The 124,764-nt window shown below is 39.9% G+C and overlaps 2 protein-coding genes across 10 annotated transcripts; one reads left to right on the plus strand and one right to left on the minus strand.

Annotated features, from left to right (window-relative positions):
- Window positions 1–13,351: 13,351 nt before the first annotated feature.
- setd9 (SET domain containing 9) lies at window positions 13,352–38,167 on the plus strand. 4 transcript variants are annotated; one of them, XM_052042367.1, is made up of 7 exons: window positions 13,352–13,549; window positions 16,771–17,126; window positions 19,590–19,713; window positions 24,081–24,196; window positions 26,074–26,179; window positions 37,282–37,415; window positions 37,656–38,162. In XM_052042367.1, the coding sequence occupies exons 1-6, from the start codon at window positions 13,464–13,466 to the stop codon at window positions 37,367–37,369; spliced, it is 876 nt and encodes a 291-aa protein (XP_051898327.1). In that variant the 5' UTR covers window positions 13,352–13,463; the 3' UTR covers window positions 37,370–37,415; window positions 37,656–38,162. The 4 variants fall into 4 exon arrangements, 3 of the variants coding, with proteins under 3 accessions (XP_051898327.1, XP_051898318.1, XP_051898332.1); XR_007958475.1 differs by lacking the exon at window positions 26,074–26,179 and having other exon boundaries at window positions 37,656–38,165; XM_052042358.1 differs by having other exon boundaries at window positions 37,282–38,164.
- A 4,056-nt stretch (window positions 38,168–42,223) lies between these two features.
- LOC127586679 (mesoderm induction early response protein 3-like) lies at window positions 42,224–86,022 on the minus strand. Of its 6 annotated transcripts, none has more exons than XM_052044805.1 (14): window positions 85,891–86,022; window positions 81,418–81,442; window positions 79,013–79,049; window positions 77,810–77,955; window positions 73,657–73,791; window positions 73,420–73,540; window positions 66,996–67,078; window positions 62,754–62,826; window positions 58,998–59,149; window positions 56,184–56,265; window positions 55,989–56,083; window positions 54,235–54,362; window positions 50,257–50,402; window positions 42,224–46,642 (listed from the first exon to the last, which is right to left on the minus strand). In XM_052044805.1, the coding sequence occupies exons 1-14, from the start codon at window positions 86,013–86,015 to the stop codon at window positions 46,185–46,187; spliced, it is 1,806 nt and encodes a 601-aa protein (XP_051900765.1). In that variant the 5' UTR covers window positions 86,016–86,022; the 3' UTR covers window positions 42,224–46,184. The 6 variants fall into 6 exon arrangements, with proteins under 6 accessions (XP_051900765.1, XP_051900792.1, XP_051900774.1 ...); XM_052044832.1 differs by lacking the exon at window positions 79,013–79,049 and adding an exon at window positions 80,711–80,869 and having other exon boundaries at window positions 85,891–85,956; XM_052044814.1 differs by lacking the exon at window positions 79,013–79,049 and having other exon boundaries at window positions 85,891–85,919.
- Between the last annotated feature and the right edge of the window lie 38,742 nt (window positions 86,023–124,764).

Below are 124,764 nucleotides of genomic sequence, written 5' to 3' on the forward strand. Positions count from 1 at the left end.
CTGGTCAGTATTTATTCTTGAAGCAATATTTTGTGGGAGGGAAGTGGGGAGACTATCTGGTCATTTGGACATTGCTGTTTATTTGCTGAGTGAAAATTGGCACATTTTCTACATTTACAACATTGACTAGGCTTCAAAAGTATCCAGCATGCAGTATGATTACTGAGTGCTATGGTTGCTCTGAGCAATGATTAATTTTGCAGTAACCAAATTATTTCATACATTCATTTTCCACATTTGTAGAATGTACTTTAGGGTGGTTCTGATTTTGTTTTTTGCTCCAAGTGATTTTTTTAAAAAAAAAGAACCATTTTTCTCAAGTTATAACATTTCCCTTTGTATGTTTTCTAAGGCAAACTTTTTTTATAGTATATTTAGTCCCAGGGTCAAAATGTGCAGATACTCATTTAATTCAGCTTTAAATAGAACATAGAACAGTATAGCATAGGAGCAGGCCCTTCGGCCCATGATGTCGTGCTGAACTAATTAAATTAGTAATCAAATGCCCAACTAGACTAATCCTTCTGCCTACACAATGTCCATATCCCTCCATTTTCTGCATATTCATGTGCCTAAGAGCCTCTCGAACACCTGTCATATTTGCCTCCACCACACCCCTGGCCGTGCATTCCAGACACCCACCACTCCATGTTTTTAAAAAAAAATTGTCCCACACATCTCCTCCTTTTGAACTTGTCTTCTTTCACCTAAAATGTATGCCCTCTGGTATTAAACATTTCAACCCTGGGAAAAAGATACTCTCTATCTATGCCTCTCATAGTCTTATAAACCTCTGTCAGATCTCCCCTCAGCCTCTGCTGCTCCAGAGAAAACAACCTAAGTTTGTCCAACTGCTGCTCATTGCACGTGCCTCTCTAATCCAGGCAGTGTCCTGGTAAACCTCTTCTGCACCCTCTCCAAAGCCTCCATGTTCTTCCTGTAATGGGGTGACCAGAATTGAATGCGGCCTTGAATATTATCACACTTTTGTCTACATTTGTATTTTCAGCCAGTACTTTTCTGTTCACCAGTGGTAGGCCTTTGGGGATTTGCTTGAGAAAGTGTCCAAGACTACCACACTTCCCATAGCAGCATGTTCCAGGCACTTGCCACACTGTGTTTTCAATAAAAAAAAACCTTACCTCATAAATCTCCTTTTAAACCTTCCCCCCCTCACCTTTTAGTGGTACGCCCTCTATTTGACATTTCCGCTCTGGGGTAAAGATTATCTACCCTCTCTCTGCCTCTCATAATTTTATATACATTATTAGGTCTCCCCTCAGCCTCTGCTGCTCCAGAGAAAACAACCTCTCCTTATAGCTAATACTCTCTAATCCAGGCATCACTTATCACGGTCTTACCAGTTTACAACAGCCAAGTGTTTCAGACAGACCAGATGTCGATAGCCTAAATTTCCAATATTAACACAAACTAACTGTAATTTGAAATGGCAATAGAAAGCAGATTGTCAGACTTTGGAAATGCATTCAGACAATGAGCAGTATCCATGCCACAAGCAATGACGCCAACAAATGGGTAGACTTTTAATTGGTGGTGTTGATCAACAAACAGCACATTAACAAGCAAATTAGTATTGTTGCAGACTGTTTGAGAGTCAGGACAGTCTAATAAATCTTAGACAGATACCATTGATGGAAAGCACTGCCACTCTGAAGACTGATGCTGGTGAGGTTTTGCAGATAGTAGGGAAAATGAAGTGCACAAGTGCAACACAAGATGGTGGTAAAATGACCCATCATTGTGGCAAATTGTGGGAAAAAAAAGGCCATCTTTAATGGGGTAGGGCTGCTTTAGGTGACATGAGCTAGAGTGAGAGAATGTTTTCATTTTTTTTATTGCTTCAAAATTGCACCTTTGCACAATGTTGGAAGGATGAAGTACTGACACATTCAGACAACTATTGGAAGCCCAGAAAGATCCTGAATTCTATAAAGCTATCATAGGCTACAATAAAATTGTGTGCTTGTGAAACTGACAGGAGTGAATGGCCAAGCCAACAGTAGTATCTAAGGCAGACAAAATAATGCAGTTGTCTGGAGACAACAAAGTCACACGAAATCAAGCTGTCGATGATGAAGATTATCTGTAACCCATTTACCCACTTCACAGCAGCTGCCAGCAAGATGAAAGATATTCACAAAATCAGCATTTTCCGTGCTTACTCAATTGAAAATCAACAAAAATAGTCGGCAGTATCTGATCATTAACATGAATAAAGATCTCCGCTCATTAATGTGGTGAAGTCTAGGCTATTATGAATAAAACGGTGCAAGAACTGGGCCATTGCTTGCATAACTACGTTGATCTGTTGATTGTCACAAGCATAGAAGAAAATGTTCTGATTTTAGAATAAGTGTTCAGGAGATTAAGTGAGCTCAAATGAGTTGAAGGACAGGAAAAGTGCATTTTAGCAACAAAAACATTTGAAGGTTGATGCCAATGGCGTAAAAAGTGTTTAAGATCAAGATCTTAAACCCAGGGCAACAATGACTCCATCCTTCAGCCAGACCACTTACAGCAGATGCTCCAAAACACTGGGGGAAAAAAACCATTGATGTTATCTCAGAGTCACAGAGCTGTAGAACACAGAAATGGGCTCTTTGGCCCAACTCATCCATGCCGACCGTGATACCTATCTACACTAATCCATTTGTCCACACTAGGCCTGGATCTATCCTATCCAAGTTACTGTCCAAATACCTTTTAAACACACTAATTGTATCTGCTTCTGCTTTCTCTAGCAGCTTGTTCCATGTAACTGCCACCCTCCAAAAACTTTACCCTTCAGATCTCCTTTAAATTTCTCCCCTCTCACCTTAAACCTGTACCCTCCGGTCTTAGACTTCCCCACCCTCGGAAAAAGACCCTGTTTTCGCCTCTCATAATTTTATAAACCTCTATAAGGTCACCCCTCAGTCTCCATCATCTATAGCTTGAATTTTGTGTCACTTTGTTGTCTCCGGTGAGAATACCCAACCTATCCAATCTCCCCTTCCAAGTAAAGCCTTCCATTCCATGCAACGTCCTGGTAAATCTTTTTTGCGCTATTCATGCCACCACATCCTTCTTGTCATGTGGCAACCAGAACTGTGTACAATACTTCAAGTGCAGACTGACCAATGTTTTGTGCAGCTGCAACGTGATGTCCCAACTCTTGTACTCTGCAAAATGCCCCCAAATCCACAGGGGAGGATAACTGAACCAACTTCACCATCCTCTCCCAGGCCAACGTCTACAGCAACAAGGCTCTAATCACACTGCCAGCTCTAGTGGGCAAGCCAGGTCAGTATATGTCTGACACCAGATTCCTGAAACAAGCGGTCTGCTCTTGGTTCACAGGAGGAAGTTACCAAATAACGGGAAATGTTTCAAGGATGTTCTCAAAGCCTCCTTGACAAAATGTAACATCCTAACTGACTCACGGGAACCCCTGGCCTATGACCAAACAAAACGGAGAACAGATGTCCAGGATGGTGCTGGAAACATGAATCACCTTGTCTAAAACATGCAGAAGCCCAGTGTGAACAGTGGAAGGTGCAAACCATCTTCCACACTACTCACCTGCCCACCCTGTCAAGCACTTCCTGCCCCACATGTGGCAGAGACTGCAGATTCCATATTGGATCATCAGTCATCTAGGAATCCACAGGAATCGAGGGGAAGCAGTTAGTGTAATGCTATTACAGTGCTGGCGACCCCCCCACTGTCTGTAAGGAGTTTGTACGTTCTCCCCATGGCTGTGTAGGTTTCCTCCCACATTCCAAAGACGTACAGGTTAAGTTCGTTGTAGGCATGCTATGTTGGCACTGGAAGCGTGCCGACACCTGCGGGCTGCACCCAGAACACTCTGCGCAAAAGATGCATTTCACTGTGTGTTTCGATGTACGTGTGACTAATAAAGATATATCCTTCATCATGAAGGACTGTCTAAGAAGACAATGAAAGAAATTGATATCACCACCAATGCTCCAGAGCCTGAAAATGAAGCAGAACCAAGGTTGTTCCTCAGAGCAGTGCAGTATTAGCACAATTCCTTACGGATCTCGTCACTGTGTTTATACTGTTACATCATTCATTGAAAAGGGACATAAAATTGATGTGGAGCAAGAAGCAACAGCGTGTATATGAAGACTGCAAGAAAAACTTAGCAAGAGGAGCGCTTGTTTGTTACCATATTATTGCATGTGTTGAAGGTGGCATGTGATGTGTCATTGGTGTAGGTGCAGTGATAAGTCATATGATAGATGATGCACAAGAGAAACCGATCACTTTTGCTTCCCACGCCGCTCTCTCAAGGAGCAAGCATAGTATTGCCCACTATTTGAGAAGGAAACTCTTGAAAGTGGAATCAAGAAATTCTATCAGTTTTTATTCAGCAGAATTTTTATTCTGGTAACAGATCATCAGAATCAGATTTATTATCACTGACTTTGTGAAATTTGTTGTTCTGCGACAGCAGTACAGTGCAAAGACAAAACTTATAAATTACAAAAATAGTGAAAAAAGAAGGAATAATGAGGTATTGTTCAGGGATTCATGGATTGTTCAGAGATCTGATGGCGGAGGGGAAGAACCTTTGTTTCTGAATCAGTGTTGCTGAATCAATGAGTGTGGGTCTTCAGGCTCCTGTATCTCCTCCCCGATGGTAGTAACGAGAAGAGACCATGTTCTGGATGGTGAGAATGCTTAGTGATAGATGGCGCCTTCTTAAGGCTCCACCTCTTGAAGATGTCCTTAATGGTGGGGAGGGTTGTGCCCGTGATGGAGCTGGCTGAGTCTACAACCCTCTGCAGCCTTTTGCGATCCTGTGCACTGGAGCCTCCGTACCAGGCTGTGATGCAACCAGTCAGAATGCTGTCCACCGTACATCTGTAGAAATTTGCAAGAGTCTTTGGTGACATACCAAATCTCCTCAAACTCCCAATGAAGTAGAGTCGCTGGCATGCCTTCTTCGTGATTGCATCAATGTGTTGGGCCTCGGACAGACCCTCCGAGATGTTGACACCCAGGAACTTGAAGCTGTTCACCTTTTCCACCGCTGACCCCTCGATGAGGACTGGTGTGTGTTCTCCTGACTTCCCCTTCCTGAAGTCCACAATCAATTCCTTGGTCTTGCTGAAGTTGAGTGCAAGGTTGTAGTTGCCACATCACTCAACCAGCCGATCTATTTCACCCCTGTACGCCTCCTCATCACCATCTGAGATTCTACCAACAAGAGTGGTGTCATTGGCAAATTTATAGATGGCGTTTGAGGTCATAAGCCACTACTAGTGAATATTAGGTGCTAAATCAGTGACATCTCCTAAGGCTACCTCAAGGATGCAAAGATAAGCAATCCTTCTGTCTCAATAAGTCTACACTACTGAGTACAGAAGTTGCGAGCTGAATGCTGAGGTTGGAAGTGAAAATCTGATCTATACATGCTATTGCTTGGTGGCTTACATGATCCAGTCCAATGTTCAGTACATTTGGTAGTGCACGTTGCTTGGTCACAGGACAGGCATTCCCATGATCTGAATTACCAAGTTCAAATTAGAACCATTGAACCATAGAACAATACAGCACAATACAGGCCCTTCGGCCCACCATGTTGTGCTGCCCTTCAAACCACACCTAAGACTATCTAACCCCTTCCTCCCACATACCCCTCTATCTTAACCTCCTCCATATGCTTATCTAACAATCTCTTGAACTTGTCCAATGTATCAACCTCCACCACCACCCCAGGCAGTGCATTTCATGCACCAACCACTCTCTGGGTGAAAAACCTCCCTCTGACATCTCCCTTGAACTTCCCACCCATTACCTTAAAGCCATGTCCTCTTGTTTTGAGCATTGGTGCCCTGGGAAAGAGGCGCTGGCTGTCCACTCTTATCTATTCCTCTCAATATCTTGTATACCTCTATCATGTCTCCCCTCATCCTCCTTCTCTCCAATGAGAACAGCCCTAGCTCCTTTAGTCTCTCCTCATAATCCATACTCTCTAATCCAGGCAGCATCCTGATAAATCTCCTCTGCACCCTTTCCAATGCCTCCACATCCTTCCTATAATGAGGCGACCAGAACTGGACACAGTACTCCAAGTGTGGCCTAACCAGAGTTTTGTAGAGCTGCATCATCACTTCGCGGCTCTTAAACTCGATCCCCCGACTTATGAAAGCTAACATCCCATAAGCTTTCTTAACTACCCTATCTACCTGTGAGGCGACTTTCAGTGATCTGTGGATATGAACCCCCAGATCCCTCTGCTCCTCCACACTGCCCAGAATCCTGCCATTCACCTTGTACTCCGCCTTGGAGTTTGTCCTTCCAAAGTGTACGACCTCACACTTCTCTGGATTGAACTCCATCTGCCACTTGTCAGCCCAGATCTGCATCCTATCAATATCCCACTGCAAGCTTCGACAGCCCTCCACACTATCCACAACACCACCAATCTTTGTGTCATCTGCAAACTTGCTAACCCACCCTTCCACCCCCTCATCTAAGTCATTAATAAATATCACAAAAAGTAGAGGTCCCAGAACCAATCCCTGTGGGACACCACTAGTCACAGCCCTCCAATCCGAATGCACTGTCTCCACCACTTTCTACAGGCAAGCCAATTCTGAATCCACACGGCCATGCCTCCCCAGATCCCTTGGCCTCTGACTTTCTGAAGAAGCCTACCATGCAGAACCTTGTCAAACACCTTACTAAAATCCATGTAGACCACATCCACTGCACTACCCTCATCAATCTTCCTGGTCACCTCCTCAAAGAACCCTATCAGTCTTGTGAGGCAAGATCTTTCCATCACAAAGCCATGCTGGCTGTCCCTAATTAGTCCATGATTCTCTAAATGCTCATAGATCCTATCTCTTAGAATCCTTTCTAACAGCTTACCCACCACAGACTTAAGGCTCACCGGCCTGTAATTCCCCGGACTATCCCTACTGCCTTTCTTGAATAAGGGGACAACATTTGCCACCCTCCAATCCTCCACTACCATCCCCGTGGACAACGAGGACTCAAAGATCCTAACCAACGGTTCAGCAATCTCCTCCCTCTCCTCACAAAGCAGCCTGTGGAATATTCCGTCAGGCCCCAGGGACTTATCTGTCCTAATATTTTCTAACAACTCCAACACATACTCTCTCTTAATATCTACATACTCTAGAACATTACCCTCACCAACACTGTCCTCAGCATCATCAAGACCCCTCTCCTTGGTGAATACTGAAGAGAAGTATTTATTGAGAACCTCACACACTTCCACAGCTTCCAGGCACATCCTCCCACCTTTGTCCTTAATCGGACCTACCTTTACTCTAGCCATCCTTCTGCTCTTCATGTACGAGAAAAAAGCCTTGGGATTCTCCTTAACCCTACTCGCCAAAGCCCTTTCATGTCCCCTTCTCACTTTCCTCAGCCCTTTCTTAAGTTCCTTCCTTGCTACTCTATATTCCTCACAAGCCCTGTCCAATCCTTGCTGCCTACACCTTATGTATGCTGCCTTCTTCTTCCTAACTAGTTGTTCCACCTCTCTCGTCACCCACGGTTCCTTCACCCTACCATTCCTTCTCTGCCTCACCGGGACAAATTTATCCCTAACATCCTGCAAAGGATCCCTGAACATTGACCACATCTCCATAATACGTTTCCCTTCAAAAATGTCACCCCAATTTACACTCCCAAGTTCTCACCTTATAGCCTCATAATTCATCTTTCCCCAATTAAATATCTTCCCGTCCTCTTTGCTCCTTTCCCTGTCCATGACAATTCTAAAGGTTATGGAGCAATGGTCACTGTCCCCCAAATGCTCACCCACCGATAGATCTGTCACCTGTCCTGGTTCATTACCTAAAACTAGATCTAATATGGCATTCCCTCTAGTCAGCCTGTCAACATACTGTGTCAGGAATCCGTCCTGGACACACCTAACAAACTGCGCCCCGTCTAAACCCTTGGCACTAAGTAGGTGCCAATCAATATTTGGAAAGTTGAAGTCTCCCATTTTAATAATCCTGTTACTTTTGCATCTTTCCAAAAACTGCCTCCCAATCTGCTCCTCAGTATCCCTACTGCTACCGGGGGGCCTATAGAATACTCCCAGGAGGGTAACTGCTCCTTTCTTGTTCCTAACTTCCACCCATACTGACTCTAGAGAGGATCCTGCTACATTATCAACCCTTTCTGCAGCTGTAATAGTATCCCTGACCAGTAACGCCACGCCTCCTCCTCTTCTCCCCCCCCCCCCATCCCTTTTAAAACACTGAAAACCAGGAATATTCAATATCCATTCCTGCCCTGATGTCAGTCATGTCTCTGTAATAGCCACAATATCATAGTCCCATGTACTAATCCAAGCTCTCAGTTCATCTCCCTTATTCCTGATGCTTCTGGCATTTAAGTAAATGCACCTTAGCCCATCCACCTTACTACTTTTATAGCCTGTACTCCGCTTCTCCTTCCTCAAAGCCTCTCTACCTGTCAGATCTGACCTTTCCCCATCCCCTTCCTCTGACCTACTCCTCCGGTACCATTCCCCCTCACAATCTAGTTTAAACCCTCCTGAACCACCATAGCAAACCTGGCCGCAAGGATATTGGCCACCCTCAGGTTTGGGTGTAACCCGTCCTCTCTGTACAGGTCCCACCTTACCCAGAAGAGATCCCAATGATCCAAAAATCTAAAACCTTCCCTCCTGCACCAACTTCTCAGCCACGCATTTATTTGCCATCTCCTCCTATTCCTCCCTCCACTATCGCGTGGCACTGGCAGCAATCCCGAGATCGCTACCCTCGAGGTCCTGTTCTTCAGCCTTCTGCCTAACTCGATAAACTCACTTTTCAGGACCTCATCCCTCTTCCCACCTATGTCGTTGGTGCCAACATGAACCACGACTTCTGGCTGTTCTCCCTCCCATTCTAGAATCCTGTGGACCCACAGCAAGGTCCACTAGCTCCCACATCAAGCAGCTGCAGCACACCACCATGTCCTCCATCAGAACTAATTCTCTCTTCCCCCTAGTTTTTCTACTTAAAAATTTATAATGGATATCAGGTAAACCTAACCTTTACCTACCTATCAGCTACTCACCTGCCTTGCCCCTTTACGCTGAAGCCCCTTGAGCCAAAGCCCGACCACTCTGCTCCCTCTCACTCGGCTGCCCGCTCTGACGCTGCCTGCTGGATATGGCGGTTTGCTTTTTAAACTGCCCGTACCTTACCTGCCGACGTCATGTGCCTGCGCATTCTAGCCCTCACTATTCCCGATTAAAAACTTATAAAACAACTTAAAAAAGAACCTTATAAAATCTAACCCTTATAATAAAGGGTTAATGGGTCCATAAAGGGTTGTTATGGGTTTCATTTATAACTGCCTTAAACTAGGGTGCAGTATGTCCCAGCCTGAATAAAAATCAATAGTTCTAATTTTGATTAAAGCTATAAGTTTGATAAAAGCAAATGGATACTTCCTCAGGTTCTGCTCTTTGGTTATGTTTTCAATGATCATTTTAGTTTATCTTTAGAATTTTGTATCGTTCCTTTGAGATAATGGATAGTGCTGCACTGGGATACTGTGTGCTAGTGTGAACATTTGTTTTAATGCAATGCAGCAGCACCATCTACTGGTTTGGCATCTTGCTATATTAGTTTTAACACCACAGTGTTGGTTATTTTTGCACATTGGCTGTGACATAATTAAATCAAAAGATAATCATTTTGTAAAAGTGTAATTATAGTTTAGAAACTGTTTTATTTAAATTTGATGTTAATAGTAGCACATCTAAATCAGTTATTTAAAGAGAAGGGGAGAGAGAGTGAGTGAGAGAGAAAATGTAGTGTAAAGGAGTTGAGCAGGGACAAAGAAAGAGCAAGGGGACCACAGAGAGAAAGTGCAAGGGAAATAGAGACTGTGAAGGGGACAAAGAGAGCAAGAACGGGAGAAAGAGTGAGAGAGAAAGAGTGCAAGGGGGGCATAGAGAGACAGCAAGCCAGGGGTTGAAAGAGAGTGAGCGAGGAGGAAGAAAGTGAGAGATAGAGCAAGGGGGACAGAGAGATAAGGGTGCAGAGAAGAGGGAGGCATAGTACAGAAGTACAGATGGGGAGGAAGGAGCAAGAGGGCTGACAGAGATCGAGTGTGGGGCACAAGGGAAGACAGTGATAAGGAGCAAAGATGGGAAGGTAAGACCAATGGGGAAGAGGGAGGGATGAAGGGGAGAGGGAGAAGGAGAGAGCATGCAGAGAAAGAGCTGAGAGCGCAAGGGGAATGAGAAAGGGGGTGCAGAGAGAAGCAGGAAAGGGGAAGGAGAGAGAGAGTGAAGAAAGAGAGGGGGCAGAGTGTGTGAAGGAATGCAGAGGGAGAGGAAGAGATGCATTTGGGGAAGAGAGGGGACAGAGAGATAAAGGGATGAGAAATGGGAACAGTGGTGGGGAAAGAGAGAGAGTCAAATAGGGAGGAGACAAACAGAGGGCAGAGGGTAGGGTTAGAAAGCAGGGGTTAGTGTATAGGGAAAAGGGCAGAGATGGAAGCAGAAAGAGGGATAGATAAAGGGACAGAGAGAGGAATTGGCATTGGTTTATTATTGTCACTTGTACTGAGGTACAGTGAAAAACTTGTCTTGCATACAGTTCATACAGATCAATTCATTACACAGTGCATTGAGGTGGTACAAGGTAAAACAATACAGAATGCAGAATAAAGTGAAACAACTACAGAGAAAGTGCAGTGCAGGTAGACAATAAAGTGCAAGGTCATAACGAGGTAGATTGTGAGGTCAAGAGTCCATCCTATCTTACTAGGGAACTGTTCAATAAGTCTTATAACAGTGGAATAGGAGCTGTCCTTGAGCCTGGTGGTACGTGCTTGCAGGCTTTTATATCTTCTGCCCGCTGGAAGGGGGAAGAAGAGAGAATGTCTAGGGTGGGTGAGGTCTTTGATTATGTTGGCTGCTTTACTGAGGCAGTGAAAAGTGTAGACAGAGTCCGTGGAGGGGAGGTTGGTTTCTGTGATGTGCTGAGCTGTATCCACAACTCCCTGCAGTTTCTTGCTGTCACGAGCAGAGCAGTTGCCATACCAAGCCGTGATGCATCCAGATAGGATGCTTTCTATGGTACATCTTTAAGAATTGGTGTCAAAGGGGACATGCCAAATTTCTTTAGCCTCCTGAGGAAGTAGAGGCGCTGGTGAGCTTTCTTGGCCGCGGCGTCTACGTGGTTGGACCAGGACAGGATATTGGTGATGTTCACTCCTAGGAACTTTAAGGTTTCAACCCTCTCAACCTCAGCATGTACACCGCTCCACTTCCTGAAGTCAATGACCAGCTCTTTTGTTTTGCTGACATTGAGGGAAAGGTTGTCATGACACCATGTTACTCAGCTCTCTATCTCCTTCCTGTACTCTGACTCAACATTATTTGAGATACGGCCCACTACAGTGGTACCATCAGCAAACTTGTACATGGTGTTAGAGCAGAATCTGGCCGCGCAGTCATGAATGTATGGGGAGTAGAGTAGGGGGCTGAGGACGCAGCCTTGTGGGGCACCAGTATTGAGAATAATCGTGGTGGCGGTGTGGCTGTCTATCCTCACTGATTGCGGTCTGTTAGTCAGGAAGTCAAGGATCCAGTTACAGAGGGAGGTGTTGAGTCTCAGGTCTCAGAGTTTGGTGATGAGTTTGCTTGGAATTATAGTATTGAAGGTGGAGCTATAATCAAAAAGCAATAGTCTCATGTAGGTGTCTTTACTGTCCAGATGCTCCGGAGATGAGTGCAGGGCCAGGGAGATGGCGTCTGCTGTAAACCTGTTTCAGTGGTAGACGAATTGCAGTGGGTTGAGGTTGTCTGGGAGGCTGGAGTTGATGCATGCCATGACCAGCCTTTCAAAGTACTTCATGATGGTGGACGTCAGAGCCACTGGGCCATAGTCATTAAGGCATGTTACCTTGTTTTTCTTGCATTCTTGCAGGAGGAGAAGCACTGGGCAGAGAGACAGGACAGAGCAAGAGGGTAGAGAGAAGGTGGTTAGGGAGGGAGGGAGGGGGCCAGGGAGAGGAAGGGGTTAGGAGACAGATAGGGAGAAGAGAGAAGGGTAAGGGAAGGAAGGCCAACTACACCATTAGAGATAGAAACACAAGTTCAGCTCCTTGCCTTCCCAAATGTTCTGCTATTATCTCCTCAATAAATTGGTAAATTGGTTTATTATTGTCACATGTACTGAGGTACGGTGAAAAACTTTGTTTTGCATGCCATCCATACAGATCTTCTCATTACAATAGTGCATTGAGGTAGTACAAAGGAAAACAATACAGAATGCAGAATAAAGTGTTACAGTTTCAGAGAAAGTGGAGTGCAGGCAGATATTTTTCCAAAAGCAGACATTAGGTTAACCTCCCACCCTTTTTGAATAAAGGTTTACCTTTCCAGAACCTAAGGACTTTTGGAAGATTGTAACCCATGCACCCACTAGCTCTGTAGCCACATCTTTTAGAATCCTAGAAATGCAAACCCCCATTAGGTCTAGGGGACTTAATCAGCCTTAAACCCCATTAGGATGCCTCATGCCAATTCAAGATATCTTTACTAGTCACATGTACATTGAAACACACAGTGAAATGCATCTTCAGCGTAGAGTGTTCTGGGGCAGCCCACAAGTGTCGCCACGCTTCCAGCGCCAACATAGCATGCCCACAACTTCCTAACCTGTATGTCTTTGGAATGTGGGAGGAACCTGGAGGAAACCCACGCAGACATGGGGAGACTATTGATGATGATGGTATTTGATTATCACCCTATATTTTTTCATATACTTCTACCTCTCCTTTTTATGAACATAAAGATGGTTGCATTGTCAGCTTTTGTATTTCTTGCCAGTTTGCAGGGGAAAAGAGCAGGGAACGGGAAAGGGGGGAAAGTAAGGAGAATAGGGAGATGGGAAAGGGGGTAGGTGGAGGGTGGGGTGAGGGGGTATAGGAAGCGAGGTGGAGTGTTGGACGGGGCAAAGGGGAATAGGGAAGGGAGAGGGGTGGGGTCAAAGGGTTTGGAATGGAGGAAGGGGTAAAGGTGGTTAGGGGTGAGGGGAGGAAGGGTGGAGGGGGGTGAAAGGGGGGGGGAGGGAGGGAGGGGGGGGGAAGAGGTGGAGTAGAAGGAGTGGAGGGGAGGAAGAAGGGGAATGGGAAGAGGGGATAAGGGGAAAATGGGGTGGAAATCAGCAATGAAAGGAGTAAGGGTGCAGGGCAGCTGGGGGAAGGGGGAGTGCAGAGGAGGGAGAGGGGAAAAGTGTTGGAGGAGGCGATGGGGAGTGGATAAGTAGCAGTGCCGAGGGGGGAGGGGGGAGGTGTGATCGGCCCTAGGGTTGGGGTGAGCGGGAGTGTGAGCGGTCCCGGGAAGAGCGGCCCGGAGCTGGGGAGACTGAGCTGAGCCGCAGCGTGGACTCGGCCCTCGGCCGCCGTTCCCCGCGATGTTGCGGCGGCTCTTTTCCCGCTGGAAGCGCTACAAGTACCGGCTGGTGCCCTGGATCGCGCTGAACGTGGGCAGAAACCCCAGGTAAGGCGGCCACCAGCAAACGGCCGCAGTTTAACCAGAGCCGCAGCGGCAGGTCGAGCAGCTAAATGTGCATTTAAGGGTCAAACCATAGAGCAGAAATAATTAAACCATCGGATACAATGCAGCAATAGTTTAATCTGTATAACATAAAATTGCAATAAAAACAATATGTGTAATAACTTTCTTTACTAAATATATCAGCGTTAAATGTTGCATATATTGATATATCAACTAATTAAGGATATTCCGAAGAGTTTTGCAGCAATGAAATGCATTTGAAACACCGTCCCTTGTAATCTGAAACAAACATGGCAACCATGCTAGCAAGGAGAGGAGGGGCATCTCTCAGACCGAAAAGGAAATTGTCTGACGAAGGAGTGTGAACGGTTGGAGTACCAGAGAGCATTTTACGTGGGTCTTACGGGGGGAAAAAAATCCGCAGCTGCTGGAAATCTGAAATAAAACCAGCAAATGCTGGAAACACTCAGCAGGTCAGGCAGTATCTGTGGAGTTAATATTTCAGGTCTGAGACCCTTCATCAGAAATAGGAAATAGAGAAAACAAGTTAGTTTTCAGTGGCAGAAAAGGTGAGATAGAGATAGGTAGACTAAAAAGGAATTTCTCTATCAGCATGAGACCAGATGGGTTAACGTGGGCAGTGAGAAGCATATCTTTGTCCTTGTTATGTCTGTACTAATAGCAAGGATGTGTGACTGGTCCAGCAGGACAGATCAATGGAGAAAGAAAAACTGACCCAAAACTGCAGATGGATGACTGGCAGAGTTGGCAGTTCCAATACAGACAGAAAGAAAGAGCAAGAATGTCCTTTTGCTCTCTTGACCTTTGTTGTAGCTCACTGTACAGTCGTGTCACCTGTGATGCTACAATTGTGTCTCTGGCTGCAACCTTCTCCCCCCCCCCCCCCCCCCCCAGCGGAAATCTTTTCCTCACTGGAACTTGGACAAGTTAGAGAGCAAAGTATCATTTGACAATAAAGGCCAATGTGTCATTTTCCATCCTTGTTGTTTGCTACTTATTTAGCTGTTTATCTGCATATTAAGTGTGTTGCTTGTATGAAACACCAAATTTCTTTGAACTCCATGGTTGCTCACGATTTTAAAAATATCCTGCATTTCTATTTTTCCTACAAATTGATAATCTCGCTTTGTCCACAATGGGGTCCAGTAGCCACCTTCTTTCACTTTTACAATCTCCTTTTTTACTCTGTTTTCTCACTTGCTTATATCGTCAGAAAACTCTGATCTTTTACAACCATTCTGTAGTTTAAGTAACTAAATGGGATGTCACCATATGATTGAATTTGACCATGTGTACCATTGAGTACACGTGCATAATCTGAGAAGACCCTCTCTCCATGCTGATGTACTACCCTCAACAATATCTGCCCCAGAGTTTATACGTCTCATTGAATGTCTCTTGAAAATCTAAATATGACGCTTCCATTGGTTCTTATTTTGGAAGTTTGTATAAATTAAAATTCAGTTGCTCTTGAAGTGGCTTCTTTAATTCACACTAATAAATGCCTACAGTGACAAACTTGTACTTGTGTAATCGGGCAGGCTGCGTAATAAGTTATCTTTATTATAAGATATCTTCTTGAGTCACATGTACATTGAAACACACAGTGAAATGCATCTTTTGCGCAGAGTGTGCGAGGGGCAGCCCGCAAGTGTCGCCACTCTTCTGGCGCCAACATAGCATGCCCACAACTCTTAACCCATACATCTTTGGAATGTGGGAGTAAACCGGAGCACCCGGAGGAAACCCACACAGGCACGGGGAGAACGTACAAACTCCTTACAGACAGTGGCCAGAATTGAACCCGGGTCGCTAGTGTTGTAATAGTGTTACGCTAACTGCTACACTACCAATCCTTGCAAATACAAGTACACTTATGTACATGTGACTTCAAATAAATCTACTCTGCCAGTTATTGTAGATAAATAAATTATAATGGCATAGTGTTTGAACTTGGAGGTGAGGTTATGTGATTTCATTGAGTCACATAGTTCAAAATACCTTTCAAACTATTATAAAAACATGAAATGCTGGATATACTCAGCAGGTCAGACTGCATCTATGGGAATAGAAACACAGTTAACATTTCAGACCTTCATTTTTTATTTTAGATTTCAAGCGTCTGCAGTTTTTTTGACTTTCAAACCATTAGGCTGACACTTTGGAAGGACGATCTGATTAACCTCACTCCTTTTCTTTTTCCCTCACGTAACTCTCTTTTGAACTTTGTTGAATCTGGTTCCACCCTACTTTTCAGGCTCTGCATTCCAGATCACAACTCACTGAGCAAGGCTGAAGTTTACGCATTTTGCCTTGGGTCCTATTGTCACTCACCTTTAAATCTGTGTCATTGGTCACTGATCCCTCTCCCAACGCAAGCAGTTTCTCTTTTACTTTCTATCAAAAGTTTTCATGATCTTGAGAACCTCTATCAAATTTGTTCTTAATCTTCTTTGCTTCTCTAATTTCCCCGTATAACTGGTCCCTCATCCTTACTCCCGTTCTAGTAAATCATTCCTGTGCCTCCTCCAAAGCCTGCTACTCTTTCTTAAGTGACCCTAGAATTAAATGCAATCCTTCAGTTGGGACCTAACCAGTGTTCTGTAAGGCTTAGCATAACTTCCCTGCTTTTGTATGCCGTTCCATAATTTATAAAACCAAGGACTGCACGTGTTTAACAGTTTTCTTAAGTGTTCAATGATTTTTCCTTTTACACCCCATGACCCTCTGTCAAAAGCAGCAGGAAGAATGAAGAATGTCAGGATGCAGGATGTCATTTGTAACATTGACCAGTGTGGTCATGATGCTTCGGAGGGGCAAGAGCAAAGACCGGACTGAAAGCTCTCTAACTGAGAGATGTGAATCATTGCAAGCTACTTTAGATTTGGGAATTTATGTCTATTAAAATAAATGGAGTGAAACCACCGATCTATAATCATATATGCACAATACTCCAACCAGATTTAATTTCATTCGAGGAATCGTATTCCAGGAACATATCATAATTGTCCTAGATAGAAGGATTCAGGGAGGTACCATTCTTAAATTTGCAGTGTGCACCTATAAGAAATGATGGGGGTTAAGGGAATCTGAGCTTCTAGTCAAATTATTTCCTCGCTGATGTTTAATGGAAAAAGGCATTCCTAGAGAATAGAAGTAATCCTTTTCGCTTTTTATTACAGGACGATACGATTTGTTCCAGAAACTTCTTTGGATAAAGTTATTTCCGATGGTGCGATTGAGACCTCATTACTGAAGTTATTTAGTGCTTTGTTCAGGAGAGATTTGAGCAATCAAGCTGAGTTTCTTAATATGCTGCCGGAAAGTATTCAATCAAAATATAAGGATATATTAACTCATTTTCAATCAGTTAAAGAAACAAAAGGAAATCGAATAGATTTTAACCCCGAAGGTGCTATGTTTGAAGCACTTGGATTCGTTATAAGAAGAGCAACCAGTTCACTTTCATCTGCAGGAAGAGGGGTATTTGTTTCGACAGGAAAGGTGCCGAAAGGAACAGTTGTTTGCATGTATCCTGGTACTGTAGTCATTTTTACATTTTTTTTATTTTATGAAATTACTGCTGTGGTGTGATCTCTATTCTTTGTTCTCTATTCTCTAAAGTGGAGTAGTAGTGTTAGACAGCTTGAGATACCACCTTCATTAGTTGCTAAGGCATGGTTTTTCACTGCTCAAACTTCCATTCCTTTTCTCCCACTTTCACCTGCCTCTTCCCCCTGTAATCTTCCTTTTGCTCATCTCCCTCCTCTTGCCTGTTCTCATCCTGCTACTCAACTTCTCCTGACCTTGCACCCTTCCCTTAACCTCTCCACTCTGTTCCTACATGATACTGTCCCCTCCCTATCATCTTTCTTCCTACCCACCTCCTCATTTGCCCTCCTTTCCCATTCCTTTATCCCTTCATTCACGCCTGATCACCTCGTCTTCTTCCCCTACCATTTTTCTTCCTTAACTTTGAAGTCCAAAGTATAATTAGTGTTGGAAGAGGACAAATTTCCTTCAGCAGCTGGTTCAGACTAGCCACCACTGGTGTGAGAAGGTAGACCAGGATTTTAAAACTGATCTGTAGGGGAGGAGGTGATGGGGTTGTGGGCTGATGTTGGTATTGGTGCGTGCTGCTGGTTTCCAACTTCAGAATGGCAGGAGAGGGGGAAGAAGATTATCGATCACCTGAAGTCCAGAACATTTCCAGCAATTGTTAGAGGTTACAGTGGACCGTGGTGGATGTAGAACTTAAATAAAACCGGCTGGAAGGTAGTGCTCAAACAATATTGGGGGGCACGGCACAAGGGTGGTACCTCTGGAATGGGAGAGGCTGTAATATGCTAATAGGGCTACTGGGGAGAACTGCACCAGAGAAGTTGTGTATCTGAGGTGAATGCTGATCGCCAGTGCACGCTTGAACTCTGATGCATGTGTTAGAATGACTTCAGATATTATGGGACTGGTCTAATATTTCTGTATGAGAAAGTAACTCTGGTTGAGGATCAGACTGGGAAACTAATGGAGGGCTTGAAGTAGTTGAAGAACTTTTTCCTTTAAGTTCCAGATGAGGAGGCTTTGAAGTGAGTTTTCTTTTGATAGAAAAGTATATTCTCTACTGCCTCCCTGTGGAATTTCCAAGGCACTGCATGCTTAGCATTGCTGAAATGTTGTTGCAAAGCTGTTTGGATCTATTACTTGAACAGGGCTTTCACATTATAGTAAGTACAGTATAATATATTGAAGTAAGATGTGGAGTAACATAGAGATAACTGTTGTGACAATTAAAAAAATGATGTTCCTATTGCCAATCCTGACAGGAGTTTTGTTTGTATTTTGTGTGTGTGTGTGTGTGTGTGTGTGTGTGTGTGTGTGTGTGTGTTTATATGTAAGTATCTGCTTCAATTTTCTACACCATTTTCCTTTCTCCTCTGCCATCAGCAGATGTCATGATGAACACATAGTGAGTACACATAAAATGAAAACATGCATGTGAATTATAACCCAGAAGGTCTAAATTACGAATGTCATTGTACGAAGCACTCTGGGTTTTGGAGCTCACTATGATACTTGCTGATGAAGCATGAAGATGGCAAATGTCAGCTGTCATTATCTGCTAATTCTCAACAGCTTTTTCTCAGGTGTAAACTCTTACAAATTTGAAGTCATTTATCTAGGAGTTGTATATTGTCAAAAAGTGAGCTGTGAATTCTGCTAATAAAAATAGTGGACATTTCAATACAGTAAAGTTATTTTGAATTTCAGTTGCCAATATAAAATATTTTAGCTGCTGAATCTCCAGTTCATGTCTTTGTTACCTCTAGAATGGATGATTCCAGCATTTTTCTGGCCATTTTCCCAACTTGCTCCAACTACAAATGTGAACTGATCCAAAACTGCTGGCTCAGTCCTGTGCTTGTTGATCTACCTTGGCTCCCAGCACTGCAATGTGTCAGGTTTAAAATTCTCGTCCTTGTTTTCAGATCTATTTCTGGCCTTACTCCTCCCTACCACTGTAACTTTCTTCAAGGTTCCTCTGAGTCTGGTCTTTAGGTCATTTCCCATTTCAATTGCTGTACTATTGGGACCATGCTTTCAAGTGCCTGGACCAGCAGCTCTTAAACCATGCTGTTGCTGGAAGACAGGAGCAGGGTCATCCTGTAGGTATGATTCACCCCACTTGACCATTCTTGACCATCCACATTAGTTTTACTCAGCTTCCCCTATCAATGTCTGTTTTTATGTTTCTGTCGTGCATTTTTAATTTAGCTTCCCATTCTATCAGAACCAATTGGCACCTTGTAACTTTGTCATTAGCTTTATTTAGGTTTAAGCTCTTGGTTTCGCATTGAATTAAGTCTCTCTCCACCATATGCCACCATACTTACACCCTATCACTTTCTGCTAAGCAAGTCTATGCATATGTATGTTAACAATTTATGAAGCATGTCCTTAATTTGACTGCATTTAACTGATGATCTATTTTTATTATTCAAAGGTACTGTCTATCAGCAATATGAACCAATCTTTTTCCAGTCTATATGCAACCCATTCATCTTCCGGTGTATAGATGGTGTGTTAATTGATGGAAATGACAAAGGGATTTCGAAAGTTATTTACAGGTAAGTTTCATTCATTTTGTAATTTCACATGTGAGTGCAGATACTGCATTTTTAAAGCATGATATAAACCTGTAATTTCTTTGAAATTAATGCACAATGGGAATTTGTAACTAAACTCAAGTGATATTGTGGTTTGACCTTCTGCATCTCTTTAACCTCCACTGGCACTGAAAACCTCCAGAATCTCTTGACTCCACCAAATCTCATCTCTTGTGAATCCCATAATTTTATGGGATCCTGAAGAAAGGTCTTGACCCAAAACATTGACCGCCTGCTTTTCTCCACGGATGCTGCCTGGCCTGCTGAGTTCCTCTAGCATTATAGTGTTTTTCTTCTAGATTCCAGCATCTGCAGTCCTTTGTTTCTCCATAATTTTATCACTGTACTGAGCATCCATGTTACCAGGTCACCTTGATGCCACACACAGTAAAATACTGCCTTATCTCAAGTGCAGACACTCACCACCATTGGTCTAAGTTTGGAGTAAGAACTGTGACGGGGTCCAGAAATGAGTGGGCTTGGCAAAACCCAAACTGGGCAGCAGTTTGCAAGTTTTTGGACAGAAGGTGCCACTTGATAGCACTGTCCACCACACCTTCCAACACTTGGCTGATTAAGAGTAAACTAATGGAGCAGTAATCGGTCAAATTGGATTTGCCCTATTATTTGTCAATTGCACATACCTGGGCAGTTCACCACATTGTTAGGTTGCTGCTTTTGTTGTAATTATATTGGAACAGCTTCACCAGAGACTCATCTAATTCTGGAACACAAGCCTTCAGCACTGGTGGGATATTTTGTGTCCCATTGCCTTTGTTGTGTGGAGTGCCCTAAGCCATTTCTTGATAATGTGTAGAATGAATCAAATTGTCTGAAGACTGGCTTCTCTGACTGTCTGAACCTCAGGAGATAAGATGTAGATGTAGAAAAACTTAGAGAGAGTACATACGAAATCCAAATGTTCCACGATGGAACCCAAACGACACTTCAGTGTTTACTCGGTAGTGACTTCCTCACCCCGAAAAGCATCCGAACCGTGGTCGTTCACACACAAATACCTGTTTCCTTCTACAGGTCAGCAACAAAGTGAACTCCACCGGATTACTTCCAACTTCCATACATGGATTTCAGTGGCAAACACAGTTATTGTTTCTCATCCATCGATAGAGAAAACAAGCAGGCTGGTGTCTCTCTCCCTTCTCTCTCTCTCTTCTTCTTCTAACTTCTTCTTCAACCATCATTACGTCCTTTATCTTCTATTGACGTAAGCACGCCCCACACACACATACACACACACTCTCTATCTTAAAGGGACTTTCACTGAGTCCATAACAAGAAGCATTTGAGAAGCTGAAAGCCATTTTATGCTACCATCCTGTGCTCAGAACACCTGACTTTGAAAAGCCATTTTCATTAGCAGTAGATGCCAGTGATGAAGCTGCAGGAGCTGTGTTGTTGCAGAAGGGTGACCTTGATGATATTGACCATCCTGTAGCTTACTTTTCAAAGAAATTTAATGAGCATCAAAAGAATTATTCCACCATAGAGAAAGAATTACTGTCGCTTGTTTTAGCCTTGCAACATTTCAGTGTATATGTTTGCACCGCTCAGAAACCATTGACTGTGTATACAGATCATAACCCATTGGTGTTTCTGAGCCGAGTCAAAAACAAGAACAGAAGGCTGTTAAACTGGAGTTTAATTTTGCAAGAGTTTGATCTCATGATAACTCACATTAAAGGCAAAGATAATGTGATTGCTGATTGTCTTTCTCGATGTTAAATGGGAAACATGTATCTGTACTAATCTGATAGTCTGTAGTTGTGTAGCATGATAATTATTAACATTATTAACTATGCGCGGTTAAAATTTTCTTGGGAAAATTTTTTTTTTAGGTGGGAGGTGTTATGGACTCAGTGAAAGTCCCTTTAAGATAGAGAGTGTGTGTGTATGTGTGTGTGGGGCGTGCTTACGTCAATAGAAGATAAAGGACGTAATGACGTTGAAGAAGAAGTTAGAAGAAGAAGAGAGAGAGAGAAGGGAGAGAGACACCAGCCTGCTTGTTTTCTCTATCGATGGATGAGAAACAATAACTGTGTTTGCCACTGAAATCCATGTATGGAAGTTGGAAGTAATCCGGTGGAGTTCACTTTGTTGCTGACCTGTAGAAGGAAACAGGTATTTGTGTGTGAACGACCACGGTTCGGATGCTTTTCGGGGTGAGGAAGTCACTACCGAGTAAACACTGAAGTGTCGTTTGGGTTCCATCGTGGAACATTTGGATTTCGTATGTACTCTCTCTAAGTTTTTCTACATCTACATCTTATCTTCAGACAACGGTGGTTGTTGAAGAAGCCCTTGCTCATGTTTCACCTTATGGCTTGCGGAACTGAACTTTAAGAACCATTCCGGAACTGGAAGTTTTGGACTTTGTCACACACACACACGAAGAGTTTAGTTTTGGGGTTAACGTTCGAGGTTTAACATTCTTGAATTCTAACATACTAACATTTTTACTTTTATTTTACGTATTATCATAAGTAGTGATTAATAAAATAGTTTTTAACACTGAATCATGCTCAGTGTGTTTCTTTTGTTGCTGGTTTGTGACAAAATTGGGGGCTCGTCCGGGATATGAACCCGGGACCTTATCTTCAGTTTTTAACACTGAAAAAAAAAAAAAAAAATTCTTGACAAGAATCTGTCCAAACAAACTTTACTCCCTTCTTCTGAAGATTAGTTAGGGGAAGAGCAATATCAGCAAAATTTTTACAAAATTTTCGATAATATCCAACCATTCCCAAAAATCTTCTAACAGTCCTCGTACCTGTGGGAATAGGGAACTCAGATATTGCTTGAACTTTTGCCTGAACAGGAGCTTGCTTGCCTTGACCTACAACATAACCAAGATACGTCACAGTGGCATGGCCAAATTCACTTTTAGCCAAGTTAACTGTAAGGTTAGCCTTGGAAAGTCTTTCTCTATCAAATCATCCTTTTTCGCCACCTCCAATCCCTTTTGGGTTGGTGACTCCAAAAATGCCTTAATATCCATTGCTGCTGGTTTCCACACACACAAGCCAATTAAAAAGAATTTATCAGACCTCCCTCAAAAATCTTTGGATTGAATCTCGAACAAATCTCGTCAATCTGGGGTACAATCCCAGACGACACTCGTTAACCTTGGGAACTATCCCGGACGAGCCCCCAATTTTGTCACAAACCAGCAACAAAAGAAACACACTGAGCATGATTCAGTGTTAAAAACTATTTTATTAATCACTACTTATGATAATACGTAAAATAAAAGTAAAAATGTTAGTATGTTAGAATTCAAGAATGTTAAACCTCGAACGTTAACCCCAAAACTAAACTCTTCGTGTGTGTGTGTGACAAAGTCCAAAACTTCCAGTTCCGGAATGGTTCTTAAAGTTCAGTTCCGCAAGCCATAAGGTGAAACATGAGCAAGGGCTTCTTCAACAACCACCGTTGTCTGAAGATAAGATGTAGATGTAGAAAAACTTAGAGAGAGTACATACGAAATCCAAATGTTCCACGATGGAACCCAAACGACACTTCAGTGTTTACTCGGTAGTGACTTCCTCACCCCGAAAAGCATCCGAACCGTGGTCGTTCACACACAAATACCTGTTTCCTTCTACAGGTCAGCAACAAAGTGAACTCCACCGGATTACTTCCAACTTCCATACATGGATTTCAGTGGCAAACACAGTTATTGTTTCTCATCCATCGATAGAGAAAACAAGCAGGCTGGTGTCTCTCTCCCTTCTCTCTCTCTCTTCTTCTTCTAACTTCTTCTTCAACGTCATTACGTCCTTTATCTTCTATTGACGTAAGCACGCCCCACACACACATACACACACACTCTCTATCTTAAAGGGACTTTCACTGAGTCCATAACAAAGCCAAGATAAACAAACCACTTTGGACTTATGGTTTAATATAGTTGCAAATACTTCAGCCTTTGGCATCCTTAGGCTGACCTTCACTTCCACCATTGTTGAAGATTGGAGCCACCTTCTCCCATTAGCTGTTGAATTATCCACTACCTTTCGCAACTGGATGTTGCAGGTTTGCAGAACTATGATCTGATCTGTTGTTTGTGGGATAGTGTAGCTCTGTCTTTTACATATACTTTTGCTGTATGGCATGCATTTGTCCTGTATTGGAATTCTGAAGCATGTTGTTCATTGTTTTATCTATTGGAATACTACAAATTTTACATTATTGGGAAGCTTAAAGAAAATATTACTTCCTTAGGAAAGATAACTGTCTAGACATTTATCATAGTAATTAAATTTGCTTGGATAATTTTTTCCCAGTTTTTTTCATTTGACTCCTTTCAGGTCTTGCAGTGGACGGGATAGACTTGGTCCTTATAAAACAAGTGATCTCACTTGGCTTACAGAAACCCCAGTCAATCCATTAGGTGTGGGCCAATATGTTAACAACTGTACTAATGGTATGTTGCATTATTTATGGGTCTTTTTTGTAAAACACATTTATGCATTGGAATCATGTAATTAATACGTGTACCTCATCAAATAGCAAACTGAAATTGTTGGAGGGAACACCAATAATTGTAGACTTGTAGGAGTCTCGTATGAAATCATAAGGAGATTATGACACCATGAAAATCAATTGATCAGAATAGTGAAGAGCAGATCCTATTACATTCTCAGATATTTCCCTTATACTCATCATTAAAAGCCAGGTCTTGCTCCAAGTAAAGTGGGACTTCTTGTACCTAATACCCACATATTTATCACAAGCACTTTGATTAGGGGGAAGAGAGGGGGGAGGGGGGAGAGGTGGGGGCAGGGGGGAAGGCCTTGTGATTATTGTAGCAACAGATACTTGACAACCCTTCTGACCTTTAAGACGTTCAACTTTGCAATTTACAAGAAATCAGGTAATTAGGATCCCTTAACCAAATAACTTTATTCCATTTTTCGTGATAGTACCTTCTAAAAGTACTACCAATACTTGTACTGCTAATACAAATCATGATTCTTCTCTCAGATCCCCAACTTAGCTGATAGTACAAATACCTTTGTACAAACGTCCCTGTGGTGGTCAGTCTGGGCTGCACTTGCCCATTTGGAACTGTGAGGCTGAACTAGTTAACAGCAAGGTTCCAGAACCTCATGTAATGTAATCGGGTCATGATTACCTGTGACAAGCAGCAACGCCACTTCCTCAGGTTTGCTGTCCATCAAAGCTATTAATTTTTTGAATGCCTCTGATATTTAAAAGCATTCCAAAACTATTACCAATGATATAAGCAACATAAATAAAAAATTACGACAAATAATTACAAATAATAAAATGTATTAAGTTTTTCTTCCTGGCCGTTATAAAATTTGCATTGAAATCAATAGCCTGTGCATCCTCTACCTGCCTAACCTGCACAGATTTGCAAATCAATTCCAAAGCATAAAAGCATAACTGGTGGGGAGTTCAGCAACTTGCGCTTTGCCAATGGACATATTTGACAAATGGAATACGTCAGCCAGTTCAGAAGAGTCTATTTAGATGTGTGTGCACTGACGTGACAAAAGAACGCAAGGAAGTAGGAGCCAGAGCAGGCCATTAGGCCCTACAAGCCTGCCCCACCATTTAATATGATCATAGCTGATCTATGCTGGTCTCAACTCCTCTTTTGTGCCGTTTCTCCATCCCCCTCTTTTGCTTGATTTATTAAACATTTATCCACCTCCACTTTATGTGCTTACAATGATTCAGCTTTCACTACCCATCGGGCAGAGAATTCCAGAGTTTCACCACCTTCTGTGAGAAGATATTTAGATAATCTGCCTTCTGATTTCTCTTACTGAAGTGCCTGACCTCACACTTCCCTAAATTAAACTCTATTTGCCAGTTACTCAGACTATCTATATCCTTCTGTAGAATCACAGTATCCTTATCACAACATGCCCTTCCATCTATTTTCGTATCATCTGCAAATCTGGAAACCTTTCATACTGTTCCTTCCTCCATGTCATTAATATAAAAAGTGAACAATTGTGGGCCAAGAACCGATCCCAGCGGTACTCCACCAGTTACCTCCTTCCAGTCTGAAAAGGACCCATTTATTCCAACTTTGATTTCTATGGGACAGTCAGTTTTCAACCCAAACTTGCTGTCATTTATGAGCATCTAGCAGCAAAATTGACCAATGTGTAAGATTATTGAAAACCTCACTAGTAATTACAATTATGCCAGAATTTGAAAGGTAGCAGCATGATAGTAAACATTCTTAGACTTAAAAGGTAGCTGCAAATTTTCCTCCCTTCTGTGTTTACCTGAAAACTAATCATATTAACCACTGTGTTGCAGAAAAAGAAGCCAATGTATACTATCAGGAATTTGATGTTCCCATGACATTTCCTCTAGAGTTCCGTCAGTATGTCCCTAATGTCAACTACAGGCATGATGCGGAAAGGTTAGTCCTTTAGATTAACAGTTCACTTTCATCAGATAGCAGGGTCAGGAGATAAATGTTCAACACTTTCAAGAGGGATTCCTACAGTATTAACTTTTAGTCATTTATATTCAAATTTTGATGGATATTTGTTTCTATATTTAGAAAGACAATCAAAAATTCCAAATAGCAACATTGGCACAAAATGTAATTACACCACAGTTTTTTCATATGGTACATTAAATGAAATAAAGTATTTCCCATCAGTGAGATCCTAGGGGTACTGAAGAGAAACTGTTTCCTCAGCTGGGCAGTCCAGAACAAGGGGACATGGCTGAAAATTAGGGCTGTTAAGAGATGGTGTCATCAGGCACTTTCTCAGAGAAAACGTAGTGGGAATCTAGAACCCTCTTCCCCCAAAAAGCTGAAAATGCTGGAAACACTCAACGGCTCAAGCAGCAGTGGTTCTGATGGAGGGTCTTGGATCTGAAACATTAGCTCAGTGTCTCTGTCCACAGATGCTGCCTGACTGCTGTGTGTTTCCAGCATTTTCTGTTTTTATTTCCGATTTCCAGCACCTGCAGTTTTTCGATCCCCAAATAGCTATTTATTGTCATTTGAAAACTGAGGATGATAGATTTTTGAGAGACACAGTGGTCAAGGGTTACAAAACCGGATGGGTAGTTGAAATTAAATTACATGAAATAAATGAAAGACACAATGAGGACAAGGAGCTATATGACAGATCCTTTCCCTATGGGTGATGCACACCAAGAGGCAATTGAAGAACTAGGAGAGGGAAGGAAAGTGGGTAGTCGGGGATTTTCAGATTAGGCAATTGGCTGACAGCTGTGCCACTCATGAAAAAGGGGGTCCTAATTGGAGATCAGTGGGTGCAAACTTAAATGTTGTTGGCAATTGCAAAGGAAAGGTGGGGGGAAAAAAGCACAAAAAAGGGTTGATAAACAATGCCCGGACTTTGAACTGAATATGTTGGAGGAGGGGGAAATTGTTGCAGGCAGCGAGAATGAAGTGTGTTGGATACAAGTGCTGAAGTTTTGGATGGAGAACTAAATAACAGCATTGGATGCATTGGATGCACTGAGTTGTGGTTAAAGCTGTGTAATTAAACCAAAAATAAATAACTAGCAGAGCAACATTCAAAACAAGTGTTCTCGATGGATAAAATGTGATTTAAATCATTTCATAGCTCTCATTTTCTCTAATTATACCTTCTGATAGAGCCTGAGCAAACAGCTCAGGTCGAGGGCAGAGATTAAGTTAAAGCATAGCTGGTTTCTGGTGGGAAACGTATTTGGGAAAAGTTTGGGGTTCATGTAGACTGTAAAGGTGTGTAGGCATTGGGGGAGGGAACCCTGTGGGAGTGGTGTGTGGGGCAGGTTGGGAGTTGGGGGCTGGGGGGTTTGTAAAGAAGGGTATGTGTGTGAGAGAGGGCCTGTGTAGATCAGAAGGAGAGATATGGGGACGGAGAAGGAGCAGGTTACCTGAAATTGGAGAATTCAGTGTTCATGCTGTCAGATTATAGATTACTTGAAGGAAAATAGAAAACTAACAAAACACATATACTTGCATATTTGGGGGAAAACAGTTTTTTTTTAGGAGACTGAACTGCTTCTAAAGAATTTGCTCAAAAATTAGTTTTCAGATATGTAAAGGAACTGAAAGGGAAGGGATTTGTCACATGCTATTCAGTTCTGAAATTCCTGTTGATCCCATCAGATTGGTTTTCAAATGAACAGTTCAAAGCTTTCCATTGGTAGGGAGAACAACCAGTCATAATGTTCTATGTGGAACCCAATAGTGTAGGTGAACAAAGATGTGATATCTTGGAAAATAAATTGGTTATAGTTTTCAGAAAGTGGAAATCTCAGAACTCTTATGTCTGAAATTACTAGAAAAAAAACCAAATGGGTTTGTTAGATTAGTACCAGCATATTCCAGACTTCCAGATTGTGGAAAGAAAATGGAATTGTTGCTTTATGCAAAATATTCTTCAATTTACCAACCAAGGCAGTAGATTCTGTACAGAAATTTCTTCAAAGAGAATTATATAATTCTCTGCTAAATTGGGAAGACACAAAATTTAAGTGCCAGAGATAATTTATTTTTTGAAAAATAAAAGAAAACATTTTTTATTAAGAATATATTTGTCATATAACCATAAACAATTTCAAATAAAATCAAAGACATTGTGATGGTTGTATATTTTCCAATAGGAATGATTGTTTGTATACATGACTTTTACATGTGGAACATCTATCATGTAGCTGGGCAGATAACCATTTAATCCCAACCCATATGGGGATATGTAATAATATTGGGTTTCTAACTATCCATTGTGCAACATGCATGATAGTTAGAATTGGAGTACATGTAAAGTCCTGAATTTCATGCATGAATATCAAGATTAGGGTAAACATTATGCCTTAAAGAGAAAGTATGGAACAAATTTTAAACCAGTAAATAGTATCAAAAGAAGGGAGGTAAATGGAAGATGAGAAATGCTAGAACATCAGGCATTTCTCTTTCTCAGTTTTTTCAATTCTCTATTTAATTGACACCTTTGACCTTGAGTTGACGCGATTCTGAGGCTCCAGCTTCCAGCAGCCTCTCTTGTAATAATGTTAGCGCCAAAATCAATGGAGATACAGCTAATGAAAGTTTTGCTTTCATGTACATTCAGAGTTGAAGAAAGGGCTGTAGAAGTACAAGAGGCAGTTGTGAAGGAACAACCAATATTAGATGCAGATACTGGAAAAGTTAATGGATCCTAAAGTTGTTACATCACTATAATTAGAAAGGCCTGACCGTGGGCAGCAGCACCAGTACCAGCACCAGTTTTGCACAATGATTGGAGGATGCCAACTATTGCATCTCTGTTCAAAATGGGAAATGGGGTATTAGCTGGACCCGTTCCTTGGTAGGAAAACGGCTAGAAGCTATAAAATGAGATATTAGACAAAAAATGCGGGAATGCAAAGGGGAGAGATTTGTAATCTGGGGAGCAGTATACAGTATGGTGTTGGTGTGATGTTCTACACTTCCGAAATTTGATTTCATTGACTTCAAAGAAAGTCGGTTCCAGAAGTGGAGGCTCATGCTACAAAGTGCAAATCTGTTGAATTGCATGTTAAGCCCTACCAACCCAAAAAACAAATTTCCATGCATGAGAATGAATTACGAACATGGAAATTTAAAGGGCAGGTCACATCAAGCTAACTTCATCAGAACTTTTTCACAAGATCACAAGATCACAAGATAAGGGAGCAGAAGCAGGCCATTCGGCCCATCGAGTCTGCTCCAAGGAAAAGGGAAAAAGAAATGGGGTGGGAAAAAAGAAGAAAAGAAAAAAAAACTATTCTAATCCCATTTGCCAGCCTTATCCCCATATCCCTTGATACCCTGACTATTTAGATATCTGTCTATCTCCTCCTTGAATACCCCCACTGATCTGGCCTCCACTGCTGTGCGTGGCAAGGAGTTCCACAATTTCACCACCCTCTGGGTAAAGAAACTTCTCCTCATCTCTGTCTTGAAACTGTACCCTCTAATTCTAAGATTGTGCCCTCTGGTCCTGGACACGCCCACCAAGGGAAACAGCCTAGCCACATCTACTCTATCCTTACCTGTCAACATTTTAAATGTCGCTACGAGGTCCCCTCTCATCCTTCTGTACTCCAGCGAGTACAGTCCAAGAGCCGACAAACGCTCATCATACTTAAGCCCTTTCATTCCTGGAATCATTCTCGTAAATCTCCTCTGAACCCTCTCCAACGTCAGCACATCCTTCCTAAGATGTGGGGCCCAAAACTGCGCACAGTATTCCAAATGAGGCCTCACTAGCGCCCCGTAGAGCCTCATCAACACTTCCTTACTTTTATACACTATACCTCTCGAGATGAATGCCAACATAGCATTCGCTTTCTTAACCACCGATCCAACCTGGTGGTTAACTTTTAAGGTATCTTGTATGAGTACCCCCAAGTCCCTTTGTACTACCGCACTATCAATCTTCTCTCCTTCTAGATAATAATCTACCCGCTTATTTCTACTTCCAAAGTGTACAACTGCACATTTCTCAACATTGAATCTCATCTGCCATTTCCTTGCCCATTCTCCTAAACTGTCTAGGTCCCTCTGCATTCTTTCTATTTCCTCTATGCTCCCTACTCCTCCACTTATCTTGGTGTCATCCGCAAACTTAGCCACACAACCATTTATTCCATCATCCAAATCATTGATGTACAAGGTAAAAAGGAGAGGCCCCAACACCGACCCCTGCGGCACACCACTAGTAACCGGTAACCAACCAGAACGAGATCCTTTTATTTCCACCCTTTGCTTCCTGCCAACCAGCCAATTCTCCACCCATTTTGCTACCCTGCCCATAATTCCATGACCTCTCATCTTATTAATCAGTCTCTTGTGAGGCACCTTATCGAAGGCCTTTTGAAAGTCTAAATACACAACGTCTACCGCCTCTCCCTTATCCACCCTACCTGTGATTTCTTCAAAAAACTCCAATAGGTTGGTCAGACAGGACCTCCCCTTCACAAAACCATGTTGACTAGGTCCTATCTTGCCTTGCGCCTCTAGGTATTCGGCAACCTCCTCCTTGAGGATAGACTCCAATAATTTTCCCACCACTGACGTCAGACTAATAGGTCTGTAATTGCCTTTGTGCTGCCTCCCACCTTTCTTATACAACGGAACTACATTCGCTACCCTCCAGTCCTCCGGAACCATGCCAGAATCTATCGATTCCTGAAAAATAATCGCCAATGCCTCCGCTATCTCCACAGCCACCTCCTTCAGAACCCGGGGATGCACCTCATCCGGTCCGGGAGACTTATCAGCCTTAAGCCCCTTTAGTTTTCCAAGCACCTTCTCCCTATTAATCTCAATTGAACTCAGCTCCAATTCGTGAGACTCCTGACTAACGGGCACATTGCTTATGTCCTCCACGGTGAAGACCGATGCAAAATATTCATTCAATTCCCTTGCCATCTCACTATCATCCATTATAATACCTCCTGCACCGTTATCAATTGGTCCTATGTCAACCCGTGTCTCTCTTTTACTCCTTATGTATTTAAAAAAACTCTTAGAATCCTTCCGAATGTTGTCCGCCAGCTTCCTTTCGTAACTCATCTTTGCTTTCCTAATGACCTTCTTAGTTTCTCTCTGCAGATTTTTAAAATCGTTCCAATCTTCTGTTTTCCCACTAATTTTTGCTACTTTGTACGCTGCCCCTTTTGCTTTTATTTTATCCTTCACCTCCCTCGTTATCCACATCTGTGCCTTTTTTCCATTCAAAACCTTCTTTTTTCTTGGAATATATCTGTCCTGCATTGTCCTTATTTCCTGCAGAAATTTCTTCCATTTTTCCTCTGCCGTCCCTCCAGCTAACTTACTCCTCCAATCAATTTGGGCCAACTCATCTCTCATACCTTTGTAATTTCCCTTATTCCACTGAAATATCGATACACCAGTTATCAGCTTCTCCTTCTCAAACTTGAAACTAAACTCAATCATATTGTGATCACTTGTTCCCAGTGGTTCCTTTACCTTTAGTTCCCTAATCACCTCGGGTTCACTACACAGCACCCAATCCAAAACAGCCGATCCCCTGGTGGGCTCCTCAATAAGTTGCTCCAGAAAAACATCCCTTAGACATTCCACAAACTCACTCTCCTGAGTACTACCGCCTTGCTGCATTTCCCAGTCCACCTTCATGTTAAAATCCCCCATAATTATCTTCACATTGTCACTCTGACACGCTTTTTCTATCTCAATCTGCAACTTATGGTCCACTTCCTGACTGCTGTTCGGGGGCCTATATATGACTGCTATTATTGTTCTTTTACCCTTGCTATTTCTTAGCTCCACCCATAAGGATTCCACCTCCTCTGACCCAATGTCCTTCCTTTCTATTGATTTTATATCGCTACTAACCATCATGGCCACACCTCCCCCTCTGCCTACCCTCCTATCCTTCCTATATACTGTATACCCCTTGACATTCAGTTCCCAATCACATCCATCATGAAGCCACGACTCAGTGATTGCAACGATGTCATATTTATTAACCTGTAGTTGTGCCACTAGGTCATCTACTTTATTCCTGATGCTACGTGCATTTAAATATAGTATGTTTAGACTGGTATCTGCTATTGATTTTATTGTACTTCTATTGATCAGCAGATTATCCTGACTTTCTACCTGTCCATCCTTCTTACTATCTTCGCTACCTACTATCTTAGACATGTTCGTGTAGACCTCATCCCCTATCCTAACATTCGGTATCCGAACATCCTCATCCCCGATCCTAACATTCTGTATCCTAACATCCTGATTTGTTGTACTTCTATTATTCAGTAAATTATCCTGACTTATCACCTGCCTGTCATTCTTGCCATCCTCAATGGATTCGTTTCTATACACTTTCTCCCTCACCTTAGCATCTTGTAACCTAGCATCCTGGTTACCATCCCCCTGCCAGATCAGTTTAAACCCTCCCCTACAACTAAATTAAACATTCCCGCCAGGATATTGGACCCTTTGGAGTTTAGATGCAACCCATCCTTAGCAAATAGGTCTTGCCTTCCCCAAAAAAGGTCCCAGGTATCCAAGAATCTGAAGCCCTGCCCCTTGCACCAGTCACTCAGCCACGCATTTAACTGCCAGAGCTTTCTATTCTTCCTGTCATTGATACGTGACATGGGTAGTAGTCCTGAGATTACTACCCTTGAGGTCCTACTTTTCAACCTTCTCCCTAATGCCTTGTATTCCTCCTTCAGGACCTCTTCTCTTTTTCTACCTACATCATTGGTACCTACATGTACCAAGATTTCTGGCTGCTCACCCTCCCCTCTCAGAATATTCTCAACACGGTCTGTGATATCCCGTACCCTGGCACCAGGGAGGCAACACACCATCCGAGACTCATTATCGCTATCGCAGAATCTCCTATCCGTACCCCTTACTATCGAATCCCCAATAACCACTGCATGTCTCTTCCTCTGCTGGACCACAGTATCAGACACGGTGCCAAGGTCCTGGCTGCTGAGGTCTTCCTCTATGAAGTCATCCTCTCCAACCGAATCTAAAATGAGATATCGGTTTTTGAGGGGGACCGCCACTGAGGTGCTGTCTACATAATCTTTATAACTCCTGTGTATCTCCTGCTCGCTCTCCCTAACCAACCGAAGGTCATCCAGCTGCTGCTCCAGACTCTCAATCCGTTCCTTGAGGAGCCGCATCTCGGTGCACTTTGCGCAGATGTAGTTATCAGGGAGTCTGGTCGTCTCCCAGGGGCCCCACATCTGACACTCCAAACACAACACTAATCCCAGATGCATACTGCTGAATATCACTGCTGAATATCACTGGCATTTTCCTTAGGCCATCCTGTTAGGATGGCCTAAGGAAAATGCATTGCATATGAAATATTTACACTTTTAAAATTGTCTTCAATTTATTCGTTGCGCAGAACAACTGTGTGTTATAAAAGCTAAATAAGTGGCATGGGTGGAATAATGGAGTAGTAGCAAGTTAATGAGAAGTAATTAGGAGTGGCCCCCCCAAGATCTTGTGTTGGGACTTTTCTTGTTCTCTTTCAACATAAATGGCTATTAAGAGAATAATTTTAGAGATTATGCAGGGTTTCAGATTCAAAGACTAGCAAACTATGAGAAAGAACACAAGAGACTACAGTATTGGTATTGGTTTATTATTGTCACTTGTACTGAGGTACAGTGAAAAGCTTGTCCTACAAACTGATCATACAGGTCAATTCATTACACAGTGCAGTTACATTGACTTAGTATAGAATGCATTGATGTAGTACAGGTAAAAACAATAACAGTACAGAGTAAAGTGTCACAGCTACAGAGAAAGTGCAGTGCAATAAGGTGCAAGGTCACAGCAAGGTAGATCATGAGGTCATAGTCCATCTCATTGTATAAGGGAACTGTTCAATAGTCTTATCACAGTGGGGTAGAAGCTGGCCTTAGGTCTGGTGGTATGTGCCCTCAGGCTCCTGTATCTCCTACCCGACAGAAGAGGAGAGAAGAGAGGATGTCCCGGGTGGGTGGGGTCTTTGATTTTGCTGGCTGCTTCACCAAGACAATGAGAGGTAAAGACAGAATCCAAGGAGGGGAGGTTGGTGTCCGTGATGTGCTGGGCTGTGTCCACAACTCTCTGCAGTTTCTTGTGGTCCTGGGCAGAGCAGTTGCATCCAGATAGGATGCTTTCTATGGTGCATTGGTAAAAGTTAGTAAGAGTTAAAGGGGACAAACAGAATTTCTTTAGCCTCCTGAGGAAGTAGAGGCGCTGGTGAGCTTTCTTGGCCGTGGCATCTACGTGATTTGACCAGGACAGGCTGTTGGTGATGTTCACTCCCAGGAACTTGAAGCTCTCAACCCTCTCGACCTCAGCACCATTGATGTAGACAGGTGCATGTACACCACCCCCTTTCCTGAAGTCAATGACCACCTCTTTAGTTTTGTTGACATTGAGGGCAAGGTTGTTGTCATGACACCATTCCACTAAGCTCTCTATCTCCTTCCTGTACTCATTGCTGTTTGAGATACGGCCTACAACAGTGGTATCATCTGCAAACTTGTAGATGGAGTTAGAACAGAATTTGGCCACACAGTCGTGAGTGTATAGGGAGTAGAGTAGAGGGCTGAGGAAGCAGCCTTGTGGGGCACCAGTGTTGAGAATAATCGTGCCGGAGGTATTGCTGCCTATCCTCACTGATTGCGGTCTGTTTGTTAGAAAGTCAAGGATCCAGTTACAGAGGGAGGTGTTGAGTCCTAGGTCTCGTAGTTTGGTGACAAGCTTGCTTGGGATTATTGTATTGAAGGCAGAGCTGTAGTCAATAAACAATAGTCTAATGTAAGTGTCTTTACTGTCCAGATGCTCCAGAGCTGAGTGTAGGGCCAGGAAGATGGCATCCGCTGTAGACCTGTTTCAGCGATAGGCGAATTGCGATGGGTCCAGGTTGTCTGGTAGGCTGGAGTTGATGTGTGCCATGACCAGCCTCTCAAAGCACTTCATGATGGTGGATGTCAGAGCCACTGGTCGGTAGTCATTGAGGCATGTTACCTTGCTTTTCTTTGGTACCAGGATGATAGTGGTCTTTTTAAAACAGGTGGGAACCTGAGATTGAAGTAGGGAGAGGTTGAATATGTCCGCAAATACCTCTGCCAGCTGATCAGCACAAGATCTGAGCACACGGCCAGGGACACCATCTGGGCCAGATGCTTTCCTCGTGTTCACTCTCCGGAAGACTGATCTTACGTCCTCCACTGTGATCACAGGGTCAGCTGCGTTGGTGGCTGTCAGGGTGGATGGTGACAATCCACTTCTCTTTTGTTCAAAACGCACATAGAATGCGTTAAATTCATCAGGAAGGGATGCACTGTTGTTAGCTGTGCAGCCCGACTTCGTCTTGTAGCCTGTTATGGTATGTAAGCCCTGCCATAACTGACAGCTGGTCAGGGACTCTACTTAGAGTCGGTATTGCCTCTTGGCATCCCTGATGGCTTTCCGAAGGTCATACCTCGATTTCTTGTACAGATCAGGATTACCAGATTTGTGTGCAGCAGTCCTCAACTTCAGTAGGGAGAATAAAATAGGAGGTAGGGAGAATAAAAGATTGGACAAATACATGGTGAATGCAATTTAACCAAAGGTAAACACCAGCAGTATACTTGGGGAGAAGAAAAACACAAAATGGAAATGTATCTTAAATGGTGGCCTCTCAAGGAAAAGAGAAATCTACATAAAATAAAAAATTTTAAATGTTTAAATGTAGTCAGAAGAAGCCACAAGATGGCTCTGTATATTCTGAAATGAAAGGAGGAGAAACTTGTACTCAGCAATAAATTCCTATGCAACCACAGAAAATGCAAGAGCTGTCCTATTACCTTACCCCTTCTCACCATCTAGGGACCCAAGCAGTCCTTCCAGGTGAAGCATTGTGGTTACAATGTGTTCTCTTCTACATCGGAGAAACCAGATCAGATTGGGTGACTGTTTTGCAGAACAACTCTTTTCAGTCCTGTGAGCTTGCAGTTGCCTGTCACTTTAATTCTCCATCCCATTCCGATTCTGACCTGTCAGTCTGTGGTCTCATACATTGTTCCAACACAGCTGTACATAACTTTCCTTCTGACTGGGGACATTGCAAGCTTGGAGACTAAATATCAAATTCAGCAATTTCAAATAACTCAGTTCTTCCATAGGTATCAGAAGTGGCCACTTCTGCGGCAAAGTTAGCCATCTGTACTATTAACCTGTTTTCCTCTGCCTATGGATGCTGCCTGATCTGCCTGGTATTCCAGCATTCTACTTCTGGTTACTGCTTTCAGCTTTCAGCAGCAGATCTGACCTGCATGTCACAGCTTTAACATGTCCCTTTGTTTCCTCTCTTTAAATGACTGCATGAATCTATTAACAAGATTGCTCGGTAAACATTGGCACCTGAATTATTAACTCTTTCTTCATAAGTATTGCTTAACCTGATGTGTGTTTCCAGCAGATACTGTTTTTACTTTGGATTTAGAGCATCTACATTTTTGATTTTCAGTGGGTTCTGAGCTTTATGGATACAAAAGCATGGCCAATAATGAATCTGTACAAAATTGGATTTTAGTTGGAATACTGTTTGTAATTCCCAATTATAGAAAGTGTTGGAACAAAGGGAAAGGAGTAACAAACTCAGTAGAAAGCTGTCAGGATTTAGAGGATTATAATTCTGATGGATCGTTTGTAGAAACTAATCCTTTATTCATTGCAGAAAATGAAACAGCAATGTCTGATTGAAGTACTCAGAATTAAAGGAGGATTTCACAGGGTAAATAGTAACAGATTATTTCCATTTAATGGCAAATCAGTTGTAAATATTACTTCAGGTTAGTGCAAAAAACATTGAGGTTGTTTCCTGCTAAGTGATAAACAGAAAAAATAAATTAGAAAGCTCTGGAGCTATTTCATATATAACTAATTATTTCATTCTGTATTGTGGTGTTTATTTATTTTGTAATTTAAATGCTTCATCTATGCTCAAGAGGTTTACTGTTTTTGTTTTGCAGGCCTTTGCGATGTGTGGTTCTTGTGGCACTTCGAGATATAGAGATGGGAGAAGAGCTGTTCTCTAATTACTACACTATAATAAAATAAAAACACAGGACACACCATGTCTGGTGCTTCAACCCACTCTCTGGAGGTTTGCTTTTTAGCTATTGATGCCAAATTCTCAAAAAATTATTTCTCTGCAAAACAGCATTTTAGAAAGTGTCAAGATGCTCTGCCTTTTAGAGTATATTTTGAAATACATAACTTTTGTATAAATAAAGTAATTATAATTATTGTTTTGTGTGTAATGTGGAGAACAATGCCTTAAATCAGAGTTGTGAAGGCAATTTATTTTCATTCGCTGAACTTTTTATTCTATTTTTCTTGTCAGGCTGCCAGAGCCTTGGCAGTGAAGGAAGGCAGTAAGGAGGCAGTCAGTTTCCAAACAACCATCAAAAACAGGGAAGAGTAATTGAAGGATACTTCATGTTTGCTCTCTGCTGGACACTCATTGAAACAGCAGTCTAGTGGTAGGAGAAAACAGAACTGGCTAATGACTTGATTTTTATCTTCACTGCACCTTGTTAGTGCTTTCTGAAGAAAATGGGAATAGCTGCCTTTCCCTGGACTCCATTTAGTGTGCATCAGGATTAGACAGTGATCCAACCTTAAACTTATAGCAGGTGTTTTATTCAAATTGAACTGTAACTATTTCTTCAGGGAGAATGTCACTGGATAACCAGACAACCTCTTCTACACCAGAAGGATGCTTTGCAACAAAGAACTGACCACTCAGATGACCACAAAAAAGCAAACTACTCCTATCTGAAATAAAACAGAAAATGCTGGAAGGATGCTGTGTACCCTGTATACCTACTGAGGTGCTAATTCATTTTGTGACTTAAATGCTTCATCTGTTGCTCAGATTTTCATTTGGTCTATTTTGCAGACCTTTGCAATGTGTTGTTCTCCTGGCATCTTGAGACGGGAGAAGAGCTATAATAAAACAGTTCAGTCATTAGAGAGCAGGTAGATCTCCTTAAATCTCCTTAAATAATCTCCTTAAAGCAGGTAGATCACCTCTCTTATCTGTCTTGATAAGAGAGGTGATACTATTGAAGTATTCATTTCAAAACACACTCATGTCTTCCACCTCCATGCACAGGTTCACTTTTTTATCTCTGTTAGACTCCATTTTATCTTTGCTGTTATCTTGTCCCTTGTCGCCTGTTAACCATATTTGCATTTTAAATTTTACTTGTCGATATCTTCCATGCATTCTCTTTGCTTCCATTTAATATGATTGTGGTTTATCTACCCCAGGACTCATTGCTTCTGCACCAGTACCCCATAGCCCTCAATTCCCTTAACTTTCAAAAATCTTATTTACCTCCTCTTTAAAAACCTGCAGTTATCTAGTCTCCACAATCCAGAGATTTAACACACTGAGTAACTCCAAAGATTCACCACATCTTCAGTTTTAAATGACTGCTCCCTTGCAGTTAAGATATCTTTATTAGTCACATGTATATCGAAACACACAGTGAATTACATCTTTGTGCATAGTGTTCTGGGGGCAGCCCACAAGTGTCGCCACACTTCCGGCACCAACATAGCATGCCCACAACTTCCTAACCTGTACGTCTTTGGAATGTGGGAGGAAACCGGAGCACCCAGAGGAAACCCATGCAGACACGGGGAGAACGTACAAACTCCTTACAGACAGCAGCCGGATTTGAACCCGGGTTGCTGGCGCTGTAAAGCATTACGCTAACCACTACACAACCGTGCCTCTCTCCATCTGAAATTGTCCCACCTGGGGAAACATCTACCAAGTCATGCTCCATTTCATTAATATCTTTAATTTTTCTAAACTCCAAATGCAGACACAATTTCTTTAGTTGCTTGTGATAGGACAACCCTCTCATCTTAGGAATTAGCCTAATGAATCTCTTTGGGACTGCCTCTAGTACTAATATAACCTTTCTTAAATAGGGGCCTAAAATTGTGCACGCTAGCCTCACCAATACTCTCTACAATTGTAACAATGCTTCCCTATTTATAAATGCTAACCCTCTTGCAATAAAAGTCAAATTGCCTTCCTAACCACTTGAGATACCTGCCTTCTAATTTTTTGTGACTCATGCAAAAGAACATCTAGATCTCTCTGCACTTTGCTCATCTGCAATCTTTCTCCATGATAATAGTTTGCCTTTACATTCCTTTTATGGTCATAGAGTTATATAGCATGAAAACAGGCCCTTCAGCCCAGCTCATCTATGCTGACCAAATTGCCTACCTGAGCTAGTCCCATTTGCCTATGTTTGGCCCATATCCCTCTAAACCTTTCCTGTCCATGTACCTGTCTAAATATCTTTTAAACATTGTATTTGTACCTGCCTCTACCAGTTCCACTGGTATATCGTTCCATATACCCACCACTCCCTATGAAAAAGTTGCTCCTCAAGTCCCCTTTCAATCTTTCCCTTCTAGTTTTAGACTCCCCCACCCTGGGAAAAAGACTGTGATCATTCGTCTTATCGATGCCTACCAGGTGATTGGTCCCCCTCCAGTTCAGATGCAACCCTTTTCTCTTGTACAGGTCCTCTGCCCCCAAAGAGATCCCAGCGATCCAAGAACCTCAATCTCTCTCTCCTGATAACATTGTGGTCATGTTATTGGACAAATGATCTGGGGAATTTAAATTCAGTTCATTTAGTGTGTAAGAAGAAGTATGGTGTCCCTGATTGTAGTGAAAACCAACCAACTTCATTAATGTTCTTGAGGAAAGGGAATCTATTGTTCATACCTGGTCAAGCCTGCACTGACTCCTCTCACCATCATGTTGTGTGGGACTTCTTAAGCAATCTTCAATTTTCTTTGCTTATTCTTCCAATGAATTTGGAGGATTTTGCAGAGACAGCATTGGTGGTATTTTTCCAGTGTGTTTAGCTGCCTGCTCTAGGTAGTCCAGCTCTCAGAAGCAGGGATCATTACAGCCCATTGGACCACGAGTTTTGTACCTAGCCTGAGGTCTTGATCTTCAAATATCCTTTTCCTCTATCAACCAAAGGCTGTGCTGGTACATTGAAGATGATGGTAAATCAATGCATGCTTTTGCTGAGATGGCTCTGCACTACCATAGTGCTAAATGCTAAAAGACCCAGCTGTTCAAGCTGATAATCATTGAGCATTGTGGGCCTGCAGCCAAAATTGTCCATCATAATTTGTAACCTCATGCCCAAAAGGTGCCAAGTTGGTGAAGGTACAGCATCAGGTTGCACACAGGCCAAGCAGCTGTTGCATCTAATTGCTGGTGGTAGAGGTCATTAAGTGAAAATGCCCTCCTATTTTGGCATTCGAGTGGGCATTCCTCTCTCAGCTCCCATGTTTAGGGACCCTGCTTCTGCCCTCCAGTTTCAGCACCCCAAAGATGGTGGAGCCCAGCATTTGATTAAAGATACTCAGGTGTTCTCTTAGGAACTTCTCAGACAGGAAAACATATCAAATAGGCAGGTCAAAGCTGCCTACAGCCTTGAATTTTTGACGCTTAGCCGACAAATCTACCTGCAACCTCACTCTCTGAAACATCTTTTGTTTTTGCTTTATTCCTATTTTCAATTTCCAGTTCAAATTTAGCCAGCACAATGGCATGAAAAGATCTCAATTTAACATTGCCCCCACATCAATAGTTACTTGAATCTTACGAAAATGTATTCCCAGCATCAGACTCTAAAACTTCCTTTGGTTCCTAAAACATTGGTTGCATTAAAAGCAATCTTTCTTTTGGTAAATTGCTTTGGCATATCCAAAGTGTTGACCATCTGAACAATAACTAAACCAAATATACTCCTCTGAAACCAGGGTGGAATAATTTAATGGGGATCTGTTCAAAACTTCTAAAGTTATGTTTGGGCACCCTGTTTCTGCCCTCCAGTTTTGGCACCCCACAGATAATCAGGACAATCACTTCATCATTTAGGATATCACAATAAGCTTGGTGACCCAAACAATAGAATACATTTTGGGGACCAGATTTATAATACAAAGTATTCTCTCAACCAAGCACGAGATGCAACTTTCAAAGAAAAAGGATTGCTGTACTAAGTTTGAAAACTGAATAATTTTTGGCATGACACTGGTATCTGTGAGGTGATTACGTGACAAGTCCTGACCAAGAGAAACCCAGCCAGCAGCTGGCTGGTAACACAAAAAAAACACAAGTGAAATGTTTTCCAACTACAGCATTACATTTTACTGCTGGTTTTAATGAGCCTTCAGCAGATTCTTTGTTGCCTGAATGCCTTCTTGTTGCCAAGTTCATCTCAAGCAGTTTGGCTTTTAGATTCCTAAATGATCAGGCATAATGAATCAGAATGAAGAGACCTATTATGCACATTAATAGTTGGTGTTGAAATGGCTTTCATCACAAAATAGGGAACACTTGTCATAGATAGGCAATAGAAGGCATTAGAAATGTGTCAGTACTAGAGAATCTAGATTGCATTTTGATGGTGTTCCAAACATAAAATACTCTATCCTTAAGCAGACCCGTTTTTTTAAAATTCTAATATGAGAGCTCTTATTCTGGAGAGCCATTTTGTCATATTTTTGAGGTTTAAGGATAACTAATGTCAGCTACTGAGAAAATGCTCAAAAAAAACCTTTCCCAAGGGGTTATTGACTGCCAAAATGGAGTTAAGAACCTAAATTCAGTAATGCAGAGTAGCCAAATGATGGGTTCAAAGGCATTCACACTGGTGTATTTTGCTTTTTCTTAAAATAGCATCACCGATGATATTACTACAAGTAAAACTTTTTTTAAAATCTCCATTCAGACATTGAAAACATACCTCTTGCCTTTTGCTACACAAAGTAAATATACTCATTACCCACTAATGTTTGTAACAGGATAATTTTAAAAAATCATCTATACACTCATACCTTTAACATGTTAAAAACTGACTATAAAAGTAAAATGTTGAATCTCCCTGCTCAGGAAATAAGATACTCAATTCCAATGAAACTCTTTGTCCTCATAGGCATCTGCCACCTTGGAATATATGAGTGAACTTTAGTGCTCAATAGAATTTCCTATTTTCAGATAGATCAGGCATATTTTTCTGTTGTGCGTTTACACAGATCAGAAACAATTGTTAACAATCACATGGGGGGGGGTGGTCTTTCCCGAATAGTATTTGAGTGTTGCAAATTTTTCACTGGGCTTTGTATAGATGGTTTAGGGCATAATATCTTGTGCCCTGGGTGAATTCAAGAACAATGTACTTTCACATCAACTTTAAAAGTTATACTTAATCAAAATAAAGATGAGACTTCCAGACTTTTTATTTCTGGAATGGTGTACACCACACATCAAGGTACAACAGAAGTACAAAATAATGCTGAACAAAAACCTTCAGTATTTATATACAAATATTAAAACGAAACACAACGTTAGAGCTTTCCTCTTGTATATCTTCAAAACTGAATGCTGTCTTGATTGTCACCAATTAACCCATTTTTTTCCCCCCACTGGCAGCTCTATTACTAACTGCAACAGTACAGTTGAAGAGGAGCTGTAGCACCAATTCTTCAGGACAGTATTGCTAGTACTTTTATTAGAAGCATTTTAAGTAGCATGTCTATATTGATCATCAATACCACATTGCTTTAATTCTTCACAAACATTGTACAAACTCCCTCTTCTGCAATGTTTCAACTTTTCAAATTTCTGTATACAATTACAGTTAGTTCAACTTATCACTATTTTACCTTCAATAAGCAATTTCAATTCATACTACAGACTTTGGATAAAGTATAATTAAATTCAACAATTGGGAGATGTTTTTCACTACAGATATTTATCTTCAGCCAAGAAGAAAAACCTGCAGTATTTTAAATGACCTAATTATTCTTAATATTCTTCAGCCATCAAACAAGTAAAACCTTCAAGTAAATGGATCAGTTTATATTAGGAAACTAATCATTTAGACTAGTGAGAAAACATTGTCTCTGTTTTGGTGAAGTATTGCCATATTCACCACAGCACCAGTTACAGTTCTAAATGTATTAGTATATGAACAGACTTTTCAAAATGGAAAGGAAAGACAATCATCTTTGGCCAGCAGTCAACATAGCTTGACAATACACAGCAAATCTTCTAAATCCCAGTGGTTAAATGATGAGATTCTCATTTAGAAAGAAGCAAGCATCATTTCATGACACTTTAAACTTAAACTTAGGAAAAGTAGTTTACTAGATGCATAAATTCTACATAATTACATTCTCTCAAATTATTGCCCTGTTTAATATGAACATAAAAAAGGAAATTTACAAAATTCTAAAATATCAGTTCCCATTAAGAATTTGGTTTAAGTTTTGGTTGAGTATCATACATATTTCAATCTTTGTTTAGCGTGCAAGATGAAGAGCATTTTTTCTACACGCCAAACACATTTCAAAATATTTCAACATTGTATCAAGTAAATAACACTAATCCCAAACAAAAGGTTAAACAGTTTAAATTTCAGACTAAATGCTTTTAAATAAACTATTATTCAGTCAGAAGAGTTAATCAATGTAACTGGCAAGAGAATACATACCAATAAGGATTTTATTTTTTTTAAATCACAAGCAAATCAGTTATAGGAAATTTTAAATTAAACCCTGTAATAAAAATCACACACTACTGTTTGCCAAGGGAACCTTACAAAGTCTGAATGCATAGTTAATTTCTGTATTTATAATGCACTAGGAATGGTTTTAAAATTTCAAAAAGTGCAACTGATGCAAGTGATCAGTCAAATCTGTGTGAACATTACTACAGACTAGCCTTTGCAAATCCAATCACGCTCAAATACATAAATGAAGGGATATGTATAGCATTTCCACAAGTACAGGACTGGGTTCAGTTAACATTAGAAAGAAAAATCCCACAGAAGACAAATGCATAGATCAGCACATAAACACAAGCTACAAGCTGATGACATGAATCACAATTCCACGCAATACTGGCAAGAGCCAAGGCTACCCGTTACTTCTGTGTCTTGTACCTTTATGCCACTCTGTACTGTCTCAGAACCTAAAGCTTCGTCTACCATACAAGATTCCTGTATTAAAAACTGAAAGATCATAGTATGGCTGTACAGTCATACTCATCTACATAGTAAATCAACTCAGTCTCTCAAACCACAGTATTCACTCTTGCGCATTTAAAATGGCAGTATTTGTGTAAAAATTCTGCACTGAATTTTAAGGGATTGTGCAAATATGGGGGCAAGGGTGAAGATAGATTCTCCAGACAGAATGTAAATATTTACAGTATACAAAAGCAGTTCATCATGTTGTGTATCCCAGCAAATTAATCTTCTTCACACTTTCAAATCACTTGCAAAAACAATAAAAATCTTTCTCAAATGTAGTATAGTAAGATCTTGTAATTTTAAAATAGCAATAATGTAAGAATAAATCCTCAGCAGGGCCTAATAACTACATTGTTAGCAGATGCCCAACAATGAAATTTAAATTCAAATATTAATGACCTATATCGTCAATTAGAAACTAGGAAGCAAAGCAATGAACATAATGTAAAAATTACAAAATGAAATACATAACACTAAACATACTATAAATAGGTTCAATGGACACTTATCTTTCAGGATTCTAAGTATTTTCTAATACTAAGCCAAGTAGGGAATTTCCAAAGTTTCTTGATCAGAACTTGATCATAATCAACAACAATTTACAGGTAAAAGCACCATTTTACTTCCTGCTGTGTAAAATGGATACTAGGTACACCTAATCAAATAGTTACTATAATCTAAAATTCAATTTTCTTGTTTCAGTCCAACAAATGCTTTATTGCAAACTTTTACTTTGAGAAATTGTGAAGTTTACAGCAGACTAAAATTTTGAAATATATTACAAAATAGTTAGCTTCAGTTTGGTTCAAGGTTTCACTGTATTACACTGTTAGGCATGGACAGATTGTAGGATACAAAACACAATGAACTGCTGCAAGATGGCTTAATTGTCTAACAGAATTGTGATTAGAAGTGGCATGTCCCAAGTTGTGTCGAGACGATTTCAGCTGCCCCAGGAAATCTCATAAGATATATAATGCACTGCGCAGTTTGAGATACACTATAATACAATCTTTAAAGTCTTTTTTTTAAAAAAACCAATATACAATTATCACAAAATTCAATATTTAATCTAATCAATAAAAGCTTGAAAAGTTTCTAAGCACAGAAATCTGGCAGTAGTTCCAACCCGTTTACAGATGGCAGCCATGCCCAACACTTGCAAGTTTGTAGGCTTCCTCCCACTTGTACTTCATCCATCAATTTTCTTCCAAAGGATGCGCTCATGGCACCGTAAACTGAAGTGCTCTGTTTTAAGTGAATGGATGAGAAGGCTCTGTTCATGCAGGTCATTGCACTGATGTGCACAGTTCACTTCCAAAATGCTACATTAGCCAGGGACAAGGCCAGGTACCTGTAAACATTAGTATTCCTCTATACCCACTACTGTGACAGTAGTGCGCATTCATGGAAGCCATTTCTATTGTTTCAGATTCCCAAGGGTGGCATCGGGGTGAAATGGTTCCTTAATCTACAGGCTACAAAGGAGATGCAACAGCATGAGAGTTCAGGACTGTGTCATAAAGTTCAATTTTAAGTCCCCAACTCTGCTATGTGAACATAATCTCTCAAATTTCTATGTTACTAGGGATTGAAAATAAATGGCTATTTAACTCTTGAGAAATCAAGATTAAAGTTCTATAGGTAAAAAGACATCACTGATGTCATAGTAAAAAAATTCAAACTTCCAGTGAATGACTGAACAATCTCGATGGCTCATCCACCAAGCTCAACGTTACTGCATACCACCATTTCATAAAGAAGTTCCAATTGAGGAGTCACTCTGATTGGAGAGCTGTATGCTGGTGTAGTGCACAGGGATTAATGAAGCCATTTGCTTCATTACTAGGCAAGTTGCTAAAATCTGCAACAGAAACAGACATTTTGGCACTAGTGATGTGTGTGTGATTCTCAAAATCCACATCCAGGTTATTTACAGAAACGTCATTGATGAAAGATTCTTGAACAGAGATCCCCATTTTCAATCTCTTTGCCGGTCTTTCAGATTCGTTGTTGCACATGCTTATCTGGTTTAAATCAGAATGGTAGAATCCAGTCTCGAATAAATTTAGACAGTCTGTGTCACCATTTGTAGGCAAACCAAGTGACTCGTCTATTAAAGCAGGCACATGGGTAGTTGGTCCCTTTGTGTGTAAACTCTCCACTGGAGGAAAATTATAGGAATCCAAGCAGTTTACATCTGCAGCGTTGCATGTTGTACTAACGCTGGTCAGTGCTGAAAAAGAGAAAAGTAAAATATCATTCTTTCAAGTTTATAACTGTATCTAAGATATCTTCACAAATCATTTTAATTCACACAAAGATGACTGAAACATTTATATCTTGCTTCATTTAGAAGGATAAATAATTGAATACAACCTAACAATGAGATCACTGTTGATTTTTATTTGCCATATTTACATTAATTCGGGGACTTATGACCAAGCAGTTATTAAATGCAAGGATAAATACAAAGTAGAGCAGATATTACCACCAATATGTTTAAGTTACATTCTTAGGAGGCACACTGTACATTTTAGATGTTAGTTCATATAATTGCAAAGGTAAATTAATTTTTGCATACTTTACATAAATGTAACCATTATATTCCTTTCCAGAGTCAGTCCAGCTGACTGCTCAGTTAGGAGGATGCAATGTCAACTCACACTATAGATTTCAGCACTGAATCTGGCCTGGTAGTTTAGTGCGGTATTCAGGGAGGTGCCATTAAACCAAGATCCTACCTGCTGTCCCAAGTGGACACAAAAGGTTCGAGGAAACTCAGGAAAAGGAGAAGGAATGAGCAAATTAAGTTGCAAAGCAAGACCACTTTAGAAAGATAAAGTGCAAATTAATGTATTATTAATATATCTTGCACTCCTCATGACCTAGGAAGAGATGTGTAGGAGGAGATGAATGAAAACAGAATACAAGAGAGAAAACAAAAAATTGCTATTACTGTGAAATTCAAAATAATGAAGAAACAATACACTGCAGATGCTATAAAAATGAAATAGAAGCTAAGTGCTAGAATTATTCAGCAGGTCAAGCAGCATCAGCGGTGAGAGAAGGGTTAATGTTCCAGGTAATGACCTTTCATTAGAACTTGCCAGTTCTGATTCAAACTGGGAAGGTTGGTTATCTGAAATTGCTGAATTCAACATTGAGTCCTGAGGGTACTAACGTGCCCAGTCACAAGATGAGATGTTGTATCTTGAGCCTATGTTGAACTTTGTTTGAACAGCATGAGGACCCAAAAACAGAACTCTTCAACTTCTCTCGGTCCATCTTGAAATAGGTCAGCGAACAATATCCATTATAATGGACTCTCACAACTACAATTCTCTAATCCTATTTCTGATAAGGACTCCATTCCTTTCTCTTTTTCCTCCAGCACCTATGTACCCATTCCGATGGCAATGCTTTCAAAATATCTTTAGTTTCCTTAAACATAGTTTCCTTTCCACAATAGTTGACATTGCTCTCATCTGTGTCTATTTCATTTCCCACTCTTCTGCTTTTACTCCTCCCCTCCCATGCAGAAGATGGATAGAGTTGTCTTCCTCCCCACTTCCACCCCATCAATCTTTACATTCACTCTCTGTAATTTCCACCACCTTCAACGTTATGTCAGTACCAAACATCTTCCTCTCCCCTTTCAGCATTCCGAAATTTCTGGCTCACCCTTACTTCTCTGCCAACACCTACTCCCATTCTAACAGCACATTGCCTTGCAACTGTAGGAGATTGGACTAGTGCATTTCATAGAAACGGAGCACAGAAATGGGCCCTTATGGCCCACTTCGACCATACTGACTGTGATGCCTATCTATACTAATCCTATTTGATTACATTAGGCCTGTATCCCGCAATGCCTTTCCTAACCATGGTACCTGTCCAAATGCCCTTTAAATGTTGTAAATGCATCTACCTCCATTAATTTTTCTGGCAGCCCCTTTCAAATATTCACCACCGTGTGTGTGAAAAGCTTACCCCTCAGATCTCCTTTAAGTATCTCCCCTCTCACCTTAAAACTGTGCCTTCTTGTATAATACTCCCCTGCCCTGCTCTCTATATCTATGCCCCTCATGATTTTGGTCCAAATGGATAAAATGCATTGTATCTGGAATTTTATGTTTCAATCTACATTGCTTCCTATATCAATACTATTTACAATGGCAAACCTGGATAAATGGTCCTCTATTGCATTAGCCAAGTCATGAATAAATGTACTGAGATGTTAAGGCCTCCAATACATTAAAAATGACAACAGGTTTCCCAGCCTTCAATTTAATATTTTCTACGTGACGGTAGCTTACAACTTGTACACCTAATCCATGGAATTCACCATGGAAAAATATGCACAAGATGAAAAGTTACTTATGTCAGCATTATGCACTGCCTTAAAGTATTGTAAACATAAAGGTTAATTTGATTACTTAAAAGCCTCCAGCAGCTTTTGTTATTGCATTTTTAGGTATGTCAAAAATATACTAAAAGAGCATTGAAGGAAGCAACAACGAAGTGATTAAATCCCATGCCCTGCTTGCTTCCTACCACTGGTTTAGTGATTGATTGAGGCAAACTTGCAAAATTCTTGGATTTTTAAGTTGTTTCAGTTATTTATATTCATAAGCTTATGACCACTTTCCTTTACACACAGTTGAACTTTTAAATAATTATTCCATGGCATCGCTTGCAATATAGTTTTATGTTTAATGTTGAATCACCTTTTCTAATATTCCACTTCAATAATACTATTACTTTAAAGAAACAATGTTTCAAAATTCCATTTCCTATCACATTCTTTAACGGTGGGGGTTCTGACTGCATGTTTAGATTTAGGCTCCATTTATAGTGACGTATACTGAAACACTTAGTTATTTATAAGATACCTTTATTAGTCACATGTACATCGAAACACACAGTGAAATGCATCTTTTTGCGTAGTGTTCTGGGGGCAGCCCGCAAGTGTCGCCACGCTTCCAGCGCCAACACAGCATGCCCACAACTTCCTAACCTGTACATCTTTGGAATGTGGGAGGAAACCGGAGTACCCGGAGGAAACCCATGAAGACATGGGGAGAATGTACAAACTCCTTACAGACAGTGGCCGGAATTGAACCTGGGTCGCTGGCGCTGTAAAGTGTTACGCTAACTGCTACACTACCGTGGGTTGAAATAAACTGCAGCAAATGTTATTTGAAAACAAATAAATTTATATGCAAGTTAGTGAGTTAATGATGATGGTACAAGGAGGCCATTTGGCCAGTCCCCTTCATAACAGCTCTATGTATAAGCTTCCAGCAAGACCCACTCCTCTGCCTTCTACCCCTGGTTCTGCAAATTCTTTCCTTTTAGCTACTTATTCATCTCCCTTTTGAATAGTTCAGTTGAATCTGCTCCCACCATTATCCATTCCAGACCTGAATCATAAAGATTTTCCTCATGTCACTTTTGGTTCTTTTACATGCCTCAGTTCTTGATCCTTCCATCAATAAGAACAGTTCTTGGAATCCAGTTATCCAGGCCCAAACAACATCAGTCCTCTACTGACATAGATTTCTTACTTTAAGAGCCTGGGGAATTGGAATGGGCGGTCACGAATGGGAAAATTCTTACTCACGATGCCTTAGCGTTGCATAAAATTTAGACATATACAGATTAATAGAAGTGTCATTGCTTGAAGCACAATGTTATGCATCTTTGTGCCACAAAGGTGAAAGCTTGGACATCAGCTCTATCAGTGTAAAACTTATTTTCATCATTAAAGTTCAAATGTTTGCATCTTCAAGTATATTGATTCCTTAGATAATAACCATTGCTTGAAAATTATATCAAATTTCTTACCAGAAAACTCATGTCCGGAGCTCATTAGACTATGTTGATCAGATATTGGTTCAGGTCTACTGACAGAAGAACAAATAGATGGAGAATGTATTGATCGACTTAACATTCCCATCTCAGCCTCATCTACCAGGCGATCCATGTAATCCCTTAAAAAGAAAAGTTTTGAAGTTAAATTATTGTATAATAAAATGCTTAAATACAAATATGAATAAGTGGCTCTGCCAACTCACATATCATATTTAAAGCTCTTGCATAGTGGAAAATACTCTTAGCAAATAATTACTTACTTGTACAGTATTTGTGCTGTGTTTTATGACACCTATCCATGCAAAGGTCTGTTTGTGACTTTAATGCACAAATTGTAAAAATACTATTATTTTACCAAATTATATTTTGCATAGAATATCCAGATAAACCAATGGTGTTAAAGACCAAACATGAAAACAGTTGTGAATAACTAAGGTACCATATTTGAAAGCTTAAATTCAACTAAAGTTACTATTCTAGGAAAGCTAGGAAACCTTCCACATATGGTAGAAAACAGCTGTTTCACTCCACATATAAAAAACAGTTGGACCAGGAATAGACAATACAAATTCTCAAAAATTATACTGGCTAGCTGACAAAAAGCAAGGCAGAACTGGTTTAGTAGTTAATTTGTTCTATGCAAAATGTTGGGCATGGAAGAAACAACTACTTTAAAAAGAAAGACTGGAGGGGAGAAAACGCTAGATTACTTTAATTATTGGTTATTTATTGAGAAAGGAGTTGACAAGTTTGTCAATCTTATGCTATATAATTCCCTAATACAAAAAATATTTTTAGCTGCCATCAAGCAATCAACCAGGATCAAAATACACAATTGGATTCTCAGCATAAATAGATGTAATCTTCTGAATCAAAATTCCAGTGGACAGAGTCAGAAAGATTAGACAGATTAGAGGAAAACATCAGCAATAAGGTTAAAATAAAATGCAAAATATGCAGAAATATTGAATAATACAAAAGTAAATTAGGTAGGTACAGTTTTGGTAATCTTTACTGCCATGGTGGCTTGCAATCCTTTAAGCTGTACTTGCACTTTGTTATGATCTCTCGGTGTGTGGGGGGTGGGAAGCTGCAAACATTAAGGAGTCTTGGTGTTGCACTAAGAGGTCAGTCCTGGTGTGCTTTCTGGGCTGTTCATAGTACCTCGTGAACATGGCCGCCAGACACCTATCCAGCCACATACAGGATTTTCAGCTGCTCACTGGACAGCTTCCCAAGCTCTATTTTGTGAGTGTTGAAATCCCAAAATTATTTCAATAGATTTTGCAAAATCTGTATATAGGAAAAAATAAAAGAGGAAAAACATTTGCGTTTGAAAGATCTTTTTCCTTTCAATGATATTACTAAACTCAGTAGTCTGCTGGTGGCTCTTATCATAATCTCAAGCTCTATAAGCCCAAGGTAGATAGTCTTCCAAAAACTGAAGACTCAAACATAATTGGGGCAAGGAAGAAAGTAAACATGCAATAATATTTCAGAAGATTAAGTTTGAATGCTAACTTACCAAAATACAAATTTAAGACTATCAATTCCATAATGGAGTACAAAATTCAGAGTAATTGAACTAGAAGTTTTCATTAATTTCTGTAGTTATTTCATTCTATAGTTAATGCAATACAAAATAGTAAATATTTTTGGATTAAATACTGTAATGTCTTTTTAGTAATGAAATTGGTCTATTCTTTGCACAGATTTATTAGCATTAATTTGTTAGGGGAAGATTGTGTCAAACCAACTTGATTGAATTTGTTGAGGAGATAACCAGGAAGGTTGATCTGGGCAGTGTATTTAATGCACTCTACATCGACTTTTGACAAGGTCCCACATGGCAGACTGGTCAAGTAAGTAAATGTCAGGGAGGGTAGCAAATTGGGTCCAAAATTAGCTTTCTCATCCCATACAGGTATGATGGACCATTTTTTCTATGATTCAATAGAATTACAAGAAACTGTCATAGTCAAGGATATCACTGAGAGGCTGCAGAACATGCTGGAGGAGGAAGATGAACAGTCAGAGCTCAGGTGTGTATTAGTGTCAGAAGATAAATTTTGAGAAGGTGGTGAGATATTGTTTTTGGACACTGACATAGAAAAACTTAAGAACCTCTGACCTAGGAAGCTTCCTAAAATACATGCATGAATAGCCTTGGGTAAATACCTTTCAGCTGTGACATTCACAGTGGTTAAATAGCACAACATTCACTGTCTAAGCCTATTTAAAATGTCACTGAGACATGCTATCTGGTAATCAGATCCCCCAGCTTAAGTTATTATCAGGAGGAAAGCTCAATGGACAACATTTGAGAGGAAATGAAACAATTCACCTCCCACAGAAGATATTCTAAATATGAATACACAGCAGCTTGTGATTCATCAGCAAGTGCAACACTGGACTTTATACCAGGCAATATGGCGGTTCTGAAATATTTCAGTCCGCAACAACAACACAGTATTTGACTTCATATCATCAATTATAATACAACATGCTGCACTCAACATTTTGTTTTTATTTCAATACTGGAAGGAAGGCTACTAATATATGGCCTACACACCACTATTTCAATACTGATGGACATTCTGCAGCAAGGAGCTCCAAATCATTAAGACATACAAGGCACATTAGGTATTTAAGGTATTGATGGAAATTTACTCCAGTCAACTGAAGTGACAACCGTTTTGGTACTGGAACCTAGCATATGCAGCCAAGGAAGAGATGCAGATTTCTCTATTTATCACAACAACAGGTACACATTGTTGATGAAGTACCACAACAACGACTAACTATGCAAATACAGTATATAATGAAGTTCATTGCATGCACATTGGACCATATTGGACTAGTTAGTGTGGATTCATGCAAGTAGTCACACATTGGTCCCGTGCCTAAGCTATGACATAAACAAAACGTCATCAATGTAAGAAAAAAAACTTCTGCAGAACTGAACTTGCTCCCGCATTTTCAAAAGAAAGAGAGAACTTATGGCAAGACTAAACTAACTTTTTCAGCTGTTTAAAATCAAATTATCCCAGACACCTAATCCTGAGCTAGTACTTAGTTCTGCTTGGTGCACTAAAAGCTAGGCAGTCCTCAACATGGAAAAGTCAGCCTGATGAGGATTTTTCCTAAGTTATTGAAGGAATGGCAGAAAATATAGAGGCTGAACCACAATCTGCCACTCTTGTTGGATATGGGGTAGTTTTGCATGCATGGAGGATTGTAAGTGTTACACAGCTTGAAGACAGGAAGAGGATAAACCTGAAATAGAGGCCAGCCAGTTTCATGACAGCGGCGAGAAAATCGAGGACATAACATGAAGCAAAATCAGTATTTACCAACGCATAGGCTGACAAGTGAAAGACAGCATGAATTTGTTAAAACAGAAACATCTGGCCTTTTGATTTATCTCTTCAAAGAATTATTGAAATTCAAAATTGTTTGACTTAATGTTATGTACAATGTGAGCATAGGTACAAAAGTGGCCAAAGGAATGAAAGGATAGAAGAGCCATTTTTCAAAAGGGATGGAGGTACAGAGTGTTATGTCCCAGGGATTGGCACTAGGACTCCTGCTCCTTTGGATACGTATTAATGACTTGGATATACAAAACGTAAGTACAGCTTGCAGGGAGACTGAACAGGAATGGAGCAGCTACCAGCTTTTTCACTACTGCTGTGGGGAATGAAGAATATGAAACTCAAAAGTTACAATTAGAAACTACTGAGTGTTTCAAATGCTTGGTCAAAGTTTAGTTCCTTTAAGGTAAACAAAAAATTAGCAAAATTAAAATGGTCAGAATGCTTCAGGATTGTTAAGATGCAGATGAATGAGTTCCTCAACAACAACTAGCTCTACTGTTAGTCTGCTCTCCCAGTAAGAGCTTCCAGCTGTTACCTGCACACTGTAATCTAGTCACTTACTGTATCTACTTACGTAACTCCAGGATGAAGATTGTACCTCTTCTTCCCAAATCTAGTTTGCTGGGCAAAGTAGTCATATCTTTCAGACTTCTTCCACATATAGTAGAAAGCCACACATTCCCCTACAGAACGATTCTTGACCTAAAGATAGAATCAAATACCTTGATTGGAGGCAAAAGGCTAAGGTACCTTAAGTACAAAGTAATTTTCTAGGTGTATCTACATGTGAAACAAAAAAAAAGACCCCAAGTTTGCAATTCTCAGGTTCCTACTTCAACTTATAGCTTCTCCAAAATAAAAAATGGAGCAACAAGGAGAGTCATCTTCCACTTACATCTACTCTAGACAGATCCCCTGAGAGGAAAAAGTCTTCATCACCCTCCCCCAGCTGGAATCAGAGCCATGTGTGTCATTCATTCTCTCTTGGTCTGCACAATATCACAGACATTCCCCTTGTTCTTTCTACCCTTCACCATTCCTGCAGCTTAAAATATATTTGATTTTTTAAGCTTTTCCTAGTTCTGATGAAAGGTCAATGACCCAAAACATTAGTTCAATACCTCTCTCCACACATGTTGCTGGACCTGCTGAGTATTTCCAGCATTTTGTGTTTTTATTTCAGATTTTTATCACCTGCAGTTTATTTTGCTTTCTAATTTCATGGTTGTTCTTCTGGTTACATAGTTTATTAGGTTTCCAAGAGAACAAATGAGTTTCATTATATGGGTATTTTCCAATGATAAACTTGGTCATTGACCAAGTTCACAGGCAAGACCAACATTAAAATTCATGGGAACAAATCTTGAGAAAACAGTCTCTACTACAGTGGTACCTACTTAGCAAGTAGGATGCATTCCCAGGAATGAGAGTGCTAATGGAATCATTACTAAAAGGTTCATTATACAGTTACATTACAGGCAACAGTGCTGTCCTGGGAACCTGGTACAAATTCCTGTCCTCCCTGTGGTTGTGCTGGGAAACGTGCATTAAATCCTTGCCCACCCCATTGCTGAACACTGTTGTGCCAGGATCCACTGATACTCTCACTTCAATGAATTTCCTACAGCTTGATTTGGAGAGGCTACCTGTGAAGGCTTGAGTAAACAATAGCCAGTACAGAGTATGTGGGCCCTGCTGGGGACTGGCAGCACCAACATCATATGTTGACTGACTGCTGCCTCCTCTTGAATGTGATGGAAGCTGCTGTTTTTCCCTCTTTGTATGGCTACAGAGCTTTTCCCTGCCCAGACATTTCTCAAAGGTAGCTTTTGAAGTGTTTGCTGGCTGTTGAGTTTGTTAGGACTTGGAAAAAGCTGTGCAGCCAATCAGAGAGGTAGGGACAGCAGCTTCCATCAAATCCAATAGATGGCGATGAGAGAGATCACAGGACCTGGGTGGTTTGTCACCACGTGAAGTTGGTGCTGCCAGTCCCCAGCAAAGGCTCCACATCTGTGTTTATTGGCTGCACCCTTACTGTAGCAATCAGTATAGCTGCACACAGCTTAAGTGGGTATCTTTTCTAAAGTAAGCATGATGAAGAAACCAAGAGAAATATAACAAATCAGTGCTCCATGGGGTGGTGATAATTGGGGTACTAGTGTAATTGGTTTTATTCAACATCAAATAAATGACAAAAATTACAGAACTATATTTCACCAGGTTCATGAAATTAAATATTAGGACAAGAGGATTATATACAAATCCACCATAAAGTTGAATAATTAAAATTAAATTAAGTTTAAACAAAAATGGGTGCATCTTTCTTGCCTTATTGGCTTGTATTAGGTGAAAGTCTTTGCCATAAAGTCGAAGGGCAAGTTCAAAGTTTCTGCATTCCTCTTCTGTCCAAGCCGACCGATCATCTGTGGATAGTGAAAAGTGACATTTCCAAATAAAAATTCCAAAATTATTTAAGTTCACAACCAGAGTATTCTTAAACTCAAATTGTATTAATATTCTTACCTTGTGCAATCTTTACGTTTGAGTGATAATTTCCAAGTGCTTCTTTAACAACGTAGTTACATTTTAGAAGTTCATAGAGTGCCTGTCAAAAGCATGCAAAAAGCTTAAAACCTAAATACAAAACAATTTCAGTTCCAGCTGAAGAAGATCGATAGCTGGGAATGCACCTGAATCAAATTATTAACAGATATTAAATTCAGCCATTTTCCATAAACTTCCAATAATGTACAATGCAATTAACTTCTCTTCCATAGAATCAAACTGGGGCCCATCATAATTTTCTTTTATCTCTTTTCCTTATATGCAAGGTAAATAAAGGACTTTAGTGGCTACTATTTTGCTTTAGGTTTCCTTCTTTAACAGTTGCAGTCCCAAACTTTCTAATAATTTCAGAGAATACTTGCGCATTCATCTAGTACTCACTTCCTTATCTGCAATCTCAGTCTCGTATTTGAATTGGCAACCCTTTTATTATTTTTAGATTTATGGAAGATTTTGATGTTACCTTTTATGTTACTTAGATAATGTAATCTCAGAGGTTTGATGCCTGATAATTAATGCTGGTCTAGCCACTGACACCCTGTAAATGAATAAAAATGAATTCTCTTTGCTCCTCCTATTGAATTTTTCCACTTTTCTTCCACTTTCTATGTTCAGTTTGGTTCCTTCCTATAATAAGAGCCCAGCGTTTATAATAACGTGAAATGAAAATCAAACTAAGTACAAGAAAATGCTGGAAACACTCAGCAGGTCAGGCAGCATCTGTGGAAAGAGAAATAGAGTCAACATGTCAGGTCAAAAGACCTTTTGTCAAAAACTGGGGGAGAGAGAAAATAAGCTCATTTTAACTTGCAGAGAAGTTGGGTAGGGATGGATAGCCTAGAAGGGAATATCTCTGATAGAATTAAGCCAAAGTTGCCCTGAGGATAAGATGTCATTCAGCCAATGGGTTAATGGGAGCAGTTAAAAAGAGAAAATGAAGACTACTGCCTGCTATTTTAATTCTCCATCCTACCTCCATAATGATCCCTCTGTCTGTAGCCTCTTGCAAAGTTGTAACATGGCCCAACATAAGTTTGATGAACAGCAGTTCGTCTTCCATATGGGTACAACGCAGTCTTCTGGACTCGGTACTGAATTTTGCAACTTCAGGTAATTTGTTTTCTCTGTCTACATCAGAAAAGGCCATTTCTGCTGCAAGTCATCTATCTACAATGCTGGGTCAATTTTTCTCTCTCCATTAAAATAGCCTGATCTAGAGGGCATATGCTATAAGCCTGCATTCCACAACTTTTCAAATGCTCCTTTATTTGCATTCTTGCTCTCTAACTGCCCTCATTTTGTTAACTTTCTCCTCTCTAACTGCCCCTCATTAATTCATGGCTAAATGACCTCTACAACTTATCCCACAGTAACCTTGGCATCACACTGTCAGAGATAATCCCTTTGCCCTATTCATCCCTCCTTCACCTTCTCTGAAACTTAATACCAACTCTTTCCTAGGTCTGATGAAGAGTTTTGGACCCAAATCACTCTTCCACATCTTTCATAACCCTCCTTGTTCAGTTCCAGTCTAGCCTCAGTTTATTCATCGTAGGAGCTCAAGATGCCCCATCTTTCTCCCTCGCAGGGTATAAGCGAGACATTCCAAATTGTGATGTCACTCTATTCCTCATTTACCATTTGACTTGCCAACCTTTGGATCTGATCCGCCTAGGAAAAGTATGCTTCTTAAACATTACAGAAATTACCTCTATTTTCACATTTATTACATGCCTTTTACCCTTAGAATTATGATTACTGCAGTTCTAACGTAGCCCACTCAAGAATGCAACACCTTTCACAGAACCAAATCTGGCACTGCTTTCTCATTGGGTTAAAAGACAAATCAGGAAACTTCTCTTTCGTATATATTTAAAGTAGTTCAATCCCCTTTGCTCGTAACATTAATAATCCATGTAAATTTGATAATCCATATATGGCACAGAAAGCCATTTGACCCATCAAAACTACACCAGTTCTCAGAACATTCTCATCAGTTCCATTCTCCCATAACCTATTCTCGGACATGCTCAACAATTCCCCCAATTCTCCAGCTGTCCATCTATATTAGGGCCCACTAAACTATTTAGGATGTGGTCACAAGGAGAACATGCAAAGTCCACACATACAACATCCAAGGTCAGGACTGAACCCAGGTTGCTGCGCTGCCTAAAATGGATTGAGAAAATAGAAGTACTCTGAAGTGCTTCATGTACAATGACATGCAGGTCCCTCTTAATACCAGTACCTTTCAATCTTCTGACTTTTTTTTAGAAAAACATTTCTTTGCTAATTTTTCTACTGAGGTAGATGACCTCACATTTTTCTGCAGTACATTCACATAACCTGTTCTTTCTCACTAGAGTCCTCTTGTATTCTACTTTGCCTTTTCTTTTTTAAATCAATCCATTGGTCCTCCTTTGCTGAATTCTGAAACATTCCCAATTGTCAGGTTTATTGTTTCTTTGATCTTTAACTTCTCTTGGTAGACATGATTAACCACTTTCTGTTGAGAATTTTGCTCTAAAAGGATATTCATTATTTATGAAATTATATTAACTCTTTAAATGTTAGCTGTTGCTGGTTTATCATCATGTAATAACAAACTACTTCATACCTTTCCAGTGTTCTAATCTGACAAACAGTGTTTCTCCCTTTTAACTATCATCATTTATTTGGGAATGGTACTATTCCAATCCCCTTTGAATTACATTTTAGGAGATTATGCAACAAAAAAAATCTCTAATGAAATATCATTCAGTAAACATTCACCTGTTCATTGTCCCTTACATGTGTCCCTTCAGGTATACCACCAACACCTTTCTCATCTGCAGATCTCTTAGCTACTTCATGCAAGAACTCCTTTACTGTACTTTCAGGAAGCAAATAGGGAGTCCAAAGTAATTGGTCTTCATTTTCATAGACTAGAAATAAAATACATGTTACAGTAACTTTAATTCTTAATGAAACATGAATATATACAGACACATCATATATCAAAATTCTGAAATGTTTCCCTGCTTACTGATTGCAGATAGATAAATCAATCTGTCGGGTCTATAATATTTTCAATAACTAGAGTTTATGAGAAATGTGTTCTTCATTCCACAAATTAATGGAAATCCTAGATGTAGAAATCATTTTTTCATATAATTGAACTAGTGATAAGAATTTATAAATTCTATTTTCAAAATACAGATGCCACTATGAAAATTATTACTTAAAAGCTGTAAGAACATTTTAAATATGCAATTTCCACCTAGGCAGCACCTTTAACATAGCAGAATGTCCCAAGACACTTCATAGGAATGTGAACAGATAAAAAGCAATACTGAACCAAGGAGATGAAATTAGACTGGTTGCACAGTGTGAACTTAAAGGAAGTACATCTTAGCTTTGGGATCTGATGCAGCCCAAATTGGGATGCAGGACATGATGAACTGCTTCCAATAACTAGGATTCATATAACCTCCAAGAAATTCATATTTTCAGCCTGTGCTTAGTGCATATGAGTTTTTTTGACAAAAACCTACAACAATCTAATAGTTTAATATATATAGGATAGATTAATTTACTTTTAGTGAATAAACTAGTTTAAAAAACTCATAATCATGAGAATAGAAACATTAATTAATTGAATTTATAGAAACAATAAATTTGTTACAGATGGCAGACCAGATGATGCATTATAACTGCTTTGGTGGAGATCAGTGAGGTTTCGAGCAACCACATCCACAGTGAACCGGAGTCTGAGCTGTAGACATTGGGATGGATCAGCAAAGGGAACAGTTATAATAGCAGTTTGATCCCAGAAGCAGTCACAATTGTTTGGTTAAATAACAGTCTGAAGTTGATCAGTGGCCAAGGACAGAGGGGTATGACTGCATTTCATTCAAAAAGGAGAATCAGAATGCAATGTTGCAGTCATTAACCCTGTCCAACAAGCAAAAAGTATTTCCCTCTTGTATGATTGATAAAAAAGCATATGTGATAACACCATAGTACAGAGGCTTTTCAAGAGAGTAGAGTAGAAAGAAATGAGGAAGGGGACTGGACAGTTAGTGGGAAAGAAATTGTCATCTGCAGCTGTCAGAAATCTTTAAAGGCCGTGAATTGCCTGTATGGTGCCAGGGTTAAGGATATTCCCACACAGCTAGAGAAGAGTTCAAGAGTAGGAAGATCCTGTTGTCAACCACATAAGGACCAATGACATGGACCAAACTAAGAATGGAGTTGTGCTGAGGAAGACCAAGGACCAGTAGAATAGAGCAGAAGTAATCTTAAGCCTAAACAGCTATGTACTGGTTTGAGGAAGGGGAAGCAGATTGTACCTGGAAGGGACTGGGTTCAGGCAGGGAAAAATGGTAAAAGCTCAAGATTAAAGGCAGTTTAGCTCATTGCAAAATGCATTCATAACAAGATAGATAAATAAATAGATAACAGATAATTACTATGATTGCAAAAAGACAAATTTTGGAACTGAATAAGTTAGATCATGTGGCTTTTTAAACAAATTGTGGAAGAATGAAAAAGTAGATTGGTGGAATAGAGGTATCCTTGATAATAAGGGATGAGATAACCGCAGCTGTCAGGACTTCTCTAGGCTCAGAGAATCAGAAAGTAGAATCAATTATATGCAGAAATAAGGAACAACAATATTAGAGTTTTTAGGTCTGACAGAGAATAAGCTATCTTAGATCTTGTATTGTGTAATTAAAAAAGTTGATTATGATATCTTAATTTCACATTGAGTTTAACAATGACATTCAAATTTAGTCTTAAACTTAAAACTAATTACATAGATATGGTGAGCTGACCAAGGTAGATTGGGAAATTAAATCACAAGGTGTGACATTTACATAAATATTTGGGAAAATATCAAACATACATTCCATTGAAAGATTACAAGCTCCACAGGAAAAGTATTCTACCTATGGCTAAGAAAATTGAATATTAGATTAAAAGAACGAGCTTCTAACATTGTGAAATTAAGTAACAAGCCTCTGGTTTGCGCAGATTTTAAAAGATGACACACAATAACCAAAAAGCTGATGAGAAGGTAAGAACTGCGCATGAGAATAAAACTAGTAATAACATAAAAATAAAGATTTTATGAGTTTTTAATGAAGGTAAGCATGGATCTTTCAGAGATTTACCTAGGAGAAATTGTGAAATAGAATAAGGAAATGTCTGGGCCATTAAACAAGAGTGTTTTATGCTTTCACAGTAGCATTCCATATATAGCAGTGAACCAATAGCCCAATAAATGTGGAAGCTAAAAGTAATTAATAGTGCTATAAAGTAATAGATACCAGAAAACCAACAAATCTTCTGGACCTGATGTTCTGCAACCTATAATTCTAAAAGCAGAGGCCACAGTGAAAGTGGATGGATGAAAAACACTATGATGCTAGAGGAACTCAGCAGGCCAGGTAGCATTCTTCTTCTAGAGGGTCCTGACCCGAAACATTGACCACCTGCTTTTCTCCACGGATGCTGCCTGGCCTGCTGAGTTCCTCCAGCACCATAGTGTTTTTCCATCTAGATATTCCAGCATCTGCAGTCCTTTGTACCTCCAGTGAAAGTGGATGGAGTTGACACTCAGTTCTGGGGCAATTAGGCATGCCCTTGCATTGGAAACATTAAAAATAGCACACACCTGCTCCACTGTTCAATAAGATCATGGTTGATCTTTTACCTTGGCATCAATTTCCTGCACTAACTCTATATTCTTCAATTCCCATTATGTACAGAAATCGAATGACCTCTGCCTTCAATATTCAGCAACTCAGGTGGAGAACTGCAAATATCCTCTAATTTTTTTTGAAATAAAGAAATTTCTTTTCATCTCAGTCCTGAATGACCAACCAGTTAGCTTTAGATAACAATCACTGATTCTAGACATCCCAACAAGGGTACATCATCCTGGCATGTAGCCTGGTATGCTCAATGAGACTTTTGCTTGTTTCAATGTGATCCCCTCTCATTCTTCTAACCTATAGGGAATATAGGCCCAGTCATCTTAATAGCTCCTCCCAGGTCAACCTGTCACCTCAAGAATCAATCTGGTGAATCTTTTTTACACTACGTCTATTGCAACCATATCCTTCCTTAGCTATGGAGGCCAGACCATTACACAATTCTCAATCTGTATTTAACCCCAATTTCATATGGTCAAATTCTGATTAGTATCCTCTTCAGTGGTACCATATTGAAGGCCTTTTGAAAGTCGAAACACACCACAGTCAATGGGGCCTGTTTATCTATTCTGCTATATAAAACTAACAGATTTGTTAAACATGGTTTTTCTTTCAATATCCATGCCAACTCTGCCAATTGTATCTGCAGAACTGTGCATGGATTCTCAAAGCTGATATTATTCCAATGCACTCAATTCATGCAGCTCCTTGGATCCAAAATCATAATGATTACAAAAAATTACCCATTTATTTGGGATTCACCTGGATAGTATTATCTTTTGAGCCCTGAATATTTTATAATACAAAATTCATAAAATACATTTCTCACCTTTATCTCCATCTTTATATTTGCAAAGAGTAGATGGAATTTCAGCTTGATACTCTGAACCCACCATTATTTCCTGGACAAGGACAATCCAACATTAGTCATTATTGTTATCTCACTAATACACATTTACCTTCCAGAAAGCAACATGACAATTAAACAGATTCTAATTTTATATTACATATCAGTACACTGAAACCCCAGGTACCTTCGATATTGATGATAGACAATATTAATTCAACACATTGTCTTCTGCTAATAATTCAATTTTTCATTAGTACAAGTTCTATTTACTTATGACAAAGACTCCATTTCTATTTTAGCTGGAGTTGATTTAGATCTACAACCATTTCTAAAAATAAAAATGACCAATGCATTGCATTAAACATCAGAAACAACCCAGACTTCAGAAACTTGCTTTCAGCTTCCCCCTCCCCCAAGAAAACAATCACATGTTATAGCTGAAGTCAGGAAAATATGCAATTGGCACTCAGGCTATGTGAATCAGAAATGAAGTGCATAGTAGAGATAATAGAAAAAATTGTCAAATAATTCTCTCGAACACCTGTACGTAATCTATTACTAAGTGGAATATTTGAACTCACTGCAGTGACAAGAAGAGTTTCCCTAATTATCTAACCCCCCGATGTCACACTTTTTTTTAATGATTCAGAGCACAAGGACATTATGGGCAAGGCTAGCACATAATTCCCATCCGTTACTTCTCGTGATGGTAAGCCACTCCTTCTTGAACCACTGCGATCCTTGTGCTGATAATCCTCCTACGGTTAAGGAATTCTAAAAGTTTAACCCAGCAATGGAAATAGAACAGTGACATAGTTTCAAAAGGAACTCGCAGATGATGGCATCCCCATGCCTTTTGATCTTTATCCTGATATTTGGTGGAGTTGTCCATTTGAGACTGCTGTTTAAGAAGCATTTTTTTTTGTAGATGGTAGATACTACAGCATCAGTGGAAATGAAGAATTCAGGTTTAGGGTGTCAAGCAGCCGATCTAGGGGGTTGATTTGTCCAGTACTGTATTGGGCTTTGTTGTTATTGCACTTTTCCAGATAAATGGAGGACATTCTATCAAATTCTTGAATTGTTTTGGTGGGAAAATTTTTAGAGCCCCTTAATAGCATTAAGGTACAGAGGGATCTTGGGGTCCAGGTCCATAGTTCACTGAAAGTGGCTACGCAAGTGGATAAGGTGGTAAAGAAGGTGTATTGCATGCTTGCCTTCATTAGTAGGGGTGTTGAGTATGAGAGCAAGGAAGTCATGCTGCAGCTGTATAAAACTTTAGTCAGACTGTGCTTGGGAGTATTGCATGCAGTTCTGGTCACCCCTTTGTAGGGGGGATGTGGAGACTGTGGAAACTGTGGAAAGGGTACAGAAGAGGTTTACCAGGATGCTGCCTGGATCAGTGGGTATGAGCTATAAGAAAAGATTGGACAAACTTGGGTTGTTCTCCCTGGAGTGTCAGAAGCTGAGGGGAGACCTGATAAGAGGTTTGCAAAATTATGAGAGGCATAGATAAGGTAGACAGTCAGAATCTCCTCCCTAGGGTAGAAATGTCAAACACCAAAAGACATGCTTTTAAGGTTGGGGGGGGGGGGGGGGGGGGGGGGGGGGGGGGGGGGGGGTGGAGTGGGTGGAGTTTAAAAGCGACGTGAGGGGAAAGTTTTTTTTTGTTTTATGCAGGGAGTGGTGGAATAGGTTACTGGGATAGTAGTGGAAACAGGCAGTTTGGTGGAGTTTATAAGGCTTTTAAATAGACACATGAATATGAAGAGAATGGAGGGATATGGATAATACACAGGAGGACATTAAGTATAAATTGGCACATAATCGCGGGCCAAAAGGCCTGTCCAGTACTCTACTGTTGTATGTTCTATAAATCTTAAATCTGGGGAGTGTAAATCTTGCACAGTACATGAAGCTCAGTATAAACACACAACAATCATTTTCTTTCATGGTCAGAGAAACGGCCAACTGAGATGTCTATCTGAACTAATCCCATTTGCCCACATCCTTCCATTCCTTTCCTATCAAAGTACCTGCCAAATCACCTTTTAAACACTGTAATTGCTTCCATCACCTCCTCTGGCAGCCCGTTCCAGATATTCACCACCCTCTGTGTGAAACACTTATCCCTCAGATCTTCTTTAAATTTCTCTACTCTCACCTTAAACTGTGCTCTCTGTTCTAGACTCTCCTGTCCTGTCACATTCCCCTCAGTTTTATAAACTTCTATAAGGTCACTCCTCAACCTCTTATGTTCCAGTAAGAATAAACCTTACATATCCAATCTTTCCTTATAACTACAACCCTCCATTTCTCACAACATCCTGGTGAATAGCTTCTGCATTCTCTCCATTGCTCCTTCCTGTAGTGTGGAGACCAGAACTGTACACAATACTCTTAATGCGGTCTAACAAATGTTTCCTACAGCTGCAACATGATATCCCAACTCTTATACTCAATGCCTAGGCTTAGGAAGGCAAGTTTATCGAATGCCTTTATCTCTACCCTATCCACGCATGTTGCCAATTTCAGGGAGCTATGGACTTGCACCCCAAGGTCTCTCTGTACATCCATGCTCCCAAGGACCTGCCATTTACTCTATATGTCCTACCAGAATTTGACTTCCCAAAGTGCATTACCTCTCACTTGTCTGGATTAAATTCCATCTGCCACCGCTCTACACAAATTTTCAGTAACCCACAAAAATCATTCAATCCATTAAGGAATATATTTCTACCCCAAAGTAAATCTTAAAATCAGATTAATTTCAAAACAAATGCAAGATCAAAGCAATTTGTGATACCCCGATGATACAATAGGCACTATTGAGAAAATTAAAACTTTTTCTTGATTTAAACTGAACAAGATTCTGACTCTACCCAGTAGGAGTCAAGTCTCATTAAAAATGACGCAAACTGAAATTGTAGAGTGGTCCAGGACAGTGAGGAACAAAGAGCAGAACAGGAGTCACTATTCCCACTCTCAGCTGCAATTTAATTCCTCCTGCTCATTGAATTATTGAGGTCAAAATGAATCAGATAACTTAATCATGATTCAAAAACACAAATCAAGCAGCTACTAAAGTATAACTACTTGGAAAAAGATACAAAATGACTGTCAGCTGTTGAGGGACTTTGAGTAAGCATTAATGTCTTTAGAAGAGAAGTAGGAGAAATGAAACAAACTTGTGGGTTACTGCCTCTACATAAATAGGGAGACTGCATGTATTCTTCAACGTTTAAATTTTAGTGTGTGGAAAAGGTTTCTGAAAATCTAAAAGTTATGCAATCTTTGGGAAAAATAAATGGATTTATAGGGGCTCCCCAAGTCACATGACCTGACTTACAGAAATCCACCTTTACGCAAATTCTCCCACGTATTTTTAAAACATTTTTAAAATAGCAACCCTGATAATATGTTTTGTAGTGTTCATTAATGACTGCATACCATGTACATTCCATTAATTTAATTATGGGTGGCATTAGGGTGATTATTCAATGAAATGAAAGAATTACAGCAGGTGTACGTAGAGTGATACGAAATAGGTAGCTATAGAGAATGGACATTTCTGACTTATGCAAAAATTGGTGTACGGACAGTTCTCAAGAACAGAACCCATACGTGACCCAGGGACAGCCTGTACATGTCATTATGCAAACTTTAACATGAAGTTTTATTCAAGCTTTTAGAGAAAATGGTTACATTAATGTTTGGAATTCAAAAGCTTAATAGTCCTTTTCTGCTGAATGAGGAAACTGTACACAAATATAGCAGAGCACAAGAATCAAGCAGATCCTTCATTTTGAAAATCTAGAAAGCCAACAATGAAAGAGTAAATGGCAACGATGTAATGCTTGTTTGACCAGTGGCCACCAGTATTCTGAAGGTCTTTTAAAAAAAGTCAGTGATGTTGTCCTTTCACAAGACACCATTTAATGGATCATTGGGGTTTCAAATCTGGATTAATCTTACACTGAGGCAATCTGGGTTCAATTTCTTGAAAACCCAATGACCCCGAGGAACATTTATGTACAGAGTTAAAAATGCAGCTCGAGCTTTACTGCATTTATTTGAGAAGATAATTCTGCCATTTTAACTCATCTTCAAAAACTGAAGGGACAAATGAAACGTCAACATTCTGGAGAACAAATTCAAAATGCAATTTTTGAAATTTTGTTGCAACATCATATTAAACATTTTACATTAAGTTTCAATTACCTTCTTCAAATCTTCAGGAGGAACACAATCGTCCTGTCCTTCTTCATCTTCAGATTCTTTATCACCATCAAAGGCAGTGCTCGCTGTATGTAAAAAGTAGAAGGCAGCTATTACAAAAAGACCACTAAAAATCTGTTTTGCACTATTTACAGGAGAAATGTTATTCTTGACCAAGAACATTAATTTTTTTCTGATTATAGATTTCCACAATATTTAGAATCCATCCTCTGAATATATGTTTTGATACCATGAATTACACCCTCCAAATCTTAAATGAAATATGCACTCATAATGAAAAGGTTTTATTACACTTTTCCTGGCTATCAATCTCCACTATTACTGCAATGAAAGTCAAGATCAAATGTTATGCAGCAGAGCAGTGAATAGTTAGACCAGTGTGCACGTGTCCTGGTTTCAATTCTTAAAAGTCAAAAATGTTGTTACTGTAATTTACGATGATCACATTTGTAATGGAAACTACCTGTGAAAAGTTATTGTGATTACACCTTCCAGTCCACAGCAACTCAACCAGTGAAAGTATACAATAAAAGTTTGATAATTTACACATGCAGTTTACATCATTAGGGTTTTTATAATGGTAAACATCCTTGTAAGGTTTTTAAATACATCATAGATATTAAATAACCTATAGTGTGGAAATGGTACACCTTGAACAAAAGGCTACATTCTGAAAGGAATCCTGAGGCAATGATGCAAATATATACATTAACTCATCATAAACATCTCAGACATTGCCCTACAAACAGCAATAATCTAAATTTCCATAGGTATTCAGCATATTTCTGAAAATCCAAGATTTTATCCACCTTACTAAAGACATTAAAAATTCAGTCTTAAAACTTGGCCCAAGTGTTAAATATAAATTTTAGAGTTTTCCCTCAAATGACTGATTAGATGTCAAAACATCATTAAGTCATCAAGTGCACAAATGTTGGGTGTTAAGATGTTGTTTAAAATGCTTATGCCAAATAGCCTCTGAATCATTCACACATCTGGGTGTTTCTTTCACCTTCTCACATCCCTCCTATGAAATTAAGGACATAAATGTCCCTAACAGAAAATGATACCCCTCAAACATTACTTAGACATAAACTAGCTGGCTGGATTATAATAGGCACAGTGAGAAAAACATACGATCATGAAAATATCTAAATCTTGTACATTACTTGGCCAACTATATGGCTAAAAAGGCATTTATCATTGTCAAATCTGTATACCACTATTCTGTGGTAAAAACATTACAGTTCAACAAAAGTGACCAAAAGAATTATCAACTTTTTCTTGGAGTTGCAAAGTAAGAAGAAAACCAGAAGCTAAGCCAGTCCAGTTTTGTTTTCCTGAGCACCAAGAACTGCAGTAGCTACTTCACCTTTTTGCCAATCTCTGATTAGCCAATTAAAATATATAACGCACCAATACAATTGTTTGAAAACAGCTTCCCTTGACTCCGTAGAGACACAATGAGAGGAAAAACTTACCAATAGGTCTTTAGAAAATCAACTTTTCCTAATGGTAAAGTTACCATTAATCGATGCAGTTAATATACAAAAAGGACTAGTGTTATATTTAATAACAGTTGCCCATTAGATAGATATTCACCTGTACGGGCATTGTTAATTCATTAAACAGATTTCAGAACTAACAAAGGAGTAAAGGGTACAGATTAGCTCCAAACATGGAGCGAAGTAGCTGGAGAAGCTATATGGATTGAAGTGCCCTTTATTGCTCCAGCATCATGTTTGATTGCAATCATTTCACAAAGAAAGGTCCACACTTCAGCGATAAAAAAATTGATTTGGTTGTAGAAGAATCCAACAGCACCTTAGTTTTCTACATGCTAATTCAGTATTTTCTATGCATTAAATATGCAGGATCAGTTTATCAAGCGTTGAAGCAACACCAAGACTGAAAGGACCTCAAATGACCGAGATTCCAGGAAGCTAGTAGCATATCAAATTACCACTTTCCATTGGAGAACCAAGGTAGTAACCATTTCATTACCTTGATAACAAGCTGAATTAACACAAACAGAAGATCGGTACTCAAAATTGCAAGCACTGGAGTTTTTTTTCCATATTGACATGTTCGTAGAAGAGATCTCTGGAAATGGACTCTTGCTGCAAAGGCGCGAAAAAATGCAATTTCTGGAATGCCATGGCATTGTGCACCGTATAGACAGATATTCTTATTTGAAAACAATAATCATGCCAAGAGTTTTGAATTGGAGGCCAAAGGCAGAACTGCATCACTGGATACAATTTCACAATCTTCAAAACAGCATCTGGTAATATTTCCAAAAAAGAAAATAATCTTTTAATTGGTCTCAGGACAATGAGCAGAGATCTTAAATGAAAGGTTCTCAAAAAAAACCTTGAAATGGAGCAATAATAAAAATGTTGAACACATCCAGAAAACAAAGCTGACATCTCACACTTTAGGAAAAGACAATATCCGCTAAAAACCTTGGTACAGAAAATGGGCATGTTTACAATGGTGCAGTACAGGCAGAGAAGGCCTTTCTAAGGTTGAGGTTAACAGCAGATTAAACTTAATTCTCTTTCCAAAGATGCTGCCTGACCTGCTGAGTTTTTTTTCAGCATTTTCTGTTTTGTTTCCGATCTCTGCATCTGTAGGTTTTTTTTTACACTTTCACTTGCTAATGAAGGGTACCAGTCCCAAAACATTAACTGTTTCTTTCTCCACAGATGCTGCTAAGTGTTTCTAGTATTTTCTGTTTGGCGGAGGGGAATACCTACAACTCAAGTGCTTGATCACAAAAGGTTCAAGGTTAGAAAGATGAGTAGTTCAAAAATCCACTTTGCTCTGTACACAAAAATAAAATCACATGCATACAAATGTTTTCTGAATCTAGGTGTACGCAAATCAAAGTCTACTTTTACAAAGAATATAAGCTCCTTTGTAACCCAATGATTAATATGTTCGTATTTTTTTTCTGGACAATATTTTAATGCAGTCATTAACCAATCCATTTCTCATAGATAAGTGATTGCATTACATCAGCACACAAAGAAATTTCAGTCCAACACAGTGCCATTTTTGCAATCTTGTACCAACTGAGGTTTTAAGTTGTGAGAAACTCCATAGTTCTGAAGACAGGGCTTTCTGGATTGGGCTTCATGCTGTGAAGTGATGAGCTCTGACAAGTCAATAATTCAAATGTAGGTAGATCTAAAAGTGTCGCAGCACAGAAAGGCAGTCACCTCAGATGAGATTCAAGGCTAAAATGAACATTGCGCTTCAATGTTACTTCTTTGAATGCAACAAGTTTCCTGTGTGTAATCAGCCACACTGAAGCAAAACATCAGCCAAACTTCAAAACAAGCTACAAAGGATAGATGCAGACAAAGCTTCAGGTACAAAGATGCATTCAACAACCTCCTCTTTTCATCTTGGAAAAAAAAGGGTTTCTTTGACTCCATCAGCAGCTGAGCAACTGCAAATACAATGGAGTAAAAGTGATAATACTTTCACAGATGCCTTCGAAAGATAGATTATGGAGACTGCAAGAAGAATAAAATGTGAAAGTACCAACTAAGAATTCTTCACCTCCTTTGATGCCAGGATTTGAAATGGACTAACTTGGATAAGTTGAGGGTGAAAGGCATTAAAGTCTGACTTAGGTGGTGCCCTAGCATGGATGAGGCATCACTTCCAAATACCATCTGATTCATCTTCAAATAAAGTAATCCTTGGATAAGAACAGAAGTCAGCATTTGTTGGGTCCCTAGACCCCATCTCAGCACAACGAAATGTAGAACCAATTTTTTTTTTTGGACAGCAACACAATCTAATATCCACATTTCCAGTTGTTTATAAAGGAAAATGCCTGCCATCACTGGAGAATTTGTGAACACCAGCTTGTATTCTCAAATAATGTTCAGGCACCATCAGAAACAGTGCAAATAAGGGATGCCGGCTGACCAGCTGCTGCACATTCCAGAAAGACAGTTTTCCGAGTCCTCCCTTCAACAGAAGAGATGTGGTGGTGGCAATAGTTGGAGGGGAGGGGAGAGGAGAAAGGGGCTGTGGTAGCAATGGTGAAAGGTGGAAAGGTGGAAAGGGGTGGTGGTGTGCGGAAAGGTTTGGTGGGAATAGGATGGTGCAAGAGTGAAAGAGGTGACATCCTGGCACCAAGCTTGCTTGGCACTACACTGGATTGACTCCTCATACAAGGCAGTGCCAAATAAATTGAGCCACAGCAGGAGTGGTGACCTGAGAAGGAACCATGTTTTTTTGGCACCTGTGGAGCGGGCTTATGGTGGGGGGCCAACTTACCTGGCTCCCAGACCTCACTCCTGCAATGGACTCTTTTCTTGGAGAATTGTTGTAGACTCTCCCGTCTGGTACGGGAGGAGACATCCAAGCATATAGTGCACAATGCCATGTTGTGCTTCAAACATAATTGCAACAAACTGAAGTGGCCACCTGCCACAACGAAGATGTCATTACATTTTGTATAATGTTTAAAACCAGCAGACAACTTGCTTGAAGATCAATAATCCAAGCTGGAAAACAAGAGAACACAGAACTCAACCAAGTGAGAAAATAGTGCCAAGTGTTTATATGCTGCAAAAGGGAAAATGTTACAATATACGAGACAAGGAAAGAGTCTCTCAATGAATGAAGAAAGTGAAGCATCATGAAATGCAGTTCAAAAAAAAAGCTATTACCCTTGTAAAAATTGACTTACTCTGAGAGGATGATGATCAATACTTCCATTACCATATTTTTTGCCAACAAACAATGCAAGCAGTCATTTTGTTTAAAATGATTGCTGAAAGTAAAGATTTGCCTACATTGACCCCATCTTGGGTTTGGCAATGACTATAAATCCACACAAATAATTGCTTTCCCTATGATAAAGCTACAATTCATTCCTGGGGACAAAATTCCATCAGGTAAATACATACACAATTGAAACAATAATGGTCTTTGTAATCGTTTTTGAAATGACAACAATCTTTGTACATGCTCCCACACATCCACCAACAATTCAGTTGAATATGGAAAAGACTAGATCTCCAAATGTATTGGTTTTTGTTGATAGTCAGTGTCCCCAACCTTATGAAACCTACAAAATTACTTTGAGGTACAATCAAATAGGACTGTAACTAGACAAACAGTGAGTTTAGAGAAAGATGAATTTCAAAATACTTTCAAGTACAATATTTCATCACTGCATTCCTTAAAAAGTATCTCAATTATAGTCCATTATGTCATGGAACTGTACACCCTGTTCTTGGTTTTCACATTTACAGCAAAAACAAGATTGTAATGCATACTTCAACAAACACGGCAGCTTTTTAAAAAATTAAACTTCCTATACAAGGAGCACTAGAAACTGACATCATCTTGGTTGGAATACTTTTCTTCTGTGAACTCAGTGTGCAATACCACCCAAACAATGAAGATGAGATGCTCTGTCAATAGATATATTCATTGTAATGATGGGTTTTTGTATAATACTTGGAGGATCTAACCACATACCACAGTAAACATATTCATTCATCACTGCCATGAGAGAGGCCTTCAGCAGAGCTGCTTTATGAAATACCACTCTAGTGTGTTATGAAGTATACGACCAAGGTTATGGATTAAGCATCAGATGGTTTAGAAAGCTTTGCTCTGTTAAAATCCAGAGTATAAAACATTAAAAAAATGCCCTTCCCAAATCACAGTATTTCTATCACCATTGAAAATATTTAAAAATACTCATTAAACATTATTTTCTATTATAATATCCAAGATGACCTATCAATAACCCCACATTACAGATGACAATCACATTCCCAAATGAGCACACATCAAGTACAGTTACATGATCCACAAAAATATACCTAATAATATGCATGTGCTGGTTTTGAAACATGGATGAGTTCCAAGTGTTGAACTATTTGTGATGCACACAACCATGAAAACCCTTGAAAAAGAGGTTGAGATTGCAAGTTTAGCCTCAGTATTTCATTGCATGACCTCCATAGAAGAATAAAAATATATCCACAGGTTGTAAATTAGCCACTTGAAAGAGCATGTGACAGGCCAACATCTCATCAGATCTGTCAGGTAATTTTGTATTTTGGATGTACAATGCTAATTTCATATGAGAGTGAAATTCATAACATATTTACTTAATACATTTAAATGTTTCTTTTAATGACCATGAAAATTTGCAAAAGTAGATGTCAAGATCAATTTCTTAGCTTCTCCACTCTGAGGCTAAATTTAATTTACAATTTATCAAGCTAACTACCTGATTTTTTTTCCCCCCACACACCCCATTCCCTCCCATCTCATCCCATCCATAGAATTAATTGTATTTTACCATAACTGCAGACCCAAGGTTTCTGATCAAGCTACTTTTGTTTTTAATCCATAAACTTACATCTCAAGTGTCGGGGAAATAAATCAGTTGTTTCATGAGAAGTGACAGATGGAGTCAAGTCATCAGCAGAAGACTGCGTTTCTTCATCATCACCTGAAAGTAGGTCTTTTGCTATCTCCTCCTGTTAAATCCAGATAAAAAGAAAATTTATTGGACAAAATCCAGTGTACACATTAAATAACATTCTTCAAGCTTACTTGTATACATTACAACAAAGATGGAAGTTACAAAACTTGCCTTATCAAGAGTCATGTCAGGTAATTCATCAGCAAGCTCACTTGGAGAACTCCCTGGATTTTCATTTTCTATCACCGGAACAGGAGGATCATACCCATAGAGTACCAGCAAATCATCGAGCGGCATGTTGCTCTCCTGTTAAGCATAAATTATTTGCCATATAATCTTGTTCTTTATTCACTGTTCAACTACAGATCGGGAAATCCCAACCCTATGGATTCACCAGTGTCATCCACATTTTATTAACTACTTAAGAAACACATTTCAGTAAATTCCAAGCAAACTAGGTAAAGTGGCAAAATCCAATCTGTATTTCTATCATTCCCACATGCAGAGAGGCAGCTCAATATGTAATTTTAAGTGAAAGACAATAATAAACATAGGTCAGGAATAAAAGGCAAAAATAAAGGACCTAAAAAAGGCAGGAACTGTTTCTGAAGGGACAGAATTGAAAGGTCAAAATGTTGAAATCCAGAGATTTCATAGGAACTGAGAAGAGGTGATCCAATCTGGAGGATGAAAAGAAGATTTTGCTTGTAGTGAAGGAATTAATTTCATGGAGATACTTCAAAACAAGCATGCATCCTTTGTATATTTGGTGGTAAACAAGAAAGCAGTGAACCAAGCAACTAATGACTAGAATGAAAACAGAAAGTAACATTTAGCATTTTGACTGCATTGCAGCTTACGTAAATGTCCTATAAACTGAAATGTGATAAAGGGCAGATAAGAATTTCCATGAAGATTGATAGAGAACAGGTATCACAGCATTTAAAAGTGAAGAAATGGCTGTGGAGAAATAAATCAGGCAATGGCTTGATTTATTGGCTATACACTAAGCTTCCGTGCATATGAGTCCTGTCTAAGATGGGTATTGTGGAAAACATTTTATTAGTTCAAATATGTATTATCAAAGTGTAATATGCAATACCTAATATAACATTACTTTCTGCCAAACACAGTCAAGATTTAAATAAATAATACACACTTCTGGCTATCTACTAAATTTTGAGTATTTTTCACTTCTTTTTCGGATACTTTTGGCTCCCATTCCAGTAGTATAAGGGGGAAAGGGGCAATCAGTAAAGGCACGTGGAAGTGAAACCCAAATAATACTAATTGATACGGCATAATTGGTATTCCTACTAGTTCTGACAGTTTTAAAAATATATACTTTTATATCGGGATGTGGGTGTCACTGACAAGAACATCATATGTTGGCACCCCCAAATGTCCTTCATAAACCAATGTAAGGAATAGCCAAATTTAGACTCAGCACTGAAGGAACTGTAAAGCACTTTAAGGTCAGATAGTGCCAGACTTGAAAGAGAACCTGCTAGTGGAAATGTTCTTGTGTGCCTGTTTCCCTTGTCTTTCTTGGTGATACAAGTCAAAAGTTTGGGGGATGTTCTTGAAGTAGCTTAAGGAATTTGTTTATTTTGTCAATGATTCACACTGAATTCTTGCTGTTATACCTGTGAATAGGGAGAGTAGGGCAGGAGGTGGTTTGGTTAGTGGACAGTGGGCCAATCAAGCAGACTACTTGGTCATGGATGGTGTCAAGCTTTTTGAGAGCTTTGGCCAGGCGTGCACCTAGGCAGTCCTGAATTGTGCTTTGTAAATGGAAAGGTTTTAGGGAGTCAGGAAGCAAGTCACTTGCCTCAGGAACCCAACCCGACATACTCTTGCAGCCGCAGGATACATGTGGCTGATCCAATTAAGTTTCTGGTCAATGATGAACTACAGGATTTGGAGGGTGGAGGACTAAATAGTAACAATGTCACTGAACGTGGGTAGATCGTTATTGCCTGACAAATTTAACTGCCACTCATCAGCCTATGCCTGCATAACATTCAGATTTTGCTGCATGCAGGCATGAACTCCTTTGATTAGTGATGAACTGCAAATGGAATTGAACATGGTGCAATCATTAGCGAAGAGCCCCGTTTCTGACTCAGGAAGGTCATTAATGAAGCGGCTATTATTATTCAGCCAAGGTCATTGCACTGAGGAATTAATGCAGTGATGCCCTGGGATGTCTGACCTCAAAACAAAACACACAGCCATCATATTCTATGCAAGGTATAACTCTGACTAATGATGTATTTTTCCCTTAAAGTCTACTGACATTAGCTTTACTGGGATCCTTGATGCTACTCTTGGTCAAATACTGTCTCCAAGTCATGAGTAGTCACTCACACCTCATCCTTTCTTTGGTCCATGTTTGGATCATGGCTGTAACAAGGTCTGGAGCTGGGTACTCCTGGCAAAACCCAAACTGAACATTAAAGAGCAAATTATTGGCAAGTATATATTGCTTGCTAACACCATTGATGACAACTTCCATTGCTTTGCTGATGATTGGGTGGTAATCACCAGAATTGGATTTCTTCTACATTTTTGTGATAGGATGTATCTCAATTTTACGCATTGCAAGTTAGATATTAATGTTGTAACTATACTGAAAGAGCTGGCTAGAGGCAAGTTAATTCTGGAACACACATTTTCAGTACTGCAGCTGGGATGCTGCTTAGTTTCATAGCCTTTGCTGTATCCAAGGACCTCAGCCAATTTTTTTTCCCCTATCAGGTGGAGTGAATCAAATTGGCTGAAAACTGGCACATGTGATGGCAGTTTCTTCAGGAGAAAGCTCAATTGGTGCCTCTATGTGGCATTTCTCATTGAAGATGGTTGCAAATGCATCATTCTTGTTTTTGCTACTCATGCTGGGTCTCACTAACGATGAGGATGGGGACTCTTTGGAGCCTCCTCTTCCCGTTAGTTGCTGCATTGTCTATCACCAGTCATGATTAAGTGTCTCAGGACTGCAAAGTTTTGATTTTATCCACTCATTGTGGGATCACTTAGCTCCCTATATTGCATGCAGCTTTAGCTGTTTGGAATACATATAGTACTATATTACAAGTTCACTAGTATAACATCTCAATTTTAAGCAAATTTAATGCTGCTCCCAACATGTTTTTCTACATGCCTCACCGAAGAAGGGATGGACCTCTGGCTTGATGATTATATAGGGATATGCCAGGCAATGAAGCTAAAGATTGTTATGGAATACAATTCTGTTCTAGCTGATGGCCAACAGTACCTCATCAGAAGTATTCCAGGAAATTTTACTTCATGTATATTTTTAGATGGAATTTTGGTGCAACACTCTCAAATTTTATTGGATAAAACCTCTCAGAAGTTTTAAGTTTAGTTATTGTCAGTCTTGAATGACAACTGTTTCACTTTGAACTGAACATATCACAAAAAACAAGTTCATTTGGTTTTCCCTTTTTTTAAAACTCCCTGTTCATAATCCACATAACTTTACATTACCCAAAGATTAAACTGAAGGCTTGATCCAAACCTCTCAGCCAAAAGTTTTAACTTCCTGCAATACATTGGAAAAAAAATCAGCTTAGGATGACTGGCTCTGATACTTTGTTTTCCCTCTTTCAAGGGAGCACACACACTCAATTTACATGGCTAATATTCCCACTCTCTAGTAGAAAGATTAAAAGAAAATGTTCCATAACAAGATTGGTTTCTATCTGTTATTAAATATATTTTATCCAACAATAGTAAGTATGACCATAGACTGAGGGAAATCAGCTATTCTTACCTAGTCTGGTCAATGCAGCTTTAGACACAGCACCACCATTACTTGCTCTCTTATCGAACTATTCATTCAAAAGGGAATCAGGGATGGAAAATGAATGCTGGCCTTGTCAGCCATATCCACGTCCCATTAACAAATTTAAAAAAATCTTTCTAATATCTTTTTTAATGTACACAGATAGGAAGGACAGGGGAAAGATATTCTTCTTTAATGGGTATACACCCCATACAGAATGTTGACTTAGCCTTTCCTCTTTTAACATGTAACAAAATTCTTAGTCCTATGTGAAAGACAACACGTCGAATAAGGCAAATTACTTTAAAAATCTCTTTACAAACCCTACCATCAGCTGTTCTCACACACACCATAATAATTCATGATCATGGAAGATATTCCTATGTTACAAATCTTCAAATTATTTTTAAAGTAAAAAGACTATTGATCAATTTTGTGACAATAAACAGCACCATTTCAATTTCAAACAGTTCAAATTTAAAGTTAGTTTACTTTTTTTAAAAAAAATTTAGATACCCTTTCCAAATCTTCAATTTCAGATGTGAAATTCTTCCCTCCCTCTAACATTTCCTCTTCTTCAAGTGTTCGCTCATCGTCATAATCATGCACTAGCATTTCTGCTGTAGGGTCGAAATCATGATCCTCAGAAGACAATGAGCCAACTATAAAGCAAAAACAATGAAATGAGTGTATACTAAATCTGTGATATATCTTACATTGTGTTCTAGCAAATCAATCACTTCCAAAACAAAAATTGCTTATACTAGGTACCAGTATAAGTCTAAATGATTTGAATTGGATGGCTCCAGATAGGATTTATTTAGTCCAAGACTATGTAGGTTAATTAAAATGTTTTTGTTATTTAATATGGAGCATCAAAGCATGCTTCAAAATCATTATGTTTTCTCTCCAAAGTACTCAATTCCAAAATATGCAAGAAACCATAGCTATTACAGGCAAAAGATCAGTATACATGAGAAAATATAATTAAGTAAATTCTGGTATTGCTCACTGCCAACAGAAAATGAGAATGAAAGCAAGGAGGGATGTATTAACATTTAAGCAAAAAATCTCATATGTGTTTAAATAATTTAAATAAAATGAAAGACTGAAAACCATAAACAAACATTAAAAGCAGCCAGACTTAAAGCTGTTGAATGGGAGGATAATGAAAGAACACCAGCAACTGAGCTAGATTAAGTTCCAAAACCATTCCTAGTCAACTATTACAAGCATAACAGACTAAATGGCTTCTGACAGTGTTTTATTGCATGATTCTGACATCGCCTTCTACTTTTAAAATCAGTGTTAAAATCAGACCACCGTTTTGCCAGAAGATAAGAGCATTGTACTGAGCAATTAAAAAGTTAAATCATTTGTTTTTGGTAGCTCAGTGCCATTTTCATAAAATAGTCCATCGAGACTTTCATTAGTTAATAACAAAAATAATGTAATGTATTGGGGTCTAATCTGATCCATGAGCTTTGAATTCTATCAGCATCACTAAATGAAAGTTACAAAATGGAACACATTCAGAAAATTTAACATGCATTCGTCCCAAGCAGAACAAAGTCAATTTTGGGGCCTTGAAGTGACAGTAGTGAGTAGAAGTGCAAGAAATCCAAAATATTAAACTAGTTAAATATTAAACTAGTTTTCAGTTGACAATTCCTTCAGGAGAACTTAAGACTTCCAAACAAATGGCTTTTCAGTTTTCACCAGAAGCTGTAATTCCACATTCAATCATCCGCATTTCCTGTACACGAGTTCCCACGATCAATAAAAAAAATATAGAAAAACAATGATCAGATTAGCTTCTCCCATTAAAAATCCTGCATTGTTAATTATCATATGCAAAGCATGAATGAAGGTCACAGCAAGAAAATGAAGATATTAAAGTAACAGTGAAGTAGATGCATTTTAAGAAAGTTTGACAGGTGGTAAAGCATAAAGACAACACTCAAATAAATGGAAATTATGAACTAGTTTCGACAGCAGAAAACTCTAGTTTAAAACTGGAGCGAAGATAAACTATGTTTTCTGTGAAGCTGACCAGCACATTCCAACAAACAACAAAAAAGAATTAGATAGCAAACTTATTCCACCTCCCCCAGGGATTCAAGTCAGATGATTAAACCGGTCAGTAAAAGACATCAATTATGGATGGAAATGGATTCCCTGTACACTTTGATTAACAGATCAAAACAAGAGTTTCAGACAAAAATAAAGCTATGATCCATTTTCATAAATGCATCTTTAGCTTATAGGAGTACTTTTAACTAGATATACTAAATTTGGAATTACATCCATCTTTGAAACACATCCTCAAAAAAAAAGAGTAATAAATCTTAGAACCCACTGTCAACCCTAACATCATCACCTTACTACTTTTTGAAGCTGGTTCAGCACCAGGACAGAGGTGGAGATCTGGAGATGTAATAAACATAACAGGACATTTCACATGGTGAGCAAGTCTTAATTTTCTTTCCTGTGACTATGATCCCAAATGTGCACATGCTAGCAGCTTAAAGATGTCTAAAACCAGCCAGAAATAGAAAGACAGATGTCCCACTGATGATAACATAGCCACAAAGCTGCAAAGTAAACATTGACATGAATACCCAAATATCTACCAAGATTCCATGACTTTTGTATGACTGAAACACATAACCAGGGTCATGAGGCAGAAGATGTGATTGGAAGTATTTTTACCCAAGAAGAGCATTCTAATCAAACTCAAATTTGAATATGCACATTTAAAAATAAATTTGTATACAAGTCAGCAGAATAATTACTTAAGGAAATGTCAAAATATAACAAGAGTTTGCATATGGATTCTAAGCCAAAAATCCACAATAAATTTACACTTTTGCACAAAATCTGAATTTCCATTTATACTATACATATTTTCTCTATCCTTGTGCAGTACTGTTCAAATTCCCTAAATAGTAGGTAATTAATAGAGATTACTTTTGAAACGAGAGATGGGTGGACACACCGCTTCAGTGCCAAGCTGCTGATCTGCAAACAGACTTCTGCTGGCCTATAAGCATCTCACAAAATGCTATGCTAACTTATTATCACTTTAACAAGTGTTACTGTTAGCATTAAATCATTTCTCTCTTATTTTGATTTATCATAGTCGACATAAAAAAGGGAAAAAAATTAATCACACCTAACACCATATTATGTTCAATTTATCCAATAAAAATACCCACATTAATTTAAACAGATATGCACCAACTCAAGAGTATTTGCGGATGTACAAAACTGGAAAAACACATTCTAACCAGTGAAAAAAGCTAATGCAATAGTGACAAACCTACTAAACTCAAGTGCATCCTCAGGCACTATGAAGTGGAATTAATAATTCAAATTAAATAATCTCATAATAAACCTAACAAGAGCATCACTTGCCTCAACTTCTTGTGAATTAACTTAGCATCTCTTCTGGTTCCTCTCTCATTCGTTGAACAGTATCTTAAATGTTTCAGATTTGTGAGAGACAATCATCAGTATATATGCTGATTAAATGCCACAGCCAAGAAATTTAATAAAAAACTTAAGTTTCTTTGCCTGAAAGAGAGGTTGCCATTGTTATACCGTAATTTCAGATTTAAATATTAATACTTTTGTTCTAATTCTTAACCCAATATTTGGACGTAAATATGTTAGATTTTAAGACAGTTTAGACATCAACTGAATTAATGTAAGGTAACAAAATGCCTGAGAGTTTATGGATTAAAATGAAGTTTCAAATGTTAAAGCAAGGATTGCATGTTTTCCAGAACTCATCATGCAATGAAAAGTAGGTTAACAAAAGTTGAATAATAGTTTGATGAAATCTAGAATTTGTTCTAGTTGTTGCAAAGGACATCTACCAATAAAATAAAAATTACCACCCAAAGAACACCATACCAAAAAGAAGAGCATTTAAATGATTATGCATCCTTTCCATATAATATACATTGTAACAAATAACCAAACTCTGTGTTTCATGCTTACTTTAACTGCAGGGTGGAGCCACTAATATTGCACATTATTTTCTTAAACAAAAAAAAGAAAAATCTTAAAAATTAAACAACAAAGGGTCACACCCAAAAGTGAAGTAGATCAACACATACCTGGACTCGAACTTCCATAGGAAGCCTAAAACAAAATATTTCAAAATGCATGAATTAACAAAAGATTCACATCTCACACATAAAATACGTCAAACACTGAACATAGGGGCCAAAGCTTTCTATTCTTGTCTTGGGGATCTGGCCAAAAGGGATGCAAGTTTGCAGAAGTCTTTTTTTGCTGAAGTTTCTACTCAAACTTACTTGCATATCTCCAAACATAATTTTTTTCATAACCCATGTAATCAGGTAGTGTTTTGGAATGCAGCTTGAAAATAATGCAAAAATATTCACTGAAAATATTTATAGTAATGGCTTTCTAATTTCATTACTGCAGCAAAAAATTTAACACCAATAATAAGGATTTAAATCAGAATATCTAGTCCATATGCACAATCTGATTTTAAATAACTGAAGGTTACTTTTAAAAATTTAATAGAACCATTTACCAATTTAATTGGTGTAAATTAACAAAATGCCCCTTCAAAAGTCAGGTACACATAGCTTTAGAAACATGTCTTAACAATAAATTCAAACCAGCGCCGTGCTCAATTTTGCATGTGGAGTACACCTCACCATATATCTCTATTAAAACTGTTTTCCCTATAATACCTATGTGTAATCTCCATCCGTTCTTTTGAAGTAATTTCTGTTTCTCCCCCCCCCCACCTACTTTTTATGATTTCTTCTACTATCAATTTATTTTAAAGAAGTTAAAGGAATAATGGAGAATCAATTTGCACTTTAAATTCTTCTATCTTTGAACTGGTTTTGCAGATTTGGTGCAGATCACGCAGGAAATATCACACAGCCTGGCAGAAATCTTACACCAAAATTTTATGCTCATAATTTGTTGACCAGAGTTGAATACTTCCTGATGTTATTTAATCTCTCCTCCCCCTCTGACTATTTGACAAAAAGCACCCTGCTCTCTAGTATAACTGCAAGGGAATTCTAATTAAAAATCTCTGCCTAGCTTTGGTTTTAAAATATCTTCCCCTATCAGCTTTTTCTTTATGCCACCTCATCTTTGGAGAGGGAGTACAACTCTCCCTGCTCTCACTCTATAGCTGAAATTTGTGTTTCCAAAGCAAAACACTCCAGATGCTGAAAACCTGAAAAAAAAAGTGCTGGAAGTACTGAGCAAGTCGAGCAACCTCTTCTGGATCGAGAAACAGAACTAACATTTCAGGTTAATGATCTATCATCAGAAATGAGAGATCAACAATATGAAACATAACTTGTTTTTTTTCCCTCTCTCTACAGATGCTACCCAACCTGTCATTTGCAGCATTTTCTGTTTTTAATTTTAGTAAATTGTGCATTTTTTTAAAAAATCTCCTGGTTGATTACTGTTGAAATGTCATTTGCATGAAACATTGATAGTTCGCTCATCCCAGTACTTGTCTGACCTGCTGAGTATTTTAAGTATTTTAAGTATTTTTTCCATTACAAATATAAAGCTTTTGTTTCAATCTCTCTGGCTAATGCCCCGTCTAGCTATTTTGTCCATCCCCAGTTTCCTCATCTCACATCTGCTTGTCTCCCACCACTGGTTGTCGCCACTTGCTATCTAACTGCTGTCAATCACTCTTTGCCTCTCCTTTCCCCCACTCATGTACCACTAACAAAGGATCTCGTCCTACTCCCACACGACCTCTGTAATCATAAGAATCTTTATGACCCTCTCCTTTTCCTCCCAACACTAGCTATTGCCTCCTTCTTCCACTTCTCCAATTTCCTTGGAGTTCCTGTCCCTTCACATCCTTGTTAACTTGTTCAGCTACTCTCAGGTTCTGGAGATCTTCACCTCTGCTACCTGGGGAAATCACCAGCCTTTTCTTGTGCCATTCCTCGAGGATGTCTTGATGCACTCCCCCCAGCCTAATCCCTCACCCATTCCTCATTTTCATTCTAATTTTCACCAACACAATCAAAAACAATGCCAGATACCACATGTAGGTCAAGTTCTCTTAAATCATCTATTCTCTAATTTGTTATGCTTTTTAATCTGACATGTCATAGTAGATGAATAGTAAGATTAAAGCCATTATCTTCAGTCCCCATGAAACTGAAGCAGACCATAAGCATGATACACCATTTGATCCTAAGATGAATTTATCACCACGTATCTGATCCATCACAAGATCATCTGACTCCAAATTGCTTCAGATGATCTGCTGCTGAGCCCTTACCCATACTTTTGTTATCCACAACCTTGATTGTTCCAGTGCTCCATGGGTCAGTCTTTCTTTGCCATTCTTCAAAAAAATTAAGCTCATCCTATGCTCTTGTGTGTTAATTTAAGAATCACACCAAATCCAATTCAGCTATTCTCCCTGCACTCAGTGACGTAGACTAGCTCCTTGCCCAGCAGTACCCATGTTTTTAATTTTCCTAATCTGGCTTCCAAGTTCCTCTATGGTTCATCTTCATCTTATTTTCCTAACTTTTTCCTCCCTCTTAGTGTCCCAAGATATTTGAGCTCCTCCAAATCCATTCACTGGCAGGCTGTGTCTTTAGTACTAAGAAATGGAATTCTCTTCGTGTCCTTCAGGCATTTTAGAGATACTTTTATTGTCTTCTTACATTTTCTACCCAATTCACCCCCTGCCATTTTCACTTTTCCTCCCCATCCTGCTCGCCATAGCCATTTTCCTCTCCCTCCTTTCCCACTGCCCTATTTCCTACTCTCTCCACATTTCTTCCATGCTTGTTTTCCACCCCCCTTTTCCCTTTCATTGCTCTTTCCCCCTTCTCTGATTCTTTTCTTACACCTTACTTCTCCTGTTTTACTCTTCCACAATTTATCAGTTTCTCCTATTGGCAATGCTCGTTATACTTCCCGCCTCCTTGACGATGCTTGGTTAACTCATTTGTAGGGACTGCAAGACCTGTCCCTTCACTTCCTCCCTCACCACCATCCAGGGACCTAAGCAAGTGAGGCAGAAGTTCATCTGCAACTCTTCCAACTTGGTCCACTGCATTTGGTGCTCACGATGTGGCCACTTCTACACTAGAGAATCAAAGCATAGATAAGCAACTGTTTTGTGGAGCACCTGCCCTCTGTCTACAGAGGTCATATTGAGCTTCCAGCTGCATGTCATTTTAACTTACCTTCCCACTCCCACAATGACCTGGCCATCCTTGACCCTCTCCATTGCTATGGAGAGGCCAACTGCAGATTGGATCAACTTCTCATATTCAGCCTAGGCAGCTTACAACCCGATGGTATGAATATTACATTTTCCAATTTCAGGTAATCCACACACCCAGTGTTCTTCCACACACACAAAACCCTGTCTGCCTAGGTCTTTTCTCCATTTACTTTGCCTTTCTCATCCCATTCTACACCACCTCCCCCTGTCAGTTCCATCTGCCCGTCGTCCCACCCCTCGTATCGTTCCACCTATCACCTACCAGCCTTTGCCCCACCCCTCCCTTGTAATACTATATACTGGCAATCTTTCCTCTTCCCTCTAAATCCTGATGCAGGATCTTGACATACACTTTCACAGATGCTGCTTGAACTATTGAGTTCTTCCAGTGTTCTGTTTTTTTGCCCCCTATCTGACTATTGCCCGTGTGTTTCATCAACTCCCCCTTTTCCCTGCTTGATGCAATTCTCTCTATGCTACCCTTTCCCTAACTGCCCCATATCCCTCCCTGTTCCAAAGACCTCCTTACTCCATGTGCTCCATTATCCTCCCTGCCCCCTGCCCCTTTTCCCCATCGGTCCTGTGGCCTTTTCTACGTCTATTCCCCTCATTCCTCTCCTAACGATTTATTTTTGCCATCTCTTGTCTTAACCAGTCCCCTAGGCTCTTCTCGGATTTTATTTTCTCTCCCTCTTCCTTTCTGCTTGTTTGCCCTTCTCACTTTTTCCCCCTCTCTCCTTCAGTTCCCCGCCCCGCCCGTCCTCTCTCCTCACCTCCTCTGCATCCTCAGCCCCATTCTTCGCCCCCTTCCCTGGCTCTCCCCTTCTGCGCTGCCTCTCTTCCACTGTCGAAAAGTTATTCGGCCCGAGCACCAACCCCCCCCCCCCCCCCCAGCCGGCTCAGCCTCCTCCAGTCATTCACCCAGAGAGCTGCGAAACAGCGTCTCGCAACCACTCCAAAAGCTTCTTCCTCAACAACTCTCCGCCTCCCCCGACACCAGCTGCGGGCACAGGGACTACGCCGGGCGGGAGAAGCTGGGCGGCCTGCAGCGGCGCCCGGCTTCGACATCCCCACCCCGTCCCTGCCAAGAGCCGGGCCGCCGGCGGTACTCCCCCCTCCCCTCCTCCCACCACTCTCCTACTCCTTCCATCTACCGGAGCGGCGCCCAGTCCCCCCCGCCCGCCCCCCACCCCGGCCGCGTCCATCTGCTGCGGCAGCGGGAAGGGAGGGGGTTTAGGGGGAGGCTGCCGGTGTGGGAGCTGCTCCGCTGGCCCGCAGTGCCGGTCCGGACCGGTCGCTTGCTCCGCCGTCTCCTTACCTCCGCCATGTTGTTACCTCTCCCGGAGAGCGAGCTGGCCAGCCCGAGACCCGGATGGAGGCAGACGGAGCGCTGCAACATTTGTTGCAATTGGTGGAGCTGCGGGGGGAAAAAGAAAATGTCATTTCAACTTTACCGCTTTGCTCCCCTCTCCTGTCCCAACACAAGCATCCCCACTCCTCCCCTCCACCCAACATTTACTTCCCTCCTCCTCCTGCCCAACCACTTACTCTTTCGGGCGTTTTTTTTAATATATATTTGTTCTCTCCCCAACCACTTATTCTTCAGGGTATTTTTCCCTCTCCTTTATTTTGTGTGCAAAACATTTCAAAGAAACGAAAACAAAACCTACAGTTTATCTTGCCCCCTTCTTTCACAGAGCAAAGTGGTCACTCTTAGTTGCGCTCTCTAACCGATAACAATAACGTGATGTTTCTTTTTGTGTGTGTGTGTGTGTGTGTGTGTGTGTTTATTTAGAAATTAGCTTTTTAGGCTCACGTTAAGGTGAGCCCAGCGCTGGCTTCCCCCGACTCATAATTTGGTTCTGTTGTTTCTTATAATTAAAGCTACGGGAGTTCAGTGTTTGGGAAATGACACCATTTTATTCATATTTTTTCTTGAAAATAAGTACTCTGGACGAACAATAAATATAACTGCATTGCATAAGCATATATTATCAAAGTTTACTCAACTCAGACAACATAAGCCTGATGGAACAGTTCTAAAAAGGAAATAACAGAAATATTTGGGGGTAAACGTGCATAATTCTTTGGAAGAAGCGGGGCAGATTGAGATGGTGGTTGTTAAAGCACTGGGGATCCTAGGTGTCATAAATAGAGGCAAAGAGGAAGTAAGGATGAGCCCCTTTAAAACACTGGTTTGACCTCAACTTGGGGTATTATCTCCGATTTTAGGGGCTACAATTTAGGAAAGTATAAAGAATTCAGGAAGAGTACAGAAAGGATTTACTGAAATGATTCCGGGGATGAGGGACTTTGGTTATGTCCATAAACAGGAGAAACTGGGCTTGGCTTCCCTTAGAGAGGAATTTAAAAGGGGATCTGACACAGGTATTTAAAAACAAAAAGAGTGCAGACAGATCAGGCAAAGAGAAACCATTCCCATTGGCAGAGCGGCCAAGAACCATAGGACAAGGAATGAAAGCACTATACAAAAGAACCAAATATGACATGCGGAAAAATTCTTTTACACAGTGAGTAGTAAGTTCTGGGTTAGAGTGCCTTGAGTAGCAATGGAGGCAAATGCGATTGGAGCATTCAATAGGGATCTACACGTACCTGAAAGGAAGGAATTTGCAGGGCTATAGGCAATGGACATGGGCTGGATAGCTTTTACATATGGCCAGTATGGCCTCAACAGGAGGAGTGGCCTCCTTCCATGCTGTAATCTTCTTATTATGTTGTTTGAACACTTTTTTTTCCCTTGCAAGGGACAGATTGAATCAATATAAATATAAATGAAATACAATTCCAAAATCCTGGTCCAGAAGGTTAGAGTCCTTGGGATCCAGGGCAAGTTGGCAAATTGGATCTAAAATTGGCTCGGGAATAGATGGTGGAGGGGTTTTTTGTGATTGGGATATACAAAATTATAAGGAACATAGATAGAAGGAGACTTTTCCCCATAGCAGAGCTATATACAGTCTGAGGGCATAGGTGTAAGATAAGGGGTAGGAAATTTAAAGAGGATCAGCATGCAAATTTAAAGAGGAACTCAGCAGTTCGAGCAGCCTCTGTGGGGGCAAAGGGAATTGTTGACATTTTGGATCAAAAGTCTGCATAGGGGTGGTCATTCTCAGCTTCCTCCTCAGATCCCAATCATCACAGGAGCCAGTCTCCAGGCAACTGATCCATTCAATGTGATTTCAAGAAATGGCGGAGTACACTGGATATAGTGAAGACTATGGGACCAAACAACATATCTGCTGTAACACCAAAGACCCAAGCTTCTACCCAAACTGTACCAATACAGTACAACATGAACAGCTACCTGACAAAATTTTAAATTATTCACGTATGTCCTGTTCAATAATAACAGGACAAATCTGTACATCGGGTACGTGGATAGGAAAAGTTTATAGGCATATGGGCCAAACGCAGGCAAATAGGACTAGCTTAGATGGGAATCTTGGTTGGCATGGACCAGTTAGGCCAAAGGGCCTGTTTCCGTGCTGAATGACTCCATGACTCTAAATCCAATCTGGCTAATTAGCATCCAATCTGTCTCCTTTCAAGCTTCACCAAAGTGATGGAAGATATTATTGCTATGCTATCAAGTGGCACTCACTTTCTCAATAACAATGACCACTTGACTCTTCAACCCATTGCAGCCTTGGTATAAACATGGACACAAAAGGTGAATTCCGGAGGTAAGTTGAGAGTGACTGCCCTCAGTATTGAGGCAGCATTTGACTGGATGTAGCATTAAGGAGCATTAGTAAAAATGAAGTCAAGGGGCATCATGGAGAAAACACTCCACTGGTTGAAGTTATACCTTGCATACAGGAGATGACTGTTAGAGGCCCCATCCACAGGACATCATGACAGAAATTCTTCAGGGCAGTCACCTTCAACTGCTTCATCAATGACATTGCTTCCATCATAAAGTCAGGAGTGGTGATGATTGCACAATGTGCAATTCTATTTGCAACGCTTCAGTAAATAAAGCAGTGTATGCTTTCAATGTAGCAAGAACTAGACAACATTCAATCAAGGGTTGATAAGTGTCAAGTCACATTCATGCCACAAAAGTGCTAGGCAATAACCATCTCTAAAAGAGAGAGTCTAACCACCCATGTTTGACATTCAATGGCATCATCAATATCCCAGGTCACCATTCACCAGAAACTCAACTGGACCAGTCACTTAAATACTGGGGCTCCAGAGATGATTAGAGAATAGGTATCCTGAAGTGAATGACTCACTTCCCAATATCTCAAAGCCCTTCTGCCATCCAAAGGTGCATCAGGAGTGTAGTAGAATACTCTCCACTTTCCTGGATGAATGTAGCTCCAACAGCCTTCAAAACACTGATCCAGGGCAAAGCAGTCCACTTAATTGTTTTCTCTTTTTAGTTCAGATTTCCAGCATCTGTATTTTTCTGCTTTTTCAACCCGCTTCTCATTTCTCATCTCCGTTGCAATACTTCATTTCACCTCCAACTAACTTCCCACAAGAGTGTAGCAAATTTTTAGGATGAGCAAGCAGGAAACTCTTCGATCTTTCTCACCATCACTCCAGTACCAAATTAGCTCTAACCTCAGTCACTGATCTAGAGCACACAGCGACACTGATCTGTGTCAAGATCAAACCATCATTGATTCCTCTTCTGAGGCAAAGGAGAGGATGAGCCTTAGAAGAAACATCAAAAAGCAAAGGTCTTTCACTAACCTGCCTCCCAACAATCAGGATGCATGACAAGATCCAAATAGGTCACTTCCAGTATTTTGGGAGCTATGTCTCAAGTGATGGGAAACATCAGTAACAAAATTCACCATTGGCTTCGATGAGCCCTACCTTAACCCAGCCTTCAGCCAATGGAAAGGAGTATTTGAACACAAAACCTGTCATCTGCTTCACTGGGATGATCTTCACACTCCTTTATATGTCAGAAATAGTGACAATCTGAAGTTGACATCTCAAATCACTGGTAACATGCTCTGTCCCCACAAAATCCTCTAAGTCCACTAGCAGGACGGATGTACCAAAACCAGGACACTCTCGCAGATGAACATCTCCAGCATTGAGGCACTGATCAAACTTAATTAGCTCCATATTGAGCAACTATATTGTGTGTTGAGACACAGCACTTTACTCTGAGCTACATCACGGTAAGTGATTCCGAAGAGATCAGAGAAAGTGCTTCAAGGATATTCACAAAGACTCCTTGAAAAATGTAACATTGCCCAAGACTGCTCAAACTGGCAGAAAAGCACACAGAAAGCACTGAGCACTTGGCATCTCTCTGATGGGAGTACATGTTCAAACAACTGAAAGAGTGCATAACATGTCTAACAACATACCTATCCACTCCATTAAGTTAAAGCTGCTCCTCCTTGATACAGCATGCAGATCCTGCATATGATTCTTAGAACTCTAGTGAAAGCCTCGACCTTGATAAAAACCCAAGAAGAGTGGATGAAAGTTTGGTATTGGTATTCGTTTATTATTGTCACTTGTACCGAGGTACAGTGAAAAACTTGTCTTGCATACCGATCGTACAGGTCAATTCATTACACAGTACAGTTACATTCAGTTAGTACAGAGTGCATTGATGTAGTACAGGTAAAAGAAATAACAGTACAGAATAAAGTGTCACAGCTATAGAGAAAGTGCAGTGCAATAAGATGCAAGGTCACAACAAGGAAGATCGTGAGGTCATAGTCCATCTCATTGTATAAGGGAACCGTTCAATAGTCTTATCACAGTGGGGTAGAAGCTGTCCTTAAGTCTGGTGGTACGTGCCCTCAGGCTCCTGTATCTTCTACCCAATGGAAGAAGAGAGAATGTCCCGGGTGGGTGGGGTCTTTGATTATGCTGGCTGCTTCACCAAGACAACGAGAGGTAAAGACAGAGTCCAAGGAGGGGAGGCTGGTGTCCGCGATGCGCTGGGCTGTGTCCACAACTCTCTGCAGTTTCTTGCGGTCCTGGGCAGAGCAGTTGCTGTACCAAGCCGTGATACATCCAGATAGGATGCTTTCTATGGTGCATTGGTAAAAGTTGGTGAGAGTCAAAGGGAACAAACCAAAGTTGTTATCAAAAATGCAATCAAGCAATACACAGTGAGAAAGTTCAATTTGTGTTTCCCCTGGTCCACTCAGTTCCAGACCTCATTGGGCCAGATATAAATATAAAAGCTGAATTCTGGACATGAAATGATAGTGATTGACCTTGACGTCAGGACAGTATTTGAGCATGCATGGCATCAGAGTCTGGTAAAAACTGAACTCAGTGGGAATGGAGGAGAAAATTATCCATTTGCTGGAGTCCTAGGAAGATGCTGTAATCACTGTAGGATTTTCACAAGGAAGCACTTTAGACATAACTGTCTTCAGATGCTTTAGCAGTATCCTTCCTTCTGCCAAAAGGATGGAAGTAGCAGTCCATGCCTGAAGGCAGTAAAAATTAGATGACATTCAGGCATGGACATAAGTGGTAAGTCACATTCATGTCACATGTGTAAAGCAAACAACATCTCCAGCAAGAGAGAACCTCACTACTTACTCTTGATATTCACAGTATCATAAATTAACCCCCCAGCCCTTTCTTGGACATCTTGCAAATATTTGTTTCCCAATTCCCCCATGAAGGTGACAACGGGACCCATCTTCACCATCTCCATAGCCAGGACATTCCAGACTCCAAACACACATTGCTTAAAATAGCTTTACCTCTCTTCCCCTGTATTTGATACTTGTGACTTCTAGTTCTTGACCCCTCACCAAAGGGAAGGGGTCAATCTCCCCGTGTCTGTGTGGGTTTCCTCTGGGTGCTCCGGTTTCCTCTCACATTCCAAAGACGTATGGGTTAGGAAGTTGTGGGCATGCTATGTTGGCGCCGGAAGCATGGTGACACTTGTGGGCTGCCCCCAGAACACTCTACGCAAATGATGCATTTCACTGTGTGTTTCGATGTACATGTGACTAATAAAGACATCTTATCTTATCACTATCCTCTTTGTATCTCACAATACTGAGCTACGCTGGGCAGTGTAGCGGTTAGCGTAACGCTATTACAGCGCCAGTGACCTGTGTTCAATTCAGACCATTGTCTGTAAGGAGTTTGTATGTTCTCCCCTTGTCTGCATGGGTTTCCTCCGGGTGCTCCGGTTTCCTCCCAAATTCCAAAGACGTACAGGTTAGGAAGTTGTGGGCATGCTATGTTGGCGCCTTAAGCGTGGCGACACTTGCGGGCTGCCCCCAGAACACTCTTTGCAAAAGATGCATTTCACTGTGTGTTTCGATGTACATGTGAATAATAAAGATATCTTGTCTCATCTTATCTTAAGATTTGTGTCAACTGCAAATATAGAAATTATGGTTTGCACCCCCAAGTCTAGGTCATTAATATTGAACAAAAATAGCAATGGCCTCAACGCTGATTCCTGGGGAATGCCTCTATTCTTACTCCTCTTGTCAAAAAAAGTAACCATTCACCAGTATCCTTTATTGTCTATTACTTACCCAACTTCATATCCATGCTTCAATGTCTCTTTTCTGCTTCGTGCTTCAACAGTGCTGATAAGCTTGTGATGTGGCACCTTATCAAATGCCATGTACATCACTTTGACTGCATTACCCTCATCAACTCTATCCTTTAACCTTATCAAAAATTCTATCAAATAGGTTAGGCACAATATGCACTTAACAAATCCATTTTCCTCTGACTATTAATCATGTCCTGGAACAATGTTTCAAAAAGCAGTCCCACCACCAAGGTTAAACTGTGTGGCTTGTAATTGCTGGACTTATCCTTACTCCCTTTATTGAACACGGAAGTAACATTTGCTACTCTCTGTTCTGTCAGCACCGTCATATTCAAAGAGCATTGAAAGATTATGGTCAATACCTCCTCAATTTTCTCATGTACTTCCCTCAAAATCGTGGATTACATTCCATCCAATCCTGGTGATTTATCTTCTTTAAGTTTTCTAATATCTCCATACTCCATGTTTTAGGTATTCTATTTTTAACATATTCAACAGCATTACTGTCACAAGTCCACCATCATCCATATCTTGGAGGTTATCATTGACCAAAAACTCAATTGAACCACCCATATACATACTGTGGATACTCGAGCAGATCAGAGACTGGATCAACTGTGATAAATGACTTCCTGACTCCCCAGTGTTTTTCCATCATCTAGAAAGCACAAGTCAGGAGAAAAATGGAACACTCTTCATTTGCCTGGACAAATGCAGCTTCAACACTCAAGATACCATCCAGATCATGCAGCCTACTCGGCTGCTAACCCATTACTACCCTAAACATTCATTTTCCCTGTTACCAGTATTCTGGGGGTTGTTACGGACTCAGTGAAAGTCCCTTTAAGATAGAGAGTGTGTGTGTATGTGTGTGTGGGGCGTGCTTACGTCAATAGAAAATAAAGGACGTAATGACGTTGAAGAAGAAGTAGAAGAAGAAGAGGGAGAGAGAGAGAGAGAAGGGAGAGAGACATCAGCCTGCTTGTTTTCTCTATCGATGGATGAGAAACAATAACTGTGTTTGCCACTGAAATCCATGTATGGAAGTTGGAAGTAATCCGGTGGAGTTCACTTTGTTGCTGACCTGTAGAGGGAAACAGGTATTTGTGTGTGGACGACCACGATTCGGATGCATTTCGGGGTGAGGAAGTCACTACCGAGTAAACCCTGAAGTGTTGTTTGGGTTCCATCGTGGAGCATTTGGATTTCGTATTTACTCTCTCTATGTTCTCTACATCTACGTCTCATCTTCTGACAACGGTGGTTGTTGAAGAAGCCCTTGCTCATGTTTCACCTTATGGCTTGCAGAACTGAACTTTAAGAACCATTCCGGAACTTGGAGTTTGGGACTTTGTCACACACACACACAACGAGTTTAGTTTTGGGGTTAACGTTCGAGGTTTAACATTTTTGAATTCTAACATACTAACATTTTTACTTTTATTTTACGTATTATCATAAGTAGTAATTAATAAAATAGTTTTTAACACTGAATCATGCTCAGTGTGTTTCTTTTGTTGCTGGTTCGTGACAGGGTGCAGTCTGTAACCTCTATAATGGTGCTCTGTAGTTTCTCACCAAGGTGAGTATCATAACCCCTCCCAAAACCCACAACCTCTACCAGGGAGCAAGCACATGTAACCTTACAACTTCTCTTTCAAGTCACTCACCTTCCTCCCGTGATGCTCCTTCAAGATCACTAGGTGTAAATCCTGGAATTCCTACCCGAAAGCACCACCTTCAATTATACCTGAACCATAAGACAAACACAACTCCAAAGAAGCACCTCATTTAAAGGAAAGCGACTCAAAAAAGTACGGCATCCTTAAAGTAAGAAAATGTTTACTACAGCCTATATCCTCAAAAATAGCTGTTACAACTCAATCACATTGGGCTCTTTTGTTCACTGAATTCTTAACTGCATGTTGCATATGATATCTTCCAAATATCTGTTCTAGGCACTATGAATTTCAATGGAACCTCATATCCATCTAGTCATAGGGGCATAGAGTACCACAGCACAGAAACAGGACCTTTGGCCCATCTAGTCCATGCTGACCTGATCATCTGCTTAGTCCCATCTACCTGCACCTGGACCACATCCCTCCAGACCCCTCCCATCCATGTACCTATCCAAACCCCTCTTAAATGTTACAAATGAACCCGCATCCACCAGTTCTGCTGGCAACTCATTCCACACTCACGCCACCCTCTGAGTGAAGAAGTTCCCCCTCAGATTCCCCTTATATATTTCACCTTTCACCCGAAACCCATGTCCTCTAGTTTTAGTCTCACCCAATCTTAGGGGGAAAAGCCTGTATGCATTCACCCTATCTATACCCCTCATAATTTTCTATACCTCTATAAGATCTCTCCTCCTTCTCTTGCGCTCCAGGGAGTAAAGTCCTAATCTATTCAACCTTTCCCTATAGCTCAGGTCCTCAAGTCCCAGCAACATCCTTGTAAGTTTTCTCTGTACTCTTTCAAGATTATTGATATCTTTCCTGTAGGTAGGTGACCAGAACTGCACACAATACTCCAAATTCGGCCTCACTGTCTTGTACAACTTCAACATAACATCCTGTACTCAATGCCCTGATTAATGAAGGCCAAAGTGCCAAAAGGTCTCTTTACGACCCTACCTACTGTACCTGTGATACCACTTATAAGGAATTATAGATCTGTATTCCAAGGTCCCTTTGTTCCACTGCACAGCTCAGAGCCCTACCGTTCACTGTGTAAGCCTTACACTGTTTTGTCCTCCCAAAGTGCATCACCTCACACTTGTCTGCTTTAAATTCCATCTGCCATTTTTCAGCCCATTTTCCTAGCTGGTCAAGATCATGCTGCAAGCTTTGATAGTCTTCCTCACTCTCCACTATGCCCCCAATCTTGGTGTCATTTGCAAATTTGCTGATCCAGTCTACCACATTGTCATCTAAATCATTAATATAGATGATAAACAACAACGGACGCGGCACTGATCCCAGCAGCACACCACTAGTCACAGGCCTCCAGTCAAAGAGACAACCATCCACCACCGTTCTCTGGCTTCTCCCGTTAAGCCAATGTTGAATCCAATTGGCTACTTCATCCTGAATGCCAAGTGACTTAACCTTCTGGAGTCTTATACTGCATATAAATAGAAAAAGCTGGAAACACTCAACAAGTCAAGCAGCATCTTCAGAGAAACAGTTATAGTTTCAGGTTGATAATCTTTCATCTGTGCTTGCTAGCTAGATATTTCTTGGTTCCTACCAAGCCCATCTGACCAATGGTCTATTTGGGTAAGGCCGATGTACCCAGAAGCTTGAATAGCTCCTGGATGTCCTTGCTGCCTAATGCATTGATCACCTCAAAAACAGTCCCCCCAGTGTGAACAATTTACTGCAGACCATACTGATGAACACTTGTTCACGCTCATGGCTCATAATTGTGAAAGGCTACTGGACCCAATTTTCTCCACAGGCAACCCAATAGTTCAGTCCCTCATAAGTTAGTGGGCTCCTCCTGCATATGTGCCTATTACAGTTTTGCCCTGGCTCCACAAAACGTGGTTGAAGTATTTCAGATACACAACCTGACTACAGTTTCAATATGCACACTTATAGCTTCCTCAATCAATAAATGTACTGTTCCTATTATCCTTCTCTGGTGTGCAACAGAAACCATTTGGCATTCCAGTTTCCACCTCCTCATTGTCCAATTTGAACATGTGCAAGGTACCCCAGTGGGATTGCTGAATATCCTTGTCCTCTTTAGTCAAAGTTACTTTTTTCAGGTACTTGCAACCCATGCAATATGCCTTACCCTGTGACAACTGTAACACTGGGCAATGCTGAAGAGGCATTCTGAGGCCCACAACATTCTTGGCAAGGTCTCCCACTCTTTGCACCCAAATGTTCTGATTTCCCACTGAAATCGCCTATTGTGTCCTTTCAATTAGGCTGTGAAAACAAGGTAACACTGGCATAATTCTTTTGGTTGGGTTGTTCCACCCCACGCCTTAAAATCGTGCACTAAGTGAAACTGCCTCATATTTTTTTTAAGTGACATCTCCATACTGGTTTCTATTCTACATTAAGTCCAGCACATCAAATAGTTTCACCTGAATCTTCTCATTCGCTAAGAACACTCACAACACCCAATCTAAAAAAAAGGTCCAGACTTTCCATCTTTCTGAGCTAGAGTCTTTAACCTGACCACATATTTACCAACCATTTCCTTTGGTTCCAGGTTGCTCATCTCACACTTGTGTTTTGCAAAGCTCTGATGGTACTAAGATGACCTCATATGAGACCTTGTCTGTAGCTTATGGAGCTGATAGACTTCATATATTTCTGGCCATACCACCAACAGCAATGCTATCTCTGTGTACTGCTGTATTTCTGTTTGTTTTCCTCACCTAGGACATTGACAATATTATTCACCTGCAGGTGAATTCATTTCACATACAGGCCAATAGCCATATCGTTTCACTTCTTTCAAACCTGCCAACATATCTGCTGTCTGCCATCATCACTGCTCTACTTAATGAGCCGCTATTTTTTTTTATTTTCCTTGCACTGGATCACTTCACTGTTATCCCTCAAGAAGCAGCATCCCAAACTCAGTGCCAATGAAGTATTTTAGATTCTTTAATGTTGTTGCTTGAAAAGGCAAACAACGGGAGGTAGAGTTATCAACAGAAATTCCTTTATTGAAGGCATTAAATTCTCAGCCAAGGTAACATGACGTAGACCAATGTATCAAAAGTCATGCCATGTGGTACACTGTGTTTTTAAAGGAATACTTACATACAGTATATACACTATGTGAGTATATTGTATCCTTAAACGTTGCAGGATTGAGGGTAATTACTTGGTGACTGGAATTAATCAGATAGTTCGTTTAAACAGCTAATAAATGGCCACTGTGTAGCATGATTTTTTTGCGCTTAATGTAGAATTCTAATCAATGTACAAAACAATGGGCTTCACTAAAGCTCTGGCTAAAACCAGAGGCATTGAAAGTACATGTTCTAGATGATAGCTATCCGTATGTACGGAAAGATGAACAAGATGATTGGATGTAGCTTGTTCAGCATTAGGTTTCAATCTCAATTGGATCAAATGTCTGCCAGAATTAAACTTTCAGACTGTTTTCAAAAGTATGATTTTGAAGTATTTTCTATTGATGCAAGAGAATTTAGGAAAACTGAAATAGTTACAAAATGAGCTGCAGTTCAACTGAGGTCAGATGAATGGAGAAAATATCTAGTGGAATATGGGCTACAGAAAGGAAAGATTAACACAGCTGTGAAGAATACTTTTGGTTGAATGTTTTTGTGACTTCAAATTTGCAGATCAGTACTGGAAAAAGCTTCATAAGGGCATCTATTGTACTGGTGCCCAAGAACAGCGTGGTGACCTGCCTCAGTGACTACTGTCCGGTAGCATTACATCAACTGTTATGAAGTGCTTCGAGAGGTTAGTTATGATGATAATCAACCCCTGCCTCAGAGCTGCATCCGCTTCAGTTTGTGTACCACCACAACAGGTTAACAGCTTATGCAAGTTCTCTGGCTCTTAATTCTGCTCTGGACCTTCTGAACAACAAGAACCCATACATCAGGCTGCTGTTTATCAACTACAGCTCGACGTTCAACACAATCATCAAAGATTCCCACCATCCGGGCCATGCCATCTTCTCGCAACTACCATCGAGCAGGAGGTACAGAAGCCTTAAGTCCCACACCACCAGGTTCAAGAACAGCTACTTCCCTTCAACCATTCAGTTCTTGAACCAACCTGTACAACCCTAATCACTAGAGTTTAGCAACACTATGACCACTTTGATCTCTTTGCACTAAAATGGACTTTTTTTTCGTTCTAATTGTGTTTTCTTGTAAAAATAGTTTAATTTATGTTTTTATTGTGAATGCTACTTATATGATGTCATGTGCCACGATGCTACAAATAAGTTTTTTGGTGCCCCTATGCACATGACAATAAACTCGACTTTGAAAACTTGCATAGATCAAAGGGATGTTAGCAATTAATAAAGCATATTAGCATGTGTTAGCTTCGTCCCTCCCCACCCCATCTCTTACTTGCACTAATGGCCAGACTGCAGTTTCCATAGTAAATTTAAAAGGGTGATTTTCCCTGAATACCTTGGACACTAAAAAGGCTCCAAAGTTGCCAATTGTTGAATTGCTACTTCAGCCTTTATTTAGTAAACTTGATCTCAATAAAGGAAGTGACTGTTGTGCTTAGGCATTTTAACTGACTGATTGCCTTTTAATTTCCCAGCAAGCAATTACTTAAGAGTCTGTTCAGCATTTGGTGAATGGCACTAAAATTCAGAGCAACAATCAGCTAATATGGAAGTTAGGACACACAAGAGACTGCAGATACTGGAATCTGGAGCAAAAAACAAACTGCTGGAAGAATTCAGCGATAGTCCTGATGCAGGGTCTTGACCTGAAACATCAACCATCCCTTCACCGCTGCTGATACTGCTTGACTCAGTGAGTTCTTCCAACAGTTTGTAATTTGGGAGAAAACCTTGTTGTAGAGGACTTTTGAGTTATTTCATCTTGGACTGATAAGGGTTTGGCAAGGACTTTGAAACAAATTGGGACTTTCTCCTGATATATTTTGCCAAGACTTCAACACTGTGCCAACAATTATTTCAGAAATACTGTGGGGAGTTTACTTAAAACGACCAAGTACCGGGCTTATCAAACTACAGAGGATACCAGGTGAAATGAAGAGCTTGATCATCAGCAGTTTACTAACAAAGACCTTTGGAAAAATCAGAAAAATGATGGTGTATGTATTTAGGTGTTAAAATTACTAAGAGACATAAGGACTTATTTAAAGCTAATCTACTGCCTTTAATTGACCATGTTAAACAATTATTTACTAAATGGTCCCCACGGTCTCTATCATTGGTAGGCCAAATTAATACGATTAAGATGAATATTTTACCAAAATTTTTATATTTATTTCAAGCGATTCCAACTTTTGTTCCGAAATCTTTTTTTGACACTATTGATTCTAAAATTCTTTCATATATTTGGCAGAATAAAAACCCAAGGCTAAGTAAGAAATATTTACAAAAACTAAAAAAGGATGGTGGTATAGCCTTGCCTAATTTTAGATTATATTATTGGGCAATCAATATTAGATATTTAATTTTTTGGATACAAGATTCAGATGTAATTCAACGCCCCAAATGGGTACACCTTGAGTCCTAATCAGTACTTGAATTTTCATTAGTTTCTATTTTAGGAGCTCCACTCCCTTTTGCACTTACCAAATTAAGTAAACATATGATTAACCCAATTGTTAAACATACAATATGAATATGGTTTCAATTTTGTAAATTTTTTGGATTGAATAAATTTAATCTATCAAGTTCCATTCAATCTAATTTTTTCTTTCATCCATCCAGAGTTGACTCAGCTTTTTCCATATGGAAAAGGAAGGGAATAGTATGTTTTCGTGATTTATTCATTGATAACTGTTTTTCATCTTTTGAACAATTGTCTAACAAATACAATTTGCCTAGATCACACTTTTTTCGATATTTGCAAATTAGAAATTTTTTAAAAGCTACTATACCCTCTTTTCCCACACCATACAAAACTGAAATTACGGAAAAAATTTTTGGTTTTAATCCTTGTCAGAAGGGCTTGATAGCAATAATTTATGATTTAATTACGAAAATTCATTCAGAACCACTGAACAAAATTAAGAATAGATGGGAAAGTGAACTCCAGACATCTATACCTACAGAGACTTGGAAGAAAATTCTTCATTTAGTTAATACATTTTCAATGTGTGCCAGACATTCTTTGACACAGTTTAAGCTAGTTCGTTATTATCAACATATAAATCCTATATGTGACAAATGTAAATTGAATGTGGCTTCTTTGACACATGTTTTGGTCCTGTCCTCTTTTGGAAAAATATTGGAAAGATATTTTTAACATTATTTCAAATCTATTGAAGATTGATTTACAACCTCATCCTATCACTGCAATTTTTGGTTTACCAAGGATAGAATCTGGCCATCTATCTGCCTCCGCTAACTGTATGATTGCCTTTGTTACATTAATGGCCAAACGATCCATTTTGTTTGAATGGAAGGATCCAATACCCCCTACTACTTTTCAATGGTTCTCTCAAACTATATCAGGTTTGAACTTGGAAAAAATTAGGAGTGGTATTGTTGATCCTTCGCTTAAATTTGAGGAAGTTTGGAGTCCATTTATTCAATATTTTCACATGATATAGATCCCCTTATAATAACCTTTTAATTTCGAGGAACGGAGTTGACGACATAATATTGCTCTGTTTCTATTGAGAAATTTTAGTCCAGTTTTTATTTTGAATATTTTTTCTTTAGCTTAGTTTGGTTTGATATATTGTTTATAATTTTTCTTATTGTTTTGGGGATTTTTTTTCTTTTATATTTTATAATAAATCTTTTTCTTTTATATTATATTCATTCACTAACAGATCGTTGGATGATTTTTTTAATACTTTATTGTTCTTTATGATTATCCATGTCATGATTGTTCCCCTGATCTCTTTGTATTACATGTATAAACATTGATATATTAATCTGTATTAATTTGAAAACTAATAAAAAGATTGAAAAAGAAAGAAAAATGATGGTGTGTCAGCCAATGCACTCATGCCTTTGTTGTAAGGAGATGTATGGAGCCCACTAAATACACCACTCCATGAAATTCTGTCTTGTCATTGCTTGAGTATTAAACTTGAGTTACATGTTAACAAAGCACCCATTTCATGCCTGTTTTCAACCTTTCACCTAGAAGTCACTTAGAAACTAAAACTTGTGTTTTTATTCACCATCCTACATTGGACAATATGCATAGGTTTAAAATTGAGTTTCTAATTGTGCGATATCACATGGAGGAAAATAAATGGCAAACATTACATGATGGTAAAGTGATGGCTCAAATTACTGCAGGGAATTTAAAACAAGAAAGGTGGAAGGAGTTCACGTTATGTTTTCAGTTAAAATGAGTCTACTGTGACAGAAGAACTTGCACATTTCACAAACTCAAGTGCTTTATAATCAATAAATTAATTTTTGAAAAGCAGTCATGTTGACAGTGTTTGTCTAAATAAAAATCCTTCAGACAGTACCAAGATCATCAAACAATCTGTGAGAGGTTCTCAGTGAGTCGAGCAGCATTATTTGTTGCTCCAGACTCCAGCATCTGCAGTCTCTTGTGTCTCCAGTACCAAGACCATGAGGAGCACTGCTGATTCAGTGTGAAGTATTGTCCATGACACCAGAAGAACTTACCTGGTCTTATCTCAAGGGTGTTATGGGATCTTCTACATTTACTCCAGAGGGCACATTTATCATGATTACAGTAAAGCTCTGATAATCCAGTACACTCAGCACTTTGGTGGTGTAGAACTGGCAAATTTTCTGGACTATTAGATGTTACTTCTATATCTTTATTAGTCACATGTACATCGAAACACACAGTGAAATACACCTGCTGCGTAGAGTGTTCCGGGGGCAGCCTGCAAATGTCGCCACGCTTCCGGCGCCAACAAAGCATGCCCATAACTTCCTAACCCGTGCATCTTTTGGAATGTGGGAGGAAACCAGAGCACCCGGAGGAAACCTAAGCAAACACAGGGAGAACGTACAAACTCCTTACAGACAGCAGCTGGAATTGAACCACTACACCACCATGCCTGCCCCTCTAGTAAGGAGTTTGAGGAGATTTGGTTTTTCACCAAGGACTCTTACAAATTTCCATAGATGTACGGTGGAGAGCATTCTGACTGGTTGCATCACAGCCTGGTATGGAGGCTCCAATGTACAGGATCGCAAGAGGCTGCATAGGGTTGCAGACTCAGCCAGCTCCACCATGGGCACAACTCTCCCCACCATTGAGGACATTTTCAAGAGGCAGTGCCTCAAGAACGAGGCATTCATTACTAAGGACTCTCACCATCCAGAATATGCCTTCTTCTCATTACTACCATCGGGGAGGAGGAGCCTGAAGACCCACAGTCAACGATTTAGGAGCAGCTTCTTCCTCTCTGCCATCAGATTTCTGAACTGTCCATGAACACTACTTGGTTATTCCTTCTTTTGCACTATTTATTTATTTTGTAATTTATTGTAATTTTGTGCCTTTGCACTGTACTGCTGCCGCAAAACAACAAATTTCACGACGTACAAATCAGTGATAATACACCTGATTCTAATGTTTCAAGAACTTTTTAATTCACTTTTTTTTTGAAGATGTCACACAGTATTATAAAACATTTTCCTGAAAACTACCTATGTTTAAAGGGAGTGCAGGAACCAGGACTCTGTTCAGTTAAAAGGGAACACAGGAACTGGGGCCCTGTGAGTAGAAAGGGAGCACACGACAGGAGCACTGGGGCTCTGGTGAGTGGAAGTAGAGCATGGGAACCAGGGTCCTGGTGAGTGAAAAAAGAGTGAAGGAACTGGGGCCCCATTGAGTGGAAACGAGCACAGGAACCAATGCACCATTGTGTGGGGAAGGAGCACAGGAACTGGGGACTCAGTGAGTTCAAAGACAGTGCAGAAACTGGGACCCCAGTGAGTTGAAAGGGAATGGGGCAAACATTACCGGATAGGGGATTATCAGATTTTTACTGTATTTGGAAGATGACAATGTTACATTCCCTCAGTACCACATCGAAGTGTCGGCCAAAGTCTCTGGAGAAGGACTTGAACCCAAAACTCATTCAGAGCTGAAAGTACCACCAGCTACATACACACTCCAAATAATAAACTAGCACAGGATTCCATGTGGCTTTGAGAAGCAGTTGTGAGTCAGTTTACTGTCATTTCTTACACTACAACAGACTCCATTTGAAAAGTACAATGCAATGCCCTAGGGTCATAGGCAATAATATATAAATATAATTATTTATTTTCTTTCCTCCTTTTTCTTTCCAAACTCAGACAGTCATCTAAGGTGGCTATTGGGTAGAAACTGTTTTCTCTTGTGTTACGGACTCAGTGAAAGTCCCTTTAAGATAGAGAGTGTGTGTGTATGTGTGTGTGGGGCGTGCTTACGTCAATAGAAGATAAAGGACGTAATGACGTTGTTGAAGAAGAAGAAGAAGGAGAGAGAGAGAGAGAAGGGAGAGAGACACCAGCCTGCTTGTTTTCTCTATCGATGGATGAGAAACAATAACTGTGTTTGCCACTGAAATCCATGTATGGAAGTTGGAAGTAATCCAGTGGAGTTCACTTTGTTGCTGACCTGTAGAGGGAAACAGGTATTTGTATGTGGACGACCACGGTTCGGATGCTTTTCGGGGTGAGGAAGTCACTACCGAGTAAATAATGAAGTGTCGTTTGGGTTCCATCGTGGAACATTTGGATTTCGTATGTACTCTCTCTATGTTTTTCTACATCTACATCTTATCTTCAGACAACGGTGGTTGTTGAAGAAGCCCTTGCTCATGTTTCACCTTATGGCTTGCGGAACTGAACCTTAAGAACCATTCCGGAACTGGGAGTTTTGGACTTTGTCACACACACACACGACGAGTTTAGTTTTGGGGTTAACGTTCGAGGTTTAACATTTTTGAATTCTAACATACTAACATTTTTACTTTTATTTTACGTATTATCATAAGTAGTGATTAATAAAATAGCTTTTAACACTAAATCGTGCTCAATGTGTTTCTTTTGTTGCTGGTTCGTGACAAAATTGGGGGCTCGTCCGGGATCTGAACCCGGGACCTCTCGCTAACCTTGGGTTCAAATCCCGGACGAGCCCCCAATTTTGTCACAAACCAGCAACAAAAGAAACACACTGAGCACGATTCAGTGTTAAAAACTATTTTATTAATCACTACTTATGATAATACGTAAAATAAAAGTAAAAATGTTAGTATGTTAGAATTCAAAAATGTTAAACCTCGAACGTTAACCCCAAAACTAAACTCGTCGTGTGTGTGTGTGTGACAAAGTCCAAAACTCCCAGTTCCGGAATGGTTCTTAAAGTTCAGTTCCGCAAGCCATAAGGTGAAACGTGAGCAAGGGCTTCTTCAACAACCACCGTTGTCTGAAGATAAGATGTAGATGTAGAAAAACATAGAGAGAGTACATACGAAATCCAAATGTTCCACGATGGAACCCAAACGACACTTCAGTGTTTACTCGGTAGAGACTTCCTCACCCCGAAAAGCATCCGAACCGTGGTCGTCCACATACAAATACCTGTTTCCTTCTACAGGTCAGCAACAAAGTGAACTCCACTGGATTACTTCCAACTTCCATACATGGATTTCAGTGGCAAACACAGTTATTGTTTCTCATCCATCGATAGAGAAAACAAGCAGGCTGGTGTCTCTCTCCCTTCTCTCTCTCTCTCCTTCTTCTTCTTCTTCAACAACGTCATTACGTCCTTTATCTTCTATTGACGTAAGCACGCCCCACACACACATACACACACACTCTCTATCTTAAAGGGACTTTCACTGAGTCCGCAACACTTGCAATCTAGCTCCTTTTTCACTTTTGCTTAAAGGAGAAAGCTGTATATAGTAACAAGTATATAAAAGGAGTGATGTCACTAGAACTAGATCCTTAGACTACATTAGGGCTACTTATGAGTAAAGCACAAGTTGTGGAACATGAAAGGAACCATGAAAGTGTCTGATTGTAATAAACCTTAAGTGGTTCACAAGTGTCCTTAAGGAAATAAATGAGTTTGATAGACCTGGTTTATATCCGGTTCTCAATATGGCTAATTCTTCATTGCCCTTTGAAGTGGGCAATTGCATCAAACTACAACAAGTGGTTCAAAACAGGCCATTACCACTTTCTCAGAAATTGCTGATATATATTGTGAATAGCTGAGTCCCAAGCACTAATCCCTGTGATACCTCATTAGTAACAGCCTACCAACTGGAGATGGATCTGTTTATTCCCATTCTATAACCAATTCTCAGTCTATCTTAGAACATCACCCCAATTTCATATGCTCTTACCTTGTTAACCCATGACCTGTGTGGGACTTTATTGAAGGACTTCCAGAAATAGGCCAAATAGATGACAGGCTGGTTCTATGATTTTCCCTTCATTAATCCATGTTGACTCTGCTCAATCCTATTGTCCTTTTCAAAGTGTTCTATTACATCCTTCAATATACATCACAGCATTTTCCTTACCACCGATATTAGGGTAACAGGGCAGTGGTTCCATGTTTTCTCTCTTCCTCCTTTCTCAAAGAAAGAGTGTCAAGTTTGCTATCCTCTAATCCACAGAAAAAATTCCAAAATCAGCAGAACCTGGGGAGACGATAACCAGAGCAACCACCATCTCAAAAGCCACCTCTTTTAAAATTCTGAGATGTAGATCATCAGGACCTTATGATTTATCAGCTTTCAAACTCCCTAACTTCTCTAGTATTAACTGATGACTAAAAGTTTCTCCAATTCTCATTCTTACCAGACATTTGATTCTCTAATATATCCAGCATTTTTGTGTCTATTTCCATGAAGGCACCTACAAATTTTTTTAAAAATTACTCTGGTTGTTCTTTATACCCCAGTAGAAATAACCTGTGATTTTCTGTAAGGGATCCACATTTGCCCTGCTAGTCTTTTCCCTTTTACTTACATTAAAACACTCTGTTTCTATTTTTCTCATGGTACAAGCTTCCAATGAACATGATTTTTACATAGGTTCAATTTAATGTAATAAATGGCATCTGTGACTGTGGTAGTTCTGAAATATATCTTCAAAATGATGAACTGGGAAAGTCATCCAAAAAAAACATTATCAGAGTCAGATTTATTGTCACTGGCCTAGATGATATGAAATTTGTAGTTTTGCGGCAGCAGTACAGTGCAGACATAGAGTAAATAAACAGTGCAAAAAAAAGAATAATGAGGTAGTGTTCATGTGTTCATGGACCATTCAGAAATCTCAAACTGTTTCTGAATCGTTGAGTGTGGGTCTTCAGGCTCCCCAACGGTAGTGACAAGAAGAGGGCATGTCCCGGACAGTGAGGGTCCTTAGTGATGGATGCCACCTTCTTGAAGCACTGCCTCTTGAAGACGTCCTCAGTGGTGGGGAGAGTTGTGCCCATGATGGAGCTGGCTGAGCCTACAACCCTCTGCAGCCTCTTGCAACCCTATGCAGTGGAGCCTCCATACCAGGCAGTGATGCACCCAGTCAGAATACTCTCCACTGTACATAGAAATGTGTAAGAGTCTTTGGTGACATACCAAATCTCTTCAAACTCCTAATGAAGTAGAGTCACTGATGTACCTTCTATGTGATTGCATCAATGTATTGGGCCCAGGATAGATCCTCCGAGATGTTAACACCCAGGAACTTGAAGCTGCTCACCCTTTTCACCACTGACCCCTCAATGAGGACTGGTGTGTGTTCTCCCAACTTCCCCTTCCTGAAGTCCACAATCAATTCCTTGGTCTTGTTGACATTGAGTACATTAAAGCATCATACTATTTTCAAACAATGACTTTCAGATGCTCCTGGATGAAATGCCCATACACTGAGAATTAATATAAATGAGACACTGCTGGAAGGAAAACTTGGAAAATTCTGCAAGATATTTCCTCACTTGTCCAAAAGACAATTGAAGTTACAGTAGGCGAGAGTCAACTTGATTTTCAAAAATTATTTACTTTATTCCACAGAAAGGTCAAAGTACAGAATAGCATTTCGCACTGGAAACATAGTGAATAAAACACTGTTCATTCAAAAAGACTGAAGTAGAGTTACTGGATTAAATTGCAATGTCATCGTGATGCTTTTTAAAAAATTTTTAAAAGCAATTTTATTTACAGCATGGTAACAGGCCCTTGCGGCCCAACGAGTCCGTGCCGCCCATTTTAAACCACCTGTACATCTTTAGAATGTGGGAGGAAACCGGAGCACCTGGAGGAAACCCACGCAGACACGGGAGAACGTACAAACTCCTTAGAGACAGTGACAGGAATCGAACCCCGATCGCTGGTGCTGTATTAAAAGTCTGGTGCCTACTCATGAATAATAGTTAAGGGCTAAGAACCATTGTCCTCATAGCATGGGGATCAATCAAATGGAGCATAGTTTTCTGAGATAAAAAAATACAAAATAGAAATAATAAAAATAATAGAAATAGAATAATGTAGCTCAATTCTGGGGTGGAACAAAAAGCTATGTACAATGTGTTGATGAATTTGGACTTCTTAATCTACAAGCTGGATGATTCAGAGGACTATGTTACAATAAGAAAGGGAAGAAACAATGGCCTTCGATATGCCATATCACTGTGATAAATTCAAGTTTGTCAAGGGTAAACATAGAGCCTGATCAACAGTTACTAACTGGCAACGGAGGGAGATTTGCCTTTAGCACAAGGAAAATGGGGCAAAGATCTGGCTAAATAGCTTCCTTTTGTGCCGTAACAATTCTATGATTTTATTCTCTGAATGGACTCCACTGACCCCTCAAAGCCTCTTTGTTCTCTTAGGTTTCAAGTCAGCAGCTACAACAACACCTAAGAAATTCCACTGCATCCATGACAGAGCAGTCCATTTGCCACTGAACGATTATCTACCCCTCTCCCTTGATGCATTTTGGCTCCAACAAGTCTATTCCAGTGCACTACAAATCTAAGTTATCTATTCCAGTGCACTACAAATCTAAGTTACTTCAACAGTATCTCCCAGTCCTAATCTCTTTCACTGGAAAAGACAAAAAAAAGCCATTGTCATCTTTATTCTAACTTGTCCTAACTTGTGATCTATCACTTTGTCACAGGCTGAAAATTCTGCATGGTCTTGGGAGAACCAATAGCACAGGGACAGCAAATGGTTGAAAAGAAAGCCTGACAGGATAAGTTTCCAAAAATAACTTGACAAGGTAAAAGTTCAAATTATCGGTTTGACTGAAGCAATGGGTAACATATGTTGTGTAACGTTGGGATGAAGAGTAGCTTTGAGTGAACATATCCAGAATTTGGTGATCCAAATCTTTGATGTCTATCAGAGTTTCTGATTATGCATCAAAGATTTGGATTTATAAACCTATTGCATATGGTAAGGAAAACCAACACACATACTCAATGAATAGTTTTGATACAGGTAAGAATGAAGTTGAAAGAGATCTGACAATTTTTGTAGTGTTGACATTCACCATATCGATCTAATGTAATCAATAAAGTTAAGGCAGTATTGCTTACATCACCAAAAATGAGAATATAAATCAAAGTGGACAGTGACCAAAATGGACAAAGTGTTTGAGTGCTTCTCGGTACAGAATTCAGTTCTGGTAGCTATGATGCAAAGGGGCGGTAGTGCAACAGAGAGCTAGAAGTCTGATCTCTACAGTTAAATGTCGAGTTATATGGAAAGACTGGAGAAATGTTTTTTTGTCTTGGAGAGGAATCATCTGAAATAGAAATAGGATGATTTGGGAAATGAAAATGCTAAACTTAAGTGGACTACTTTGTTCTGAAAGGTGCTGAGCTTCTAGAGTGTAACTGGAGCTGTAATCATCTAGGCAAGTGCAGAGTATTGCATCAGAGTCATGACTTGTGTCTTGCAGGTGGCGCAAAGGCTTTGGGGGAATAAGTAAGTGAATCAGTTAATTCAAGGTATCTACTTTCCAATCTCCTCCTGATGGGAGAGTATTTATGTGCCAGTCCTGTTAAATTTCCAGTCAACGGTGACCTCTAAATTATTGTGCGATTTGACCACATAAAAGCCATTGAAAGTCAGGGCAAAGATGTTTATTACCTGGCATTTGTAGCCCATGCACGTTATTTCCTACTTGTCAGTCCACAACAGGATATAGTATTGATCTTGTTGCAGGTAGGCATAGACATCATTGTAATCTGAGGAATCAGTAGATCTGAAAAATATTCAGTTGTAAGCAAATTCTTCACTTTTCATCTTACGATGGAGGAAAGGTCAATCATAAAGAATATAAAGATGTTCAGACCCAAGACACTGTCCCAAGAAACTCCTACAGCATTATACTGGGTCTTAAATAATTGGCCTCGAGCAATTACAAATATCCTTCTTGCCAAATTGTTTTTTTTTAATGTCACATATACTGAGGTACAGTGAAAAACTGTTTTGCATGAAAACAATAACTGAGTGCAGAATAAAGTGTTACATTTACAGAGGAAGTGCAGTGCAGGCAGACAATAAGGTGCAATGCTATGACGAGGTAGATTGTGAGGTCAAGAGTCCATCTTATCGTACAAGGGGACTGCTGAATAGTCTTATAACAGCGGGATAGAAGCTGTCCTTGAGTCTGGTGGTATGCGCTTTCAGGCTTTTATATCTCCTGCCCAATGGGAAGGGAGAGAAGAGAGAATGTCCAGGGTGGGTGGGGGCCTTATGTTGACTGCTTTTCTGAGGCAGTGAGGAGTGTAGACAGAGTCCCTGGAGAGGAGGCTGGTTTCTGTGATGTGCTGAGCTGTGTCCACAACGCTCTGCAGTTTCTTGTGGTCTTGGGCAGAGCAGTTGCCATACCAAGCTGTGATGCACCCGGATGTGTTCTGTGGTGCATCTATAAAAAACTGCTGAGGGTCAAGGGGGACATGCCAAATTTCTTTAACCTCCTGAGAAAGTAGAAGCACTGGTGCACTTTCTTGGATGTGGCGTCCACGTGATTGGATCAGGACAGGCTACTGGTGATGTTCACTCCTGGGAACTTGAAGCTCTCAACCCTCTCGACCTCAGCACCATTGATGTAAACAGAAGCATGTGCACTGCCCCTCTTCCTGAAGTCAATGACCAGCTCTTTTGTTTTCTTGACATTGAGGGAAGGGTTGTTGTCATGACACCGTGCCATAGGCTTTCTACCTCCTTCCTGTACTCCGACTCATCGTAATTTGAAATTCAGCCCACTATGGTGATGTCACCTACAAACTTGTAGATGGAGTTAGAATAGAACCTTGCCACACAGTCGTATGTGTATAGGAAGTAAAGCAGGGGGCTGAGGATGCAACTGTTGCTACTTGTCCTTACTGATTGCGGTCTGTTAGCATGAGTTCAACCCATGGAAGTTTGCTCCATTAATTTTCATTGATTTCTGTTTTACTAGGATCCCTTTGTGACACACCCAGTTAAATGCTGCATGTGTGTCAAAACAATCAGAACCACCTCACCATTCAATGGAAGAATGGTAGGTTTGACCTGGGAAAGACTAACCTATAATTATTTTCTGAGTTTGTATTGAGGAATCGGTAACAAATGTAACTTTGGCATTATTGCCCTCTGTCCTGGAAAATCAAAAGAAAAATCATCTCAGTGAATGTTATTAATGTTTTCATTTATATACATTACCTCTTACAACTCTTTTTATTAGAAAGTGAGTATTAATATATCTCATAACATAGGGCAGAAGCTGACAGAGAAAGAAAGATCAAGCTCCATCTACTTCACTTCTCTATTCCTAGTAGTTGTGTGAGGCTGTTGACCAATATTGCAATTAACTTCTATTAATTGGTCTGCAACAGACCAAGACACCAGATAAATGCTGAAAAGCTGTGAACCATAAGTCAAAAGTCACCTGTTCCTCTCAAGCATGCTCTATATGCATTTTTCCCTTGAAGTTTATTAATATACTGACTCCCAAAATACTATAATCAGAAAGAAATATATCGAATTAGAATTAGCATGATTCAATGTTAGCTACTTCCACCATCTCCCTGAAAAATCTGTTCCATAGAACTACCACCTGCTCAACAAAATAATGTTTCCACTGATTAAATTTAACTCTCTTAAAGCACTGACCATTCCTCTCCTTTTCCAATAGGTGACAAATCTTGTCATGGTCCATAATAACTTATTCCTGTCGAATCCTAAAAACAGCAGTCACATGATTTCTCAAGCTTCTTTTCGTTAGAGAGTACACTCCCAAATACAATTACTCCATGCCCCTCCATTCTATTGATACTTCTTGTGACTTCCTTTTCCACCCTTTCAATAAATATGATTTTTGTTCTGGAATACAAAATTTACTGATACAAAGACTTCAATTCATTGTCATTGGAAACTACCAGATTAATTTTCATTTAACTAACAGTTCTTCCCTGGGATGTACGTGTCCAGTCTTTTCTCAGACATTTGTGGATCTGTAGAACAGGCGCAGACTTGTATGGAGAATGGTAGTTCATTGGATTCCCTAAAATGAGAGCTGGACTTGTTTAAACTGGACTTGTTTTATTCAGGGAAGAGTATCAGAGAAGAATTTTCAGATGTTTTTCTGCTACTAATTGGTCTAACTTTTTAATCTGGATTTTTGCTTCTAATTGGGAGATCACATGGCTTTCAGATAAGCAAAGAAAGTAAATATAGGAACACATAGAGCATTACTATATTGTGTACAACAGACTGGATAGAGGTGCGTGTCCTTTTCAATCTGTAATTTTTCATGTTACATTGTTGAGTCACGAGGCCCTCTGCCTATAGGATGCAGTTTGCTCTGCACCTTAGTTGTTTCATATTATTAGTTTCAAATATGAAACAACTAAGGTGCAGAGCGAACTATATGTACATTATCTACATTTACATCCAATGGCTCTTTAGTGTTTAAGTGGAGGAGTATTATAATGCCATAAATAAGACTATCAGAAACTGAGCTATTTCGAATCTGGCACATCAATTAGAGATTCCCAGAAGACAAAACAAGCATACCAAACTACAGACATGAACTATAACAGCATTAGATTATTAGTGGCTTCAGCAGAAGTGCTGTGTTTGATCGTTCACTGCTTCTTCCTGAGGTTCACTCCATCACAGATACCACTCTGAAGCCAGTTCAAATATTTCCATGTGAAATCAGAAATGGCTGTGCATTGACAACTTGCCATGACTGCACACTAACCATATAGCTTAAGATGTGTGCTGTAGAACTAGCCCAGCTTTCAGCCATTAGTTTCACCAGTACCACACTACTAATTTCTTTAAAGCTCCCCAGGCTCTCTAAACACCTAGTTCTTCACAAATTCTGGAACAATTTTTGTGTGATCTAAGATGGAGACAGATTCAACTCTGTAGTTTAGAACAGAGAGAGGGAACTTGATTTAAACAAACAAGATCTTGAGAGGTCTTGACAGGGTGGATGTGGAGAGGATGTATCCTATGGGAGAATCTAGAACCAGGGGTCATCATTTAAAAATAAATAGAGATGAGACCATTTTTTTGTCTCAGAGAGTTGAGAATACTTGGAAACCTCAAAGGGTAAATGGATCAGAATCTTTGAACATTTTTAAGGCAGAGGTAGATAGATACTGATAAGCAAGTGGGTGAAAGGTTAACCACAGATGGATGGAAGTGTGGAACTGAGGTTACACTGGTATCAGACATGATCTTATTAAATGACAGAATAGGCTTGAGAGGTCTTACACCAGCTCCTAATTTGTAATACATTTCTAATTTACTTTTCACTTTTTCTAACTTCTTCCATTTTTTTCATACCTGAAGGAACCTTTACAATCTTTTTTAAAATTGTTCTTTTTCTGTTAACTATTATTCTGCATTCTCTCCTCAATTTTTGCCCATCTTTTGGTAAATTCTAAGATTTTCCCAATCTTTAATCTTATTCCTCTCTTTGCTTCATAAGCTTCTTCCCCAATCTAATTTTATTTTTTTAATGCTCTGTTGAATCACTTTTCCTGTGTTGTTTTTTCCTTGTAGGGAATGTCTAAGTTGAGAATTATGAATTCCTTATTTTTTCCATTGATTCGCTTCTGTCATAACTTTTAATCTAGTTTTCCAATTTATTTTAGCCGATTTACAGTATCCCTAAAATGCAATTTGCTTTACTCAGATTTAAGAGCCCATGACTCTAAATCATGATCAAACCTGATATAAAATTCTATAGTATTATCGTTCTTCCCCAGAGGATCCTCTGAAACAAGACCAATTTGTTTCATGACTTGCTTTTACATAATTACCACAGATTAAACTCTCTAGTCCAACACCCTTGGGACCTGACTGATGCCTTACCACAGAAAATCCCAACCACAGCAATTGCTCCTGGTCATCTTCCTCTGAGCAGGAGAACTGTTCTTTTCAAGTATAGACTTACCAGATCACATAGGGATTCTGAGAACTGTCCATAACCTGAACTTTCCCTAAATTGGAAATGCTGTTGGCTGAGATCGCAAAAATTGTACTGGTAGGTTAATTAGCTACATAGTAGTACAGATCAGAATTTTAAATCTTAGTTATAATTAGTTAATTAGTTCAGATCTGTACTACAGATTCAAAACATGCCAGACCAAAGAAGTTGCTGGGCCACAGATTGTTGGATAGAGAGTTTAAATCTGTATATGAATCCAGTTCTTTCTTAGGTTAGAAGTGGATGACAAGGTTATGAAAGAAGCAACAGAGATTTAAACAAATGAACAAGGCATCACTAAAGAGTTTTAAATTCAACTGGCAAATATACATTCCACTCGGTCTACTAACCTCAGCTTTATCTTGTTTTCTCAACTTGACAGTGTATTAGATGGCTTTACATCTTTTTGGAGGTTATTGTATACATTTTCCAGATGACAAACAAATACTTGAAACACAGGTTCATGGTGAGCATACCATTGTCCACATTATCTGCATTAAAACAACTTAATTGAATGATGTTGCTTTTAGTTCCTTCTATTCAGCCTCGGGTGATTTGTCACATTAGCCAAACCAATGCACATTGGAAAGAAGATCAATGATGTTATGTTCAGGTGGATTTCTTAATTCGTAATTTCTTTGGCCCCTGATTAAGAAAGATCAATAGGCAACTTCCAAAGCTGCTTATAACCAACAGGTGCAGGGTACCATCGACTGCACTCATGCCCTTGAAAGCCCTATATAATAAGCATTTCCCACCCTCAGTTTTACCAGCTGTTACAGCTTCCAATTCTATCACTATTTAACTAATGCTGTTTTGTTCAGTATACTAGCCGCTAATTGGAGAATCCACATGAAGTAAATTGTATTCCTGCATAGCAAATCAGAAATGAGTATCAGACATTATAATTGAGCATGTTGTTTCATTGCTCATATTCACATGGTGTGCACATCTGTACTTTAACCACAGGACTTAAGTGAGCTAAATAATTAGGGTACGGTAACATAATGATCAATTTACTCTCATTATATCTAAAGACTTGGACTATTGATCTAGAGATACAAGTTTGAATCCCACCACAACAGCTGGGGAATTTAAATTCAGGTAATTAAATACATTTGGAATTAAAGCTAGTATCAGTGGAGGTGACCATAAAATCACTTAATTGTTGTAAAAACATTTGATTAATGACCTTTAAGGAAGGAAATGTCCTGCCCTTACCTAGTCTATGTGTGACTCCAACTGCTCTGGCAATCAACTCAATTCAAAGGCCAATTAGGCATGATCAATAATATTGGCTTTACCAGTGATGTACATTATCCAAAGAATGAATTAATAAAAAAAATATCAGCATGAAAATACCTGAATTAACTTCCAAAAACCTCATAACAAGCATTCCCACAAGACATCTGTTGAAGTCATCATGGGTACAATCCTGGAAGTCATGACTTTCCTTGGACATACCTTAGAATATCTTGTGACCAGTACCTCCTAATCTGTCATCTTTTACAGGCTGTTTCTCAAGGCCCAGCATACATTGTGCAAGAAGCACTCTGTTGCACCATGTGGGAGAAAACATTCACCATTGTCTGCTACTTGCACCAGCAACACAATACAATACCAAGAAGACATTTGCCATTGCCTAGACAATGACACTCCCTAACTTTTTTTGAAGGAGCCTCAGCCTTAGACCTTGTCTATTAGGTATGAGGGACTTGCTGCCTGTGCAGAATGGACAATCTGACTTTGAACCTTGGTAAAGGAAATTATTCAACTGAGAAGAATGAAAAAGAACATAGTATTGGAAGGGGAACAGTATGGTTACAGAGGTGGCTGCTGTTGTCTACAGCCTTGACTAGGATGCTCAAAGGCTGTGTAGCCTCTCCACTGCCATGCTTGACATCTCCTTGGGGACAGAGAAGAACATGGGATTAAGAGGGAAGGATCCAGCTGTTGTGGTCCATGAAGAACTCATGACATAGACACAATAAGGAATGAGGCAAATTATATTTATTAGACAATTGTTCAAAAGATGAAAAACAGTTATCAATAAATAGATCCTGAAAACATACTATTCCCTTCCTTTTCCATATGGAAAAAGCTGAGTCAGCTCTAGATGGATGAAAGAAAAAATTAGATTGAATGGGACTTGACAAATTAAATTTATTCAATCCAAAAAATTTATGAAATTGAAACCATATTCGTATTGTATGTTTAACAATTGGGTTAGTCGTATGTTTATTTAACTTGGTAAGTACAAAAGGGAGAGAAGCACCTAAAATAGAAACTAATGAAAAGTCACGAACTGATTGGTTCTCAAGGCATACCCATTTGGGGCATTGAATTACATCTGAATCTTGTATCCAAAAAATTAAATATCTAATATTAATTGCCCAATAGTATAATCTAAAGTTAGGCAAGGCCAAACCACCATCCTTTTTTAATTTTTGTAAATATTTCTTACTTAACCTTGGGTTTTTATTCTGCCAAATATGTGAAAGAATTTTAGAATCAATTGTGTCAAAAAAAATTTCGGGACAAAAATTGGAATCGCTTGAAATAAATATAAAAATTTTGGTAAAATATTCATCTTAATCGCATTAATTCAGCCTACCAATGATAACGACAGTGGAGACCACTTAGTAAACAATTGTTTAACATGGTCAACTAAAGGCAATAGATTAGCTTTAAATAAGTCCTTATGTTTCTTGGTAATTTTAACACCTAAATACATAAAATAGTCAGTTACCAATCTAAAAGGTAATTGGCTATAAATTGGGGTTTGCATATTCAATGGAAAAAGTTCGCTCTTATTAAGATTTAATCTATAGCCAGAAAAAACACTAAACTGATCTAGTAGTGATTGTACTGCGGGGATAGATTCATCCGGATTAGAAATATAAAGTAACAGGTCATCAGCGTAGAGAGATATCTTATGAATCATCTGTCCGCGAGTAATGCCACATACATTTGAAGAATCCCGAAGTGCAATAGCCAAGGGTTCTAAAGCAATATCAAATAATAAAGGGCTTAACGGGCAACCTTGACTAGTACCTCGAAAAAGCCTAAACAAAGGAGATCTTTGATTATTAGTAAGTATTGAAGCCATAGGTGTATAATAAATCATTTTAATCGCAGATATAAATTTAGGGCTAAAATTAAATTTTTGAAGTGTAGTGAATAGATATTCCCATTCGACTCTGTCAAACGCCTTTTCAGCATCTAGTGAAACAACACATTCTGGAACTTGGGATCAAGGAGTATATATAATATTCATTAATCTCCTGATATTAAAATGTAAATAATGATCTGAATAAATCCTGTCTGGTCTTCAGAGATAATTTGTGGGAGAACCTTTTCCAGTCTAAAGGCCAATATTTTGGAAAATATTTTTGAATCTACATTTAATAAAGAAATAGGTCTATAAGATGCACAATCAGTGGGATCTTTAACCTTTTTAAGAATTGATAACTGTTTTTCATCTTTTGAACAATTGTCTAACAAATACAATTTGCCTAGATCACACTTTTTTCGATATTTGCAGATTAGAAATTTTTTAAAAACTACTATACCCTCTTTTCCGACACCTTACAAAATTGAAACTACGGAAAAAATTTTAGGTCTTAATCCTTATCAGAAGGGCTTGATAGCAATAATCTATGATTTAATTATGAAAATACGTCTAGAATCATTAGACAAAATTAAGAATGAATGGGAAAGTGAACTCCAGACATCTATACCTATAGAGACTTGGAAGAAAATTCTTCATTTAGTCAATACATCTTCAATGTGTGCCAGCCACTCGTTGATACAGTTTAAGGTAGTCCACAGGACCCATATGTCCAAAGATAAGTTAGCTCGTTTCTATAACCATATAAATCCTATATGTGATAGATGTAAATCGAATGTGGCTTCTTTGACACATATGTTTTGGTCCTGTCCTCTTCTGGAAAAATATTGGAAAGACATTTTTAACATTATTTCAAACGTATTGAAGATTGATTTACAACCTCACCCTATCACCGCAATTTTTGGATTACCAAGGATAGAGTCTGGCCATTTATCTCCTTCCGCTAAACGTATGATTGCTTTTGTTACATTAATGACCAAACGATCCATTTTGCTTAAATGGAAGGATCCAATACCCCCTACTACTTTTCAATGGTTTTCTCAAACTATATCATGTTTAAACTTGGAAAAAATTAGGAGTGGTACTGTTGATCCTTCGCTTAAATTTGAAGATATTTGGAGTCCATTTATTCAATATTTTCACATGATGTAGATCCCCTTTCAATAACTTTCCAACTTGGAGGAACGGACTTGATGACATAATATTGCTCTGTTTCTACTGAGAAATTTTAGCCCAGTTTTTTTTCCCCTTTTTTTGTTGTTTGTTTTTCTTTTGAAAAGTTTTTTTTGTTTAGTTTATATTGTTTATAATTTTTTTTATTGATTTGGTTTTTTTTAAAATTTATATAATAAATCTTTTTCTTTCCTTTCTTTTATATTATATTCATGTACTAAGAGATCGTTGGATCTACAGATTTTTTTTATATTTTATTGTTCTTTATGATTCCATATGCTATGATTGTTATCCTGATCTCTTTGTATTACGTATAAATATTGATGCTATACATCAATCTGTATTAATTTGAAAACTAATAAAAAGATTGAAAAAGGAATGAGGTTTTACTGAAACATATTAAGGAGTTATGGACCAATTAAAATACATACCCTCAGGCTTAATAATCTGCAGATTGCTACGATACAGGCACAAATTGAGCAGATCAGAGGGTGAAATGTTTGGGTCAAAGAATGATGTGGGGATTCATGGGATATCAGCACCATTTCCGGATTGATCTATACTTAAAGTAGGCGAAGACAAATGCCCAGGAAAATATGGTCATTTTGGGTGTAGACAAGAAATTTAAGAAAGTAGACGGAAGGCTTAGGTGAGGTATGGATCGTACATTTAAAGGAAAAAATCATTGTCATGGAATAAAGTAGCAAGTTTAGTAGAGAAGCAGGGTGAGATATGATAGGACAGAGAATTTAATATTGTTGCACGAGTGAATGTAAGTAAGAATAGTAAAAAGTTAGAATTAAAGGTATTTGATATAAATGAAGTATTTGAAACAAAACAGAAAACTGATGACACAAATAGAGAAAAAGGTGTTGGGAGATGGGGTTTGGAAGGTTGGTGATGGTGCGTGGATGTAGGGAACTGGTGCTGAGTAGCATAATCATTTAATGTTTCAAGTAGACGAATGATTTTGGCTTCTAGAACAGGAAGTGGAATACTGTAGGTATTGGTGGAGGTAAGAGATAACAAAGGACAAAACATTCATTCAGGTAGTTTACTGCCTCCCTAATAAAGGCAACACACTTGGAGAGGGAATTAATCAAGAAATAAGAGAAGCTTGAAGCAAAGGTAAACAATAATTATAGGGGAATTTCACCATCATTTGAGGGGTAAAAGAAATTGGGAGGATGAATTTATAGAATGCAGTGAAACAGTCTCTGGAAAAATACATTATGTACTCAACTAAGGAACAAGTTATCTTCGACCTTAACTTGTAATGAGACTTGGTTGATTAGCAATCACATAATAAATGATCATCAAGGGAAGGTGACTGCAATATGATGAAACTGTGCATGCAGTTTGAGAGAGGCACAGATCAGTTTGAAAGAAAAATCTTTAACTTAAATAAAGCTAATTATGCAGGTATTCAGGGACCACTAGTTAATTAAGATTTTTGACGTGGGTATAGGAAGGTGGAATTGAAAGAGAGAAACAGGTGTGAAAAGAGCTGAGAAAAAAAAAGAGCAACAGAACATACAACAGTACAGCACAGGAACAGGCCCTTAAACTCACAATATTGTGCCAAACTAATTAAATTAGTAATTAATCACCTAACTAATCTAATCCCTTCTGCCTACACACCGTCCACATCCCTCCATTTACTGCACATTCATGTGCCTATCTAAGAGGTTCTTAAATGCCTCTATCGTATTTGCCTCTACTACCACCCCTGGCAGTGCATTCCAGGCACCCAACACTCTCAGTGTAAAAAACTTACCCTGCTCATCTCCTTTGAACTTACCCCCTCTCACCTTAAATGCATGGCCTCTAGTTTTAGCCATTTCAACCCTGAAATAAAGATACCTACTGTCTACTCTATCTATGCCTCTCATTATCTTATAAACTTCTATCAGATCTCCCCTCAGCCTTGGCCATTTCAGAGAAAACAATGCAAATTTGTCCAACCTCTCCATATAGCATGTACCCTCTAATCCAGGCAGCATCCTGGTAAACCTCTTCTGCACCCTCTCCAAAGCCTCCACACCCTTCGTGTAATGTGGCAAACAGAACTGAATGCAATACTCCAGATGCGGCCTAACCAGAGTGTTAAAAAGCTGCAACATATGCTCCTTACTCTTGAAACTCAATGCCTTGACTTATAAAGGCAGGCATGCCATATGCCTTCTTTACCACCTTATCAATCTGTGCAGCCACTTTCAGGGAGCTATGGACTTGGACTCCCAGATTCCTCTGTACATCAATGCTGTTAAGGGTCTTGCCATTAACAGTGTGCTGTCCCTTTACATTTGATCTCACAAAGTACAACACCTCACACTTGGCTGGATTAAACTCCATCTCCGTCCATATCTGCAACTGATGTGTGTTCTGCTGTACACTTTGGCAGTCTTCTACACTATCCACAATGCCACCAATCATTATAGTCTGCAAATTTACTAAGCCATTCATCCAAGTTTTCATCCAAGTCACTTATATACAGTATATCACAAACAGCAGAGGTCCAATATGGATCCCTGTGGAACACCACTAGTCACAGACCTCCAGCCAAAATAAGTCCCACTGACCACTATCCTTTGTCTTGCATGGGCAAGCCATCTCTGAATCCAAATGGCCAAGTCTCCATGGATTCCATGCATCTTAATCTTCAGGATTAGCCTCCCATGAGGGACCTTGTCAAATGCCTTATTAAAATCCATACAGTATAAACAACATCCACAGATCTACCTTCAACAATCACCTTCGTCACCTCCTCGAAAAACTCAATCAAGTTAGTAAGACATGACTTGCCCCACACAAAGCCATGCAGACTGTCCCTAATTAGGCCATGGTTTTCCAAATGCTCATAAATCCTATCCCTAGGAATCCTCTCCAATAGCTTCCCTCCTTCCCTACATTAGAGGGAGAAAAGGCTTTGGACAGAAACCAACAAAGGAGAGTACATGAAGGATTAACAAAGGTTTACAATGTGTAAAAGCAAGCATATTAAACAAGGTTGGCGAGCTACAGATAGAATGGCCTATATGGGATTACAACGTTGAGGCAGTAAGAGCGAAAAGACAGAGGAGGGAAGAAAGAAGGGGCAGACGCAGCATTAAGTAGAATATTGCCGTGCTGGAGGGAGAGTATGTCCTAGAACAATCAAGGACAGAATCTTTCTGTTTAGAATTAAGAGATAGTAGAGGTGCAATTCCACTTCTGGGAGTATACTATAGGCCATCAAGTAGCAGTCTGTATACTGAAGAGCAAACTTGGAGTGAAATTGTAGCGATGTGCAAAAGACTTGTAGCAATGATAATGGGAGACTTAAACCATCCAAATATAATCTGGGATTGCAATAACATTATCAGAATGCTTTAGGCCCAACAAAGCCAGGACTTGGTTCTGGGAAATGAGCCTAACCAAATGGGGCAAGTAACAGTGGGGGAACATCTGGGAAATAGTAATTATAATCTTAAAAAGTTTAGAATAGTTATGGACAGATGTATAGACAATTCCAAGGCAGAAGTGGTGAATTGGAGGGCCAATTGCAATGGGGTGACAACAGATCTGGCCTGAGTAAATTGGAGTCAAAGCTTGTCAGGCAAGCAACCAGAAGCCTTTAAAGTGAATGTTTTTCAGTTACAGTCCAGTTACATTCCCATGAGGAAGAAGAGTAGGGAAGTTAAAGCTAGAGCTGTCCACCTAAGCAAAAAGATAGAAAGTGGAACAGAGCAGGAAAAAAAAGTGTATGATGAATGCCAGTTAATAACACAAGTGAGAACTGGGCTGGTTACAGAAAGTTCAGAATTAAAAAGGAAATAAGAGAGGCAAACAAAAAGACTGGCAGAAAACATAAAAGGATATCCAAAAATACTCTATAGGCATGTAAGAGGTCAATTACAGGGCATGTCTGAGGTACTAAGTAAGTATTTTACATTGACCTTCACCAAGAAAGATGCTGGAGTCTTAGCGAAGGGTGCTGAAAGTGAGATCCTGGATGGGCTAAACTTGAAAAAGAGATATTAAAGTGGAGAGCTGCACAAAGCAAATAAGTCACTGATCCAGATGTTCCTAGGTTGCTAAGGGAAGCAAGGGAGGAGATTGCAAAGAACCTGGCCATAAGCATCTAAACACTTAAATATTCAGAATGGTGCCTAAGGACTAGAAAATGAAAAAAAATATTGCATGCTTGCTCTAAGAAGGGTGCAGAGATACAAGCTGTAAGCATAAATCAGTCAGTTTATCCTTAGTGGTGGTATAAGTTCTAGAAACAAAAATCATGGACAACTCACCCTGAGGTCAATGGAGGCACAGATAGTGTTCATTCAAAACACAGATCAAAATACAGATTGTTACATCAAGGGAATCAAGAATTCTGGGCATAGTGCCAGAAAATGTCACCTAGGTAGAAGATCAGACATAATCTTGATGAATGGCAGAGCAAGTTCAAAGGATCTGATGGCCTACTTCTGCTCCTATTTCATCGGTCCTTGGATCTGAACAACTGCATCCTAGGATCTTAAATGATGTGACTGCAGAGATAGTGGAATCATTGGTGTAATATACCAACATTCTCTGGATTCTGGAGAGGTCACAGAGGATTGGAAAACTTCAAATGTAACACCACTATTCAAGTAAGGAGGGAGACAGAAAGTAGGAGACTGTAGCCAGTTAGCCTGGCATGTGTCATTGGGAAACTGCTGAAATCCATTAATAAGGAGGTAAAAGCAGAACATGCAGAAAATCATAAATCAATGTAGTTTTCTGAAAGGGAAATCATGTTAGACAAATTACTATAGTTTTTTTAATGATTTAACAAATAGGGTGGTTAAAGGGGAATTAGTAGATGTCGTGTATTTGGATTTCTATAAGGCATTCAATAAGTTGCCACATGAAAGTTATCACATATTTCAAGAGCACACAGACATATGAGTGTCCAACTAACAGAAAACAAAGTTGTAGCGACTCACCGTCCGAGCAAGCGAACCGGCTCGGCGGTTGGGTCGCGCGTCGTTGGAGCGGCGAGGCCCAAGATGGCGTTGGACCTTCGTCTTCCCCAAGCGACAGGGAGAACCCGCGCGCGCGGGAAAGGTTTGATGACGTAGCGTATACGTCATTCCGTTTTCGGTGGGCAGGAACAGTCTCCCTTAAAAGGCCCGTGCAAGGCGGGAAAATAAACCAGTTCTTGTCCTGAAACCCATCGACTAGTGTCTTGTTTTCATATCGCAGTAGCAGCCGCTACATTGGTGACCCCGACGGTCCAAATGGATTTTGGGTCTCTCACAATGGACGACAATGCAGCAGCCAACGCAGTGGCACTCAAGTTTCGTCCCAGCGTCTGGTTCGACCAGGCCGAAGCACAATTCCACCTTCGGCAGATCACCTCTGACTCCACAAAGTACTACTATGTGGTCAGCTCTCTGGACCAGGAGACAGCCGCCTAGGTCAGAGACTTCATCCAGTCTCCTCCGGAGGAGGATAAGTACCCAGCTTTCAAAGACCTTCTGATTCAGACCTTCGGCCTCTCCCGTCGTGAGCGCGCCACCTGCCTGCTTCATCTCGATGGCCTGGGGGACAGATCCCCATCCGCCCTAATGAATGAGATGCTGGCATTGGCTGAGGGACACAAGCCCTGCCTAATGTTCGAACAGGCTTTCCTCGAACAACTACCCGATGACATTCACCTGCTGTTGGCCAACGCCGATTTCAGCAACCCATGTGAGATAGCTGCCTGGACAGATGTCCTGTGGAAGGCCAAACGCGAGAGCAGGTTGTCCGTCAGCCAAATCGCCAGGCCGCGAGCCCAACGCCCGCCTCAACCAGTCTCAGCAACCGAGCGACCACACCCCAGAAACATAGATGACGACACTGGCGACCAGCTGTGTTTCTACCATCAGAGCTGAGGCGCAGAGGCCCGTCGATGCCGCCCACCCTGCAAGTTTCAGGGAAACGCCAACACAGCCTCCTATTCATTTGGGACAAGCAGCCCGGGCGGCGGTTCCTCATCAATACTGGAGCAGAGGTCAGTATTTTGCCCCCGACAGGCCGCGACACTTGTAACAGGCAACAAGGTCCTGTACTCAATGCCGCAAACGGCACAACGATACGGACTTTCGGTACTCATACACTTCAATTATAATTCGGCGGCAGCCGTTTTACCTGGACCTTTACCCTTGCCACCGTCGCCCGACCACTCCTAGGAGCTGATTTCCTTCGGGCCCACAACCTGTTAGTCGACCTGCGAGGGAAGCGGCTAGTGTACTCCAGAACTTTCCAAACCTACCCCCTGGGAGAAGCCAGCCTACTAGCCCCGCGCCTAGACTCCATTTCCATCTGGCAACGAGTTCACCAAGCTCCTAGCCGAGTTCCCATCAGTTTTGGCACCTCAGTTTACAAATTTGATGCCCAAACACGGGGTGCAGCACCACATCATTACCACAGGGCCACCCCTTCATGCCTGAGCATGACGACTACCTCCAGACAAGCTCCGCCTGGCAAAGGAAGAGTTCCATCGCATGGAGGAGCTGGGGATCATTCACAGGTCAGACAGCCCCTGGGCCTCCCCCCTGCACATGGTCCCCAAAGCCACCGGCGGGTGGAGGCCCTGCGGAGACTACCACAGGCTGAATGACGCCACCACCCCGGACCGCTACCCCATCCCTCACATCCAGGACTTCGCAGCAAATCTACATGGGGCCCGCATCTTCTCCAAGGTGGACCTCGTTCGGGGATACCACCAAATCCTGGTCCACCCGGATGACGTCCCCAAAACTGCGATTATCACCCCATTTGGCCTCTTCGAGTTCCTTCGAATGCTGTTTGGCCTTAAGAACGCTGCGCAGACTTTCCAGCAGCTGATGGACACAGTAGGCCGAGACCTGGACTTCGTGTTCATTTACTTAGATGACATACTAATCGCCAGCCATGACCGTCAAGAACACCTTTCCCACCTCCGCCAACTGTATTCCCGTCTCCGTGATTTCGGCCTCACGATCAACCCGGCCAAGTGCCAATTCGGACTTGACTCTGTCGATTTCCTCGGCCACAAAATCACCAGTGACGGAGCAACACCCCTACCCGCCAAGGTAGACACTATCCGCCATTTTGTCCGTCCCAACACGGTCAAAGGCCTGCAGGAATTCCTGGGGATGGTCAACTTTTACCATCGGTTCATCCCTGCAGCAGCCCGTATCATGCGCCCTTTGTTCTCGCTGATGGCT

The sequence above is a fragment of the Pristis pectinata genome, chromosome 2, assembly GCF_009764475.1.
Source record: "Pristis pectinata isolate sPriPec2 chromosome 2, sPriPec2.1.pri, whole genome shotgun sequence".
Lineage (NCBI taxonomy): Eukaryota > Metazoa > Chordata > Chondrichthyes > Rhinopristiformes > Pristidae > Pristis > Pristis pectinata.

What these genes read in the sequence shown, in the direction of transcription:
- setd9 (XM_052042358.1), top strand. Translation starts at nt 13,464, where the DNA reads ATGTTGCGGCGGCTCTTTTCCCGCTGGAAGCGCTACAAGTACCGGCTG. An exon ending in AACGTGGGCAGAAACCCCAG is followed by an intron (nt 13,550 to 16,770) that starts GTAAGGCGGCCA and finishes TTTTTATTACAG; the next exon opens with GACGATACGATTTGTTCCAG. An exon ending in TGTTAACAACTGTACTAATG is followed by an intron (nt 24,197 to 26,073) that starts GTATGTTGCATT and finishes ACTGTGTTGCAG; the next exon opens with AAAAAGAAGCCAATGTATAC.
- LOC127586679 (XM_052044805.1), bottom strand. Translation starts at nt 86,015, where the DNA reads ATGACATTTTCTTTTTCCCCCCGCAGCTCCACCAATTGCAACAAATGT. An exon ending in GAGGTAACAACATGGCGGAG is followed by an intron (nt 81,443 to 85,890) that starts GTAAGGAGACGG and finishes ATTTTGTTTTAG; the next exon opens with GCTTCCTATGGAAGTTCGAG. An exon ending in AATCTTCATCCTGGAGTTAC is followed by an intron (nt 50,403 to 54,234) that starts GTAAGTAGATAC and finishes TTTCTTTTTAAG; the next exon opens with GGATTACATGGATCGCCTGG.